The 111,926-nt window shown below is 51.4% G+C and overlaps 4 protein-coding genes across 12 annotated transcripts; 2 read left to right on the top strand and 2 right to left on the bottom strand.

Moving 5' to 3' along the window:
- The first annotated feature begins 3,021 nt into the window (after nucleotides 1-3,021).
- Nucleotides 3,022-19,246, top strand: LCMT2 (leucine carboxyl methyltransferase 2). 3 transcript variants are annotated; one of them, XM_077926783.1, is made up of 13 exons: nucleotides 3,022-3,433; nucleotides 9,065-9,146; nucleotides 9,252-9,435; nucleotides 9,957-10,113; nucleotides 11,797-11,986; nucleotides 12,117-12,224; nucleotides 13,478-13,568; nucleotides 14,435-14,683; nucleotides 14,777-15,007; nucleotides 15,443-15,543; nucleotides 16,534-16,721; nucleotides 17,508-17,643; nucleotides 18,575-19,246. In XM_077926783.1, the coding sequence occupies exons 1-13, from the start codon at nucleotides 3,045-3,047 to the stop codon at nucleotides 18,740-18,742; spliced, it is 2,274 nt and encodes a 757-aa protein (XP_077782909.1). In that variant the 5' UTR covers nucleotides 3,022-3,044; the 3' UTR covers nucleotides 18,743-19,246. The 3 variants fall into 3 exon arrangements, with proteins under 3 accessions (XP_077782909.1, XP_028581326.2, XP_028581327.2); XM_028725493.2 differs by lacking the exon at nucleotides 14,777-15,007; XM_028725494.2 differs by lacking the exon at nucleotides 17,508-17,643 and having other exon boundaries at nucleotides 18,575-18,740.
- Nucleotides 19,247-37,595: 18,349 nt separating this feature from the next.
- On the top strand, nucleotides 37,596-65,519 carry LOC114595135 (uncharacterized). Of its 2 annotated transcripts, none has more exons than XM_077926781.1 (4): nucleotides 37,596-37,797; nucleotides 44,555-44,606; nucleotides 45,033-46,153; nucleotides 65,432-65,519. In XM_077926781.1, the coding sequence occupies exons 1-3, from the start codon at nucleotides 37,669-37,671 to the stop codon at nucleotides 46,121-46,123; spliced, it is 1,272 nt and encodes a 423-aa protein (XP_077782907.1). In that variant the 5' UTR covers nucleotides 37,596-37,668; the 3' UTR covers nucleotides 46,124-46,153; nucleotides 65,432-65,519. The 2 variants fall into 2 exon arrangements, 1 of the variants encoding a protein (XP_077782907.1); XR_013392480.1 differs by lacking the exon at nucleotides 65,432-65,519 and adding an exon at nucleotides 49,628-51,889 and having other exon boundaries at nucleotides 37,597-37,797; nucleotides 45,033-48,525.
- Nucleotides 62,734-76,893, bottom strand: LOC114595142 (apical endosomal glycoprotein-like). Of its 4 annotated transcripts, none has more exons than XM_028725450.2 (28): nucleotides 76,811-76,893; nucleotides 76,494-76,595; nucleotides 75,918-76,091; nucleotides 75,702-75,830; nucleotides 74,772-74,905; nucleotides 74,627-74,693; nucleotides 74,415-74,531; nucleotides 74,164-74,313; nucleotides 73,125-73,207; nucleotides 72,768-72,926; nucleotides 71,954-72,044; nucleotides 71,317-71,472; nucleotides 70,154-70,369; nucleotides 69,682-69,806; nucleotides 69,491-69,581; nucleotides 68,383-68,487; nucleotides 67,388-67,525; nucleotides 65,457-65,587; nucleotides 65,155-65,365; nucleotides 64,936-65,067; nucleotides 64,724-64,848; nucleotides 64,542-64,635; nucleotides 64,359-64,448; nucleotides 64,063-64,182; nucleotides 63,815-63,945; nucleotides 63,356-63,473; nucleotides 63,106-63,272; nucleotides 62,740-62,950 (listed from the first exon to the last, which is right to left on the bottom strand). In XM_028725450.2, exons 1-28 carry the CDS (start codon nucleotides 76,851-76,853, stop codon nucleotides 62,903-62,905), a joined length of 3,447 nt encoding a protein of 1,148 aa, XP_028581283.2. In that variant the 5' UTR covers nucleotides 76,854-76,893; the 3' UTR covers nucleotides 62,740-62,902. The 4 variants fall into 4 exon arrangements, with proteins under 4 accessions (XP_028581286.2, XP_028581283.2, XP_028581284.2 ...); XM_028725451.2 differs by having other exon boundaries at nucleotides 63,815-63,942; XM_028725453.2 differs by lacking the exon at nucleotides 63,106-63,272 and having other exon boundaries at nucleotides 62,734-62,950.
- Nucleotides 76,894-84,053: 7,160 nt separating this feature from the next.
- Nucleotides 84,054-96,250, bottom strand: LOC114595168 (uncharacterized). 3 transcript variants are annotated; one of them, XM_077926779.1, is made up of 11 exons: nucleotides 96,100-96,250; nucleotides 94,707-94,761; nucleotides 93,934-94,092; nucleotides 92,942-93,199; nucleotides 91,676-91,792; nucleotides 91,480-91,581; nucleotides 89,993-90,115; nucleotides 89,788-89,880; nucleotides 86,558-86,650; nucleotides 84,900-84,964; nucleotides 84,054-84,169 (listed from the first exon to the last, which is right to left on the bottom strand). In XM_077926779.1, the coding sequence occupies exons 2-11, from the start codon at nucleotides 94,759-94,761 to the stop codon at nucleotides 84,137-84,139; spliced, it is 1,098 nt and encodes a 365-aa protein (XP_077782905.1). In that variant the 5' UTR covers nucleotides 96,100-96,250; the 3' UTR covers nucleotides 84,054-84,136. The 3 variants fall into 3 exon arrangements, with proteins under 3 accessions (XP_077782905.1, XP_077782903.1, XP_077782904.1); XM_077926777.1 differs by lacking the exon at nucleotides 94,707-94,761 and having other exon boundaries at nucleotides 96,100-96,231; XM_077926778.1 differs by lacking the exons at nucleotides 91,676-91,792; nucleotides 94,707-94,761 and having other exon boundaries at nucleotides 96,100-96,242.
- Between the last annotated feature and the right edge of the window lie 15,676 nt (nucleotides 96,251-111,926).

The raw sequence follows: 111,926 nt of genomic DNA, 5'->3' as shown, positions 1-111,926 counted from the left end.
CGGGAAAGGGGGAAGGATGGAAACGTGCCTCTCGCCCGCCCGCCCTCCCGCGGCCCGAAGCAGGAGCCCGAGGGCGCGGAAGCAGCCCGGCCGGAGCCCGGCCCGTCTCTCGGCAGCAGCGCCAGCCGACGCCGCCGGCCAGGGCAATGCCAGGGTCCTCGGTGCCTCTTCAAGCCCCGGTTGGGCGACGGGCGGAAGAAGAGGCTGCAGCCGAGCGGGGTCCGAGGAGCCGCCCGGAGGACGCGAGGAAAACGGGAGCCGCCGCTGCCGCGCTCTCATCCCAACAGGCGGAATGACGGAGCAAGAAATAGTTCATTCGGTACTAGAGAATGAGACTCTCAAGCTCAGGGTCGTGGGTCCGAGCTCCACTCTGGGCAACAGATTCCTGCATCGCCGCGGGTTGGACTAGATGACCCTCCTGGTCCCTTTAACTCTACAATTCTGCATCCAAATTCTGCATGCCTGTTCACCCTCGAACATGAAGGTGCCAAAATTGCACCAACAGCTAGCAGCCAGGAGGACCATGCTCTACCTGCAGCGTCTGGCGCATTATGCCTCTGGAGAGCAGCTGCTGGGAATCACCCGAGGGCAGAGCCCTGTTGCAGTCATGTTCAGCGTGCCAGCTTCCCATCGGGCATCAGGGTGGGCACTGTGAGAACAGGCTGCCACACTAAATGGGCCAAAGTTTCCTGGGCCTAAGCAGTTCAGGGCTTTGTAAATACAAGAAGAACCTTGAACATGGCTCCATAGTGAGTGTGCCCACTTACAAGTGCAGCTGTTTGATCAATGGTGGCACATGTTCTTGAGCAGAAGCTCCCGTAATCAGTCTGGCTGCTGCATTCTGCACTGGCCAGAGCTTCCGAACCAGACCCAAGGGCAGCTCCACGTAGAGCACATTGCAGTAATCCACCCTTGAGGTTACCGACACATGATCTGCAGCAGTCAGGCTCTCCCTGTCCAGGAACAGCCAGAGCTGGTCAAAGGCTTCTCTGGTGACAAAGTGCCTGCAAGTGACACACTTGCTCCTTCAGAGGGAGGGCCACCCCATCCATGGACTCGATGGCCCTTGTGGTCTATTCCAACTCTATGATTCTGTGATCCAGAACTGGTAACCTGCCTGCCTCTGGAACATGGGAACCACCTGCCCCAAGGGCCTGTCTTCCGAGGCCCTCATCCAGTCCACCACTGCATTCAGACACTGATCCAGAGCTTTCATTGCCTCTCCTGCTTCAGATGCCATGGAGAAGAAGAGCAGCAGACCTGTAATACCTTGCCTCAAAATACCACATGGCTGCTCCCAGCGGCTTCATAAAGATCAGGGCGGTCCAACGTCACCCAGTGGGCTGCAAGAGCACTTTGACATGGGATCCGAGTGCTGCACACTGCCTTGCATGTGAGAGAGCAAGGCCAAAATCTGGCACACAGCACTCCTGGTCAGGCTTTCCCATTCCCAAAGCCCAGTGCCTCGCTGACCTGGTTTTGGGAAGGCAGCATGAGGGCTGATGGGTGCAGTGTCAAATGTTGCTGAGGGCTGCCCAAAAAGGCCTTGAGGGCCGCATGTTCAACCACCCTCGTATAGGTCCTAATTAGCATTAACAGTTAGAACTGGATATGGAACAACTGATTGGTTCAAAATTGGGAAAGGAGTACGACAAGGCTGCATTTTGTCTCCCTGCTTATTTAATTTATATGCAGAATACATCATGCGAAAGGCTGGGCTGGATGAATCCCAAGCTGGAATTAAGATTGCCGGAAGAAATATCAACAACCTCAGATATGCAGATGACACAACCTTGATGGCAGAAAGTGAGGAGGAATTAAAGAACCTTTTAATGAGGGTGAAAGAGGAAAGCGCAAAATATGGTCTGAAGCTCAACATCAAAATAACGAAGATCATGGCCACTGGTCCCATCACCTCCTGGCAAATAGAAGGGGAAGAAATGGAGGCAGTGAGAGATTTTACTTTCTTGGGCTCCATGATCACTGCAGATGGTGACAGCAGCCACGAAATTAAAAGACGCCTGCTTCTTGGGAGAAGGGCAATGACAGGCCTAGACAGCATCTTGAGAAGTAGAGACATCACCTTGCCAACAAAGGTCCGTATAGTTAAAGCCATGGTTTTCCCAGTAGTGATGTATGGAAGTGAGAGCTGGACCATCAAGAAGGCTGATCGCCGAAGAATTGATGCTTTTGAATTATGGTGCTGGAGAAGACTCTTGAGAGTCCCATGGACTGCAAGAAGATCAAACGCATCCATTCTTAAGGAAATCAGCCCTGAGTGCTCGCTGGAAGGACAGATCGTGAAGCTGAGGCTCCAGTACTTTGGCCACCTCATGAGAAGAGAAGACTCCCTGGAAAAGACCCTGATGCTGGGAAAGATGGAGGGCACAAGGAGAAGGGGGCGACAGAGGACGAGATGGTTGGATAGTGTTTTTGAGGTTACCAGCATGAGTTTGACCAAACTGCGGGAGGTAGTGGAGGACAGAGGTGCCTGGCGTGCTCTGGTCTATGGGGTCACGAAGAGTCGGACACGACTAAACGACTAAACAACAACAACAACATGTCGGTTGTTGGGTGGCATGCATCTGTCTCTGGAGACAGTGCAGGAGTGTGCCTTCAGGGTGAAGTCAAACCGCTGGAGTTACAGTGCCTGCTGTGGCTGTAAAGACTGATACAGGAGAGGCCTCTTTTGTTGCATCTGGGGCAGATGAAGGCGTCCGGTTGTGCTGCTGCAGATGCACCAGGGCGGTTCTTCTCTCTGCGCTCCTTCCAGCGGTGGCTTCTCCTCTGGGCACTGCTGGGGAAGCAGGACCTCACTGTCAGGAGAGGATAGTGCCCTGCAGAAACCCGCAGCCCAGGTGCCAGGGGGCTGAGCAGCTGCAAAGGGAACCCGCAACACTGCGCCTGCCCTCCCTCCCACCGCCGTCCCGTCAGGCCCGGGTGGGACTACAACTCCCATCATCCCTGGCCTTGCTAGCGAGGGGTGATGGGAGTCGTAGTTCAACACCTGCAGCCGCCCCCCCCCCCCGCCCCGCTCTCCGGCTATGGCCGCCCCGTCCTGGGGCCTCTCCGAGGGGGCCCCCCTCCCAGGACCGGCTTCGAGGCCAGACGCGGAAGCTCAACGCCCCAGTGAGGCGGCGCGACCAGGAAGTCCCGCCTCCGAAGCCGCGGAGCGGGCGGGGCTGGCCACTGGCTGGTTCCGGGCCCGTGGGAGCGTTGCCGGGCGACGCGCTGAGCGAGGGGGGCTCATGGGCCGGCGGCGGCGGCGGCGGGAGCAAGAGGCGGCCCCTCCGCCCCCGTCCGGGCGGGTGGCGTCCACGGGGGGCAGCAGCGCCGCCAGCAAGCGCTCCGCCGCCGCCATGGGCTACACGCGCGACCGCTTCGCGCTCCGGATGGCGCCCGCGGGAGGCCGCCGCGCCCCCGCCATCCACCGGTGAGCGAGCCGGGAGCCGGGCCTGGCTTCTCTGAGCGCGTGCAGAGTGCCGGCCTCCTTCTGGAAGCGGCTGCCAAGGACTGTAGAGTCGTTTTCTCCCAAGAAGCCTTGGGGTGGGATCCTGGCTCTGTGGAGCTGGAAGGGACCCCGAGGGTCATCTAGTCCAGCCCCCTCACGGACGGCCATCTGCTTGAAACCCTCTAGAGAGCGGGCTGGCCCTGGGAGGGCGAGGGGAGCAGGCGGAGTCTTCCGGGCTGAAGGAGCTCCGTCAGAAAACCAGCTGCTTGTTAGCAAGGCCCTTAACTCTTCTCAAGATACTGAGCCCAAACCTATTGCTGTCTTTTTTTTATATAATAATTTTTATTAATTTTCCAACACAAATAGACAATCGTATCAAAATTTCCACAAATTTAACTCTGTTTGGACTTCCTTCAGCTTCTCTGACAATCATCCATATTTGCCTCTCAGTTACGCATTTCTTCTGTTTATATTGCCATTAACCTTCCCTCCCACTTCTATTTCTTTCTAACAATATACTTCAACTTTCACAGTGCTTCTTGAAACCCCGCTAGCGTTGTTTGTACATCACACGTTCTTTTCAGATATTCAACAAATTTCCCCCAGTCCTCGATGAACTTTTGGTCTCGAAGATATCTAATTTTCCCAGTTAATCTGTCCAGTTCTGCATAGCCTGTCAGCTTCAGTCTCCATTCTTCTACCGCCGGTATTTCCTCTTGTTTCCATTTCTGGGTCAGTAGAATTCTTGCTGCTGTAACTGCATATTGGAAAAGTTTAAAGTCCTTTCTTCTTATTTCCTTTCCTGTAATCCCTAAAAGAAAAATCTCTGGTTTCTTTACAAATGTACATTTTAACATCTTTTTCATTTCATTGTATATCATCTCCCCAAATCCCTTCACTTTCTTACATTCCCACCACATGTGATAAAACGTTCCTTCTGTTTCCTTACATTTCCAACACTTGTTACACGTCTTATACATTTTTGCTAATTTTACCGGTGTGCTATACCATCTGTAGAACATTTTCATTACATTTTCTTTTAGTGCCATAAAAGCAGTAAATCTTATATTCTCCTTCCACAGTTTTTCCCAATCCTCAAACTGTATATTGTAACCAAAATCTTTGGCCCATTGTACCATTACAGATTTAACTTCCTCATCTTTCATATTCCATTCCAACAGTATTTTATACATTTTCGACAAAATTTTGCAATCATTATTTATCACTTCTGTCTGAAACTTTGAATCTTTTTCTACGTAACCCCTTTCTTTAATGTCTTTTTTAAACATTTCATTAACCTGAAAATAATGCAACCAATCATAACATGTTCTCGAACTTGTTCGTATGGCTTTAGTTTCCACTTTCCTCCTCCTTTGATTGACCATATGTAATCCAATTACCTCTCATATTTATTTTCTTTACACTCATAACCTCTAATGGTGACAACCAGTGTGGAACTCTAGGTTCTAATAGGTTTTTATACCTATCCCATATTTCTATTAGTGAGCTCCGAAATATGTGGTTCCTGAAACCTTTGTGAATTTTATTCTTTTCACACCATAAGTACGCGTGCCATCCAAATCTGTTATCAAATCCTTCTAAATCTTATTCTCTCCTTATTCTCTAATTTTCTCCTTATTCTCTAATTTTATCCATTCTTTTAACCAGCAAAGACCTGGTGCTTCGTAGTATAGTTTCAAATCCGGCAGGGCGAAACCTCTTCTTTCCTTAGAGTCCGTTAATAACTTAAATTTAATTCTCGGCTTCTTTCCCTGCCAGATATACCTTGAGAGCACTCTTTGCCACTCTTTAAAAATTGCTACCCCCTTTATTATGGGGATAGTCTGAAACAAAAATAACATCTTTGGAGGGACATTCATTTTAACCATAGAGATTTGTCAGGGAACTGCCATCAGTGCCGGAGGGAGAGAGCAAAATCCAGAGGGATTCCAGAGAGCGTCCCGGGATTCAGCGTAGCACCTGTGGAGAAGGGGGGCAGATGGGGGAAGCGGCGAGGCGGTCCCAGGACTCCTTGCCGGGGACCAGCGGGGAGAGTAGAGGTCCTCCGCTGCCTACGCCCTCCTTGCGCAGAAGGCTTTTGCGCAGAGAGAGTAGGAGGAGACTAGGCGTCAAAGAGCTTCTTTGCTGGAAGAAGTTTAAGAAACGCCCACTGACGGATTCTGCCAGCGATTGAGTCAGCCACGGGAGAGTGGCTGTCCGGACAGAAAAGGTTCACTCAGGCAACCCAGCCAGGTGTTTGCACCGGCTTACGCACGAGCAACCCCCAGAACCACTACAAGATTCTACCCCAAAAAGATAACTTCAATCTTCCCCACATCTCTAAATCTTTCCTTATTCCATTCCAGACCGGTGTATAATTGTTCTGAAACAAATCAATATTTTTAGGAGTTAGCCAAATTCCTAAATATTTTACTTTTTTCACCACCTCTATCTCTATTCTTTGTTGCATTATTTCTATCATACTTTGATCCATATTTTTAGCAATTATTTTAGTTTTCTTCTTATTTAGTCTGAACCCTGCCACATTTCTAAATTTCTTGATCTCTTCCAAAACTTCTTTTACACCTTCTAATGGTTACACCGTACGGGCAGGGGTACCTTTACCTTTACCTTAATGGTTCTTCAATCGTAATTACTAGATCATCTGCAAAGGCTTTCACTTTATATTCATTCCGACCAACTGTTACCTCTTTTATTAATTCATTTTGTCTCATCGCCCTAAAAAAAACTTCTAGGACCATTATAAATAGCAGTGGTGAAACTGGACATCCCTGTCTAGTTCCTTTTGTTATTTTGATATCGTCTGTAATCACATTATTAACAATTAATTTTGCTTTCTGCTCTGTATAAATTGCCTTTATCCCATTAAAAAACTCTCTCCCCACATCCAAGTTCTTCAACATAAAATCCCAAACAATATTGTCAAAGGCCTTTCCCGCATCTACAAACATCAATATAGTTTGTTTCTCATTCCTGGCAGTCAGATACTCCAAAATATTAATTACATTTCTTATATTATCTTTCATCTGCCTGCCTGGAAGGAAACCCGCTTGATCTTTGTGAATGATTTCTTGCAAAATCTTTTTCAATCTGTTCACTAAAATACATGGAAATATCTTATAGTCTGTATTAAGCAGAGAAATAGGCCTAAAGTTTTTAACTTGTGTTAAATCTGAGTCCTGTTTAGGGATAAGTGTGATAAAAGCTTCTTTCCATGTTTCAGGGATGTCTCTTTCCTTTAAAATATTATTCATGACTTCTTTCAGTGGTATCATTAAAACATCTCTCAGTTCTTTGTAGTAGCCTGATGTAAATCCATCTGGTCCAGGGGCTTTCCCCCTTTTCAGTTCCTTTATGGCTTCTTTTATCTCCTCATTTCCTATTGGGGCATTCAGTTGGTCTTTCTTTTCTGCCGGGATCTTCTGCACCTTTTTTCCTTTCAAAAATCGTTCTATTTTCCTCATATTATTTCTTTCTCTATTTTTGTATAGTTGTCTGTAAAAGTCCAAAAATCCTTTTCTAATTCCTTTCGGATTGTCAATCTCTTCTCCATTTACAATAATTTTATTAATTGTATTTTGTTCCTTTCTCTTTTTGGTTTGCCATGCAAGCCATTTTCCAGATTTATTCGCAAATTCAAATTTTTTTTTGTCTTAACTTTTTAATATTCAGTTCCATTTCTTTGTATATGATCATTGCAAATTGTGTTTGTAAAGTCTTAATCTCTTGTTTTATTTTTGAATTATTTGGTTTTTTAATTAATTTTTGTTCATTGTCCATAATCTGCTTCAGAATTTCTTTTTCCCCTTTTTCTCTGTTCTTATTCTTCAAAGAATTCTGTTGGATAAAAAAGTCTCTCATCACTGCCTTGCTTGCATCCCATACTACACTCATCTTCGTTCCTTTCTTGCTGTCGGTCCAGCTTGCATGAATGAATTGTGCTGTGTGAAGTTCTTCCTTCTGCTCTGCATCTCCCAGCGCCCACCTCACCCGGTGGCCTCCTTGGGTTGCAGTTTTGTGAGAGAGGGAGAAGAGCTCTGCGTAGACATCTTTCTCATCGCCCCTCAGCCACCTTTTCTGTGGGTTAAAAAGCCCTCATGGGGGACGGATAAAGGATCCCCACTTTGCCACCTGTTGACTGTGTGAAACAAACACCACAGTCATAGGACGAAACCTCTGCCATTTGCTAGGAATCTCCAGTGGGGAGAGGAGAGGGTTGCTCAGGGTCTCCTTGTGGGCTTCCTAGATCCCGTGGGAACAGGATGCAGGGTGGGTCTTCTTTGGCCTGATCTGGAAGCCAAGCTCTTCTTGTTTACTTTTTGCATATGTTTATATTGTGCCATTAAAAGACAGGAAATGGCTTTTCCTTTTCCCATCTGGAAAAGCAGCTGGAAGAGAAACCAAAATGTGCCTGTTCTGGAACAAAATATAGCATGCATTGTCCATGACCACAAACAGTTCATACGCAGCAGCCCTGAGGACTTCTTTCCTGATAGCCCACCTCCAGCTGAGCTCTTCTGAAGTCTGTCGTGGGATCTCAAGTATAAAACTAGAGGTGAACTCCATGTGCATCTTCTGTGGCATGTGGGCAGGAAACTGCCAGCACTAATAATAAATAATAATAATAAATTTTATTTATATCCCGCCCTCCCCAGCCGAAGCCGGGCTCAGGGCGGCTAACAACAATAAAACAGTACAACACTCTAAAATCATTCATTATAAAATTAATTCAAATCAAACCAATGGCAACCATTGGGCCAGAGCTCCACGAAGATTGCCGAAGGAGGGAGTCAGGCTGTGCCCTGGCCAAAGGCCTGGTGGAACAGCTCTGTCTTGCAGGCCCTGCGGAAAGATGTCAAGTCCCGCAGGGCCCTAGTCTCTTATGACGGAGCGTTCCACCAGATCGGAGCCACAGCCGAAAAAGCCCTGGCTCTAGTTGAGGCCAGCCTAACCTCTCTGTGGCCTGGGACCTTCAAGATGTTTTTATTTGAAGACCGTAAGTTTCTCTGTGGGACATACCAGGAGAGGCGGTCCAGTAGGTACGAGGGTCCTAGGCCATATAGGGCTTTAAAGGTTAAAACCAGCACCTTAAACCTAATCCTGTACTCCACCGGGAGCCAGGGCAGCTGGTACAGCACCAGGTGAATGTGATCTCGCAGCGAGGACCCCGTAAGGAGTCTCGCCGCGGCATTCTGCACCCGCTGGAGTTTCTGGGTCAGTCTCAAGGGCAGCCCCACATAGAGCAAGTTACAATAATCCAGTCTGGAGGTGACCGTCGCGTGGATCACAGTGGCTAGGTCAGGGCGAGAGAGGTAAGGAGCCAACTGCTTAGCTTGGCGGAGCCACTTAGTTTATTTACTTACATGGCTTGCATTCCACTCAATTGTCAATGTCTTGTGGGTGGGTAACAGTGACTGCTGTATTCGCCGGTGGTGAAAGAAATGTACCTGCAAATCTCACATAACCATGTGAACAGCCCATAGATCTCCAATGTGGCAGCTGCTGCTGTGTAGGACATGCGAATGGTTGTTTCTTCCGTATTTGAAATTTCTATATGCCGCCCTCCATTACTTCCTGTGTTCTCTCTCATAGGGGCTACTATGTCCGGGCCCAGGCAGTGGAACACTGTGTCCGGGCATTCCTGCTCAGCACTCAGGGCTGCCCTCTGAGGCAGGTAAGCTGGGGGCGGGCAGAGAGCAGCCGCCACCCCTGTTGCTGCGGAGGGTTTTGCTGTGTGGTGTGTGGTGGGTGCTGATGTTGCAAACTCCTTTCCCTGCAGATCATCTCCTTGGGCGCAGGCTTTGACTCCCTCTTCTTCTTCCTCAAGAGCGAGGGGCTTCTGTGCCACACAGTGGTCTTTGAGGTTGATTTTCCAGATGTGGCACGCCCTAAAGCAGCCCTCATCAGAGGAACGGAGGAACTGATCACCCTGGTGGGGAACGAGGCTTCTGCACAGGCTCTGGGTATGGCAGTTGGCAATCTTGCCAGTCTCCACACACAGTGAGGCCAGCCCATGTGTGTCCCTGTTGGGTCTGATCTGTGTTGGTCCTGTGACCTTTCCAAGGGGGACATAGGGAGGCCCCTGACTACAGGCGATGTGATTCAGGCAGCCCAGGAGAAGGAGGTGGCAGGTGGTGGATGCTGGAGCCAGGCAGGGACATCGTTAGCAGGGTTGCACACCAACCAGGCAGGGCAGCAGAGTCAGGGCTGAACATGTGGTGGTTACTGGCATTTTGGAGAGCCCAGTACTGGGCGCCTGATGGCAGGTATTCAGTGGCAGTTCTGGCAACAGAGATATGCGCCCTGGGCAGAGCAGAGTAGCCTGCTTAATGTTCGCTGGATGTGTGCAAAGCTGTTTTTCCTTCCTCACCTGCCAGGCTCATCTCCCGTCAGCCTGGCCCTGTTTTTGGTCACAGTCCCTTTGTGGATGGCAGTGAGGAGCATCTCTCTGTCTGAGTGACAGCTCTGTGACTTCTTTTCCCAGGAGCGACTGCTTTTTCCGGAGAGGATTACAGGCTGTTGGGAGTGGACCTCTCTGAGCTGCCGAGGCTGGAAGAAGCTTTGCACAGGGCAGGACTGGACCCCAAAGTCCCCACAATGCTCCTGGCTGAAGTGGTGCTCACCTACATGGCGGTGGAGAGGTTTGTGGAATGCACTTTCCCTCCTGGGTCTCCTTGGCTGCCTGAGAGGCAACAGGCTGTTGTCCTGACATAACATTCATCACAGCAAATGCTTATGTGTGCTCTGAGGGAACGTTGCTTGGCAAATGTTACTCAATGTACCGTATTTTTCGCACTATAGGACGCACTTTCCCCCTCCAAAAATGAAGGGGAAATGTGTGTGTGTCCTATGGGGCGAATGCAGGCTTTCGCTGAAGCCTGGAGAGGGAGAGGGGTCGGTGCGCACCAACCCCTCTCGCTCTCCAGACTTCGTGCAGCTCTCCGCAAGCCGGAGGAGCCCGGCGTGAAGTCGCGCCAATCTCCCCCAGCTTGCGGAGAGCTGCCTGCATCCCAAAGCCTGGGGCAAGCTGAACAGTGCGCCCCGGGCTTCGCGCTGCTCTCCGCAAGCAGGGGGAGATCGGTGCGACTTCCCGCTGGGTTCCCTAGGCTTGCGGATAGCAGCCTGTTCTGGGGTTGGGGGAAGCTCGGGCTTCTCCCGCCCCAGCCCCGCGCCTGGGGGAGAAATAATTTTGTTTTCTTTATTCTCCCCCCCCAAAAAAACCAACTAGGTGCGCCCTATGGGGCGAAAAATACGGTAATCAAGTGTGAAGTGATGCATGTGAATGTTTATGCTGTCTGAGCAAATTACATGCTTAGGATTTCCCGCTGAGATCGTATTCCAGAGTCCACAGGCTGACTGGGGCTCTGCAAGGGGGCAGTTCCAAGGGGGAGATGGGAGTATATGCAGCATCCCTGGGATGGAAACCCCATGCAAGATGCGATCAAACGGTACTGTGTACAATTCTGGTTGCCCCACTCCAAAAAGTTGTAAAGCTGAAAAGATATAGAAAGGGGCAACCAGAAGGATAAAGAAGGAGTAATGCCCCATGAGAAAAGGCTGCAGCATTTGGGACTTGTTAGTAAAAGGCGAGGAAAAGGCAACAGAATAGATGCTCATAAAATGATGCCTGGCATGGAGAAAGTGGACGGAGAAAAGGTTTTGTCCCTCACTCATGACACCCTGGAGGAATATCCATGGAGGGAACCGCAGGAGGGGAGAGTGCTGCTGTTGAGCTTGAATCCTGCTTACAGGCTTCCCATATTGGTGTTCAGGTGGCTGCAATGAGGTCTGGATGCTGGACTAACTGGGCCATTGGCCTGATTTAGCAGGCTTTTCTTTTACAGTGGTACCTCGGGTTAAGAGCTTAATGCGTTCTGGAGGTCCTTTCTTAACCTGAAACTGTTCTTAATCTGAAGCCGCCTGCTGCCGCCACACGGTTTCTGTTCTCACCCTGAGGCAAAGTTCTTAACCCAAGGTACTATTTATGAGTTAGCGGAGTCTGTAACCTGAAGCGTATGTAACCGGAGGTACTGCTGTATTCTTAAATTCTTAATTTAGGTTGCCAAATACACAAGTTGGCCTTAGCACTTCTGCTTATTAGCCTTTAATTAACTTTATTTAAACTTTACTTAAAATGTGTTTAAAGGTGCATTTTAATTGTGCTCCCTTCCAGCCCTAGGAGAGGAGGGCATTCATCTACCCGCCCTGGCTGCTGTCCACACAGACCTTGGGGGTAGTGGGTCTCCTCTGGTAGCAGACGGAGGCTGGAGCTAGGCTAGGTTGCTCTTCACGGCTAGACTTCGCCCTCCCTTGGTGCCTTCCAGGTCAGATGCCCTGGTCCAGTGGGCCGCTGGACACTTCCTGCATGCCTGGTTCATCCTGTATGAACAGATCCATCCCGAAGACCCCTTTGGGCGCGTCATGCAGAATCACTTCAGCCGGCTCAACTCCCACCTTCGTTCCCTGGCCCAGTACCCCAACTGTAAGGCCCAGCGGACCCGATTCCTTCAGAGGGTGAGTGCACAGGACCCAGGCGAGATGGAGGCAGGAGAGAGGGAGGTCCTGTCTTTGGCAGAGGGTGGGGGCAGCTGAAGAAAGTGGCCTGTGGGAGCTGCTGCTCTCAGTGCTCTGCCTCTCTTTCCAGGGCTGGACGGAATGCAGCATCGTCAACATGAATGAGTTCTACAGCCACATTGTCCTTGGAGAGGAACGGCAGAGGATCCAAGCCCTGGAGCCTTTTGATGAGTTTGAGGTAACTGGCCAGGGCAGAGGCCCAGAGCCAGGTGCTTCTCTCTGGGCTGCAGTGGGGCATCAGCAGGTGCCTGAGAGTCCCAGGAAAGGGCCAGACTGGTGGTCTTCAGAGCTGCCCAGAGCTTTGCCAGTGCTGGCTGGCCTTATTCCAGGGGTGGGGGGTGCCCAGGAAGCCTCTGATGGCCAGCTGGTGCCAGAACCACCAAGCACTTCCAGAAGAGCATGGAGAAATCTGCCTCGAAGTGCCTCTCTGTCCCCAGGATCCAAAGAGGCAAAAGCACCTGGGAACCCTAGGGAGAAGCGGCTGGATCATCTCACCTAGCCGCCTGTTCTCATAGCCTGTGGGAAACCAAGGCGTGAACAAGCAGCACCAGAGGCCCCCCCCCCCATGGTTCCAACAACTGGAAGCATGCCCACCCTGGCAGTCCTCTCAGCAGGGTCCTCTCCCCCTTTTAAACTACAACCCCCCCACTTGTCCTTTCTGGAGACTTCTGTTGTGGTCCCTTCCTGGGCCCAAAGGGCTCCAAGTGGGTCAAGCCGGCTGCTGTGTCTGCTCTGCAAACGGGGCAGTTCTGTGTGAGTCCTTTGGGAAGAACCTTCCACTTGGGACCTTGCAGGTCTCTGCCTTTCCAGCAGCTCCGTGCTGCGGGGCTGGATTTTAAGGTGCTGTACAAATGTCGAGGGCGCTGTGGAAGTGGGTAGTAAAGGTAAAGGTACCCCTGCCCGTACGGGCCAGTCGTGTCCGACTCTGGGGTTGTGCGCTCATCTTGCTCAAGAGGCCGGGAGCCGGCGCCGTCCGAAGACACTTCCGGGTCACGGGGCCAGCGTGACGAAGCTGCATCTGGCGAGCCAGCACCAGCGCCGCACATGGAAACGCCGTTTACCTCCCGCTATAAAGCGGTCCCTATTTATCTACTTGCACTTAGGGGTGCTTTCGAACTGCTAGGTGGGCAGGAGCTGGGACCGAACGACGGGAGCTCAGCCCGCCGCGGGGATTCGAACTGCCGACCTTACGATCGGCAAGTCCTAGGCACTGAGGTTTTACTCACAGCGCCACCCGTGTCCCTGTGGAAGTGGGTAGCTTTCTCATTAAATTAGCTCAATGTTTGACAGAGTTCCTTGTGGCACTCTGCTTGGCGAACGGTTTGTGTGTGAGCTGGACAATAATATCAGGCGGACTCACAGAGGAAGGTTTGAGTGGGAAACAGAAGCTGGACAAGGCCAGTGACTCCTCTTCCTGCTCTTTCTGTGCAGGAATGGCACCTGAAGTGCTCCCACTATTTCATCCTTGTGGCCTCCAAAGGAGAGACACCAGCTCCAAATCTTCTCTTTCCTGGCCTGGAAGGTAAAAACACAGCAGCCCTTTTGTGGCTGGCGGGTGGGGTGGGAGCCAGGAGGCATGTCAGCTGTGCCACTGCCATGCACCTGCCCAGTGGTGCTGGGTGGGCATGAGGCGGGTGCACAGAGGGGATATTGCCCTCATTCTCCCCCCCCCCCCGTGTTTTGGCAGGGTATTGCCCTCTTTCCTCAGCTTCTTGGCAGGGGGCTGGGCTGGGCAACTGAATCAGAGTGGAGCAGCAGCCTAGCAGGGTCCGAGGCCCCTGGGTCCTGCGGCCGGCCGGCCACTTTCTATCCAGGTGAAGGCAGCCTAGGTGTGTTGGGCTTACCAGAAGCCCAGGAGGCCAAGGCGCATCCCTGGATGCCAGTCCAGGAAGAAGAAGCCGGGTGGGTGGGGGATGCTGATGTTCAGAAAGTGCAGTCTGGAGAGGAGCATGGAGCTTGGGAGGAAGGCAAAGGAGAAGAGTCTTGGGGCATTGGCTGACTTCAACCAGCCTGGCGCTGAAGAGGTAGCTGCTGCCTGTTTAGACCCTGGCAAGAAGAGGCAGGGGGGTGAGAGTCCCTCAGGGCATGCAGTCAACTAGGGAGAGACTCGAGTGCTGCCAAAACAGTTCAGGGCAGGAAGTTCAGAGCTGTCGGGAGAGTTGCCCTGAAAAACCAGGGGACTCGGCCGTGGTGGTGCATTGGGGCCTGGTGCCTGTGGGATTCCCTCCTGGGCAGATTCGCCGTTTCCTGAGGAGGTGGTGAGGCCATGTGGGCCAGGGCTGGGGTGACTTAGAAGTGTGCAGCCCTTGTGCTGTGGGCTTCCTCCTGTTGTGGTGCCTCTGCTGCCAGTGACACTGCCTGCCCCCCCCACCTGTTTCTCCCCTTCAGCCTCCCTGACTCACTCTCTGCCATGTTTTGCTGGGACTCTTGCTGCATCTGCTTGTGCCCCTGTCTCTGGGCTGAGGCGCTATGGCCACCGCTCTGTGATCATTGCCCCCGACGTGATCCTGACCACTGGAGGTTTTGGGGACCACGGGGGACGTCACTGCCGCCTGACAGAGCTGCATGCCTTGATCAAGCAGAAGGATGGCTGGCAAGGGAGCAGGGTGACCTTGGCCGAGCCAGGAGAAGCCTGGGGTGAGTTGGCAGAGGCTCTCTCTGCGTCTGTGGCTTGCCCAGCCTCCCTTGGGGACAGCAACCTGAGCCCAGTTGCCTCTGCTTCCTCTGCAGACGGCCGGCTCTTCCACTCCTTGACTCTTCTGCAGGCGGGCTGGGCCGTGGTGTTTGGGGGGCGTCGGTCCCCGGTGAGGCCTGCTCTGGAGGTGCGTTGCCTGAGAGTGCTGGAGTCTGCCAGCGCCTCCGCCTCTGGCACTCTTCGTGTGGAGCTGACTCGGCTGCTGCCTGTGGAGGAGCTGCCTTTGCCCCGCTGGAGACACACGGCAACCACAGTTGTGCATCAAGGTGGGTGGGAGGCTCTCTCTGGGCTGCAGCCAGGCAGGCCGGAGGCAGTCTGGGGTGGAGAGTAGCCCAAAGGGGCTGCATCTCTTTCCATCTCCTGGGCCCTCCTGGATACCTGTCAGGAAGCCCCTTGCTGCTCTCTACTCCCCGGAGGGGAGGAGGCTCCAGATACAGTGGAGGGAGGAGTTGTGTGGTGGGATTTCCCACCAGCCCCTTGCCAATTGTCTTAAAGCCCAGAACAAGTTGTGCTAGTTGGCGCACCTCCTCTAAAGCACTGGTGGAGCAGGGCCAGCAGCCCTTGGAAGAGGCAGTTTAAGATTCCCACAGGAAACTGGGGGCAGCCTCCCTCCCTCCAGCAGGGCCTTAATAGTGTTCCTGCACCTTAGGAGATCCCAGGGAGGGGGCAGGACTCCACTCTGACCTCCTGCTCTTTTCCAGGTGAGGCGTACCTGTTTGTCTACGGGGGCTGTTGCTCCAGGCAGGCTGTGCTGGCGGATTGGTGCTTCCTGCGCCTGAAGGAGGAGCTCTCTTGCCAGCAGGTACGAGGCAGGCAGAGCCCTCCTGTGCTCCTGGCTGGAGCCTGCGTTCATCGGTCCCCCTTCGAGTGACCCTGTCAACGGCTTCATTGGTGATGGTCCCGTGGGTGGAGTTAGAGAGAAGAGACTTTCCCAAAACCTCAGTCTCATTCCCATAATTGCTTGCAAATCAGAACCGGAAGAAGTTTGGGTGCTCTGATGCTTTCCATGCAAGCAACCTTCAACGTTTGCTTCCTTGCTTTATTTTTATGGTGCCTTTCAAGGTGTTTTGGGGAGTGCACATGTCATCTTCACAACAACTCTGTGAGGCAGGCTAGGCTGACAAATGGTGGCTGACCTGAGGTCACTCAGCAGGAGCCATAGCTGACTGGGTTTCCCTCAGCCTTTTGGTCTGACCCTTTAACCATCCAAACACAACCTTGGCTTGAAACTGGAGAGTCTGGACCCCCCCCCCCCGCCTGTGCCTCCTCTTTTGCCACTGAGAAGGCCTCTCCCCATGTGTCCCCCTTTGGCTCCCAGTCCAGCAGCCCCTTCTCTTTACACATGTCCCCAACCAGTCACTGCAGATGGGGAAACAGGCTGCCCCTTCCACGCCTGCCACCCATTCACCCAAAGGATGCAGTCTGCTCCATCTGAGAAGGCTTACTGGGTCTGGGCAAGATCTGCAGCTTGCAAAGGACTTACACATCTTCTAGAATTGAGGGAGTCTTGTGAGCAGGAGGTGTGAGTGCTGACAAAGCAACTCATGCCTTTATGGAATATGGCTGAAGTCGGAGATTTTGGGGAAGCCCTCTTCTCTTGGCACCTGCTCCCTGGTGGCTCTTGGCTGCTGCACCAGAACAGCCTTTTCACCCTCTGCTTCTGGGGGTGGGATGTGCAGGGGGCTTGCTTGGTGTGTGTGTGGGGGGGGGAGAAGCATATACTCATGAGTCCCTGACCTTTGGGGAAAGGGTGCTGCCGGCTCACTCCTTCCCTTCTGCTCCTTGGCCTTAGATCCCTGTGGATGGACCTGTCCCAGCTGGCCGCCACTCCCACAGCGCCTGTGGCTGGGCAGGTGGGGTGCTCATTGCGGGGGGCCTGGACGCAGCAGAGCAGCCTCTGGGCACCATCCTCTTTCTGAGGCCAGCTGGGAAAGGCTTTCAGTGGCACTCAGTGGAGACCCACCCGCCAGTCACTCCCAGGTAAGCTCCCTCCCTCCCTCCCTGGAGCATCTCTGCATTAGGCAGGTGGCAGCTGCAGGTCCCATGGGTGGGCGGGTGGGCTTGGCCCCTTCTCAGGCAAATACCCAAAGCCCAGAACCAAGCTGTGGTGCTGTGAGGTTGTGGCACAGCCCTCCCCGCAGAAGCTTCTGGTCAGGTCTCCTGCTCTGCCCTGGCCCCAAAGGCCCCCACACCTCCAACAGACTTTGCCCCCATCTGGCATGTTGAGCCACCTGAGGCTCAGAAGGACATCCCACTGAGTTGACTGAGTCTAGCAAAAGGGGACTCCTGTTACCAGGGTGCCGTGATTGGTCAGATGGAGCAAAGTGGCGCTGGCAGCAGATGTCGTTACTTGAGAATTGCAAGGCACAGACTTGTAGCTACCAGTGAAATCAAAGTTGTTTTATAAAATCAAAATGCGCATGGAAGGACGCTCAAGTCGGGCTCAAGAGGCTCCCATCGAAATCTAACCTTGAAATCCTGCCTGTTCAGGATTGGCTTCAAGGGCTCTTGGGCTCCTGCTTCTCAGACCAAAAGAGCAGGCCAACCTGGATGTCCTAGTTCAGGCGGCTGAAGGAGCAATGGGGTCTGTGGTCAAGGGGCAGGCAGAGAAATCCTTGGAGGGAGCGACCCACTTGCAGCCTGGTTGCTGCTGGTTGGAGTGTGGGGGGCTTTTGGCTCTAGGAAGGTGGAGGTGGCCTGGCACTGTTTCCTCCGCTCAAGCAAGGGCTGCCGCTGCTGCTGCCCCCCTCCTTTCCCTCCGTCCAGGTACTCACACACAGCCCATGTGCATCGGGGGCGGCTGTTGCTGGTGGGCGGCGTCTGGTTCCATGCCCCGGCCGTGCCTGGCGTCACTGTGATAGATCTGGCAACGGGACTCACGGCAGAGTATTGCATTGACACGGTGAGTTGCTGGTGTGGGAGATATGCCTTTTCTATAGCTGCCTCCAGGTTCACTTACCTGCTTGCCCTAAGCATACCTTGAAGCAGGATCCCACCCTTATGCCGCACTGAAAGTCACACTAGTGGTCCGTCTAGCTCATTGCTGTACGCACTGCCTTTTCCAGGCTGCAGGATTGGAAGGGGAAGTGCAGGTGAACAGGCAAGCAAGGATCCCGTTTCAGCTGAAGGTGCTTAGGCTGAGCTATTGCAGGGCTGGAGAAATGGGAGGCTGTGCCAAAGACTCGGTGGGATCCGTGGGCTTTTGGGGAGGAATGAGAGGGGGCCTCATGCGGGCATCCCTGGAAGGCAGTTCCAAGCACAGGAGCACCAACGGGGTGGAGTCTTCTGGGGAGCAGGAGGGCTGAGGGGTTGGCAGCACAGGAGCAAAGGTCACTGGCAGAGATGTACCAAAATCTATGAGTGGAGAGAGAAGCTGGGGCAAAGCCACAGTGGGGCGTGAGGAGGAGGACAAGGAGTTTGTGCTGAATCCAGGGCAGAGCAGGAGGACTTTAAGGAGGGGAGGCATGGCAGGGGGTGGACTGGGTGACCCTTTGGTTCCCTTCCAAGTGTCTGATTCCAAAAGAGGGGGGAATGTTGGCAGCCACGTGCTGATGGACACGAGGAGAGCAAGACTAGAGGTGGGAATGTGCCTGGGGTCATCTGGGCAAGGGCCATTGAGGTAGGGAAGGGTTGTGTCCTTGCAAGGGGCTGGCATTGCTCATGCCAGATGCTTTTGGCTTCTCTCTTCCTCTCCCCCCACCAGCAAAGCAGGGGCTGGCCACCCGCCTCCCCCCAGAGTGGGGGGTGAGTGAGGCAGGAGGAGCCCCTGTGTGCGTCTGGCCCCCTTTGCCAGCCTGACTCCTGATGCCATCCTCACCCCTCTTCTCTACCAGGCATCTCTGGAGTGGCCTCTGATGTTGCACAACCACAGCAGCGTCTTCCTGCCAGATGAAGAGGAGCTGCTGCTTCTTGGCGGTGGCGGCAACTGCTTCTCCTTTGGGACACATCTGAACTGCCATCCTGTCCGCCTGGCCCTGGGTAGTATTTGGAGTGAGCCGTGAAGCCCTGAGTGGGCCTGAGAGGATGTGGTCAACAGAAGGGGAAGAGGTTGCCCTGCCCGGCTTGGTGAGGGCGAAGTGTGGGGGGGTCGGGGCAGGGCAATGCCCACCCACCCTCCGCACGTGGCTCTTGGCTCTTTCTGCCCCAGGGAAGTTGATGAGCCTCTTGGCCAGAGGTCAAATGATGGTGGGAGGGAGGGAAGCAGGGCCAATGGAGGTTTGGGGCAGCTGTCCTGTGTTCCCAACCATAGGAAAGGGGCTTCTTAGATTGGGGAAGAATCGATGAATGAAGGCCAAGGAATAAATAAAATCTGCTCTCCCCAGGGAGGCTCGCTTGACCCTTCCCTACACAGCTTTAGGTGCCATGTGAAAACATTCCTCTAAGGCCTTTTAAACTGGGGGTGGGTGGGTACTGTTCCATTTGTTATGCATTTTTATACTATAAACTACTCTGTGATCTTTGTATGATGCGTGGTATAGGAATTTAATAAAGAAATAATTAATAAACTCTGACTCCTTCTTAGCCCAAATCTAGTACTCAGTTGGTATGCTAAAACCATGGGTGACGCTGACATTCATGCGAAAGGGTGGTTTTTAAAAACTTAAGAAAACCTGGTGTCAGAGACTGCCTCCCGGTCTCAGCTCACAGAAGACCAACGCTAGCCATTAGAACTGTACAGAAGTCTTTATTGGCATTTAGTTTCCATTTCCAAACACTAGCGTGCGTCTCTACGTCTAAACCCTAGACCAGCGAAGCCTCGTCTGAGTCTCCGCCCCCTGTACACCAGTTTAAGACTCTAGCCTTACTCCACCTTCTACGTTTCTCCTTCCTCCTCTGGGTCCTACTACCCCCCTGGGTGCCTTCTTTCCGGGATGCCTCGGAAGCGGACCCTTCGGACTCCTCCCCTTCTCTCCGGCGGGCTTTGGGACCCGGCTCTCTCTCCGGACTGCCCATTGCGCCCCCCTCCTGTACATTTGAACTTGGCGCGCGCGCGCTGCCCCTGACCTTCCTTTTGACCGTTACCTCGCTCTCTGATGCAGGCGTGGCTAACCCTGACTCATGTCCTTCCGCTGACGGAAGGCTGCCTGCTGCCGATGTTTGGGACTCCTCCCCCTTACTGCTCTCCGGTGGGAAAGTTGGTCCCGATTTCCAGCTGCTGCTCTCTGAATCCCCTCTGGCCCCTCCTTCCTGGGGTGTTCCCTCTGGCAACCCCCTGGCTCTGACCACTGGGGCCCCTTTCTGTGAATCCTCTGATTCACTGGAGAGACTTAGAGACCTCGGATGGCTACCCTCGCTGACTTCTCCCTCAGATTCCTCTCCCTCGGTCTCTACTTCCTCCCTCTCCTGTCCCTCTGCTCCTGAACCCCTGACATCCATCCCCCCCTCGAAGCCCCCCCTTCCCCCCTCCCCTCCTTCCGGTGCGGGTACTGGGTGCTCCGTCGTCGCGGGGGTGCTTGCCGGATACAGTTCATCCCCCATGTACTCGTCAACGTCGCTCTCCTCTGCTTCCATCTCTCTGTCTTCATGCTCGAACCCCACGTTGTCCCCCAACACGTCCATGTCCGTCTCGCCCCTCTCCCCCTCTTCGGGTGGTCCCATCCAAGGACCCCTCAGCCACTTCCTGCGCCACTGCTCCTCTGGTTGATCGTCCCACCAATACGAGTGGTCTGAGGCAGACCCCGGTGGCGAACCCACCTGAGAGCTGGGGACTGGTGCCGGTTCCTCGTCCGAGTCGAACCCCAGGAATGTGCTGGCTGAAAGAGTGGGTGTGAAAAGCCAGTCATCGAAATACTCTGCTGGCATGGGCCTGTGCGGGAAGAGGGCATGAAACTCCTCTTTGAGCAGCGGTTCCTCCAAGGCATAGTCCGGTACCCAGCTGTTGGCACTGGCCGGGGTACCCTCTCTGGCTAGGAAATATTCTACTCCCTCTTCCCCCCATCTGGAGTCCAAAATCTCTGTGACCTCATTGATGTGTCCCTTCCTAGGCGGCCCCCTCACTCTGGGCCCTTCACTGCTCTGGTCTGGTGCTGTGTCTGGCTCCTGAAACCTATGAGGTGCTTTGTAGGGCGTGAGCACCGATCTATGGAACACCGGATGCATTCTGGAACCCTCCGGAAGAGCCAACCGGAAGGCCACTGGATTGACCTGTGCCTGGACTTGGTAAGGTCCTAGCTGCTTATGCCCTAGCTTCTTCTTCGCTAACGATCTGGTCGGCACTGCTTGCGCTGCTAGCCAGACCCAGTCACCCACCTGTATGTCTTCCCCAACTCTTCTGTGTCTGTCGGCCTGCACCTTGTATGCGTGCTTAGCTAGTTCTAACTGCCTCCTGAGCTGTTCGTGGACCTCCTGCAACTCTGACGCTAAGGCTTCCGCTGCCTGTGGCTCCCCCTCCCCCACTCTCTCTAAACCCGGGAAGGTTCTGGGATGCCTCCCGTTGTTGGCGAAGAACGGCGTCACCCCCGTCGACACGTGCTTCGTATTGTTGTAAGCGAACTCGGCGAGCGGCAGGTAGTCCACCCATGTCGTGGGCTGCTGGTTGGCGTAGCATCTTAGGTACTGCTGCATGACGGCGTTGACCCTCTCCGCTTGTCCGTTGGTCTGCGGGTGTCTCGCCGACGCCAAATTGACTTTGACGTTCAGAATGCCCATCAGCTTCTGCCAGAAGTTCGAGATGAACTGCCGCCCCCGGTCGGAAAGAATAGACCGTGGCAGACCGTGGACCTTGAACACGTGGTCTATGAACAGTTTGGCGGTCTGCTCTGCCGTGGCTACCTTCGCACACGGAATGAAGTGTGCCATCTTAGTAAACATGTCCACCACCACTAGCACTGCTGTCTTTCCCCTCGAGCTGGGCAGATCCGTGACAAAGTCCAGGGCCACCCTCTCCCACGGTTCAGACGGTGTCTGCAGCGGTTCCAGCAATCCCGCCGGCGGTCTGTGAACTGACTTGGCCCTTTGGCAGGTGTCACATCTCGAGACGTAATCCGCTACTTCCCCCCGCATCTTGGGCCACCAAAAGTCTCTGGCTACGAGTTCGACAGTCTTTTCTTTGCCAAAGTGCCCTGCGGTGGGAGCGTCGTGTAGCTGCTGCAGGACCCTTGCGCGGAGGTCATCTCCCGGCACGTAGAGTGCTCCCTTGTGGAGGAGCAACCCATCGCGAATCTGGAACTCGTCGGCCCTCGCTGTGCCCCTGTGCACCTCCTCCATCTTGGCCCGTGCGAAGGGGTCTTCCCGCAGCGCGCGACGTACGGCGTCCAGGTCCACGGTTGCCGACGCGCATGCCCACGCTTCCGGTGCGAAAATGTGCTTGGCCGCCGACGGTGCCGCCTCCTCCAGGTATTGCGGCTTTCTGGACAATGCATCCGCCATCACGTTGTTGTCGCCTGGGATGTACTCTATCTTGAAGTCGAAGTCCGCGAAGAACTCTGCCCATCTAATGTGTCTCTGGTTGAGGAACCTAGCCGTGCGCCAGTACTCCAGATTCTTGTGGTCCGTGTGGACCTGCACTGTATGTCTGGCTCCGATGAGGAAGTGCCTCCATGCCTTGAATGCTGCATGTATGGCTAGCAACTCCCTGTCCCAGATAGTGTAATTCTGCTCCGACTTGCTGAGCTTCCTCGAGTAGAAGGCGCACGGCCTCCAGTCCCCCTGCTGGTCTTGTTGCAACAGGACAGCTCCCACGGCTCTGTCTGAGGCGTCCGTCTCCACCCTCATGGGTCTGCTGGGATTCACATGCAGCAGCTGCTCTTCGGACGCGAAGAGACGCTTGAGTTTCTGAAAGGACTGCTCCGCTTGCTCCGTCCAGATGAATTTCTTCTTCTTGGAGCTGAGCGTGTCGGTGATGGCCGCTGTCTGCATGGCAAATCCCTTGATGAACTTGCGGTAAAAGTTGGCAAAGCCGACAAACCGCTGGACTTCCTTCCGATTGCGTGGGCTCTTCCAGTCCAAAACTGCGCGAACCTTGGCGCTGTCCATGGCGAGCCCCTTGTCCGACAACTTGTAGCCCAGGAAATCCACCTCCGTCACGTCGAACTGGCACTTCTCCAGTTTGGCGTACAGCCTGTGCTCCTTCAGTCTCTGCAGAACTTCCCTGACATCCCTCTCGTGCGCCTCTCGCGATTCTGAAAAAATCAGGATGTCGTCCAGGAAGCATACGCACTTCTTGTAAAGGAGCCCCGCCAGCACGTGATGCATAAAGGCTTGGAAAGTGTGAGAGCCATTTTGTAATCCGAAGGGCATAACTCTGTATTCGTAGGTGCCCAGTGGCGTGAACATGGCCGTCTTCCACTCGTCTCCGTCGCGCATGCGAATCAGGTTGTACGCGCCACGTAGATCCAGCTTGGTGAAAACGCGTCCTTTCCGCACCGTCGCGAGCAGGTCGTCTATCTTGGGCATGGGGAAAGCTGAGGGCTTGGTTTTCGAATTCAAGATTCTGAAGTCCACCACCAGTCTTTTTTGGGGCGTATCCCGCTTCTTCACAAAGAATACGGGACTGCCTCCCACCGCTTTCGACTCCCGGATGAACCCACGCTTCAAATTGTGATCTATGAACTCCCTGAGTTCTTGCAGTTCATCCTCAGACATGGAGTACAGTTTCCCAGTTGGCAGCGTCGCCCCCGGCAGGAGGTCAATCTTGCAATCATAGGGTCTGTGAGGGGGTAGCTTGTCCGCCTCCTTCTCGCAGAATACCTCCAAAAACTCCGCATACTTGTGGGGTACTGCTTGCAGCGTGCCCAACTGCAACTGCGGGTCCTCCTCTTCCCCTTCCGGGCTGGGTATAATGCAGTGTTCTGCACAGTAGGAGGAGCCAAAAGTCAGGTGGCGCTGGTACCACGCCAATGCTGGGCTGTGCCTGTGCAGCCAACTCATGCCTAATACTATAGGCGTGTCGGACAGCTGGGTGACATTGAAACTGATAACTTCCCGGTGATTCCCAATTTGCATCACCATAGGCGGCGTCTGCTGCACCACCTGCCCCCCTAGCAGTTCCCTGCCATCCACCGTGACAACCTTCAGGGGCAGTGTGGCTGGCAGTAATGCTACGTTGTGTTGTTGAATGAACTCCAATCCTATAAAGTCTGCGTTACTGCCAGAGTCAATTGTAATAGGCACTTCTAAGGTGAGTCCATTGGGCAGCTGAAGCGATGCGGTTAGCTGCACCACTGGCTTGGGCGGGAGGGGGTCTGTGGGCTGCAAAATCTCTGGGGACTTCCTCACTGACTCGTCTGGCTGGGCCCCAGTGCCTCCTCTTCCAGCCAGACCTGGTCGTTTCCCTGCTGTGGTGCTCTCTGCTGAGTTGTTTCCAATACTGTCACTGAAGCTGCAGTGTGCTTGAAACTCCTCTGGGGACACTCTTTCGCCATGTGCTCTGCACTCTCACATATATAACACTTCCTGTTCCTTCTAGGCAGCTTCGATTTTACTGCTCCCGGCGTTAAGGCTCTGGTAGCTGAGTGAGCCCTAGCACCGCCAATCTCCATCTGCTCCTCGCCCCCTCCCTGTGGAGGCGTGGACTGCGCACGCGCTGCCTCTCTGGGCAAGAGGGAGGGCACTCTCGCTGGTGAACGTCCCCAACGCCCTTCTTCTTTGCTCCACGGACGTTCTTCCTGCCTCACCCCAATAGACAACGCTCTTTCAACCACTTGCTGAGTGGTGGTGGGTCTCTCTCCCCTTGCCATCTCATCCTTGATCTGTGCATTCAGACCCTCCCAAAAAAGGTCTCTAACCGGCGGAGAATCCTTATCCCAATTCAGCGCGTTGACCAATGCAAAAAACCGGGAATGATACTGCCTTACGCTGGCTTTCCCTTGTCTTAGCCCAAATATGTCCCTCCTGGCAATGTCCAGGTCTATTTTGGATAAGAAACAGGAGTCCATCGCCTTAATGAACGCATCTGCGCTTTGGAGCGCTGGATCCTTATCTCTCCACAGGTTGCGTAGCCATGATTTCGCGTCCCCATGCAAATGAGACAAAATAAACCCCACTTTTTCCCTCTCATCTCTAAAGTCTCTTTCCAGCAGCTGCAGCGCAAACAGCACATCTGCTCTGAAATTGGGGTACTGCTGCAAATTCCCATCAAAATGAGATACAATGCTGCCTCCTCTCTTCCCCAAACCGATCCCCTCGGACCTGGGTGCTGGGATCCCCTGCTTTACAAGCCCTTCCAACCTGGCTTGAAGATCTCTGCATGCAGCTGCCGCTTCTTCCTCTCTCTTCCTGGATGCGATTATTTCAGCGTTGAGTAGCGTCACCGCTTCTTGCAGGGAAGCTATTTTCTGTTCTGTAGTCATCTTGCCTGACTCTTGTGAGCTCGCAAGGCACCAGTCTTCCACCCTCCCTGCCTCGCTTCCTTAGCGATGCTTGAGGCGAAGAAAACCGATGATAACTGAGGGACGAGGCTTACTGTCAGAGACTGCCTCCCGGTCTCAGCTCACAGAAGACCAACGCTAGCCATTAGAACTGTACAGAAGTCTTTATTGGCATTTAGTTTCCATTTCCAAACACTAGCGTGCGTCTCTACGTCTAAACCCTAGACCAGCGAAGCCTCGTCTGAGTCTCCGCCCCCTGTACACCAGTTTAAGACTCTAGCCTTACTCCACCTTCTACGTTTCTCCTTCCTCCTCTGGGTCCTACTACCCCCCTGGGTGCCTTCTTTCCGGGATGCCTCGGAAGCGGACCCTTCGGACTCCTCCCCTTCTCTCCGGCGGGCTTTGGGACCCGGCTCTCTCTCCGGACTGCCCATTGCGCCCCCCTCCTGTACATTTGAACTTGGCGCGCGCGCGCTGCCCCTGACCTTCCTTTTGACCGTTACCTCGCTCTCTGATGCAGGCGTGGCTAACCCTGACTCATGTCCTTCCGCTGACGGAAGGCTGCCTGCTGCCGATGTTTGGGACTCCTCCCCCTTACTGCTCTCCGGTGGGAAAGTTGGTCCCGATTTCCAGCTGCTGCTCTCTGAATCCCCTCTGGCCCCTCCTTCCTGGGGTGTTCCCTCTGGCAACCCCCTGGCTCTGACCACTGGGGCCCCTTTCTGTGAATCCTCTGATTCACTGGAGAGACTTAGAGACCTCGGATGGCTACCCTCGCTGACTTCTCCCTCAGATTCCTCTCCCTCGGTCTCTACTTCCTCCCTCTCCTGTCCCTCTGCTCCTGAACCCCTGACACCTGGGCTTTGTGTTTTCTTAACAAAATGCAATGAGATAGGGGTGGGAAAGAGAGAGAGAGAGAGAGAGAGAGAGAGAGAGAGAGAGAGAGAGAAGTGACTTGCCTCTCCTGGTTTTTCATACCTTTCATTTATCAGGATACACGCAGCTGTCATTTGGGTCCCCCGCATTGGGATTCTGTCACTCTTATCCATGCATTGGGATCCTTAGGAAAGGGACTGAAATAAAGCTGTCTGTTTTACAATGCATACTAATCTATAGTGTGGCTGCACTTGGAATACTGTGTGCAGAATTGGTTGCCTCCCCTCAAAAGGGATATATCCAGAACAGGCCTTGCTCACTCCTGCTCACTGTAAAACATTCACCACCTTCAAGGACCAAGAGGGAAAGAAGAAATCCCCAAGAACCTTATAAGAACATTTGAAAAATACAGAATTAAGGGTCTAGCTTACTGTGTGTTGCAAAATGCAAAGGAACTGAAGTATGAATCAAGTGTGATTGAAATTTACCATGGTATTTGTCCTTAAACCTTGAGAAAGTGCAGAGATTTTAGACCGTTTACTCTTGCATTAAAGGAAGCTGGCTATGCATCCAGATGGGGCATCCCTTTCAAGCTGCTAGTCCAGTGATTCTCAAATGATGTGCCAGGAGAGAATAGCAAGCTGTGGCAGGAAGATGCAAGGACAACTAAGAAACATTTAAACATTTCAGTATAGGATAGGATGGGATATTTCTATCTACACACACACAACCAACCAACCAGAAAGTGTATTCATGCCTCTCTTCAAGAGCATTGCCTGTTCTTCTACAGTTCTCTATGACATATTGTTGTAACAGATTTTCAACTCTGACAAATATGAAATATCAGAAAAGAAAAGGGCTTCTTTGTGTTGAGGAGATGAGAGTGTGCTTCAAATTACAAGAAATGAGATTCTTACTAAACACCAGGAAGAACTTTCTGACAGAGCTGTTCAACAGTGGAACGGACTCCCTGGGAAGTAGTGGACTCTCTTTCCTTAGCGATGTTAAAGCAGAGTTTGGATGGCCATCTGTCAGGGATGCTCTAGTTGAGGTTCTGGCATTGCAGGGGGTGTCAGGAAAAAGCAGCAATGCAAAAGCCAGCTGCAGGTGGCTGGAATGCAAAACAGGATGTTGCTGTCTGGAGCTGTACTGCTGGGAAAAAGGGGCAGTCTATTCTCTGTACTGAGCACCGGATGTTAGCTCAGAGTGTCATCTGACCTGTACTGGAAGTACAGGGGTGGAGCTGTGACTCTACTGCCGGAGTCTGGAGGGTACAGACACGTTTCTCTGTACTGCTGAATGACAGGAATAAAAGACATGTAAATAGGACTCCTGTCTGTCTCTTTTCCCCTCCCTGGGGGAATGCAGGGAGGGAGAGGAGGAGGGTGTGTTCTCTTCACGTTTGAGGAGGATCGCCAAGTTGCGACCTTGCCTGTGCCCTGCCGGGAGACGCAGACGGGAAGGTCATCAAGAATCTCAGCCGATTGCCTGGAATGTGAGGCCAGTTACCTCTGACTGCGGCTGAGAATTCTGACAAATGGTAGCAAATGCCGGTGGTTCTGATTCATCGGAAATCTACATGAGAGGTTGATGGATCGTTGCCATCCTCTGCATGAAAGAAGATAACGTCTGCGTTGCAGCCAGAAGCTGAACAGACGGTTGGAAACCGAGAGGAGGTGTTTCCCACGCAACGGAGCCCAAGGTATGCTGAATTTCGGGCTAAAAGTGTGAACGCAGATTGATTTATTCTCTGGTTCACGGGAGCTGCGTTTTGGAAAAAAACAGCTCTGATAGAAGAGGCCTGCAGCTTGGAAGCTCAGCCTGCATTCCAGGAATTCTTGTGGTTGATAAGCTTTCCTGTTAAGAGGAGGGAATGCACGGTTGCTAAGCGACGCCCGTCAGAGACGTGGAAAAGTACTGATTGCGCAGCTGGCTCTGAGAGAGCCTGAGAAAAGCGAAACAAAGCCACGGAGTGTTTGTTTTGGCTAACTTCGTTGCTGTGCAAGGACTGAGAAACTGTTTGCAGTTTGCCTGCCAGAGAAGGCAGAAAACAACCCAGCAAAGGCTGTTGGTTTTTAGCAAGGCTGGAGTGTGAGACTTGAGGCTTGGATTCAAAATGGATGCCAAGAAGGGGGGAGCCCTGCCTTATTCTTCTCCCCTGACTAATGATAATTATTCATCTTGGTCTGTAAAGATGAAGGCCCTGCTGCAGAATCAGAGGCTCTTTGGGGTGATTGAGAACCCCATCCCTGCAGCACCAACCAGAGGTTGGGAATCACAGAATGTAAAGGCCAGGACTGCTTTAATTCTGTGTGTCTCGGATGAGCAGCTCGTGCATATTCAGCATTTAGAATATGCGCAAGAGATTTGGGAAACGCTACGTAGAACACATCAGAGGGATGCTGGTTCTTCGGCGTTGCTGTATTTTGAGAAATTGACCAATCTGAGGCTTGCGCCTGATGGAGATGTTCAAGCGCACCTGACATAGATGAAGTTTCTGCGCCAACAGATGGTGAAACGCAATTTCCGTCTACAGGAGGAAGTGTTTTGCTTCATGATGATAAACAGTCTGAATCGGACTTACAAGGTTGTTGCCAGTCAGCTTGGTTCCCTACCGGCTCAGGATCTGACCGCGGAGAGGGTGTGTGCCGTCGTTCTGAATGAACACGACCGACTTGCTGCACTGGAAGTGAAGGACAGGGGGAGGGAAGAACAGAGTTCAAATTCCCCCACTGCTGAAGCTACTGAGGAGCGTGCTGTAGCTTTGAGCGCTGTCCGATGTTACAATTGTGGACAGACTGGGCATCTACAGCGGAACTGTAAAAGGCCACGCCAGTCAAAAGGAGCCAAGAGCAGCTCTGCAAAGCCTGAGGCGTCAGGCAAAAGCCGTACCAAGTGCCAGGTGAAACCTGCAAAGGCTTTGATGTCGAAAGGAACCACGCCAGATGTTGGGAACGCGTTTATAACCGACACTGGCGCCACGAAACACATGTGCCCACACAGGGACCTGTTTTCGACCTTTAAGAAGCAAAGCTTCGCTGTGCAACAGGCCAACGGTCAGGAGTTGGAAGCGACCGGGATTGGGACTGTGTATCTTGAGAGTCTGAACTTGACTATACACAATGTGTATTTGGTTCCTGCGTTGCAGTTCAATCTGCTGAGTGTGTCGCAGATTGCAAAGAAAGGACTGAGACTGTCCTATGATGCTAAAAGCTGCAAGATCTACAAAGATGGAGAGTTGTATCTTTCTGCCAAAGAGAAAGATGGACTGTATTTGTTGACTTTTGATCAAAGTGATTACATGAAATGTAATTCTTCTGATTCTAACGCAATCTCTCTTGCAGGTGTGACCAAGAACGCCCGGAAGGTGGCGAAGGTCGACAGGGCATTTCAGTGGGTGTATGCTGATGTGATTGGTCCTCTAGCACCATCTAGAGGCAATGCAAGATATTATCTTGTGTGTGTGGATTGTTTCTCAAATTTTGTCTGGGTTTTTATGATGCAGAAACCACAAGAGACCTTAGAGAGGTTTCAGGAGTTTTGTGACAAGGTTAAAAATGTGCATGATGCTGACATTGATTGTCTTTTCACAGATGAGAAGCAAATTTTTCTTTTACAGGATTTTCAGGAGTTCCTGCAGAAGAAAGGAATAAGACACAAAGTTGCTGTTTCACCGGAAGCGTGGAATAGGGGTGTCTGTGTGAGGGTGAACAAAGAATTGCAAAAGGGGATGAATGCGCAATTGCTTAGTTCACATTTGCCACATGAATATTGGGCGGAGTCGCTAATGTCCTATGTTCACACGTGGGTGAGAAAGGTCTCAAAAGAGTTGGGAAGTTCTCCTTTTGAGAAGCTGTTCCACAGAAAACCTTCTGTTGCCTATTTTAAGGGTTTCGGGTCTCATGTGAGAACAGGAGCTCCAGGTGGAGTGAAGAATGCCAGAGGCATTTTTGTGGGTTATGAAAAGGGTCTCTACAGAGTAATTTTGTCTGAATCTGGTCAGGTGATTCTCACAAAGTTTCTAGAGAGTGCTCCAGAACAGGAGCGGGTTATAGTACACACATTTCCCACAGAGGGCGATTCGGATGATGATAATGATTTCACAGATTACAGTGGTACTGATGATGACAGTGATAGCTCAGAGAGCTCAGTTGACACAGTCATTGAGAGGAAATCTCACATAATGGATAGACCTTCACAGGTGAAGGATGAACCACTGTTTACCATTGGTACTGGTTCTCCTGAGAGTCCAGAGGCTGAACCAGTGAGCAGAGAGGATCAGCACCTCATACGCAGGTCTGAGAGAGTTACAAAGGGTGTACCACCAAAGAGGTATTCCAAAGAGTTTGCTAACATAGCTGTTGCATGTGTTGCTATTGTTAACAACTCAAAACAGGTTGAAGCAGTGTCTAAGTCAGAGACAAAGACACAACAGAGAGCTGCTAGCCAAGGTAATGCAGATGCACTCATTCCTTGGAAGCCAGACAACCAGAGAGGTACACTGGGGAAACCAGTGGCGGGGAGTTCCGAGGGTGGAACTGAAACAACAGGGGAGTGTTATATGTATAACAACTGTTTGTTTTCTTCTCTGGATCATGTTTTGCCCATTGATGCTTTTGGGGGAGGTTGTCAGGAAAAAGCAGCAATGCAAAAGCCAGCTGCAGGTGGCTGGAATGCAAAACAGGATGTTGCTGTCTGGAGCTGTACTGCTGGGAAAAAGGGGCAGTCTATTCTCTGTACTGAGCACCGGATGTTAGCTCAGAGTGTCATCTGACCTGTACTGGAAGTACAGGGGTGGAGCTGTGACTCTACTGCCGGAGTCTGGAGGGTACAGACACGTTTCTCTGTACTGCTGAATGACAGGAATAAAAGACATGTAAATAGGACTCCTGTCTGTCTCTTTTCCCCTCCCTGGGGGAATGCAGGGAGGAAGAGGAGGAGGGTGTGTTCTCTTCACGTTTGAGGAGGATCGCGAGTTGCGACCTTGCCTGTGCCCTGCCGGGAGACGCAGACGGGAAGGTCATCAAGAATCTCAGCCGATTGCCTGGAATGTGAGGCCAGTTACCTCTGACTGCGGCTGAGAATTCTGACCTTTGGGGTCACTTCCAACTCTACCATACTAGGATGAGGTTTCCTGTTCCTTGCAGAGCCAAGAGGGTCTCTCTGAGTGTGTGCATTGCACGTGGTTCCTTCTGGGCTCCTGCTTTCCAGAAGGAAAATGGCAAGAGAAATATGATCTCGGTGCACTCGGCTTGCCAAGGGTTAAGATGAACTGAGGTGTATTCCTAGAGAGAACAGGAAATAAAGGCGAGGGGGTAAGGTCCTCCAGAGCAAAAAATCCTCCTCCCCAGTCCCTTCCAGCAAAGAGGGGGTGACTTTTGTCTCCCTGCTCTGCAAATGATCCACTGATGGCACCTTCTGGGATCTGGTGAGTCTGGAGGATGCATTCACCTCACGAAACAGGTTCCTGCCTGCTTCCTCTCTGCAAAACCAGGGAGAGGGCGAGTTTTCAGGAGGTCTGCAACTTTAGCCTTCCTTTGGATCAAGACGCTGCTTGCCCCTTTGGGGAGTGGGTATTTCGGTCAAGGGGAAAAGGGCATACAGATAAACCCCATTTAGATGGATGATTAAGTCACATTTGTTAACAAAGGTTGTAGCCAGATGGAAACAGATGGACATAGAATATACGCAAAAAATATAAATGAAAACATGACCTATGCAATAAAGAAAGAAAGGCTGTTGGAAGATGGAGGGCAGAGAAAAGAAAGTGCTTCTTCATGCTGTGCAGAGTTATACCAAGAATCTCCTGCAGGAAACAGTGATGGCCATCAAGCTGGATGGCTTTAAAAGAGGATTAGGCCAATTCTTGTAGGAGGAGAGAGCTATGGGATGAGACTGTGGCTCTTGGCTCCGGTCCTGCCATGGGGCAAGACTGGAGAGGCACCAGATGGCCCTGTGAGAACAGAAGGCTGCACTCTGGCCTGTGAACTCTGTTGTCTTTCAGTTAGAAGTAAAGCTTTTCCCACCATCACCTGCCCATCAACCAGACAGGGGTGTGATCCAGACTCCTGGCTGACATGCTTGTGCCTGTTCAGACCTGCAACCCCTCAGAGATTCAGAGGATCTTTGGAGACTGAACAGGAAGCTCTGCTGAGAACCATGAGAGGTCACCATCCAAGGAATCCAAGGCAGTGGTTCATTATTAGTGATCCAGAGCATAGAGTACCATGGCCAGGTCAGGACTGTGGCAGGAGAGCTAGCTGGAGCTGGAAATGGGCACAGCTAGTCACCCAAGGCCACCTGCATCTCCAGTGACCATGTTGGATCCAGGAGTGCCCCCCCCCCCAAGCATATAGGGCTGTGTGGCGGTTAAGCTATTATTATTACGTTGACAACACAGATGGATGATTCAGCTGGCTCTGAAGCATGAAGAGACAATGTACGGTATTTCTCTTTTAAACCTCTGTTCAGTAGAAAGATAAAGGCCTTCGCTAAGTCACTTTCATGAAACCTTTTAACATTCTTGAGCCTCAGTGTCAAGGAAGTTGCCCTCTACTCCCATTTCTGTGGATTTTTCCTGGGCAAACTTTGTACCTGGTTCTATTCCCTTGTTTCACGTTTTCTGCAATGATCCCACAAAACCTTTTATCGTTTCGTTTGCTACATAAAGAAAAAAACTCTTGCTTTGAAGAGACTGCAACTCAATATTCTTTCCCATATTTCAAGAAGGCAGAGAAAACTATTTGTCTGATCAAATAAGTTTATGTGTCTGATGAAAGCTTGTGCTCCAAAAGCTGTTCCAATTTATAAGATATGTCATTCAGTATTGAAGAAACAGAATTTATTTATTTTTAAAGGCAATTTGTTTGGATAACCACCTCATATCACTGTGACATTTAAAGTAACTGAAAGTTTGTCCATTAAAACTTGCCATCTTCCTGCTGAACCACTGAAAAAATTGAAGAGTTGTACAGTTCCAAAAAAGGTTACGATCATCAGTGAAACAATTGCAGTGCTGTAATTAAAACTGTGGGCAGCACAGCGTATGTATCTTGCCAAATCATTAACCTCAGACAATCTTGCCTGCACACTGCTATATTTTCCAGCCATGTTGCTGCCATTATCATATGTTTCGCCATGGCAGTAATTGATTTTCAGACCATCAACCTGCAATTTTAATAAAATATAATTTGAAAGTCCTTTTCCTGTTTTTTCATTTGTGTTAATAAAATCAAAGAACTTTCCTCAATTTGACAAAGCCCATCTGAGAGGTCTACAAACCTTACAACTTGACTCATCTGCTTCATTTGAGCACTTCCTGGGGTGCTGTCAAAGAGGATAGAAAACTATTTTGCTACTTTAATTTTTCCAATACTATTGACTCAATAAACTCATTTTGAATTCCTGGTACCAGCCTCCTTTATTCGTTTGCATTCTAATGGTCAGTTCTTTCGATGCTTTGAAGTACTAATGGTCCCAGGGGTTGTTGATTGGCTAGGATTAAAGCCTGTTACACACTTAGGACATTAGGAGATTAAGTAACTATTCACATACTAATTGTTGACGCTCAGAAGTAGGTTCACACATTCCAATACACATGGATCTTAGATTACATTCTCAAGGTCTGACACACAGTCTTTCCACATAAACACTAATTAACCCTAACCCTAACCTTAACCCCTTCAAATACACATTAAGACTGTCTTATATCCCGGTTATCACATACAAGTTCTAATTAAATCCTAATATTTACTAAACCTAAACATTTAACGCCCCATATCTAAAAGGTAAAGGGACCCCTGACCATTAGGTCCAGTTGTGACTGACTCTGGGGTTGCAGTGCTCATCTCGCTTTATTGGCCAAGGGAGCCAATGGTCATGTGGCCAGCATGACTAAGCCGCTTCTGGCGAACCAGAGCAGCGCACGGAAACCCCGTTTACCTTCCTGCCGGAGCGGTACCTATTTATCTACTTGCACTTTGACGTGCTTTGGAACTGTTAGGTTGGCAGGAGCAGGGACCAAACAACGGGAACTAACCCCATTGCGGGGATTCGAACCGCCGACCTTCTGATCAATTCTGGGCTGCATCAAAGCCAATGCAATTCTGGGCTGCATCAATAGGAGTATAGCATCTAGATCAAGGGAAGTAATAGTGCCACTGTATTCTGCTCTGGTCAGACCTCACCTGGAGTACTGTGTCCAGTTCTGGGCACCACAGTTCAAGAAGGACACTGACAAACTGGAACGTGTCCAGAGGAGGGCAACCAAAATGGTCAAAGGCCTGGAAACGATGCTGTCAGAGCTGCCTCAGGTCCCAGCTCACAGAGGACCAACGCCAGTCCGTTGTTATATAAAATAGTCTTTATTGAAGCTCAGTTTCTCTTTTACAGCCACGGCGCGCAGCTCTACGTCTTAAACCCTAGACCGCCGAAGCTCCGTCTGAGTCTCCTCCCCCCAGACACCAGTTTAAGACCCTAGGCTTGCTCCACCTCTTCCTCTGCTCCCTCCTCCTCTGGGTCCGCTTGTCCGCCGAGGTCCTGCCCTTCCTAGACTCTTCTGACGCTGAGTCCCCTGAGTCTTCCCCCTCCCTCCGGCGAGCTTTAGGACCTGGTTCCCAATCCGGGTTTTCTGCTGTCCCGCGCGCCTGTACATTTGAACTTGGCGCGCGCGCCCAGCCTGCCACCTTCCTTCTGACCGTTATACTGCTCCTGTCGCTGCTTCCCTCTTCGGGGACGCTAGCTGGGCCTGACTCCTCCTCCCTGCTTGCCGGAGGAGACGCTGACTCTGACCTATGGGGCTCTTCCCCCCCACTACGCTCTGGTGGGGAAGCTGGTCCTGATTTCCAGCTACTGCTTTGGGAGTCTCCGCTGGCCCCCTGCTTCTGGTGTGTCCCCCCTGGGACCCCCCTTGCCCTGGCCATCGGCGCCCCCTTCTGGGAATCTTCTGATTCACTGGAGAGGCTTATGGAATCTCTCGGGTCACTGTCATTCTGCCCTCCGCTGCCCTCAGATTCTTCCCCTTCGCTCTCCATTTCCTCTCTCCCCTGCGCCTCTGCTCCTGAGCCCCTGGCAGATGCCTTATGAGGAACGGCTAAGGGAGCTGGGCATGTTTAGCCTGGAGAAGAGGAGGTTAAGGGGTGATATGATAGCCATGTTCAAATATATAAAAGGATGTCACATAGAAAGGTTGTTTTCTGCTGCTCCAGAGAAGCGGACACGGAGCAATGGATCCAAACTACAAGAAAGAAGATTCCACCTAAACATTAGGAAGAACTTCCTGACAGTAAGAGCTGTCCGACAGTGGAATTTGCTGCCAAGGAGTGTGGTGGAGTCTCCTTCTTTGGAGGTCTTTAAGCAGAGGCTTGACAACCATATGTCAGGAGAGCTCTGATGGTATTTCCTGCTTGGCAGGGGGTTGGACTCGATGGCCCTTGTGGTCTCTTCCAACTCTATGATTCTATGATTCTATGATTCTATGATCGGCAAGTCCTAGGCTCTGTGGTTTAACCCACAGCGCCACCTGCGTCCCACCCCACATATCTATTACAGTATAAATACTGAGCTTGATGTACCAGTGGAAGGAAATTATATATATATATATATATATATATATATATATATATGCTTTCGTAGATTTTCACGGGTACAGGAATGCAGGTTTTGGTGTCCTCGGGTATCTTCCCGTGTAAAAGTTGGGGTGTCTAGGCGACGTTTCGACGAGGTCTCACTCGTCATCTTCAGGCTGGTGCTTTCGGCTTCTTGTTACTGGAACAGAGCAGGATCTCAGTGTTTGAGTTCCTATAAATACTGTTGAGGAGGTATGGTGTATAGCCTCCAATGTTCTGGGCAGAGAGGAAGTTCCCAGGCTAGTGTGCCTTTTCTTCTTTTGTTCCTTAATTGCTTGAGGGATATCTTGAGTGATTTCTTGAGTGATATCCTGAGTACCACTTAGGTGGGTCATTAGGTGTGGATTAGTTGCTAAAGCCTTTGTGTCTTGACCTCTTGAACTTTGTGAAGAGTTTTTCTGAGAAGATGGGTGTACTACATTTAGTTGTGCTCTGGCTTGGCTTCGTGTATAGGGGCGAGCTGTGGTTTTGTGGCCTGTGCCAGCCAGATCTGTGTAGGGATTGCAGGGGGGTGCAGCATCCGGAGGTGCCACCATGGTTTGGCTCCTGGATGGTGTCTGTAATTTATCTGTGGAGAGGGTCTGGGTTTGGGTCTGGTGTGGTTGATTGGTGATGGCGTTCTGTGTGCCTCTGGATCTGGTGTCAGTTTTTGTGGGGAGGGCTAATTTCCAGATGTCTGGCAAGCGGGATGTGTCGTCACGAACTCAAACACTGAGATCCTGCTCTGTTCCAGTAACAAGAAGCCGAAAGCACCAGCCTGAAGATGACGAGTGAGACCTCGTCGAAACGTCGCCTAGACACCCCAACTTTTACACGGGAAGATACCCGAGGACACCAAAACCTGCATATATATATATATATATATATATATATATATATATATCCAGTAGCACCTTAGAGACCAACTAAGTTTGTTCTTGGTATAAGCTTTCATGTGCATGCACACTTCTTCAGATACCTGAAGTGGAAGGAAGTAAAATATAATTAAAAATCAATATGAATGTTTACTGGGATGAATGTAGCACCTCCCATCTTCAATCCCAGGAAAGGCAGGATCAGCGTGTCTCCTTATTCCTCCCTCAGCTGAGATCTGGCAGAATGGAAGACATGAGAGCCATCTTTCAATATCTGGAGGGCTGACCCGCGGAAGAGGGAGCCAGCTTGTTTTCTCCTGCCCTAGAGGGGAGCACCCAGAATAAGGGACCCAGAGGACCAGAAAGCAGTTTCTGCTGCCTAAACAGCAGGAAGAACATTCTGACGGGAAGAGCAGCAGAATCCCTTGGGAGATGCCGGACTCTCCTTCCTTGGAGGTTTTTCAGCAGAGGTTGGATGGCCATCTGTCATGGATGCTTGAGCTGAGATTCCTTCCTTTTGTTGTAAGCCAAAAATGGCTTATCTTTTGAGTTACACCAATAAAACTCAGAGACAAGAGGAGTTAGGAGTCCATCGTTGTTTATTGCAAAGCAATGGGTTACAGTCGAATCTTTTCGCAAAACTGCAACCCCGCCCAAGGGTCAGGGCAGGGGTGTTTGTAAGTTTCAAACAAAGCATTTCCATTTCCACCAATCATATACATAATTACCTCATTTCATGTTTAATACACATGCACAATGAGCATTGCTGACTAAGCTTTGATTCTCACCGTGATCACTTACATGTTGGGAACCTGTGTTACGTGTAGCCATTTGCAACATGTATCAACTAGCTTTATCAACATGTTCTAGCTTTATGGAAGACACTCTTACTCGGCTACGAGTGATCGCCAAAGAAGAAGATTTCTTGTGGCCCTTTGGCCCACCACACACTTTCAGGTGGAAGGATATTAGATGGCACTCAGCGTCCCTTTCAACTCTCTCCTTCAAAGATTCTGGGATGAGGTTTCCTGCTTCTTGCAGAGCGTTTCTCACTGCAAGCTGTTCTCCTCCTGCTTCCGGCCAAAGGAGCGAACAGCTCAGAAGGCCAACCAAGAGGCTCCCCCCATCAGACATCCCTGGAGTGTGGTTCCTCCTGGTGTGTTGCGTCCCCTCTCTCTCTCTCTCTCTCTCCCTCTCCCTCTCTCGAGAAAGAACTGCGGAGAGGAAGAGATGGGGGAGCTCCGTGTACTGAGCTGGGTTCCTAGAGATGACAGGAAAGAAAGGGGGCTGGTCCTCCCGAGCAAAAGCCCCTCCCTCCCGGCCTCTTCCTGCAAGGGGCGCAGCTTTTGTCTCTGCGCTCTGCAAATGCTGCCTCGGCGCCGCCATCTGGGACCTGGTGAGTCTTAGCTGTCTCCCCCCATAGGGTGCACTGGGGTTTCGGGGGGTCGCTAGGGAGGATGCATGGGGCCAGCTCAGCTCATGCAGGGGGCTGGGCGCTGTGCATAGAGTCCGGAAGGGACTCCAGGGGTCCAACCCCCTCAAAGCAAGGCCGGGAGCAGAGGTTGCTGCCCGCTTCTCCTCTGCAAAGGCTCAGGGAGCGAGCGAGTTGACAGGAGCTTTGCAACTCTGTCTGCCTTTGGATCAATACGCTGCTTTCCGCTTTAGTGAGGGTCTTTGGGTCAGGGGAAAGACAGCATGCAAATACAGTGGTACCTCGGGTTAAGTATTTAATTCGTTCCGGAGGTCCGTTCTTAACCTGAAACTGTTCTTAACCTGAAGCACCACTTCAGCTAATGGGGCCTGCCGCTGCGCCGCTGCTGCACAATTTCTGTTCTCATCCTGAAGCAAAGTTCTTAACCTGAGGTACTATTTCTGGGTTAGCGGAGTCTGTAACCTGAAGCGTCTGTAACCCGAGGTACCGTACCACTGTAAGCGAAATTGAGATTGTAGCGGGACAGAAACTTTGGGGCATAAGATGATAGAACCACAGAATTGTAGGGTTGGAAGGGATTCCGTGGGTCATCTAGTCCCCTTGCAATGCCGGAACCTCAACTAAAGCATCCATGGCAAATGACCATCCAACCTCTGCTTAAAAGCTCCAAGGAAGGAGAGTCCACAACCTCCCTAGGGAGACTGTTCCATGCAAGAAAAAGAAACGAAAACTTGACCTCTGCAACAAATATGGAAAGACTGTTGGAAGATGGAGGGCAGAAAAAAGAAAGGGTGCCGAGTTAAACTATGCAACTCCCTCCTGCAGGAAGCAGCGATGGTCACCAACCCAGATGGCTTTAAAAATCAAAACCTGAAAAGGGAGAAAAACTGCAAATCCCAAGAGGCTCCTCCCTGTCTTCTTGAGGCTCTATATGTGTCTTTTTTTTGGGGGGGGGGGGGGGAGATGCCCTTGATTAGTCACCAATGGTATGTGGAGCGTTCTGATAGAGCAGCACTCCAGATATTATTAACCCAAGCCTCTATTGGTTATATTAGAGGTTTCCTTCCGTCGTTGGGAAATTATTAGTTTAGCTGCTGTGAACAGGAAAGAAATTTATTTTTTAGATTAAGGTTGGAGTTTGGGGTCAAATGTAGTGATAATAAAGCAAGTGCCAAATTAGGAGGGATATATTGTTTGGTAATTTTGGAGGTCAGGTGAAAAACTTTTTGCCAAAAGGCATGGACCACAGTACACTCCCACCAACCATGGAAGTAGGAACCTCATTCTCCACAACTTTCCCAGCATAATGGTGAGCTGGACGGATTGATCTTTGCAAGGCGGGGTGGGGGGGAGTGCAAAGTCACCAAAAGATAATTTTAAGGGACATTTCCTGGAGGTGAGCTGAAATTGTTTTTAGAGATGGATTACGCCATATAGATTCCCATGTTTTTTCACTTATTGAGGTTTCTATGTCAGTTTCCCATTTCATTCAAATATCTTCCATGCTGCCCACAAAGCTGTCTACTGTATATGTATCTTGAGGCTTTATCCCCCCCCCCCAACACACACACTTGAGGCTTTATATTATTATTGTTCTGGTTGTTATTGTGAGTATTGCTATCACTACTACTACATTTATTGCCCAGGGCAGGTTACAACCATTTTAAACCTTCGTATTAACAAGAGTGAAAACAAATGACAGTCAGAGCAATAGGGTGGGTCCTGAAAGCACAAGTCTCCAGTGTCAGAGGCCATAGTGAAGAGGGGAAGGTACCAGGTGCTAGGATCATGGCAATGAAAGTACTGAATAGAGTTCGGGTGATAACACAATCCTGTTTAACACCTGATCCCACTATGAATGGTTCACTTGGAGGGCCCAGAAACCTATGTCCCCATCGTGGAAGGACGTGTGGATCCAGAATTGGCCTCCACAGTCACTTATGGACTCACAATAAAAACTGTGTTTATGGAGGACAATCTTACTTGGCTACGAGTGCGGAGGCCCTGCCACAAGGATGTGCTGTTTTGGGCTACCACTTCACCTAAAATGCAGAGGGTGGTGAAACTCCCAAGAGAGCCCCCTTTGCCAACTGAGCACCCAAGAGTGTGGAGAAGGAGATATTTGAGGGCTTAAGTGAACAGCTCACGTGAGCACTTTGAATTGGGTCTGGAAATGAATGGACAACCCCAGCAGCTCTTTTAAAACAAGAATTAAATCATAGAATCATAGAATCATAGAATCATAGAGTTGGAAGAGACCACAAGGGCCATCGAGTCCAACCCCCTGCCAAGCAGGAAACACCATCAGAGCACTCCTGACATATGGTTGTCAAGCCTCTGCTTAAAGACCTCCAAAGAAGGAGACTCCACCACACTCCTTGGCAGCAAATTCCACTGTCGAACAGCTCTTACTGTCAGGAAGTTCTTCCTAATGTTTAGGTGGTATCTTCTTTCTTGTAGTTTGGATCCATTGCTCCGTGTCCGCTTCTCTGGAGCAGCAGAAAACAACCTTTCTCCCTCCTCTATGTGACATCCTTTTATATATTTGAACATGGCTATCATATCACCCCTTAACCTCCTCTTCTCCAGGCTAAACATGCCCAGCTCCCTTAGCCGTTCCTCATAAGGCATCATTTCCAGGCCTTTGACCATTTTGGTTGCCCTCCTCTGGACACGTTCCAGTTTGTCAGTGTCCTTCTTGAACTGTGGTGCCCAGAACTGGACACAGTACTCCAGGTGAGGTCTGACCAGAGCAGAATACAGTGGCACTATTACTTCCCTTGATCTAGATGCTATACTCCTATTGATGAGGCCCAGAATTGCATTGGCTTTTTTAGCTGCCGCGTCACACTGTTGGCTCATGTCAAGTTTGTGGTCAACCAAGACTCCTAGATCCTTTTCACATGTACTGCTCTCAAGCCAGGTGTCCCCCATCTTGTATTTGTGCCTCTCATTTTTTTTGCCCAAGTGCAATACTTTACATTTCTCCCTGTTAAAATTCATCTTGTTTGTTTTGGCCCAGTTCTCTAATCTGTCAAGGTCGTTTTGAAGTGTGATCCTGTCCTCTGGGGTGTTAGCCACCCCTCCCAGTTTGGTGTCATCTGCAAATTTGATCAGGATGCCCTTGAGTCCATCATCCAAGTCGTTGATAAAGATGTTGAATAAGACCGGGCCCAAGACAGAACCCTGTGGCACCCCACTAGTCACTCTTCTCCAGGATGAAGAGGAACCATTGATGAGCACCCTTTGGGTTCGGTCAGTCAGCCAGTTACAAATCCACTGAGTGGTAGCATAGTCAAGACCGCATTTTACCAGCTTCTTTACAAGAATATCATGGGGCACCTTGTCAAATGCCTTGCTGAAATCAAGGTAGACTACATCCACTGCGTTCCCTTCATCTACCAGGCTTGTAATTCTGTCAAAAAACGAGATCAGGTTAGTCTGACATGACTTATTTTTCAGAAATCCATGCTGACTATTGGTGATCACAGCATTCCTTTCTAGGTGCTCACAGACTGTTTGCTTAATGATCTGCTCCAGAATCTTCCCTGGTATTGATGTCAGACTGACTGGGCGGTAATTATTTGGGTCCTCTCTTTTCCCCTTTTTGAAAATAGGGACAACATTTGCCCTCCTCCAGTCTGCCGGGACTTCGCCTGTTCTCCAGGAATTCTCAAAGATGACTGCCAGTGGTTCTGAAATCACATCTGCCAGTTCTTTTAATACTCTTGGATGCAGTTCATCTGGCCCTGGAGACTTGAATACATCTAGACTAGCCAAGTATTCTTGTACTATCTCCTTAGTTATTCTGGGCTGTGTTTCCTCTGCTGAATCATTTGCTCCAAATTCTTCAGGTCGGGCATTGTTTTCTTTATCGGAGAAGACTGAGGCAAAGAAGGCATTGAGGAGTTCAGCCCTTTCTGTGTCCCCTGTTTGCATTTCACCATCTTCTCCTCTGAGTGACCCCACGGTTTCTTTGTTCTTCCTTTTGCTACGAACATACCCATAAAAGCCTTTTTTGTTGCTTTTAACCTCTCTAGCAAGCCTGAGTTCATTTTGTGCTTTAGCTTTTCTGACTTTGTGTCTACACGTGCTGGCTATTTGTTTGAATTCCTCTTTGGTGGTTTCCCCCCTTTTCCATTTTTTGTACACATCCTTTTTAAATCTTAACTCAGTTAAAAGTTCTTTAGATAGCCACCCTGGCTTCTTTAGGCACCTTCCATGTTTCCGTCTCATTGGTATTGCCTGAAGTTGTGCTTTTACTATCTCCCTCTTAACAAACTCCCAGCCATCTTGAACTCCCTTTCCTTTTAGTATTACTGTCCATGGGATCTCACCCAGCACTTCCCTAAGCTTTATGAAGTCGGCTTTCTTAAAGTCGAGAAATTGAGTCCTAGTATGCTTGGCTGCTCCTTTCCGCTGTATAGTAAACTTCAGAAGAGCATGATCACTCGCGCCTAATGATCCTTCCACTTCTACCCCACTAACCAGGTCATCAACATTGGTTAGGACCAGATCTAAAATGGCTGTTCCTCTTGTTGCTTCTCCCACTTTCTGGACAATGAAGTTGTCTGCAAGGGCAGTGAGGAATCTGTTTGACCTTATGCTCTTGGCTGAGTTTGACATCCAACAAATATCCGGGTAATTGAAGTCCCCCATTACTACTATCTCCCTTCCTTTTGCATGCTTGGCCATCTGTTCCAGGAAGGCATCATCTATGTCCTCCGTTTGGCTTGGGGATCTATAGTAAACTCCCACAATGAGGTCACTGTTATTCTTCTCTCCCTTAATTTTGACCCAAATGCTCTCACTTTGGCTTTGAGGTTCTAAATCTTGGATCTCTTCACAGGTATACACATCCCTGACATATAACGCCACTCCTCCTCCTTTCTTGTCTGGTCTGTTTCTTTGAAATAGATTGTATCCCTCCATTATTACATTCCAATCATGGGATTTATCCCACCAGGTTTCAGTGATTCCTATTATGTCATATTTAGTTTGCTGTACCAGGAGCTCAAGCTCATCTTGTTTATTTCCCATGCTTTGCGCATTAGTGTACAGACATTGAAGTCCATTAATCATTCCCCCGTGTCTCTTATTTAAGGATTTTCTCCTCCCACCACTAGGTCTGCATGCTCTTTGCTCCATTCGGTCTATGACATTTGGATGATCATCTTCATCAATTGATAGACTCCTACCTTCAGGAGCACTGTCTCCCTCCCCCACATTAGTCAGTTTAAAGCCCTCCTGATGAGGTTTCTGAGATTTTTTGCAAAAACATTCCTCCCAACCGTTGTGAGGTGCAGCCCATTGCTTGCCAGAAGTCCATCTTCAAGAAACTGCATTCCGTGATCTAAGAATCCAAACCGTTCCTGTTTGCACCATTTGCGAAGCCAGTTGTTCACTTCCACTATTTTTCCCTCTCTCCCTGGGCCACGTCGTTCAACTGGGAGGACAGATGAGATGACAATTTGTGCATTTAATTGCTTCAATTTCCTGCCCAGAGCCTCATAATCTCTTTTGATCTTCTGGAGGCTATTGCTTGCAGTGTCATTGGTTCCCACATGAACCAAGAGGAAGGGGTATTTGTCAGTGGGTTTTATGATTCCTTGCAGTCGTTCAGTTACATCTTGGATCTTAGCCCCGGGGAGACAGCACACTTCCCGAGACATCTTGTCAGGCCCACAGATCACTGCTTCTGTTCCCCTCAGTAGGGAATCCCCTATCACCACTACACGCCTCCTCTTAGGTCTGGTCGGGGTTCTTCTGTGAGCTGTCGGTTCCAAGGTCGCCTGGACATTCCCAGAGGACTGCCTTTGCTCCTCGTCTTCATATACCTGATCGACTGTAATGAGGGAGAGATCCTCAAATGGAGTCTGCTCTTCGTCTTCCATGCTAGGGGAAAGGACCTCAAAGCGATTGCGTATTTCTAAACAATCAGAGCGAACCCTGGGCCTCCTACTTCTTTGAGTCACGTTTCTCCATATATCTGGCTCCTGTGTTGGTGAACTAGCCACCTTCTCAGGGGAGTCCCCTGTCTCTTCCTTGGTGGAGACGGTGTGCTCTGTTGCTTCCAAGAAGAGTTCCAGCTCTCTAATTCTTTGGAGCGTAGCTACACGTTCCTCCAGTTGCTGGACTTTGTCTTTTAAGAGGGCAATCAACATGCAATTGCTGCAGGTAAAGCTGAATGTGTTATCAAAGGTTGTTGCACAGCCCCCAGTCCCCTCCCCATTCATCTTTTCATGGTGGTAGATGGGAAGAAGTGGTTGTGGAGTAGGGTGAAGGAGCAATGAGGTGACATAGGCTGAGCAGTGGGGCAGCCAGGGTTCCTCCGGGCCTGAGCGAATCTCTCTTCTAAGCAGTTGACAAACCATAAAAAATAAATCCAGTGGTCAGGATTCACATAACCAGCTCCATCACTTGCACAATGGGGCGTCTCCCAAAATCCTCTACCTCCCTGTGCCCCCATGTGCCCCTTGACATTGGCTAAGGGCATCGGGAGGGTACCTCAGTCCCCAGAACATCACATGGCTTGCTCAGACAGAATGATTAGAATAACACCATGTGGAGTTTCAGCCATTTTCACAAAGATGTTAAAAAAAGCATGCACAATTAAAATGTGCAGCAAAAGAATCCTATTAAAACAACATAGCAAACAACAGAACAATGTGTTGGAGATAATGTTTATGCTAAGAGAATGACATTTTTCTTTGTCTTTTAGGGTCCTTTGTGCTTTGAAGAAGTAGCTGTTTGTGGGATCATGGACTCTCTCGGTAAGGCTCCCTGTTGGATCACATGTGTTTTGAAATTCAATACATATTCCTAAGTGAGGAACCTCCAGTATCTTAAAGGAGCTCAACAGCACCACCTACAGCATCTGGAATTCTAACCCTTCCACAGCCTGGAATGAAGGGCTGTCTGCTGTTTGGTCTGTGAATATTCTTCCTCCGGTTATTCCTTTTTAAACCATGATCAGCCTGGTCTGAACTGATAAATGTAGACTACAGAGTAGCTTCTGTCTATTTTTGGTTGAACAAAGAGACAGCAGATTCCATTAATGGGCCAAATAAACCCCATCCCAGGAAAGAGCTAGGTTTTTCAAATCTCAGGTTCTCATAAATAGCATTAATTAGCATTGTTCAATACTTTGAGGCTCCATTTCTTCCCAAGGCTTTAATCTATTTCGCTGTTTGTTGCAGGTGGTGATGATTTGGAAATTAAGAACAAGGGAGACCACAGCAAAATACACACAGTGGAGAGACAATCAAAATATTCAGAGGGTGGAGAGAATTTCAGTCAGAGATCCCATTCCATTTCCAGTCATGGAAATCCTATTGGGAAGAAACCTTTCCAGTGCTTGGAATGTGGAAAGAGCTTCATTCGAAACTCCCATCTCACTTCCCATCAAAGAATTCATACTGGGGAGAAACCTTATCAGTGCTCGGAATGTGGAAAGAGCTTCAGTCAGAAGGAAAATCTCACTTCCCATCAAAGAATTCATACTGGGGAGAAACCATATCATTGTCTGGAATGTGGGAAGAGCTTTAATACAAGCACAAGCTTCCATAGACATCAAAATATTCACCGTGGGGATAAACCCTACACGTGCTTGGAATGTGGAAAGAGCTTCAGTCAGAACACTCACCTCACTTCCCATCGGAGAATTCACAGTGGGGAGGAACCATATCAGTGCTTAGAATGTGGAAAGAGCTTCACCTGGAAGGAAAGTTTCATTTCCCATCAAATAATTCATACAGGGGATAAACCGTATCAGTGCTTGGAATGTGGAAAGAGCTTTAATACAAGCAAAACCTTTCGTCAACATCAAAGTATTCATTGTGGGGAGAAACCATTTCGGTGTGAAGAGTGTGGAAAGATTTTTAGACGAAAGGAAAATCTCACTTCCCATCAAAGAATTCATACAGGGGAGAAACCATATCAGTGCTTTGAATGTGGAAGAAGCTTCACCCAGAAGGAAAGTCTCAATTCCCATCAAATAATTCATACAGGGGAGAAACCCTATCTGTGCTTGGAATGTGGAAAGAGCTTCAACCAGAGGGCCAATCTCATGGCTCACCAAAGAATCCATACAGGGGAGAAACCCTATCACTGCTCAGAATGTGGCAAGAGCTTCAGTAAGAGGGCCAATCTTACGGCCCATCAAAGAGTTCATACAGGAGAGAAACCATATCAGTGCTCGGAATGTGGAAAGAGCTTCAGTCGGAACTCCCATCTCACTTCCCATCAAAGAACTCACAGTGAGGAGAATCATAGAATCACAGAATTGTAGAATTGGATGGGAACCAGCGTTGAACCAAAGGTGAGACTGTTCTGGAAGGCCTGCAAATGCCATAGTGGTAGTCAAGATAACCCCAAACTAATTGATAGTTGTTTAAGTAATGAATTCACCTATGTTTATGTATTTGCTCTGGTATATGCAAATTGGCTTGCTTTGACGCTATGCTTATGTGTGGGCTGGGGTGCTGGGCTCTTGGCCCAGAAAAAGAACCTATCTGTAAGACTTGAGTATTTGCTACCTATGCCCTCATTGGCCAGGTGGAGTAAAGGGAGGTTCTCGCCAAAGTGATATACGCTACTTTGTGCAAAAGTATTACTTAATATATTAGCACATTGTAGAAAAGTTATGACGACCTCTCACTGCTCTGGTGGCTTACTCGTGTCTGTAACAGCAGTGGGGCTGTGCAGGTATGTCACAAATATACACCTTTCTGGAATAAAGCACTAGAACTGGTCATTCTGGCACTTTTGACATCTTTCATTGGTATCCCTGCATCTAACCACTCGTACAGGCCCTCCTTTGAGCCTGTCAATTGGCGTAGATACTAAAATAAGAGTGGGTTGGGGTAGGCAAGGCCATGGTGCTGCAGAGGATCCAGCTTATTTTATTGATGACTTGTTAATTATTTCACATGCCTTATGCTGCATTTGTGATGTTATGTTCTATTGTTTGTAAGCCACTTTGGGATTTATTTGAATGGAAAGTGGTATAGAAATACAATCAATCCATTCCAATCCAGTCCTCAGCCTGTTGGGCTGCTCAGGGAGATGGGCAGTGTTGACAACTTTCCCCTTCCTCCCCATCTGGGGTAAAGCTCCCCGTTCCTCCCTGTCTGAACAGGCAGAGGTCAAGGAGGGAGCGACTGTGCCTGCCCCTGTTGGGAGGCCTGAAAAAGCCAAGAAAATGGATTATGTGGGGAGGAAAAGGAGAGGTCTTTGGAACCCAGAGAAAGTGGGGGGGGGGGGGGATAGCAGGTGGATCAGCAGAGCAGGAGTGACAGAGGAACCAGGAAGAACAAACAAAGAAAAATGGGAAATCCTTTCCAAAACGGACCATGGAGGTAGAACAGGTCAGTGACTTGCAAATTGAGCTTTCATCTGATTTTGGATATAATATTCAGTTAGAATCTTGGGAAAGGCTGTGGAATAAAGGTATGAACTTTACTGCATGTAGTGCACTTAAAAAAATGTGATGAAAATGATGTATAGATGGTATTTAACACCATCAAAACTTGGTAAAATGTATAAGACAAGATCTAACAAGTGTTGGAAATGCAAAGAAAAGGAAGGTATCTTTTACCATATGTGGTGGACTTGTAAAGAGGTGAAGGCTTTTTGGGAAATGATATATAACGAGTTAAAGAAAATGTTTTAAAACACTTTTGTTAAAAAACCAGAAGTCTTTTTACTGGGTATAGTAGGTGAAGAGATACGAAAAAAGATAAAAGACTGTTCATATATGGAACAACAGCGGCAAGAATCCTTTTAGCCCCAAAATGGAAATGACAAGAAGTACCAGTGAAAGAAGAATGGCGGATGAAAATGATGGACTTTGTGGAACTGGCGAAGCTGACGGGATAAATCTGAAACCAACACGATCAAGTACATCCAAAAATACTGGAGTAAATTTATACAATATTTGAAAGATCACTGTAAGCAATTAACAACACTAGTAGGGTTATCTGAAGACTTGTAAAAAGATTTTTTTTAACCTTTCTATATATATTTAAATTTTGATGTATTTAGTACAGTGATACCTCTGGATGCGAACGGGATCCGTTCTGGAGCCCCATTCGCATCCTGCAGTGAACGCAACCTGCACGTGCGCGGGTCACGATTCGTCGCTTCCGCACAAGCGCGTGATGTCATTTTGAGCGCATGCGCATGCGCGAGCAGCGAAACCCGGAAGTAACGCGCTCCATTACTTCTGGGTCGCCGCGAAGCACAACCCGAAAACGCTCAACCCAAAGCTACTTCAACCTGAGGTATGACTGTAATGAGTTACATTGGAATTGGAAAATATATAAAATGCTGTGATATAAGGTTAGTTTTGAAAGCCAAGAGGTGGGAGGGAAGGAAGCTGACAGGCTGTAAAGAGCCAAAGAAGTAAAGTGGATAATAATCATGTGATTATATATGTTTAAATGGAAAATTAATAAAAATTATTTAAAAAATAATAATTGAGTTTTCATCCGAATTTGTTTGCACCAAGTTTGCAAGGAGGTGACTGGTCTGATCCTGCAGGGCTATTCTTGTGCTCTGGCCTGGAAGGGTCCTTGGCCCCCAGTCACCCACCAGGCCCTGATGAGACCCAGACTTGCTGGGCTTCGGCAAGGAGCGCACCTTCTGCTCCTACTCAGGGGCCTTGCCGGGGTCTGCTTTACCCCTTTGAAGGTGTCGCCGGAAATCACCCCCCCCCCCTTCAGTAACACGTACTGCACAAGCACCTCATCCACACGTACACGTATCTCCTCTTCCTGACCCTAGAGATGTCCCTTTAGAGGGCCATCTCTTAAAAGCCTTCCGTAAATAAGGAAGCGCTAGCTTGACAGCTTTTTGCTTTTAGCGCTCCACGCCGCCCTATCCTTTTTGAGAGTAGACCGGACGACCGAACTCTAGGTCAAACGGCGGCCGCCTCAACCAATCAGCATTGTCGAACAGCGCCCCTTGCGGCGGCCACGCTGGTACTGCAGGCTACGAGCGTCTGCTCCCTCACCTTTTGACAGCTCTCAATTCATTGTTTCCGAATTCAATTGACCGTGACTGATCTAATCAAAATGTTGCAAGTTGTTTCCGAAAGGGAAAGTACTTTGAACTTCAGTGACTGTATTCTTTATAAATTCACCAAAAATCAGCCGTAACATGGATTTTCACCGGATCACTTTTATTACACTGCATATTACAAGGACTATCAAAGGGGGGTGAACTGGGATTGATCGGCCATAATCCTCGAACCGCGCAGTCACGTACACAACGGCCCTTCTCCGGATGGCGGGGCAACCTTGATAACCATCGTGATGGGCTCAGACGAAATGCTATCAGAAACACAATAAACTGCATACGATAGTGTATTCCATACAGACTCCAACAAAGGACCCTGGCCGGATTCCCCTCAGGGGGCAGGAAGACTTCGCCCTTTCCTTTGTTCCTGGAAATGACTCATGTGAGGGGGGGAGAGGAGGTCTCTGCCAGGTGTCAAGATACTCAGATTACCTGGGTAGCTCCTCCTCGACTCCTCCTGTTCCTTAATAAAATCATGATGTAAATATGATGTAATTCTGGGGGTGTAGTCAAGGGGATTAGTGGTTAATAAAAGTTGGGGTCTCCCATTGTTCGGGGCTTCCATCTTGCTTCACCTCGTGGGCGGTGGGAGTCCTGTCGCGACAGTCTTTCCTTTAATAAAGACCAAGCCTACTGGCTGCTGTTTTGCTCTGACTTGCTCTGGTTGGTGTCTTTGTTTCGTCCAAGGGAGCCCTCGGATTTTCCTGTAACAAAGGCCAGGACTGAAACTATTTTTATATATTGCAAATTATTCCTCCTTTCATTTTTCTTTCTTTTTCAATGGTGTTGGTTCCTTAGTACACCTTTTAAAGAGAGAACCTGATTCAGCCAGAACTGCCACCATCTTTTTACAGTTTGCTTCCTCCTTTGGAATGCCACTGGGCTGCTGGGCTGTGTTCCCTGCAGCTCCAGGAGTTCCCAGGGAAGAGGAAGAATGGCCTGCTTTGTCCCTCCTGAGTGAGCAGTCTGTTTCTGTGGCCTGGGGAGGCGCAAGAGAGGTAGGCTTTCTTGGTTCTGTCTTCGCAGCCTATGTGCCAAGGGCAGGGGTTGCAGCTGCTCTGCAGGGCAGCGGGAAAGGCTCAAAGCGAATGTGGCAGACGGTGTTGGCATTACCCACCTTTGGAAGGAAACTGTAGTCTAAACTTTTGCATTTCAAACCCCCCCCCCCTTATTATTGGTATACATGGTGAATTCTGTCTTTTTCAATGATTTGTGATATACCTTTTTGGAGTAGAAACCTTTTGTATGACACACTCCAATAAATGTTTTGCAATTTTACCCAGTGTCTTTGTGGTAAACACTCCCATGAGGCAAATATTTATGTAGCGCAGTCTGTGACCTTAGGAAAGCTGAGGCTCAGAGAGATGGATTTGCTCACAGCCCTCAGATGTCTTGGTCCAGTGGACCAAAAGCCAATTTCTCCGCAAAGGAGTGATGAGTGAGAAATGTTTCTGTCCAGCTAAAGGCAACACCTGGGAGATGCCCAAGGCACCCTGGTCGAGGGTTCACGGCCAAACCTTTATGGTAGTGGTGGACACCTATTCCAAATGGCTAGAGGTGGCCCCGATGCCCTCCACCACTACCCAAGCCGTCATCCGGGTGCTGCGGGGCCTGTTTGCAACTCATGGGTGTCCTGATGTCCTCGTCTTGGACCTCAGTTCACATCAGGCACCTCTTCTCCTCCTTCTGGAACCGTCCCCTTCCCCTTGCCTCCTCGCTTTAGACTTTTCCCTCACAAGTCGGGGTACAGGTAGGGTTGCCATATTTTGAAGAGCAAGAAAGAGGACACATTTGCCGACTGCTACTTTTAACTATGGATCGCTATGACGACTCTCATTTTACATACCCATGAAAAAGAGGACGTGTCCTGGAAAAAGAAGATGTATGGCAGGCACAGCTCATATGCCCCTCCCCCCCAAGCCAGGCTGCCTGCGGGTTTTGGGGACAGGTGGTGATGGCCGCCTTGTCCGGTGTGGGCGGAGGTCCATCTCCCATTCTGTATGGGAGGCACACGCCCAAGTTGCGCTGCCTGTGTTCTTCCGAGTGCTGTTTCCGTGCTTGAGGGAACACAGAGGGAGAGAGAGTACAGCCCAGACTCCCGCCGGAGAAAAATAGCGGGAGTGATGAAAAGCATAAAGGTACTGCAATATTTTGGAGTAGGAACCAGCAAGCCACTCCAGTATCCCTGCCAAGAAAACTCCATGGACAAAGACAGGAGTGCCCGGCGTGCTCTGGTCCATGGGGTCACGAAGAGTCGGACACGACTAAACAACTAAACAACAACAACTGCAGTATTTGCAGACACCTAAAGCAAGTTTCAGTGTTACCTTCACCTACTCGCATTGCTTACTCTCACATCCTGGATCTGGTACATACCTAATTAATGCCCCTGATATCTAACGATTCATAAGAAATTAGAGTGGGCTGCATTCTCACCCACCTCTTAAAAGATCAGAGTACGGAAGGGTAACATGGGAATTATAACGAGTGTGATAAGAGCCTCAATAAGTGTACAAATTTCAGTATATGGTTGTTGTTGTTGAGTCGTTTAGTCGTGTCCGACTCTTCGTGACCCCATGGACCAGAGCACGCCAGGTACTCCTGTCTTCTCACTATATGGTAAAGTGAATTTAAAAGGTTTAAGGCTTGGAGTACTACTCCTAAACATGCTTTATATAAACAAGATTCCATAGGGTTGCCCTTAACATTTTTTATAGGTTTCAGCAGGACTTAGGCATGACTAACTTTCTCTGGACCAGGGACATAATGTTATCCAATGCCCACATTGCTAAGTATATAGACTTTGTGGTAATGAGTGAGTAGAATGTCAGTGTATTTTATTTTATTTTTTAAAATGTGATTTTATGCAGCAAATATTTGTACTTTATGTGTCTCTTTAAACCTGTCAACAATGAAGAACAATTTGCAATGATTGTTTTTAATATGCTGGCCCAATAAAGTACATTATCTATTCTTACTACTTTTTCATTGTTACCATATGTCCAAAAGTTCCAGGCATCCACATCATAATTATATACCATTACTAAGAATGCAGAGGCATTGCCACACAAATAAACTCCTCCTTGAGTTTTTGCTCAGGCCAAATGTAGTGACAAATGCACAGTGTAAGGTTATGTTATGAATTCATTCTTATGAATTAAAATACTTTTATTTTCTTAAAAAATTAGCCAAAGTCCTTAGAAGTTATATCAACTTACAAATCAAATGTAGAATCATATAATCATGAAGTTGGAAGGGGTCATCTAGGAATCCTGCTCACAGCCATCCCTGGCTGGAAATACACTTAAATAAAAACTGAAAATAAAGGAGTTCCATGCTGTCAGAGCTGCCCCAGGTCCCAGCTCACAGAGGACCGACGCCAGTCCGTTGCTATATTAAATAGTCTTTATTGAAGTTCAGTTTCACATTTACAGCCACGGCGCGCAGCTCTACGTCTTAAACCCTAGACTGCCGAAGCTCCGTCTGAGTCTCCTCCCCCCAAACACCAGTTTAAGACCCTAGGCTTGCTCCACCTCTTTCTCTGCTCCCTCTTCCTCTGGGTCCGCCTGTCCGCCGGGGTTTTCCCCTTTCTAGACTCTTCTGACGCTGAGTCCCCCGAGTCTTCCCCCTCCCTCCGGCGGGCTTTAGGACCTGGTTCCCAATCCGGGCTTCCTGCTGTCCCGCGCGCCTGTACATTTGAACTTGGCGCGCGCGCCCAGCCTGCCACCTTCCTTCTGACCGTTATACTGCTCCTGTCGCTGCTTCCCTCTTCGGGGACGCTAGCTGGGCCTGACTCCTCCTCCCTGCTTGCCGGAGGAGACACTGACTCTGACCTATGGGGCTCTTCCCCCCCACTACGCTCTGGTGGGGAAGCTGGCCCTGATTTCCAGCTACTGCTTTGGGAGTCTCCGCTGGCCCCCTGCTTCTGGTGTGTCCCCCCTGGGACCCCCCTTGCCCTGGCCATCGGCGCCCCCTTCTGGGAATCTTCTGATTCACTGGAGAGGCTTATGGAATCTCTCGGGTCACTGTCATTCTGCCCTCTGCTGCCCTCAGATTCTTCCCCTTCGCTCTCCATTTCCTCTCTCCCCTGCGCCTCTGCTCCTGAGCCCCTGACACATGCCAAAGTGGCTAACAAGCTCTTGTGAATGTACAAACTTGCCATTTCTCTTTCACAAGGTCAAACTACACATACATGTACTTTTGTTGTTGTTTAGTCATTTAGTCGTTTCCGACTCTTCGTGACCCCATGGACCAGAGCACGCCAGGCACCTCTGTCCTCCACTACCTCCCGCAGTTTGGTCAAACTCATGCTGGTAACCTCGAAAACACTATCCAACCATCTCGTCCTCTGTCGCCCCCTTCTCCTTGTGCCCTCCATCTTTCCCAGCATCAGGGTCTTCTCCAGGGAGTCTTCTCTTCTCATGAGGTGGCCAAAGTACTGGAGCCTCAGCTTCACGATCTGTCCTTCCAGATACATGTACTATGTGCACTTTTTTTCCGAAAAAGGCAGATCACTGCCATAGCCCTGGTTACACATAGCTTAATTACCTCAAAGCTGGATTACTGCAATGTGTTCTGTCTGGGGCTGCCCTTAAAGAGCATTCAGAAACCCACACATTAGGAATATGGCTGATTTTTTGACCAGTTTGAAGCATCACATTTTGCCACTTCTGTATCATATTCACTAGCTTATTATTCATTTTCAGGAGCTATTTGAAGTTTTTGTTATCACCCCAAAAGCCTAAAATCAATGGTGGGGGACCTCTGGTCACAGGTCTAGTTAGTATCAGACGCAACTAAAGATGGATAAAACCATGAATTTCAATTTCTGTTTCCCATTTTTCCAGTCCTAAATTGAGTTTGCCCTGTTCCACACCAGTTCGTTAAAAATAAATAAATAAAAATTCCACACAAAAATTAATACAATTTTTCTCCTAATATTCACACATTTCCCAACATAATTTTCACTATTTTGTGTCAGTTTCTGTTTTGCCACTGAGCAGCTGCTCAGAGTCACAAGGCTCTGTTTACATTCCAGAGACAGTCCAGGCTGTTGGAAGTCTCACGGGAATGGGAGACAGATGTGACGTTACTGGTTTCCTGTTTCCTTTGTTCCTTTCTTCCGTAGTTGTTCGGTTGCTCTCTGCTCTCACAGGTAGAGGATGTATTTTTCTTTGTCTGCGTAGTGAGAAATAAAGCATAGTGATGTAGCCATAAATCTCATCGTTTCTGCTGCCTGGATTCTCTGCTGAATGGGGGAACGTGCCTTGGAGCCTCATCAAAGGCTCAAGGTTCTTAATTATTCATCGGAGGCGATTCCAGAGGACTCGGCTGGAAGATGAGCTTTATCAGCTCGCCCGAGTGGAGATTCCAACATTTTGTGGGTCACTGTTGCTTACTGGGAGGGAGATGGGGAGGCCCAAGGTGTATAGCAAGCCTACCTAAGGAGACGGGATTGCTTTTGAGTGAAGGTATGGCTAATCTTTGCCCAGAGTCTTCAGTCCTCAGTTGTCCCTTGCAAGGTGCCAATGGCTGAATACTCTTAATTCTCTTGTTCTGCATTAATGAGCAGGAACCTACTGAGCAGGAATATTGACCTTCAAACATCCCTGGAAGTTAGGTTACACCAAGCAGGACCATACAAATCAATTTATATCTTAGTATTAGAATTACAAATATACAACAGATTGGTTCATATGACCCCAGGAGGTCTCTCAAGAACTCCCAGGACAAGAATTTGTAATTTGTAGGAGTTTAACAGTGACATCATAGGCATGTGTGCTCAGAAGTAACCCTGGTTGAGTTTACTGGGATTTAGTCCCAGGTAAATGAGCATAAGATTGCAGCCTAAGACTTAATGGGCTTGATAAGGCATATATGGAATCAGGCTGTAAAAATATTGCAGAAGTAAATCCATTTAACTGGATTTTCATTCCACTTGGAATGAATAATAATTTGTACTCACAATATGTATTAGTGTGTGTGTGTTAAATCTGACTTTGTATGTTGTTTGGTATGTTACAGTTCTTAAGTTCATTGAAAATTTTATTACAATTATCCAAACTCTCTAAGGAAACAAAGAAAGAAATTTCATATTGTCAGGGGTTCAGGAGCAGAGGGACAGGAAAGGGAGGAATTAGAGACCGAGGGAGAGGAATCCGAGGGAGAGGTCAGCGATGATAGCCGTCCGAGGTCTCTAAGTCTCTCCAGCGAATCAGAGGATTCACAGAAAGGGGCTCCCGTGGTCAGAGCTAGGGGGTTGCCAGAGGGAACAACTCAGGAAGGAGGAGCCAGAGGGGACTCAGAGAGCAGCAGCTGGAAATCGGGACCAGCTTCCCCACCGGAGAGCAGTAGGGGGGAGGAGTCCCAGGCATCGGCAGCAGGCAGCTTTCCGTCAGCGGAAGGACATGAGTCAGGGTTAGCCACGCCTGCATCAGAGAGCGAGGAAACGGTCAAAAGGAAGGTCAGGGGCAGCGCGTGCGCGCCAAGTTCAAATGTACAAGAGGGTGGCGCAATGAGCAGCCCGGAGAGGGAGCCGGGTCCCAAAGCCCGCCGAAGAGAGGGGGAGGAGTCCGAGGGGTCTGCATCCGAGGCGTCCAGGAAGGAAGGCACCCCGGGGGGTAGTAGGACCCAGAGGCGGAAGGAGAAACGAAGAAGGTGGAGTAAGGCTAGAGTCTTAAACTGGTGTACAGGGGGCGGAGACTCAGACGAGGCTTCGCTGGTCTAGGGTCTAGACGTAGAGACGCACGCTAGAGCTTGAAAATGGGAACTAAACTTCAATAAAGACTTTTGTACAGTTCTGCTGGCTAGCGTTGGTCTTCTGTGAGCTGGGACCTGGAGGCAGTCTCTGACAGTAAGCCTCGTCTCAATTTTTCATCGGTTTTCTTCGCCTCAAGCATCGCTACGGGAGCGAGGCAGGGAGGGCAGAAGACTGGTGCCTTGCGAGCTCACAAAAGTCAGGCGAGATGACTACAGAACAGAAAATAGCTGCCCTGCAAGAAGCGGTGACACAACTCAGCGCTGAGATAGTCGCATCCAGGAAGAGAGAGGAAGAAGCGGCGGCTGCCTGCAAAGATCTTCAAGCCAGGTTGGAAGGGCTTGCGAAGCAGGGGCTACCGGGACCCAGATCCGAGGGGATTGGGTTGGGGAAGAGAGGAGGCAGCATTGTATCTCATTTTGATGGGAATTTGCAGCAGTACCCCAATTTCCGAGCAGACGTGCTGTTTGCGCTGCAGCTGTTGGATAGAGACTTTAGAGATGAGCAAGAGAAAGTGGGGTTCATCCTGTCCCATTTGCATGGGGACGCGAAAGCATGGCTGCGCAATCTGTGGAGGGATAAGGATCCAGCGCTCCAAAGCGCAAATGCATTCATTAAGGCAATGGATTCCTGTTTCTTATCAAACATAGACATTGACATTGCCCGGAAAGACATATTTGGGCTAAGACAAGGGAAAGCCAGCGTCAGGCAGTATCATTCCCGGTTTTTTGCATTGGTCAACGCGCTGAATTGGGATAAGGATTCTCCGCCAGTTAGAGACCTTTTTTTGGAGGGATTGAGCCCACAGATCAAGGATGAGATGGCACGGGGAGAGAGACCCACAACCACTCAGCAAGTGGTGGAAAGAGCGCTATCGATTGGGGTGAGGCAGGAAGAACGCCCATGGAGCAAAGAAGAAGGGCGTTGGGGACGCACACCAGGGAGAGTGCCCCCCCTCTTGCCCAGAGATGCAGCGCGTGCGCAGTCCACGCCTCCACAGGGAGGGGGCGAAGAGCAGATGGAGATTGGCGGTGCTAGGGCTCACTCAGCTACCAGAGCCTTAACACCGGGAGCAGTCAAACCGAAGCTGCCTAGAGGGAACAGGAAGTGCTATATATGTGATAGTGGACAGCACATGGCGAAAGAGTGTCCCCAGAGGCTCCACAAGCACACTGCAGCTTCAGTGACAGTACTGGAAAAAACTCAGCAGAGAGAACCACAGCAGGGAAACGACGGAGTCTGGCTGGAAACGGAGGCACTGGGGCCCAGCCAGACGAGTCAGTGAGGAAGTCCCCAGAGATTTTGCAGCCCACAGACCCCCTCCCACCCAAACCAGTGGTGCAGCTCACCGCATCGCTCCAGCTGCCCAATGGACTCACCTTAGAAGTGCCTATTACAATTGACTCTGGCAGTAATGCAGACTTTATAGGACTGGAGTTCATCCAACAACACAACGTAGCGTTACTGCCAGCTACGCTGCCCCTGAAGGTTGTCACGGTGGATGGCAGGGAACTGCTAGGGGGGCAAGTGGTACAGCAGACGCCGCCGATGGTGATGCAAATTGGGAATCACCGGGAGGTCATCAGCTTCAATGTCACCCAACTGTCAGACACGCCTGTAGTATTAGGCATGAGTTGGCTGCACAGGCACAGCCCAGCATTGGCTTGGTACCAGCGCCAACTGACTTTTGGCTCCTCCTACTGTGCGGAACACTGCATTATACCCAGCCCAGAAGGGGAAGAGGAAGACCCGCAGTTACAGTTGGGCACGCTGCAAGCAGTACCCCTCAAGTATGCGGAGTTTTTGGAGGTATTCTGCGAGAAGGAGGCGGACAAGCTACCTCCTCACAGGCCCTATGACTGCAAGATTGACCTCCTGCCGGGGGCGACGCTGCCAACTGGGAAACTGTACTCCATGTCTGAGGATGAACTGCAGGAACTCAGGGAGTTCATAGATCACAATTTGAAGCGTGGTTTCATCCGGGAGTCGAAAGCGGTGGGAGGCAGTCCAGTATTCTTTGTGAAGAAGCGGGACACGCCCCAAAGGAGGCTGGTCGTGGACTATCGAATTTTAAACTCGAAAACCAAGCCCTCAGCCTTCCCCATGCCCAAGATAGACGACCTGCTCGCGACGGTGCGGAAAGGACGCGTTTTCACCAAGTTGGATCTACGTGGGGCGTACAACCTGATTCGCATGCGCGAAGGCGATGAGTGGAAGACGGCCATGTTCACGCCACTGGGCACCTACGAATACAGAGTTATGCCCTTCGGATTACAAAATGGCTCTCACTGTTTCCAAGCCTTTATGCATCATGTGCTGGCGGGGCTCCTTTACAAGAAGTGCGTATGCTTCCTGGACGACATCCTGATTTTTTCAGAATCGCGAGAGGTGCACGAGAGGGATGTCAGGGAAGTTCTGCAGAGACTGAAGGAGCACAGGCTGTACGCCAAGCTGGAGAAGTGCCAGTTCGACATGACGGAGGTGGATTTCCTGGGATACAAGTTGTCGGACACGGGGCTCGCCATGGACAGCGCCAAGGTTCGCGCAGTTTTAGACTGGAAAAGCCCACGCAATCGGAAGGAAGTCCAGCGGTTTGTCGGCTTTGCCAACTTTTACCGCAAGTTCATCAAGGGATTTGCCATGCAGACAGCGGCCATCACCGACACGCTCAGCTCCAAGAAGAAGAAATTCATCTGGACGGAGCAAGCGGAGCAGTCCTTTCAGAAACTCAAGCGTCTCTTCGCGTCCGAAGAGCAGCTGCTGCATGTGAATCCCAGCAGACTCATGAGGGTGGAGACAGACGCCTCAGACAGAGCCGTGGGAGCTGTCCTGTTGCAACAAGACCAGCAGGGGGACTGGAGGCCGTGCGCCTTCTACTCGAGGAAGCTCAGCAAGTCGGAGCAGAATTATACCATCTGGGACAGGGAGTTGCTAGCCATCCATGCAGCGTTCAAGGCATGGCGGCACTTCCTTATCGGAGCCAGACACACAGTGCAGGTCCACACGGACCACAAGAATCTGGAGTACTGGCGCACGGCTAGGTTCCTCAACCAGAGACACATTAGATGGGCAGAGTTCTTCGCGGATTTCGACTTCAAGATAGAGTACATCCCAGGCGACAACAACGTGATGGCGGATGCATTGTCCAGAAAGCCGCAATACCTTGAGGAGGCGGCACCGTCGGCGGCCAAGCACATTTTCGCACCGGAAGCGTGGGCATGCGCGTCGGCAACCGTGGACCTGGACGCCGTACGTCGCGCGCTGCGGGAAGACCCCTTCGCACAAGCCAAGATGGAGGAGGTGCACAAGGGCACAGCGAAGGCCGACGAGTTCCAGATACGAGATGGGCTGCTCCTCCACAAGGGAGCACTCTACGTGCCGGGAGACGACCTCCGCGCAAGGGTACTGCAGCAGCTACACGACGCTCCCACCGCCGGGCACTTTGGCAAAGAAAAGACTGTCGAACTAGTAGCCAGAGACTTTTGGTGGCCCAAGATGCGGGGGGAAGTAGCGGATTACGTCTCGAGATGTGACACCTGCCAAAGGGCCAAGTCAGTTCACAAACCGCCGGCGGGACTGCTGGAACCGCTGCAGACACCGTCTGAACCGTGGGAGAGGGTGGCCCTGGACTTCGTCACGGATCTGCCCAGCTCGAGGGGAAAGACAGCAGTGCTAGTAGTGGTGGACATGTTTACTAAGATGGCACACTTCATTCCGTGTGCGAAGGTAGCCACGGCAGAGCAGACCGCCAAACTGTTCATAGACCACGTGTTCAAAGTCCATGGTCTGCCACGGTCTATTCTCTCCGACCGGGGGCGACAGTTTATCTCGAACTTCTGGCAGAAGCTGATGGGCATTCTGAATGTCAAAGTCAATTTGGCGTCGGCGAGACACCCACAGACCAACGGGCAAGCGGAGAGGGTCAACGCCATCATGCAGCAGTACCTGAGATGCTACGCCAATCAGCAGCCCACGACATGGGTGGACTACCTGCCACTCGCCGAATTCGCTTACAACAATACGAAGCACGTGTCGACGGGGGTGACGCCGTTCTTCGCCAACAACGGGAGGCATCCCAGAACCTTCCCGAGTTTAGAGAGAGTGGGGGAGGGGGAGCCACAGGCAGCGGAAGCCTTAGCGTCGGAGTTGCAGGAAGTCCACGAACAGCTCAGGAGGCAGTTAGAACTAGCAAAACACGCATACAAAGTGCAGGCCGACAGACACAGAAGAGTTGGGGAAGACATACAGGTGGGAGACTGGGTCTGGTTAGCAGCGCAAGCAGTGCCGACCAGATCGTTAGCGAAGAAGAAGCTAGGGCATAAGCAGATAGGACCTTACCAAGTCCAGGCACAGGTCAATCCAGTGGCCTTCCGGTTGGCTCTTCCGGAGGGTTCCAGAATGCATCCGGTGTTCCATAGATCGGTGCTCACGCCCTACAAAGCACCTCATAGATTTCAGGAGCCAGGCACAGCACCAGACCCGCTCAGAGAAGGGCCCAGGAAGGGGGGGTCGCCAAGGAGGGGGCACATCAACGAGGTCACAGAGATTTTAGACTCGAGATGGGGGGAAGAGGGAGTAGAATATCTCCTAGCCAGAGAGGGTACCCCGGCCAGTGCCAACAGCTGGGTACCGGACTATGCTTTGGAGGAGCCTCTGCTCAAAGAGGAGTTTCATGCCCTCTTCCCACACAGGCCCATGCCAGCCGAGTATTTCGACGACTGGCTCTTCACACCCACTCTTTCGGCCAGCACATTCCAGGGGTTCGCCTCGGACGAAGAACAGGCCCCAGTCACGAGCTCCCGGGTGGGTTCGCCACCGGGGTCTGCCTCAGACAGCTCTTATTGGTGGGACGATCGACCAGAGGAGCAGTGGCGCAGGAAGTGGCTGAGGGGTCCTTGGCTGGGACCACCCGAAGAGGGGGAGGGGGGCGAGACGGACATGGACGTGTTGGGGGAAGACGTGGGGTTCGAGCACGGAGACAGAGAGATGGAAGCAGAGGAGAGCGACGTCGACGAGTACATGGGGGACGATCTGTATCCTGCACGCACCCCCGCTACGACGGAGCACCCAGTACCCACACCGGAAGGAGGGGAGGGGGAAAGGGGGGGCTTCGAGGGGGGGATGGATGTCAGGGGTTCAGGAGCAGAGGGACAGGAAAGGGAGGAATTAGAGACCGAGGGAGAGGAATCCGAGGGAGAGGTCAGCGATGATAGCCGTCCGAGGTCTCTAAGTCTCTCCAGCGAATCAGAGGATTCACAGAAAGGGGCTCCCGTGGTCAGAGCTAGGGGGTTGCCAGAGGGAACAACTCAGGAAGGAGGAGCCAGAGGGGACTCAGAGAGCAGCAGTTGGAAATCGGGACCAGCTTCCCCACCGGAGAGCAGTAGGGGGGAGGAGTCCCAGGCATCGGCAGCAGGCAGCTTTCCGTCAGCGGAAGGACATGAGTCAGGGTTAGCCACGCCTGCATCAGAGAGCGAGGAAACGGTCAAAAGGAAGGTCAGGGGCAGCGCGCGCGCGCCAAGTTCAAATGTACAAGAGGGTGGCGCAATGAGCAGCCCGGAGAGGGAGCCGGGTCCCAAAGCCCGCCGAAGAGAGGGGGAGGAGTCCGAGGGGTCCGCATCCGAGGCGTCCAGGAAGGAAGGCACCCCGGGGGGTAGTAGGACCCAGAGGCGGAAGGAGAAACGAAGAAGGTGGAGTAAGGCTAGAGTCTTAAACTGGTGTACAGGGGGCGGAGACTCAGACGAGGCTTCGCTGGTCTAGGGTCTAGACGTAGAGACGCACGCTAGAGCTTGAAAATGGGAACTAAACTTCAATAAAGACTTTTGTACAGTTCTGCTGGCTAGCGTTGGTCTTCTGTGAGCTGGGACCTGGAGGCAGTCTCTGACACATATAAATCCACAGATACTTCAGAAATAAGAAGTAAAATCAACTGAAACCATCATTTGTTTACCCTAAACCAATATTTTTAGATATCAATATCAATTTATTGTGTAAGTCTAAGACCCTGTAGTTTGAGATTGAACAGCAGAGAAGTACAGGAGTAAAACTCACTTTTCTTGTTTCCTAGCACCAACTTTACTGAAATCAGTCTAGAGGCATGCAGACTATGTCAGGCTTTTTTCCTCTTATTCTTGCCCTTTGCTATACTCATCATTTTGGGGCAGGAAGTGGATGGACATACTCATTTCCCATTGTTAATGGACTACTTCTACATATTAAAATCTGCTTAACCTCTGATGCTACATTGGCTACAATAAAAAATTTTATACTTACATTAATAACACATATGTTCCTGTGACTGAAGGACTCTAGAAGCACCTTTTGGTAACCACTGTTATAGCTATCAATCATTTCAACCTCCACCATTAAAGAGAACATTATTATTTTTGCGGGGGGGAATAGATGCCACTTGGCATGCAAATATGCTGGAAGACCTTGTGGGGGACATACAGTAGGTATCTCTGGATAGATCCAGTAATTGGTGGTGGAGCTTCAAGCTCTGGCAGCGGGGGGGGGGGGAGCGGAGAGCAGGTGGGGGCGTGGCACGTGTCCCGGGGGCGTGGCACACTGCCCGCAGGGGCGTGGTGCCCAGCATGGGCGGGGGCCAGTTGCAATGGCACCCCACCGGGATTGCGCTGCTGGGGGCAGTGAGCTCCCCCCACTACCCTCTTCCTCTGCCAGTGCCCGTAATCCAGAGATGGGGAACCTTTGACACTCCAGATGTTGCCGAGCTGTAACTCCCATCCTGACCATTGGCAAATCCACACCGTGATCAACTCCCGCCCGGAACCCAATGTCCCCTCTGTGAAAGGGCGTGTGGATCTAGAATTGGCCTCCACAGTCACTTACGGACTCATTGTTAAAACACATATAGTCTGACCCTGAAATGCAGAGATGGGACCCCAAGAGGCATCTAGTCCATTCCCCCACGAAGTGGGGACCAAGACAGAGCTCTTCCTCCGCCCCGGGAGCAGGCTGTTCCCCCCCCCCCCCTGTCCCAAACTCCCTGAGCTCTGTTCGTGCACAGGCACCCCGACACCATTTTTTTGGGCAGAAATCCCATTTTATTTCACAGGAGACGAGAACGGCTACAGAAAAAACGCCACAGTTTTCTCCTTTGTTTCGTGTTGTCCGCCTTCAGCACGTCCAGAGAAATCGTGCCCAGTCAGAAAGGGATCTGAGGGTCATCCAGCCCAACCCGCCAGCTAGGCAGGCATCCTTCTGGGGAGAAAGGGGCTAGTCTGTTGGCGCGCTGATGGGCAGCTCCACGATCCGAACCTGGTCCTGCGAATGCAAAGCGGGTAGTTCATGGCCAGGCATGGAATTCACCAATGGAGGCCCCACCTCTTATCACAGGGAGGCAGGTAGACTGCCTCTGGCGTGTGGAAGGGGGACGGGGCTGGGGGTGGGACAGGGGGTCCAGGGTGAGAGGGACTCACGTCTTGGAAGGCAACATTGTCAAAGGCCTCGAACTGGGGCGCCTCCAACGGCCAGCACTTCTTCCGACAGCGGTGAGCGACGGCCCAGGCCAGGAGCCCCCCAAAAAGGGCGCAGGCGGCTGCGGATGCAACGGCAGCCTCCCAAGGCAGGGTGGGGGCACTGCTCCCTGGGGGGGGGGGAAGACTCCGTTTGTATGCGCCTGTGTGTCTCTCGAACCCTGGATCTCCAAAGCATTGGGCCTCCCCTCACCTTCACTACTGCTCTCCTGGCGCCGCTCCTCGCACCCACCTCCTGCCACGTATGCTACGTCATCCACCGCGATGGCACCCGTGCCGGACCAATCGCCAGCGCCCACTTCCAGCACCACCTGCGGGACATGGGTTCAAACCAGCAGTGCCTCCTGCCAGGAAGGAATTCGAATCTGCCACCTGCTGAACGTCTCATGCCAGAGGCGTTCCAAAGTGGCAGGGAGTCCCAAAGTTTCACGGTGCCATGGCAAGAAGTCCCAAAGGGGTAATTGGAATTCTCTTTTTCGAGCCAAAAAGCCCCACGTCTTTATAGGGCATCCAGTGGCAGGCAGTCCCAAAGGTGGACAAAGGCTGTCACATTTAAAGGAGTTTAATAGGAATAATATAAGGAAGTTTAATTATCAAAGGAACACCAGTGGCAGGCAGTCTCAAAGGCACCAAACTTTCTGAGATGGCTTACCTGGAACTCACCACCGCTGTCAATGAGAAGCCTCTCCTCCCGCCAGGCCCAACCTTGGTGGCTGGCGGCCCGCCAGACCACACGCTCCCCCTGCGGGCCGGACAGGAGCACCCGGAGCTCAGCATTGCCTGCTGGGGAGGGAAAGGAAGGCGGAGTCATGTGGGCAGTGGCTTCGGGTGCCAGAGGCTCCGTAATAATTCCCTTCCCGCATCAGGGAGTTCCACCGGCCCAAGTAAAACCTGACTCACCACTTTTCCCCTGGAAGGCCATGCGGTAGCGGAAGTGGAAGCAGCCGGTGCCTTCAAGGGTCTCGCTGGTGAGGCGGGCGGCGTGGTGTCCGGTGCCCACTTGGACGGAGATGTGGCGCCCTAGAGAGAAATGAAAATAATAATCGGGAGAAAAGCCCGATTACTCGCACCCGGACCCGGCTCAGAGCAAACCATTATTGTGACGATTCATTCCGATCCCCTCGGCCCACCTTGCAGGGTCGTAAGTTGTAAGCCTCCCGCCCCAGACGCTTGGGAGTACCCCGTGCGAGACTCACCGTCGGCGCCCGCCCCGGCCCAATCCCAGCTCCACCAATCACCGTGGGGCTTCCTCCAGCCACAGGTGCCGGATTCAAAATCGCATGAGCCTGAGTGGAGAGAAGCCAGAGCAGTCAATCCCCTGGCAATATTCTGCACCCCAAACCCTTTGGTCATGTGGCGCTACAACTCCCAAGGCTTACCAGCGCCGAGGCAGCTCCCCGGTGTCACCTCAAGGTCGTCGAGCGCCACATACGACGGCACAGCCCCTCCATCGCCTTCTGCCGCAAAAGCCACCTGCGCCAGAGAGAGGGGGGTCCGCATGCTGCCACAAAGTCAAACCCAGCACCATTCCCCCAACCCGACGCTCCCCTTTCGCGCTCACCTGCCACTCGCTGCTAACTTCCGCTGTGAAATTTGCGTAGCGCCAGCTCCCGTGCCGCATTGAACCCACTGCCAGCGCCTCGGCTTGCCTCCTGCCCTCTTCCTCCACGGAGGCGCGCAGAGAGCCTGGCGAGAGAGCGCCTTGGTGGAGTCATCAAGCTTTCTGGCATGGCGGGACCCTGGTGGGTCATCCATCCCACCCCGAGCTTTTACCTGCGTCTCCAGTGCTCAGGTAGTACCAGAATCCGACACAGTGGGTGCCCCCCAGCGGCAGGTACGTCCCCGTCCACAGCAGCGCCGCTTCTCCCGCTGCCAGGGCGCTGGTGTCGGCAACCATGTAGTGTCCTGGGGAGGGAAGCGGCGAGTTCCAGTTGGGGTTTCCTACCATATTGGGACCCGGCGGTCATCCAGCCTGACGCTGGCGTCACTCACCCTCCGACGTGCCAAGGGTGCGGTCATGGAGCGGGCCTTGCCCTGAGGTGCCGCCGCCCTGCCACCGCACCCACCCTCCTCCCGAAACATTGCAGGCGCGAGGCTCCTCAAAGTTGCAGCGGAGGGGGGCGGCGCAGGGGCCGGGCGCCAGTGCTACGTCGTCCACTGCCACGGTTCCCACAAAGCCGTCGCGGAGCAGCTCAAAGATCACCTGGTATGGAAAGAAAATAGTTTCCGGTGCTGTTATTCACGATGATTTTGCTTGTTCTTATTCTAGGCTGGATTCGATCCCAAGACCTCACCTGGAAGCCGGGCAGCAGATGCTGGGGAATTGTGGCCGAGGCACGGCGCCAAGCGGCGCCCTGAGTCCCCGCCCGGGTCCACAGAACTTCCTCTGCGGCACCGGCGGATTTCACCAGCAGGTTGAAGGTGCCTGGGAAAGAGGGGGGCAGGGGCTCCATTAATTGCTATTATATCATCATCATCATCATCATCATCATCTCATCCTTTCCCCCAACCGCTATGTGTTTTTATCTTTGTTCATTATTCTTACTACTGTATTTCCTTTTCTTAACTGTTATAACCATTAAGCTATTATTTATTTTTAAAGGATTCTTGCTGATTGTTATTTATGCTGTATTGTTTTTAATATCTGGTTGGAAGCTGCCCAGATATGCGGGGTATAAATACATTTGTCAGCAGCTGCCTCAGGTCCCAGCTCACAAAGGACCCACGCCAGTTGCTCTTTATAAACAAAAGTCTTTATTGCGCTTCATTGTTGGTTTGACATCAGTGGCGCGCAGCGCTACGTCTGAGTCCTTAGACCGGCGAAGCTCCATCTGAGTCTCCACCCCCTGTACACCAGCTTAAGACTCTAACCTTACTCCACCTCTTCCGTCTCTCCTTTCTCCTCTGGGTCCTTCTGCCCCCCGGGGTCTCCTCCTTTCTGGACTCTTCTGACGCTGACGCTGACCCCCCTGAGTCTCCTCCCTCCTTTCTGCGGGCTTTAGGACCTGCCTCCCTATCCAGGCTGCCAACTGCGCCGCCCTCCTGTACATTTGAACTTGGCGCGCGCGCCCAGCCTTCAACCTTCCTCTTGACCGTTTCCTCGCTCTCCGATGGAGGCGTGGCCAATCCTGACTCCTCTCCTCCCGCTGGCGGTGAGCCTCCTGATCCCGAGACCTGGGACTCCTCCCCCCTACTGCGCTCTGGTGGGGAAGCTGGTCCTGATTTCCAACTGCTGCTCTCTGAGTCCCCTCTGGCCCCTTCTTCCTGGGGTGTCCCCCTAGGCACCCCCCTTGCTCTGACCATGGGAGCCCCTTTCTGTGAATCTTCCGATTCGCTGGAAAGACTCAGAGACCTCGGACCGCTGTCATCGCTAACATTTCCTTCGGATTCCTCCCCCTCGCTCTCTATTTCCTCCCTTTCCTGTGCCTCTGCTCCTGAGCCCCTGACAACATTATTATTATTATTATTATTATCATCATCATCATGGTGGCTCATTACCACTCATCATTTAATACCATCAACTGGTGTTCTTAATTTTTCTGGATTATAACTTGTCACGAAAATTCGTTTTTGAGAAACAGTACTTTTTACCATTATTTATTCTTATCATTCTTTTTATATGATAATATAAGAATTTCATATTTATTTTTTTATAAATACACTATAAATAATTTTTTTTAATTTATATTGTATTTTTTTTATAAATACAATATAAATGATATAAAAATATAATATAAAAATGATAATAAGCAATAAGAAATACTATTTCTCAATAACGAATTAATATTTGTTCATTTGTCTGTGAACCTCCCTGAGACTTTGGGGTATAGGATGGTGTATAAAAATTTCATTATTCTCATCTGAAAAGTCTCCGGCGACGCCACTCCTTCGAGGGCATCCTTCCCTCCCCTGAAATTCATTGCTAGAGCTGAAGCTGCAGGTTTGAGTCCCGCCCTCTTCCATGACGAAAACTCCCTTTGGAAATCTCGGCCCGCATGCCAGCTGACTGAATGGCCTCCTCCCTCCTGGATGGACTTGCAGCGCTTGCCATCTTGGGAACTCCCTGCTACTTGAGATGAAGAAATCCCCTCACCTCTGGAGATCTATATAGATCTGCCACTTGATTGTCAGGCTGGCACCTCCTTGGGTCCTGGGCCTTCCCAGCATCTTGCTCTCAAACCTGCACCATCTGGGGAACTGCCTGCCACTTGAGAGCCGCCCTTACCAATCTGGGGCCCCTCCAGGCGGTACCAGAAGGAGAGGCAGGCGTTGGACAGTGTCAGCGAAGCTTGGGGGGCAGAGACCAGCCTCGCCCGCCGGCCGCGGGATCCGGGTGCCGCAGGGTCCGCCGAGAGGAAAGAACCTGTGGGGCAACAGGGTCAGGTCCTGGGTTCGAATTTGCGCCAAGGCTCAGCTTGCCCTCAAAATCCACCTGCTTGCCCCCTGAGACTTGCCCTCTAAGCTCCATTTCAGAGAGCAACTGCCTCCTTTGGAACTCCCCGACAAGGGATAATTTGTGGGACTGAAATTGGATCAATGATTGATTTTTTTGTTTTATTTCCAAAATGAGGTTTTTCGAGCCATCTAGAAATTCTTGGCAAACTGATAGGAATGGCTTAAGTCATTTGGTCGAGCCACTGCACCCGACTGTGTGATTTGGAGACGGGCAGTTATTACTATTACAATTACTATTAATGTGATTTATATTCAATCGCATCATCATCATCATCATCATCATATATTATGTATACCCCGCCCATATGGAACTGGAGCATAAGAGCACATTTGAGGGAGCATCTTAAACCAGTAACAGCAGCATAATATCAAATTAATCACAACAACCATTTCAATTTCAAAAAAGAAATCTCTTTTGGGATGTGGCAAGGTTTGCCCCAGGAGCTGTGAGCTGCTTTGGGTGCACAAATTGCAATCAAAATTATTCCACCCCCATCGCAAATCAGGTTTGTTCTCAAAATTGGCAGGCTTTCTGCTCTTTTGCACGGAGCAGATCCCGCAAAAGCTGCAAGCCCTTTCTCCAAATTCAGCTGAAAACTTATATAGCAACTTATAGTGACATTATCAGCATAATTCCACCCGATTTGGCCACGGGAGTGGAATAATTTCGATGGCAAACCTTTGCTCCTTGCCAAACCAGCGCAGGAGGACTGGAAACACAAGCAGCTTTCTGAAAGGGAAGGTCTTGGGTTCAAATCTTCCTACCTCTGCCCGTCGTGTGGTCCTGGCCAATGTGGAGGCGCCACTCAAACCCGTCGCCCGGCTCAGCAAACCACCCACACAGGTTGCTCTCAAAGTTGCACGACAGCCCTGCGGGGCAGGAAGAGAGAGAGAGAGAGAGAGAGAGAGAGAGAGAGACCGTCAGGGGGAAGAACACATACACACTTAGATAGCTTCTTATTAATATTATGATTCTTATTATAATCATCATTATTACATTATATATTATAATCATAAGTATGTTAAGATTACTATATACAACCGTTAATCCAAAGATCTCAGGGCAGTGTACCGTTTTCAGAGCCTATTTTACAGAGCATAAATCAAAGCATGGCAAAAGACAGCATAATAAGAAAAACAATCATTTTTGGTCTGTCACACCCTGAGGAAGAAGTGGAATATTATTATCATTATTATTATTATCATTACTATTATTATTATTAACAACAACAACCATATACAGGGTGAGTCTTTTAAAGGAGGCCCCGTGGAACATGTGTACTCACCCTGTATTATATTGGGCCCAGTATCATGTTACTGTTCTTACTATTGTTATTGTGCCCAGTATTCTATTGTTGTTATTGCTATGTATAAATTGATATGACGTCTATATTTATTATGTATATTTATGTATATATTTATTATGTGTATGTGTATATATATTTATATATATATCTATAATATATACATATTATACTATATCCTGCCTTCCTCCCAGGCAGTTTAGAGAAATTTAGGATGGGGAAATCATTACAAAACTAGTAACGATTCTTCAAATTGAAGCATCATCATTGTCATCATTATTATTATCAATAGCATGCATTCCACCCCCACCCCCCGACAGGGACTCCCGGCAGCTGATGGATCCAGTCATCCCCAAGCTGCGGCCCTCCAGATGTTTTGACCTACAACTCCCATGATCCCTAGCTAACAGGACAAGTGGTCAGGAATGATGGGTATTGTAGTCCAAAACATCTGGAGGGCCGAAGGTTGGGGATGCCTGGCTAAAACAATAGCGGCCCCAAATTAGGAAAATGTTGAAGAATGATTCTGACGGGCGGAGGGGAATCAGCGCCCTCCGATGGTGACATACCTGAGGGGTGCGAGAGAGAAGCACCGCAGTCCAGAAAGGCCACGCTCTTGATGGCCAGGGCAAAATCCTCCTCCGTCGCTAGGAGCTCCAGCTTCGGGGAGACAGAGATAAGGGAACCTCAGAGGTCATCCAGCCCAACCCGCTGTCACCCACCTCAGGCAGGGTGGGGGGTGGGGGAGCTGCTGGCTCACCTGGAAAGGCCGTTCTCTCGCACCCAGGGCCACGGTGGCGTGCTGCCAGGCGGCGGTGCCATTGCCCTGGGCGTGCCACAACCACTGGCCCGGCGCTGCGTCGGTGACAGCCAGAGCCAGAAACCCTGGGAAAAGAGCGCGACTGATGTGGTTAAACAATCATGATTATTTTTACTGAGTTTTAGCACACGTGAAGAACTTAAAAGAAATCCTTATTTCCCAGGGAATAGCCTTTGGACTCTGATGTCACTTAAAGAGGAAATCTTGAGAAAGATTTTTCCTCCCAAAGCACTTTGTTTTAAAAATCCAAATTAAATCACAAAAATCTGCTCCAATATTTCTTTAAATAATAGTCAATGATGATAGTAAATAGTAATAATTTGCATGCGTCTGCCTGCATGTCGCAGCTCCTGCGCATTTACATGGAACATGGATCTGGTCCTCCCTGAATTGGCCCCCCGGCTGCACCTACCTTGAGGGCCGGTGTTGAACTGCAGCTCCACGGCGCAGGCCCAGCTGGAAGGCCCCAGGAGCGGCGTGGTGGCCCTGGCCAGGGAGAGCATCTGCCCCGGAGCCTGGCCCAGGCCCAGGCCGGGCGATGCAGGATCCCGCCCCGCGCTGACCCACTGGATCCGGCCCACGCTGACGTCCGCCCAGCCGCCCGTGCCATGGGTGAAATTGCTGGCTCCTAGGAAAGGACAGGGGCTGCTGGGATTGGGGCTGGGCTAGATGACTCCAGCTATCATTCTGTGATGCCTGTAGCAGGAACCCCCCGCCAATCATTCAGTTTGTACAAACTTCACACACACTCACACTCACACACTACATACACTACGCTTCTGTTATGAATTTATAGAAAAATCAACCATACATCGGATTTGCACTGTTCCACTTTTATTTTACTCCATATGACAAGGACTATCAAAGGGGGGTGGCTTGGTTCTGGTCAGCCATAATCCCTTAAACATGAGAGCATGTACTCTGCAGCCCTTCCCAGTTGGCATGGCAACTCTGATAGCCGGCTTGATGGGCTCAGACAGAAGACTATCAAGGACACAACGGACTGCATACCTGAGTGGATTCAGCATGGACTGGAACAAAGGACAATGATCAGATCTTCCCTCAGGGGGCAGGAAACTGCAAACTCCCCTCTGTCACCTGGAAAGTACTCATGGGGAGGGGGAAAGGGGGAACCAGCCAGGTGACAGGACACTCAGGTTACCACCACAACTCCTCCCTCAACCCATCCTTTCTGTAATGTATGCATGATGTTTCTGGGGGTGGTCTTGATCTACAGGGTGGGAATTTCAAAAGTCTTTATAAGGCCTTGCACACCATTTTTTCTCTGTCTTTCCTCTCTCCTGCAAGTGAGGGGAACACCCTGTTGCAACAGTTCAATAAAGGCCAAGCCTACAGGCTGCTGATTTGCTCCAATTTACTCTGGTTGGTGTCTTTACTTTTTGTCCAAGGGAGCCCTCGGATTTTTCCGGTAACATGCCCAAAGCAGATTTTAGGGTGCCCAGGTGCCACCCCTGGGTGGGCTCAGGCCCAGCAGGGAATCTGCTTTCCGTGTCACAAGAGACTCCTGTGGCAGGCAGTTCCGTGGGTTAACAGAGGCCCACGGCAGACGCTCACCACACTGGCTCTCGTCAGTGTCGTCGTCGCAGTCGGCCTTGAAGTCACACACTTGCTCGCTGCCGAGGCATCGTGCCCCACTGTCACAGGCAAACTGGTCGTCCTTGCAGGGCACCGGTCCGGGTGGTTGCTCGGTGCGGGGAGCGGAGAGCAGGCCTGGATGGGGAGGGAAGGGGGCGCCAATGTCCGGGACTCTTCATCGGTCGCAGCCCAAAAGGTGGGGTTGGATTGGATGACCCTGGGGGTCCCATTCCCATAAGTCATTTTTGTTACAAAAAGATTCAACCTTGCTGGTATCTTAATATCAACAACCAGAAGAAGGTTTCCCTTTTGGAATAATAAATTTCCAGAGGAGGGTGGATTTGATTGAAATGAAATCCATTTAAATGACAATTGAAACCACCATTTATATCCCAAGTCAGACTTGATTTAAACCAGTTTTTTACAGAAAGATTCAGCCTTGCTGGCATTTTCTTAATATTGACAAGCAGATTAAGGTCCTTTTTGGAATGATGAATTTTCAGAGTTGTTACACATACATGTGCACACATGCAGATATGACCCATGTGAAATATTTTGGGAGAAAGAATTGCCCTCAAGAGAACCGGAGCCTTCTTTCAACGCCTTTTCCCCTCACCGCTTTGCTGGATGCAACCGGGAGACAGGATCAGGTCATCGAGAGCGATGCTGCTTTGGGGATCCTTCCCGATGACGCCCTCAAGGACAATCTGGAAGGAGGGAGCGAGTCCGAGAGAAACTCTTTTCTTTTTTTACTTATTATGAGCGTTCTCCATTTCCTTTCTGTACCACTTTATATTTGAAAGAAAACACTTCCAAGCAGTTGGCATTAAAACATCCAGAGTAAAGCCCAGGAAAAGACTATATTTCTTTATTTCCCCTATTTATTTATTTATTTATTTATTTATTTATTTATTTATTTACTGACTTGACTATATTTCTTTATTCCCCCTATTCATTTGCTGACTATAATATTGCAGAAGTGCTCTGGGAAGGCAGTGTGGCGCAGTCCTTAGTGTCCGAGATCCGGGTTTGAATCCCCACTCGGTCAGGAAGCAGACCCTGGAGTCTGTCGCCTCCTCTAAGCCTACCTGGCAAGAGTTGGGGTGTGTGTGTGTGTTGCTGGCAAGGTTATTGTAGGGAAGAAGGGAGGAGAAAAAGGGGCAATAAGAAGCCTCGCCTTCTTAGGAAGTTTGGAAGAAGAGCTTGGAGAGTTTGAGCAAAGATGGCTGCCTTGGAGCGGGTTGGACTACATGACCGCTGGGGTCCCATTTTTTGAAATAAGCCCTTCTGCTTAAGGGCCCTGCCAGAGGGAGATGTGGCCAACCTGGCGCCAAAAATGCCTGGTGAATGTCGAACCCTGAAGTCAGGGCAGGGCTGCCAAATTCCTGGCACCAGCAGTGCTCCTCTGCCTTTACAGGGATTGGGGGTACCTGGAAGTCCTCGGTGCCGTTGAAAGTGGCTTCCTGGCGGAACCAGAAGTCCCCCAGGTCGCCGGCACGGCTGAGGATCAGCTCCCTCTTCGTCTCCGTCTGGGAGTAGACGTTCAGGCGGTTGGCGTCCGACCCGTGCAGGTGGGCATAGAGCACCAGCTGGAAGGGAAATGTAGCGCTAGAGCCGAGGGTCCGAGCCGTTCGCCAGTACAGGGGCGGCCGATATTCTTCATATTCAATAATCAATATTGGCCCATATTTCCGTAGAAAACAAATACTAAACGATGATAATAAACTCCTCCCATATTTTCGCAAATAATAAATCGTAAATGATGATGATGATTATAAGGGACTCACATGGCAGGACCCGTTCACCACCAGGGTGGGGCTGAACAGCTCAGCTCGGCCCGGCTGGGCGCCGGCAACGTAGATGAAGTGCCCTGTGAGAGAGGAGAACGAAAGAGGGAGCTGAGGCACGGCCAGCGAGATGCCACCCCAAGATCAAGATTTATTTGTCACTGTGATCCCAACTTTAAAAGTTTGTAAAGCTCTGTTATACAATCACAAGATCTATAAATATATGTAGAGCTCAGTTGGTAGAGTACCAGAGTCTACCATTAATAGACTCTACCATTATTATTATTATTATTATTATTATTATTATTATTATACCCTGCCCATCTGGCTGGTTTTCTCCTCTTAATCTCAGGGTCATGGGTTCGAGCCCCAATTTGGGCAGAAGATTCCTGCCTAGATGACCTGAAGTGTCCCTTCCAACTCTGCCATTCTATGATTCTATGTCATCTATAAAGACACATACATTGCATATAGATATTCATTTTATATCTATATCTATATACGCACACATATGCATATATCAATTATATTTATAAATCTATACACGCTTATCTATACACACATATACCCATATATCCATTTTATTTATTTATTTATTTATTTATTTATTTATTTATTTGTATATATACAAACGCATATACATATGTAAATACACATTTCATTTACATACATACACACACACAAACACACACACACACACACACACACACACACACATATATATATCCATACACACATATATACACATCCATTTTATTTATACTTATACACATATATGCCTATAGTTATGCTCATGGAACAGAGCTATTTATTATGTGTATCTCTGCCTATAAATTATCTCTATGTTTAAATTATCTCTACCTATGTCAATATCATGCCCCCCCCCCACGTATAAATGAGCTCAGAAAGATAGTTGTGAGCTCCTGAAGGTGCAGAACTCTGCACATGCCCCGAGCTGGTAAGACTTGATTCAAATCATTTCTTTATGGAAAGATTCAGCCTTGCTGGCATCCTCTACATATTAACAACCAGCATCCACCTTCCGGCGTGTTGGTGGTGTGGTCACGGGTGGGACGGGCTGGGGACGACGGCACCTGGGAGCTGCAGTTCCTCGCCCAGGAGAGGCTCTGGTTGGCATCCGCTGCCCACCTGCACCAGTCCTCCTCGAAGGGGCACGAGAAGAAGGTCTCTGGGGGAGAAAGGCAGGTGAGGGGGGGTCCCAAGGTGCCCTTTCCGCCCTCCCCCCTTCTGGTGGCGCCCATGTCCCCTCCCCTGGCCCCGACTGCTCACCGCAACCCTGTTCGTCGCTGCCGTCGCTGCAGTCCTCGGTGCCATCACAATGGCGGGCAGGGGCCACGCAGCCGCTTGGCAGGCACGGGCGCTCGTCTGGGGCACAGCTCCGGGAACCTGGAAACGTTGGGACGGTGAATGGGGAGCCTCCAAGCCCAGAGGCAGTCTATCTGGTTGGCAGGGTTTTGAGGAGGCGGAAAAGAAAGCCTTACTTTGGGGGCCACAGTTCCTGAATTGCACATCGTCCAGCGCCACGCTCGCCACCGAGGAGAAGGTCACCTGTGGAGGGGGAGGCAGCGCTCTTGACATGCTCTGGAGAAGGAGCCGGCCGGGGAGAGCGAGGAGCCCAAGACCCACCTGGAAAGCACCGCGGACTCTTCCAGTGTAGGCCAGCAGGGGGCGCCAGGCACCAGAGGACGAGGCGGGGCTTCGCCACAGGGGGACAACGTGGCCGCCGTGGCTCAACTCCAATGTGAAGCTCCCGTTGAGTCCTGCAGGGGAAGGGCGGAGGGGTGAGGGACCCGAGGGTCATCTAGTCTGACCCTGGTGAGGATTGCAGATTGCCATCTCATCTCAGCCGCTCCCGTTTTTATCAGTCCCCAATGGGGGCGGGAAGCAGGGCATCAGTAAATTTCAAGATAAGAATGATCAGGATAGTATTTCTTTACACCGACCCTACCAGGTTGGTCAGTAGTCTGGAAATCAATAAATAATAATTACCGTATTTTTCGCCCCATAGGACGCACCGGCCCATAGGACGCACCAAGTTTTTTTGGGGGGAAATAAAGGGGGAAAAAATTATTCCCCCCCCAGGCGCTTGTGGGGCCGGCAGCGGGGAGAAGCGCTGTGCCTCCCAGCTGTCCCCGGAGCTTGCGGGGCTTGCGGCGGGGAGAAGCACGCGTCTCCCCGCCGTCAGCCTCCAAACCACATCGGGAGACAGTGGGATGGCGGCATTTCGCCTCCCCGCTGTCCCCCGACCTTGTGGGGCTGGCGCTGTGGCTCTCCTGAAGCCTGGAGAGCGAGAGGGGTCGGTGCGCACCGACCCCTCTCGCTTTCCAGGCTTCAGCGAAAGCCTGCATTCGCCCCATAGGACGCACACACATTTCCCCTTCATTTTTGGAGGGGGAAAAGTGCGTCCTATAGGGCGAAAAATACGGCATATGATACGATACATCCTGCAGTTTAGAAACGTATTATGTAATATCGATATGCAATTATGAGAACTGGGCCAGGCAGCAATACCCCCACCACACCGGGGAAAAGGCCGAGCAGGTGCCCCAAGCTTACCTGTCTCGGCCATGCTGTACCAGGCGCGGAGCTCACAGGTTGAGGCTGCGTCGCTCAGGGTCGGGGAGCGGAGTCGGGCAGGGGCGGCAGGCGGCTTGGCTGGCTGCTCTGAGGTGCTCATGTACCAGCCTGAAGGGAGGTCAGGGGGCGCCAGGTCAAAGGGGTGCTCTAACCGCTAAGCAATGCTTCCCCTCCCTTCAAATGAAGCATGTTTACCCTGGTCGGTGCCCAGCGTGTGGTCGAAGGGGGGGTCAGCGCCGTGCACCCAGCCTCTGCCCCACCCTGGGTGCCACCGGTACCCAGACGTGCTGACGTCCTCCCAGCCGCAGGTGGTGCCTTCAAAATCGCAGGCCAAGGCAGCACCTGGCAGTGCCAGCCCATTCCGGTAGCCTGGAAGGAGAAGAAATCAGGCGCCCTGAGCAAGCTACAGTTCCCACCATTCTGTGCACCAAGTGCCCTTAGGAGACCCCTGTTCCCCCCAGGAGCTACAGTTCCCAGAGTTCTCTAAGAAGAGAAATGGGCTTGGGAACTGTAGTTCTGTCAAGGGAATCGCAACCCTCAATGCCCAGAGCAAGCAATCATTTCCAGGGTGCTTTGGGGGACATTGTGGGAACTGTAGCTTGTTCAGTTTCCCAAGGAGACCCTCTCAGAACTATAACTCCCAGAGTTTCCTTGGAAAGGCTGTGCTGAATATTCTCCTCCCGTAGGGGGATGCCAAGATGGGTTAAATCACTCTCTGCGAGGGGAATCGAGGCACGTTTCCCCGATTCCTTTGGTGACGCCAAAACTTACCGCAATGGCTCTCATCAGAGCAATCCCAGCGGTCGCAGGCAAAGTTGCAGGTGCTGGCGCTTGAGTTCCCATAGGCGCCCCAGCTAGGAAATGGAGACCCAGCTAGGGGGAAAAAAGGGGGAAAGTGCCATTAAAAGGAGAGGAAGAGTGAGAGAGACAGTGAGCATCCTAGAATGGGAGAGATGGAAGGGCCTCAAGGGTCATCTAGCCCAACCCGCTACTCAGAGCTATAATTCCCAGGACTTTGGGAACTGAGAGAGGGAAGAGAGAGAGGGACAGGATTCACAGCCCCCGTCTCCCTTCGCCCCCCGGCTCACCCCAGCCCAGCAGGGCACCCCACAGCACCCACAGGCGTGCCATCCTCCCAGCAGCGCCCAGCAGGACTTTGCCCCCAACTTATCTGTGCGCCCGCAGGGCGAGGCGGGCAAAAGGCCGGCGGGGCGGAGGCAGAAATCAGGACTTTGGTTCCTGCACCCTAAAGGACACCTGGGGGCCCCACAGGAATCCACTTTGTGGGGCTTCCCTGGGCTCCCAGGCGCCTCTTCTGCTCTGGCAAAGCCTCCTGGGCCAGAGGCAGTCTACCTGGGCTGCTCCTGAGGGAGCTTGGAAGCAGCGAAAAGGAGAATGCTTATAATGAGGATAATTAATAATAATAATAATAATAATAATAATAATAATAATAAACCTTAACTATAAGATTATATATGTATATATAATATAAATTATTATTATCATCATCATCATCATTATAATTATTATTATTATATTTTATAATATATAATATAATAATAATAACAAGGAGAAACCAGGCCCCTCAGGCACCGTTGGGACTCCTCCCTGAGGGGATTTGGGGGGGTCCCTCCGGCTTCCTTCTCCGCAGGGACCCCCAACGAGGCACCCACCTCACGAAGGAGACCAGCGCCACCCAACGGCCAGGCTAGGCCCCGCTGCCCTCAACCAAAATGGCGGCGGTGGCGCGTCTTCTGCCCTTTCTTCCCCCCTCCGCTCCGTTTCCCTCTTTCCAGTCACGTTGCCCTCGTCCAAACGGCCCCCCCTCCGGACTCCCTCGCTCAACGCACGCGCAGAGCAGCCACAGCAACAATAAAAATCTCGGCAGCAATCGGTCGGCCTTTTGGCCAATCACAGGTCGGGTGGTGGGCGGGACCAGCCATTTGGCGCTTTTTCTCCTCAGCGTTTCCCACGCCCTTTACGTGAAGGAAGCTTGTAAGTTTTGTCGTGTTTGTAATACTGTATTCTGTTGGGAGCCACCCACAGTGGGTGGGAAATAATGATAAATGATTATCATCATTGATTTTTAAATGATGATGATTATTATTATTATTGTTATTATAAAAGGCTTAGGGAAGTTTGTAATTATTATGTTTTGTCGCGTTTTTAATATTCTGTTGGGAGGAGCCCACAGTGGCTGGGGAAGGATAATAAATTATGATTATCATTAATTTTTAAATTGTTATCATTGTTATTATAATAATTGTTATTAGAAAAGGGTTAGGGGTGTTTGTAGTATATTATGTGTCAGGGGTTCAGGGAGAGAGGCACAGATGAGGGAGGAGACTGAGAGCGAGGGGGAAGGATCCCGGAACGAGGAGGAGGAGGATGACAATGACTTGAGGTTTTCCATGAGTCTTTCAAGTGAATTGGAGGATTCCCAAAAGGGGACGCCTGTGGTCAGGCCAAGGGGAGTCACAGGGGGGACTCGTCAGGAGCAGGGGAGCAGCAGGGGAACCCCGAGTGGGAGTTGGAGATCGGGGCCGGCTTCCCCGCCGGAACAGAGTGAAGAGGGTGGAGTTCCCAGTGTGACAGACGAAGCAGAGCAGGAAGCAGAGAGGGGAAGGAGATCGGGGCAAGACGTCCTGCTGGAAGGGGCAGAGAGCAGTACAGAGAGTAGTGTAACTGTCAAGAGGAAGGTCAGGGGTAGCGAACGCGCGCCAAGTTCAAATGTGGAGGCGCGCGGAAATGCGGAGAGCCCGGAGGAGGAGCCTGGTCCCAAAGCACAGAGGAGGGGGGAGCAGGCGTCTGGGGACTCAGCGTCAGGGGAATCCAGGAGGGGAGGAACCCAGGGGGGCAGAAAGACCCTGCGGAAAAGGAAGGACAGGAAGAGGTGGACCAGCACAAGCCTCTTAAACTGGTGTAGAGGCGGGACTGATTCAGAGGGGACTTCAGCGGTCTAAGCGTAACAGACGTGGGGCTGCGCGCCTCGGCTGTGGAACAAACAATGTACTTCAATAAAGACTTTTGTAAATAAAGTGGACTTGGCTGAGTTTGCCTACAACAACACGAAGCACGCGTCAACGGGGGTGACGCCGTTCTTCGCTAACAATGGACGACATCCCAGAACCTTCCCGGGGTTCGTAACGACGGGGGAGGGGGCGCCGCAGGGGGCCGACCATTTCGCAGCAGAACTGCAAGAGGTGCACGAGGAGCTGCGGAGACATTTGGAACTAGCTAAACAAGCCTATAAAGTGCAGGCGGACAAACACAGGAGGGCGGGAGAAGACATCCAGGTGGGGGACTGGGTATGGTTAGCGGCCCAAGCGGTGCCGGCCAAGTCGTTAGCTAAGAAGAAGCTAGGACACAGGCAGCTAGGGCCATACCAAGTTGAGGCCAGGATCAATCCCGTAGCGTTTCGACTGGCCCTCCCCGAAGGTTCCAGAATGCACCCGGTCTTTCATAGGTCGGTGCTCACCCCCTACAAGGCCCCACACAGATTTCAGGAGTCAGGGACGGCACCAGACCCACGCAGAGAGTCACCCAAGAGGGGGAGGTCACCTAGGGCCGAACCACTCAACGAGGTCACAGAGATTCTGGACTCGAGATGGGGGAAAGAGGGAGTAGAATATTTTCTCGCCAGAGAGGGTACCCCAGCCAGCGCCAACAGTTGGGTCCCGGACTACACTTTGGACGAGCCTCGTCTCAAGGACGAGTTCCATGCCCTTTTCCCACACAGGCCCATGCCAGCCGAGTACTTTGACGACTGGCTTTTTACGCCCACACTTTCAGCCAGCACTTTCCGGGGGTTTTCTTCCGCGGAGGAGGGAACGCCAGAATCGAGCCCTCCCAGGGGATTGTGCTCGGGGGTGGAGACGGAACCCTCTTATTGGTGGGACGAGCAACCAGAGGAGGACTGGCGCAGGAGGTGGAGGGAGGGGCCTTGGCCAACAGCACCGGACGAAGTAACAATGGGAGAGGAGACCGAGAATACTTTGGGAGACGAACCCGAGTTCGAGCACACATACACTGAGCTGGAAGCAGAGGAAATCGAAGTAGACGAACTGTATCCAGCATCCACCCCTGCAGAGACGCGGCTCCCAAAACCTGCGCCCGACGGGCGGGAGGGGGGAAGGGGGGCTTCGAGGGGGGGATGGATGTCAGGGGTTCAGGGAGAGAGGCACAGATGAGGGAGGAGACTGAGAGCGAGGGGGAAGAATCCAGGAACGAGGAGGAGGAGGATGACAATGACTTGAGGTTTTCCATGAGTCTTTCAAGTGAATCGGAGGATTCCCAAAAGGGGGCGCCCCTGGTCAGGCCAAGGGGAGTCACAGGGGGGACTCGTCAGGAGCAGGGGAGCAGCAGGGGAACCCCGAGTGGGAGTTGGAGATCGGGGCCGGCTTCCCCGCCGGAACAGAGTGAAGAGGGTGGAGTTCCCAGTGTGACAGACGAAGCAGAGCAGGAAGCAGAGAGGGGAAGGAGATCGGGGCAAGACGTCCTGCTGGAAGGGGCGGAGAGCAGTACAGAGAGTAGTATAACTGTCAAGAGGAAGGTCAGGGACAGCGAACGAGCGCCAAGTTCAAATGTGGAGGCGCGCGGAAATGCGGAGAGCCCGGAGGAGGAGCCTGGTCCCAAAGCACAGAGGAGGGGGGAGCAGGCGTCTGGGGACTCAGCGTCAGGGGAATCCAGGAGGGGAGGAACCCAGGGGGGCAGAAAGACCCTGCGGAAAAGGAAGGACAGGAAGAGGTGGACCAGCACAAGCCTCTTAAACTGGTGTAGAGGCGGGACTGATTCAGAGGGGACTTCAGCGGTCTAAGCGTAACAGACGTGGGGCTGCGCGCCTCGGCTGTGGAGCAAGCAATGTACTTCAATAAAGACTTTTGTAAATAAAGTGGACTTGGCGTTGGTCTCTTGTGAGCTGGGACCTGAGGCGGCCCTGACATTATGTTTTATCTTTTTAAAAATATTCTGTTGGTAGCTGGGAAAGAGTAATAAATTATGATTATCATTAAATGTTAAATTATTATTATTATTATAAATCACACCCACCCAAGTGGGACATGGCCTCTTCCCCCCTGAGCCTTAACAGTATAGTATTTTTATTTATTTGAATTGGGGCGGGGAAGCTCCCCTTGGCTACAGCAACTCCAGAGTAACTGGCTGTGAGTTCAGATCTCCATTGCTTTCCCCCTCAGGCCGCCTTTGCGAGCCTAACCAAGGGTGACCAAGCAGTGCATTGAAAACTGTACAGTATCTGAAACAATATATTGAAAAAACTGTATCTGAACAGTGTATTGTTCAGATGAAGTACTGCATTAAGCAGTGGTTTTCTAACCAGGTAATTCCTCAAGATCCTAATTCCTCCACTTATTATGAAATGCAATCCCCTTGTGGTTCATTCGCAGATTCCTGCCTTGCAACGGGTTGGACTGGAAGACCCTTGGGGTCCCTTCCAGCTATATGCACTATTACATGATTCTTGGGAAAGTGCTTCAGAAAGAAGAAACAAGAATAAACAAGAAAGAATAAAGAAGAAAAACACATTTATTCCAGTTAGCTGGATCGTCTCCTTCCAGCCGTCCAGCTGCGAAGATCCATCTGCCTCTGTTCCGATGTAAATCAGCGACCCAGGCTTCAAAGCCAGGGCACACTATATCAGCTGAGCGAACTGCACACACAGAATAGGCGTGAGGCTTGTGGAAGCATACCACAACTATGGATTTATTAATCATAAATCAGGACAAACCGACTCCGCTAACCCAAAAATAGTACCTCGTGTTAAGAACTTTGCTTCAGGATGAGAACAGAAATCGTGCTCCAGCGGCACGGTGGCAGCAGGAGGCCTCATTACCTAAAGTGGTACCTCAGGTTAAGAACAGTTCCAGGTTAAGAACGGACCTCCAGAACGTATTAAGTTCTTAACCCGAGGTACCACTGTACACACAACAGAAGTTCCCAGCAAACTGTGCTGGTATGTAAACAGACATGTGACATGCAACAGTTCCATGTCTGCAACTAAAGGTGGAATTTTCCAGCAGTAGATAGTCAGGCTTGGTTCCTGAAATGAGTGGGCTTCCTTGCACACACTTCCAGGCAGAAGGGGTAGATGGAGAGAACGCTTTGTGTAGGGTGAGAATATGTATAATCACCCCGAAGGATTCAGGGCTCCTCCTGACTGTTGAAATGCTCCCAAGGAGATTGTAAGCAGCACTTCCTCTGTTTCCAGTCAAGAATAGTGCATGGCCATGTTTTCTTCCTGGCTGAACTTGCAGCTGCAGGAGAGGTGTGGATCCCTGAACTATACCTAAATAGCCTTCAAAGTGCCATTTAAGAGTGCAACATTTGCTGCACAACCAAGGTTGCGTGGTTGTTCCCCATAAGGGACTCCTGCATATTCCTGCATTGCAGCAGGTTGGACTGGATACCCTTGGGGTCCCTTCCAGAGGTTATATACCATCATTTTTCTTTGGAAAGGGCTTCAGAAACAAGAAACAGAAATAGCATTCCTTAAAGTTAGTTGTATGATGGGAAAGTAGCCTCACTTCCTGTGAGTTACCTTATTCCTTGCACGTTAATTTGAGCTTGGTGCCTCTTTTTACACGGACCCCTTTTTCAGTTCTTCTGGAAAAAATTCGCCCCCCTGTTATTTCTCAGGTCTCTCTGGGCTGTGCTGAATTCCTGCTCCCAAAAAGAGGGAGGAGAAGGAAGGGGGAAGTTTCGCCTGACAAAGGGAGGGAGAAGAGGGGCCCTCCTGCTGCTGCCTTGTGGGGCGAGAGGGGGAAAGGGGATCTTTTGACACAAGATCCAAACAGCTCCTTTAACCAAACACCTGATCCACCCAGCAGTGTGGCAGCCAAAGGGAAGGAAAGAAAAAGAGGCAAGGCAGCTCTTGGACATCTCCATGCAGTTGCAAAAGGTGGGTTTCTCTGTATGGGCTCTGCTTTATTCCTTAATGCTGAATGCTACATCTGCCTAAGTCCACTTCCACCCACTGGAAAAGATTCTTAGTAGTAAGGAGTAAAGGGAACGGTGGGAAATACCTAGTTATTTCTATAAATTGGTAAGACCGCACAGTCCCTGCACCTCCACAAGGCCTGGTCCTTTCAAGAGGTGCAGACTGCCTTCTCCAAAGGTGGATTTCAGCTCAAACAGCTGGTTGAAAAGTTTCTTTTCCTATCCTCACACCAGTAACCCTGGCAACCTCCCAGAAACAGTCTCTGTTCCTCGATGGTCAGGGAGATTGCATTTTCCCATGGTATCTCAAAAAATTGAAACCTTAGCATTTAGTAATGTCTTAATACAGTTTTGGGGTGTGTGTGTCAGCCCTTAAAAATCAACTGTGCAATGTGGCTCACAGCAGGGGCAAAGCAAAGATTTAAGACTGTCACCAGCTATTCACATTCGCGTACATACATATAGGCTGGGAGCCCCAATGCCACAAGACCAAGTGGGCTGAGCCCGTGTAACAGGCCAAAACCAAAAGCCAGTTGAATCATTTACATTTACAAATACTGGCACGTATGTGTGTGTTTTGGAAATTTGTAGCAGTTTGTAATGTTAAGAGAGATGTTCTGAAGAAGAGCATTTTATACACTCATGAGCATTCCCTTAACATAGGCTCATTTTTTTCCTTTTTCTGGAGGTATAAATGTTCTTAGCATATGTACAATCACCCCGAAGGCTTCAGGCCTCCTTCTGACTGTTGAAATGCTCCTGGGGAGACTGTAAGCAGCACCTCCTCTGCTCTCAGTCAGCAAAAGGAGATGGCAAGGTGTGCTTAATGGTGTAACTTGCACCTGTAGGTTAAATTGCCTTAAAAGTGGCATTTAATAGGGCAACACTGACAGCACAACCAAGGTTGGTGGTTGTTCTCTTGCATATTCCTGCCTTGCAGTGGGTTGGACTGGATGGCCCTTGGGGTCCCTTCCAATATAGATATATACACCATCATATGATTCTTTGGAGAAGTGTTGGAGGAGATTGACTATCTATGGAATCATAGTTGTTTGCATATATGAGACCTCTGAGTATAGGGTGGTTTATCAATTCAATAAATAATAATAATATCATAGACATCTTTTATTTTTCTTCGTTCCCTTTCCATGCTCCTTTGATTTCCTTATGTCGAAATATTCTCAATAGAATAATAATAATAATAATAATAATAATAATAATAATAATAATAATAATTTATTTCTATCCCGCCCTCCCCAGCCAAAGCTGGGCTCTAAAGCAGAATCAATGTGTGCTTTTGAGGCGCCAACAGGATGCTTCTCCCGCCCAGCTGGATAAAAGCAGCCTGTTTAAAAAAGGTAAAAAAGAAGACAGAGGTGAATCATAGAATATTTTTATTGGCACTCTGAGTTCGGTTTGCAGAGGGCATGGAGAGATCTGGCGAGATGCAGGAATTCGGCTCAGAGGAGCTGGAAGGTCCCGTTCTGGATGGCCTGCAATAATAATAATAATAATAATAATAATAATAATAATAATAATAAATTTATTATTGATACCCCACCCATCTGGCTGGGTTTCCCCAGCAAGGAAAAGGAAAGGGACCCTTTGGACTCGGGTTCAAGCTGAGAGACATTCCAGGTGAAATCGCCTTGTAATAATAATGATACTAATCATTTTTATTTCTACCCCGCCCTTCCCAGCCAAGGTCCGGCTCAGGGCGGCTAACAAGCAATCATAAAAACAAATTGAATGAATACAAGTTAAAAACAAGATGGAAAATACAACATTAAAATATTGAAACATTAAAATATTAAAATATCTCCTTGGAGGAGAAGTGGAGGAGTTTGGATTGGATATCCCGCTTGAGGAGTCTCAAAGCGGCTCGCAATCTCCTTTCCCTTCCTCCCCCACAACAAACACTCTGTGAGGTGAGTAAGGCCGAGAGACTTCAGAGAAGTTGACCAGCCCAAGGTCACCCAGCAGCTGCATGTGGAGGAGCGGAGACTCGAACCCGGTTCCCCAGATTACGAGACCACCACTGTTCCACACTGGAGGTTTCGAAGCCTAGGTTGGGGTCCCATCCAGCTCAACTGTTTCTAGGATTCCATGTTGAGACTTCTGCCCCAAATGGGGGTTGGGACAGATGACCCTCGGGTCCCTTCTATGAGTATTCTTGGTCACCCAGCCAAAAAAAGGCCACCCTTTTTGGCAACCCAATCGTACCTTCTTCCAGTTTTCCCTTCTGGAGGTTCGGTCCTCGTCCGTCCTCCTCTTCATATCGGCGCAATCTGCAAACACAACCACAACTTTGAGATTCCCGCCTTGCAGTCGGGTCCCTGACAGCTCTCATTCTACGATTATACAGCTCCTCCTGTGGCTAGAGGCCCATATGATTGATTGATTGATCGATTGATTGATTGACGTGAACCGCTGGAGGAGGTTAGGCAAGGAACTGGACGAAACGGAGGCTTCAGTGCAGGAATCTCTGCTCCCCCCCCCATTTTTTTTAAATTGGTTTTCACAACATTATAAACAAACCAACACATAAGAAAAACAAACATAAATCATAGCCTTATTGAAAATTACACTGATTAAGATTGTTAAGTGACGTCCTCGCTTCCCCTTGGTTGAATTTCATTGCATGTCCTTTGAACGGTTTTCCAAATCACAGTTCTTCTAAAATTCAACTTAAAAATTAACATCCTTAGATCTTCACATGATGAAATTAAACATATGAATTCATCTGTCAGAGCTGCCCTGGGTCCCAGCTCACAAAGGACCAACGCCAGTTCCTCTTTATATACAGAAGTCTTTATTGAAGTTCATTATTGGTTTGACAGCCGTGGCGCGCAGCCCTACGTATGAAACCCTAGACCGTCGAAGCTCCGTCTGAGTCTCCTCCCCCCAGACACCAGTTTAAGACCCTAGCCTTGCTCCACCTCTTCCTCTGCTCCCTCTTCCTCTGGGTCCGCCTGTCCGCCGGGGTTTTCCCCTTTCTGGACTCTTCTGACGCTGACTCCCCCGAGTCTTCCCCCTCCCTCCGGCGGGCTTTAGGACCTGGTTCCCAATCCGGGCTTTCTGCTGTCCCGCGCGCCTGTACATTTGAACTTGGCGCGCGCGCCCAGCCTGCCACCTTCCTTCTGACCGTTATACTGCTCCTGTCGCTGCTTCCCTCTTCGGGGACGCTAGCTGGGCCTGACTCCTCCTCCCTGCTTGCCGGAGGAGACGCTGACTCTGACCTATGAGACTCTTCCCCCCCACTACGCTCCGGTGGGGAAGCTGGCCCTGATTTCCAGCTACTGCTCTGGGAGTCTCCGCTGGCCCCCTGCTTCTGGTGTGTCCCCCCTGGGACCCCCCTTGCCCTGGCCATCGGCGCCCCCTTCTGGGAATCTTCTGATTCACTGGAGAGGCTCATGGAATCTCTCGGGTCACTGTCATTCTGCCCTCCGCTGCCCTCAGATTCTTCCCCTTCGCTCTCCATTTCCTCTCTCCCCTGCGCCTCTGCTCCTGAGCCCCTGACATCATCACTTAACGTAAATAAAATCCTAAGCCAATTAAGTATCTGCAAGCTGTTTTCAGTTAATTTAACTTAACATAGTTAACTAAGACCTAACTGGAAGAGTCCGCGACCAGAAGGAGAAGTGTCAGGAAGATTGGATTAAATTTAATCATTCAATTTAATATTCTCTTCCTGATACTCCTCCTCCTCCTGGTCACGGACTCTTCCGGTTAGGTCGCCTAGCTCTGAAAAATCCTTCATCTTCAGTGCAGGAATCTCAACACAGAATCATACAATGGCAGAGCTGGGACTCCCAAAGGTCATCCAGTCCAACCCGCAGCAAGGCCAAACCTGCCCCATCTACAGCGGCGGAGTTACTTACGGACGGCAACAATTGTTGCAAAGGGGAGGAAGTACATCCCAGCAGTTCCTGCGACAACAGGCGTCAGGTCCACTGGCACAGCACATCCTTGCTCTGTGAAGAAAACAACAGCCAGACCAAAGTTTTAAGATATTTTTAAAACTCCCCCCACCAAACCAGGACTTTAGGGGCAGCAGAATCAGCTGGGAAGAGAGAAGAGGAGTGCAGGGTATATAAAATAATAATAACCTAATAATAATAATAAATAATTTAGTAATTATTTTAGTAATAATTTTAATAAAAACAATAATTTTAGGTTGGGTGTCCTTGCTTCTCCTACTGCTTTTGTAGGTTTCGCGGTATTTGCGCATGGTGACTGTTGTTATTTTTATTGATTATTCTAAACATTGTGATTATAGTTTTGAGACTTGTGGGTGTAGGGCAGTATACCCATTGAATAAGAAATAATAATTATTATTTTGTTTTCCATATGGTACCATATTTTTGTCTCCATAAGACACACTTTTTTCTTCCTAAAAAGTAAAGGGAAATGTCTGTGCATCTTAAGGAGTGAATGTGTGGTCCCTGGAGCTGAATTGCCCAAGGGCCAAAAGCATGGTGATCTGCTGTTATTTTTATTGATTATTGTAATCATTGTTGTCAGAGACTGCCTCCCGGTCCCAGCTCACAGAGGACCAACGCTAGCCAGCAGAACTGTACAAAAGTCTTTATTGAAGTTTAGTTTCCATTTTCAAGCCCTAGCGTGCGTCTCTACGTCTAGACCCTAGACCAGCGAAGCCTCGTCTGAGTCTCCGCCCCCTGTACACCAGTTTAAGACTCTAGCCTTACTCCACCTTCTTAGTTTCTCCTTCCGCCTCTGGGTCCTACTACCCCCCGGGGTGCCTTCCTTCCTGGACGCCTCGGAGGCGGACCCTTCGGACTCTTCCCCCTCTCTTCGGCGGGCTTTGGGACCCGGCTCCCTATCCGGGCTGCTCATTGCGCCACCCTCTCGCACATTTGAACTTGGCGCGCGCGCGCTGCCTCTGACCTTCCTTTTGACCGTTTCCTCGCTCTCTGATGCAGGCGTGGCTAACCCTGACTCATGTCCTTCCGCTGACGGAAAGCTGCCTGCTGCCGATGCTTGGGACTCCTCCCCCCTACTGCTCTCCGGTGGGGAAGCCGGTCCCGATTTCCAGCTGCTGCTCTCTGAGTCCCCTCTGGCCCCTCCTTCCTGAGGTGTTCCCTCTGGCAACCCCCTAGCTCTGACCACGGGAGCCCCTTTCTGTGAATCCTCTGATTCGCTGGAGAGACTTAGAGACCTCGGACGGCTATCATCGCTGACCTCTCCCTCGGATTCCTCTCCCTCGGTCTCTAATTCCTCCCTTTCCTGTCCCTCTGCTCCTGAACCCCTGACAATTGTGATTATAGTTTTGAGAGTTGCGGGTATAGGGCAGTGTACCCATTGAATAACTAATAATAATTATTACCGTATTTTTCGCTCTATAACACGCACCTGACCATAACACGCACATCGTTTTTAGAGGAGGAAAACAAGGGAAAAAACATTCTGAATGAAACAGTGGATGTATCACTTTTGTGCTTCATGCTGTGGCCACAGACATGTGATCTGATGGTGAATTTGGGGTGACCCAATGCAAAAATCCTGAGGATCCATGTGGATCCATGCTTTGTAACCACGTTTTTGCACCATTGCAGCCCCAGGCAACAGTGGGTGCGTGCTTTTTTTGGTGCAGGCTGTAGCCATGGACATGCTATGTGATCTGATGGTGAATTTGGGGTGACCCAATGCAAAGATCCTGAGGATCCATGTGGATCCATGCTTTGTAACCACGTTTTTGCACCATTGCAGCCCCAGGCAACAGTGGGTGCGTGCTTTTTTTGGTGCAGGCTGTAGCCATGGACATGCTATGTGATCTGATGGTGAATTTGGGGTGACCCAATGCAAAGATCCTGAGGATCCATGTGGATCCATGCTTTGTAACCACGTTTTTGCACCATTGCAGCCCCAGGCAACAGTGGGTGCGTGCTTTTTTTGGTGCCGGCTGTAGCCATGGACATGCTATGTGATCTGATGGTGAATTTGAGGTGACCCAATGCAAAGATCCTGAGGATCCATGTGGATCCATGCTTTTTAACCACGTTTTTGCACCATTGCAGCCCCAGGCAACAGTGGGTGCGTGCTTTTTTTGGTGCAGGCTGTAGCCATGGACATGCTATGTGATCTGATGGTGAATTTGGGGTGACCCAATGCAAAGATCCTGAGGATCCATGTGGATCCATGCTTTGTAACCACGTTTTTGCACCATTGCAGCCCCAGGCAACAGTGGGTGCGTGCTTTTTTTGGTGCAGGCTGTAGCCATGGACATGCTATGTGATCTGATGGTGAATTTGGGGTGACCCAATGCAAAGATCCTGAGGATCCATGTTGATCTATGCTTTGTAACCACATTTTAAGTGGGCAGCGAAGGAAAAACAAAGAAGGGACATGAGAGGGGTGTGCAGAGAAGCAGCTGGCTAAGAATGCTGGAGAGGGATTTAACGGGTGGGAGGAAAGAAAGGCAAAAGTTCCCCCCCAAGCCAGCCATCTCTCTCTCTCTCTCTCTCTCTCTCTCTCTCTCTCTCTCTCTCTCTCCCCCTCCCTCCCTCCCTCCCTCCCCCCCTCTCTCTCCCTCCCCCCCTCTCTCCCTCTCCCTCCCCCCCTCTCCCTCTCCCTCCCCCACTCTCTCTCCCTCTCCCCCAGCAGCACCGGAGCACAGAGAGGAATTAGAAAGAACGACACTCTGCTTGCCTGGAGGGGAGGGGCTTTCCCTGCTCTTTGTTCCGTTTCAGCAATCACAGCAACGAAACAGAGAAGGGTGGGCAGTAAGACCCTGAGGCAGAATGCAGGAAAGCAGCCACTTCCTCTTTTCAGGTTTCCCTTCTCCGTGACTCGCGATTTGACTTTTGCTTGATTTTTTGGCTCCAGGGACCACACATTCGCTCTATAACACGCACAGACATTTCCCCTTCCTTTTTAGGAGAAAAAATCTGCGTGTTATAGAGGGAAAAATACGGTATTTCATTTGCCATATTTTATTTTTATTTTACTTTGTTTTTTACTTTATTTCATTTTTATTTTTATTTATTTTATTTATCTGTTTTTCTACGTTGTGAGCCAATCCGTGCCAAATCCCCCCACATTTCAGACGACATCAAATGACATAGAAATTTCAGCCGCCTGCCAGTCTCACCTTCCAACTTCACCACCTGCCGGATGAGGAGGCTGCACGTCACAGCGACCAAGATCACCCCCGTCGGGGTGCTGAAGTCCACCAGCCGCTGAGCTGCAGGAGAAGAAAGAGGAGGGAATCGAGAACCCGTCGCGAGAATCAAGAACCCGGAAGAGACCCAAAAGCTCTGGAGGGTGGAGGACGCCACCCAGCCCCGCTGACTGACCTGCCGGGTCGGTGATCTGTTGGATCATGTCCATCTTGAAGGCAACGGTGCCCACGACCAGCAGGGTGACCATCGCGATGTAGATGAGGAGGAACAGAGGCAGGATGAGGGCGGCTGAGAGTCCTGGAGAGGAAGGGCGATGATGGGACGGTCAAATCGGACGGGACCCCCGTGTCCAACCCCCTAAAAGGCACCTAGTCCTCCTGGGGAGGAAGGGCGATGGTGGGACAGTCAAGTCGGACAGGACCCCCATATACAGCCCCCTAAAAGGCACCTAGTCCTCCTGGAGAGGAAGGGCGATGGTGGGCCGGTCCAGTCGGACGGGACCCCCGCGTCCAACCCCCTAAAAGGCAACTAGTCCTCCAGGAGAGGAAGGGCGATGGTGGGCTGGTCCAGTCGGACGGGACCCCCGCGTCCAACCCCCTAAAAGGCAACTAGTCTACTAGATCCTTCCAAAGGAAAATCAGACTTTTTTAAAGGCTGTTGTCAGAGTTGCCCCTGACAGCTGTCCATTCCTTTAAGCTCAGTATTCCTTTAAGCTCAGTATTATGCGGATGAGACCCAGCTCTGCCTCTCTTTCCAATGGGATCCAGCGAAGGTCTTGTGTGAGTGCCTGGAGACAGTTGGAGGCTAACAGATGGGGGAGGTTGAATCCTGACAAGGCAGAAGGACTGTTTTGGAGGGACAGGAGGCGGGCGGGTGTGGAGGACTCCCTGGTCCTGAATGGGGTAAATGTGCCCCCGAAGGACCAGGTGTGCAGCCTGGGAGTCATTCTGGACTCACAGCTGTCCATGGAGGCACAGGTCCATTCTGTGTCTGTTTACCAGCTCCATCTGGGATGCAGGATGAGACCCTCCCTGCCCAGAGTGGTGCATGCTCTGGTTATCTCCCGCTTGGACTACTGCAATGCGCTCTACGAGGTGCTACCTTTGAAGGTGACCCGGAAAGTACAACTAATCCAGAATGCGGCAGCTAGACTGGGGACTGCGAGTGGCCAACTTGAAAGACCTACATTGGCTCTCAGTACGTTTCCGAGCACAATTCAAAGGGTTGGTGCTGACCTTGAAAGCCCTAAACGGCCTCAAAGGTCCAGTAGACCTGAAGGAGCGTCTCCACCCCCATTGTTCAGCCCAGACGCCGGGGTCCACTTCCGAGGGCCTTCTGGCGGTTCCCTCTCTGCGAGAAGCCGAATTGCAGGGAATCAGGCAGAGGGCCTTTTCGGTGGTGGTGCCCGCCCTGCGGAACTCCCTCCCACCAGATGTCCAAGAGAAAAAGAACTACCCGACTTTGAGAATACATCTGAAGGCAGCCCTGTTTAGGGAAGCTTTTAATGTTTAATTGGTTATTGTATTTTAGTGTTTTGTTGGAAGCTGCCCCGAGTGGCTAGGGAAACCCTGCCAGATGGGCAGGGTATAAATACTAAATTATTATTATTATTGCGGCAAATTAGCTTCTTCCTCTTCTCCGAAAGCCCCTTCCCGCCTCACCTTGATCATAGCTCCACAGGATCAGGGCCACGAAGGCAAGGGCCGAAGCCAAGCCTGTCAGTCCATTGACATAGATGCTGAGCCACTTCCAGGCCTTCCCTCCTGGGGAGTGATATGGGAGTCAAGAGGGTGGTAGCTCCTAAGGGTGGGACCCCTAAGATCATCCAGTCCAACCCGCGGCAAAAAAGATACTCACGGATCTGGAGTTTATGGGGCTGACACAATGGCAAGAGGATGCCCCATCCGGAGAAAGCAGCACTCACCAGGGCTGAGGCGGAGAGCTGGAAGGACACCCCCAGCATCATGGAGATCCCTGTAGGATGGAGCCCGTTGAGGAGAGGAGACATCAAGCACCTCAGGGAGGAATTCCAATGTTCCTCTCCCCCCCTCCAGAAGTGTCAACTGGGTGCCATGGCCCTGGCACTGAAATTTGGGGGTGCCCAGACCCTCCATAGGAATGTTGTGGGCGCTCGGGCACCCATGCCTCTCTTCTCTCTCCCATCCCAGGTACGCTCATGGTGACATTGCCTGGGGTTGTACTGGATGACCCTGGGGGTCCTTTCCGAATCTATCCTATCATTAATTGGAGATTTTTCAGTGGGGTCCCATCCAACTCTACCATTCCCTGGAAAGATGGATTCAGAGTTTGCTTTCGCTTTCCCCTCTCTTCCAACCAGGTCTGCTTCTGGAGCCGCAGAATTATTGGGTCTCTTTCGCCAGAGTAATGTTGGTGGGAATCATAGACCCATTGATGGGGAAGGGATCCCATGGTCGTGTAGCAAGGCAAGGCAAGACCACTCCCAGAAACATCATTCCTACATCGCAGAAGGGGTGTAGCCTAAGACCACCCCTCAGATACATCATACCTACATCACAGAAAAGGCGGTCTAAGACAGAAATTTTGAATGTTGTTTTTCTCCTGTCCTTGTTTATCTCCTGTCTGGTAGGTTACTTGATTGGATTTCCTGGGGAGCCTGGCTAGTCATACCTACATCACAGAAAAGGCAGTCTACAGCAGAAATCTGAGTGCATTGTTTATCTCGTCTAACAGGTTACCTGTTTAATGGTCACTTGATTGGATTGCCTGGGGAGCCGGGCAATTTTTTGTAATGATAAATACTTAGTTCCTGGGCCAGGTCACAGGCTCACACCCTATTCATATATTAAATGTGCCCTTAAGACCGGATTTGTGAGACAATGGGGAGGTTTCCCACTTTGACCTTGATCTTGGTTGGTACGCTTAGGAACATTACCATATATCTAAGACCGTAAAATTCCTACCACAGTTGAAACCCAGTCAACGCAATGCTTTCCTTGCTGACCCAGATGGCTGACTCTAGATTTGTTCTAATTCCTCATAGCAATCCCACCTGATCACTACAGGGCGAAACGTTGCAACGGGGGAGAGGAGAGGGCCCGGATTCTTCTTCCGTTTTGTGCCCCCCACTTGGTGTCTACTCACCCGGCGTCACGTCCAGCTGTGGTGACTCTTTCCAGCCCCGGCGGTTGCTGGCATTGCAGGAGTACGAGCCGCAGTGGGACGTCTCCACCCCAGAGAGGAGGAGAAGAAGAACGTCATCCCTTTGGCCCCCGGAGAGCGGTTTCCCGTCCCTTTTCCATTCGATGGCCTCCACTGCGCCACTCGGCACCCGGCAGGACAAGCGGATGCCGGGCTTTTGCGGAGAAGGCTCTCTGCGGATGACCGGCTGGGCAGGAGGCTCTGAAAACAGGGGAAAGAACCCAAAAGCTGGAAGGGACCCTGAGGGTCATCCAGACCAACCCCCAGCAAGGCGGGAACCTTTTGCCCCAAAGAATGCAATCCTGGCTCGGAAGAGAGCGTTTCGTGCTGTTTGCCCTGCTGTTTTCGACCTTTTGGAGTTCATGGTTCCCTGGACTGGCAGCATTCTTTCTGCAGCTCACCTGTGGAACTCACTGACACTGGGGTCCCTGTGCGCGAAGGGGGAGATTTCTCCTTCCCGCCTCGTTTTTGGCGCCTGTTCAAATGTGGGTGGCCTGGCCTGCCTCTCCTATTTTATTTCTCATTATTAATACCTGTAATAACAATTTACTAAATGTATATTAGGATGCGCCTGGGGAGGGAAGAACAAGATTAAGATATTTAATAATATTTTGTGGTCCTTTCCCACATTCTTCCCGGCCCCTTAAAGCGGGGTGGCTCTTAAAGAGGACCCCTAGGTTACACTTTCCTGCCAATCTAGCAGTTCGAAAGCACGTCAAAGTGCAAGTAGATGAATAGGTCCCGCTCCGGCGGGAAGGTCAATGGCGTTTCTGTGCGCTGCTCTGGTTTGACAGAAGCAGCTTAGTCATGCTGGCCACATATCCGGAATCTGTACACCGGCCAATAAAGCAAGATGCACGCCGCAACCCCAGAGTCGGCCGTGACTGGACCTAATGGTCAAGGGGTCCCTTGACCTTTACGTAGGTGACACTTACCAAGGTCTTCCAGGGGATCTGGGAATCCCGCGTGCCACTGCAGGACGTCCCCCGAAGAATTCGTTCTCCCCGGAGCAGGCAGCCCACGGTCGGACGTGTTTTCGGGAGTGGGGAGCAGGAAAGGGGAGCTGGCGGCAACTTTGGCCAGCCAGAGCAGCACTGCAGAGAAACAGGGACGCAGAATCCTAGCCGAGGGTCGCCTAGTCCTGCCCCCGGCAAGTCCAAACGTAGAAGCATAGAACTGGATTGGGACCCTGAGGGTCATCCAGCCCAACCCCCTGCAATGCATCCTGTCCATTGGTCTGGGATGGAAGAGCGGAGATGGCTGCCTAGCGGTGGGTTGGGATGGATGACCCTTTGGGGTCCCTTTCAGCTTGAGCTCTGGAAGTTTAGGGAAGCTTTTAATGTTTAATCGATTATGGTATTTTAGTGTTTTGTTGGAAGCCGCCCAGAGTGGCTGGGGAAACCCAGCCAGATGGGCGGGGTATATATAATAAACTATATTATTATTATTATTATTATAAGTGGCGGCTTGGAGAACGTTGGCCTTGGCGTGACGCGGAGGCACGAATCCAGGCTAGTGGGGGGACTGGATCTCTGAAGGATCCTCTCCTGACCGCAAATTACGTCTCTCTTTCCGCTCTGGCTCATCTAGGCAACCCACCAGCGTGGAAAACTGGACTGTGTCCAAGTTGGAAATGTACACAGCCAGATGGGAGAAACGTACACAGTCCAGAGTCCGGGCGCGAGCCGGATGCTGTGCAAACGGTTACCTGGCGCCAGCAAGCCACTTGCTGCTATCTTTCTGGGGAAGAAGCAAATCTTCATCTGCGGAGAGAAAGCAGAGGGAGAATGAGAAAAGGGACCCTGAGGGTCATCCAGACCAACCCGCTGCGATACAGGAAGATGCTGCTGTCTCTTGAACCTGCAACCTCGGCGTTCTCAGCAGCTATGAATATGAATCCTTGGTGTTCTCTCTCCAGCTATCTATGGATCCCAATCACGAGAAGCGCTGGGAATGGCTCCATGCACCCAGCCCCCCTTCTTTCTTTGGCTGCCCTTCAAAACTAACGGGCATTGGGGTTCCCTTGTAGGAAGCAGAAGAAAGGCGTCTGCAACACGGGCCTAAATGAGAAATGCCAAAATGAGAGGTCCAAAGGAAAAGACTATATTTTTATTTTAATACATAAAAGTTTAGATTGTCACCATCCATCTAATAGGTCTGTACTCTGTCCCTCCTGGTCTCCCAATTTCTCCTTCTCTTGCTGCATATGCTATTTTTATTTTGTATTCCATCCCTCCTTGGTCTCCCCATTTCACTTGCTGCATATCCTTACCCTCTCCCAGCCATGCCCAATATCCTAATTTCTTTTCGCTACTGCTCCGCGTTCAAGTCCTACTTGCCCGTTCCCCCGACTGTTATATATTTCTTTCAAATGCTTTGCAAAAGGGTTTCTGCTCCTTTTTGGTCATCATATCAGTTTATTCTCTTATTGGTTGATATTTCTCCGTCTCATAGATCTCTAGCGTGGCTGTAAGGGCAGGAAAACGCGAGGCGGATTTGGAATAGCAAAAAGCAGAAAGATGTTACAGATAACTAGGGTGTGGTCTTTTTGGTGGGGGAGATTCTAGGTTTGTCATATTTTATTATGTATTTTGTGGGTTTTGTGTTCTGGTTTTCTTCGGCGAGCTGCCTTGAGCAGTATATATAGCGAATAAATAACACATAGTTGCCATCAAAATTATTCCACCCACCCACCCCTTGCAAATCAGGCTTCTCCTCAAAATTTAGAGACTTTCGGCTGTTTGCAAGGAGCAAACCGCTCCAAAGCACAGCGGATGTTTGAAGTGGTCCCCCCCCCCCCAAAATTCATCTGAAAATGCAACATATCATGAGACTGGAGAAGCCCAGAGAAGTTGCATTTTCAACTGAATTTTCCCCGATTTGTAAGGGGTGTGCGTGGAATAATTTCGGCGCAAATTGCCAGGGAGTCAGTGGATCAATTCAATGTAATCTTGATGGCTGTTATTCTTGTTCAAGGATGACGATGATTAAAGCATGCAAACTTTGGAAAACGAAATAAATCACATTATTTACCTCTCTGGCAAACGAAATAAATCACATTATTTACCTCTCCGGCAAACGAAATAAATCACATTATTTACCTCTCTGGATGATCCTGAGTCCTGGGGGTAAAATCACTGGGTGGCAGAGCTGGGAGGGAAGCGTTTTGACGCTTCCCATCCAGCTGGCAGGCGAGCAAAATGGACAGGAAATGGACAGAAAAAGCCTGCCTCCTCCTCGTTTCTCTGGGGATGTTCTCAAGTGACTCCAAGGCGGCTTTGAATGCCACTCACAAAGACGCTTCAGCCCGTTTTCCAGACAAATCCTCATTCCTTTCATTACTATTAGGCTTTTCAATTTAAAAAACAAACAAGCATTTTACTTGGTCAGGACATTAATAGACAAGATGTCAAATTGTTTTTCTATGCAACAACTGCGGCAAGAGTATTGTGAGCCCAGAAATGGAAACAAGATGAAATTCCGACGAAAGAAGAATGGCAGACAAAATTAATGGACTCTGCAGAATTGGACAAAAGGACAGGAAGGATTCGAAACTGCAAGACCAGAGATTAACAGAAGATTGGAAGAAGTATATCAATTATTTGTAGAGCAACTGTAATCGACAAATTATGCTAGAAGTTTTGTAAGGAGAGATATACGAAGTGTTACAAAGTAGAAAAAGATAGAAATCTTGGTTATGAGTAATAGGGAAGATAAGAAATGTATCCTGAGAAATTAGATTGGAAAATTTTCAGACAGGATTGATGGAAGTCAAAAATTGAAATAAGATCTCGAAGGATGTTTAATTACTGTTGAAAATGATATATTTAAAAAAGTAATTGTCAGAGCTGGCTTCAGGTCCCAGCTCACAGAGGACCCACGCTAGCCGGTAGTAATGTACAAAAGTCTTTATTGAAGTACAGTTTCCATTTTCAAGCCACAGCGCCCAGCTCTACGTCTCAGAGGCTAGACCGGCGAAGCTCCATCTGAGTCTCCACCCCCTGTACACCAACTTAGGACTCTAACCTTACTCCACCTCTTCCGTCTCTCCTTTCTCCTCTGGGTCCTTCTGCCCCCCGGGGTCTCCTCCTTTCTGGACTCTTCTGACGCTGACGCTGACCCCCCTGACTCCTCCCCCTCCTTTCGGCGGGCTTTGGGACCTGGCTCCCTATCCGGGCTGCCAACTGCGCCACCCTCCTGTACATTTGAACTTGGCGCGCGCGCCCAGCCTCCAACCTTCTTCTTGACCGTTCCCTCGCTCTCCGATGGAGGCGTGGCCAATCCTGACTCCTCTCCTCCCGCTGGCGGTGAGCCTCCTGATCCCGATACCTGGGACTCCTCCCCCCTACTGCGCTCTGGTGGGGAAGCTGGTCCTGATTTCCAACTGCTGCTCTCTGAGTCCCCTCTGGCCCCTTCTTCCTGGGGTGTCCCCCTAGGCACCCCCCTTGCTCTGACCATGGGAGCCCCTTTCTGTGAATCTTCCGATTCGCTGGAAAGACTCAGAGACCTCGGACCGCTGTCATCGCTAACATTTCCTTCGGATTCCTCCCCCTCGCTCTCTATTTCCTCCCTTTCCTGTGCCTCTGCTCCTGAGCCCCTGACATCCATCCCCCCCTCGAAGCCCCCCCTTCCCCCCTCCCCTCCTTCCGGTGTGGGTACTGGGTGCTCCGTCGTTGTGGGGGTGAGTGCCGGATACAGTTCATCCCCCGTGGCATACATCCAGCCGGATAAGTCCGGCTCGTTCTCTGTGCTCTCGCCGACGTCGATCTCCTCTGCTTCCATCTCTTTGCCTCCGTGCTCGAACCCAACGTCCTCCCCCAACACGTCCATGTCCGTCTCTCCCCCGTTCTCCTCTGGGGATGTTGCCTGCCAAGGACCCCCCAGCCACTTCCTGCGCCACTGCTCCTCTGGTCGATCGTCCCACCAATAAGAGCGGTCTGAGGCAGACCCCGAGGGTGATCCCTCCGGGGAACGTGTGTCTAGTGCCGGTTCCTCGTCCGAGGCGAACCCCTGGAATGTGCTGGCTGAAAGTGTGGGTGTGAAAAGCCAGTCGTCGAAATACTCGGCTGGCATGGGCCTGTGTGGGAAAAGGGCATGAAACTCGTCTTTGAGCAGAGGTTCCTCCAAAGCATAGTCCGGCACCCAACTGTTGGCGCTGGCCGGGGTACCTTCTCTGGCGAGAAGATATTCTACTCCCTCTTCCCCCCATCTCGAGTCTAAAATCTCTGTGACCTCGTTGATGAGTTCCCCCCTTGGCGACCCCCCCTTTGTGGGCGTTTCCCTGAGCGGGTCTGGTGCCGTGCCTGGCTCCTGAAATCTGTGAGGTGCTTTGTAGGGCGTGAGCACTGATCTATGGAAAACTGGGTGCATTCTGGATCCCTCCGGAAGTGTCAACCGGAAGGCCACTGGATTAACCTGTGCCTCGACTTGGTAAGGCCCTAGCTGCTTATGTCCGAGCTTCTTCTTCGCTAACGATCTGGCCGGCACTGCCTGGGCTGCTAACCAAACCCAGTCTCCCACCTGTATGTCTTCCCCAACCCTTCTGTGTCTGTCAGCCTGCAGTTTGTATGCGTGCTTTGCTAGTTCTAACTGCCTCCGAAGCTGTTCGTGGACCTCCTGCAACTCTGATGCTAAGGCTTCCGCTGCCTGTGGCTCCCCCTCCCCCACTCTCTCTAATCCCGGGAAGGTTCTGGGATGCCTCCCGTTGTTGGCGAAGAACGGTGTCACCCCCGTGGACACGTGCTTCGTGTTGTTGTAGGCGAACTCGGCGAGCGGCAGGTAGTCCACCCATGTTGCAGGCTGCTGATTTGCGTAGCATCTCAGGTACTGCTGCATGATGGCGTTGACCCGCTCCGCTTGTCCGTTGGTCTGCGGGTGTCTCGCCGACACTAGGTTGATCTTGACGTTCAGGATGCCCATCAGCTTCTGCCAGAATTTCGAGATGACCTGTCGCCCCCGGTCGGACAGGATAGACCGTGGTAGACCGTGAACCCTGAACACGTGGTCTATGAACAGTTTGGCGGTCTGTTCCGCCGTGGCCACCTTCGCGCACGGAATGAAGTGGGCCATTTTGGTGAACATGTCCACCACCACTAGCACTGCTGTCTTGCCCCTCGAGCTGGGCAGATCCGTGACAAAGTCCAGGGCCACCCTCTCCCGCGGTTCGAGCGGTGTCTGCAGCGGTTCCAGCAGTCCCGCCGGCGGTTTGTGCACTGACTTGGCCCTTTGGCAGGTGTCGCACCTCGAGACGTAATCCGCAACTTCCCCCCGCATCTTGGGCCACCAAAAATCTCTGGCTACTAATTCTACAGTCTTCTCTTTGCCAAAGTGCCCGGCGGTGGGTGCGTCGTGCAAAGTGCCCGCGCGGAGGTCGTCTCCCGGTACGTAGAGGGCCCCTTTGCGGATGAGCAATCCGTCACGTATCTGGAACTCGTCGTCCTTCGCCGTGCCCCTGTGCACCTCCTCCATCTTGGCTTGTGCGAAGGGGTCCTCCTGCAGCGCACGACGTACAGCATCCAGGTCCACGGTTGCCGAAGCGCACGCCCACGCTTTCGGTGCGAAAATGTGCTTGGCCGCCGCTGGTGCCGCCTCCTCGAGGTATTGCGGCTTCCTGGACAGTGCATCCGCCATGACGTTGTTGTCGCCTGGGATGTACTCTATCCTGAAGTCGAAGTCCACAAAGAACTCCGCCCATCGTATGTGCCTCCGGTTCAGGAACCTTGCTGTGCGCCAGTACTCCAGGTTCTTATGGTCTGTGCGGACCTGCACTGTGTGTTTGGCTCCGATAAGGAAGTGCCGCCACGCCTTGAATGCTGCATGAATGGCTAGCAACTCCCTGTCCCAGATGGTGTAGTTCTGCTCTGACTTGCTGAGCTTCCTGGAGTAGAAGGCGCACGGTCTCCAGTCCCCATGCGGGTCTTGCTGCAACAGGACTGCTCCCACGGCCCTGTCTGAGGCGTCCGTTTCAACCCTCATCGGTCTGCTGGGATTCACATGCAGTAGCTGCTCTTCGGACGAGAAGAGACGCTTGAGTTTCTGAAAGGACTGCTCCGCTTGCTCCATCCAGATGAACTTCTTCTTCTTGGAGCTGAGCGTGTCGGTAATGGCCGCCGTCTGCATAGCGAACCCCTTGATGAACTTGCGGTAAAAGTTAGTGTCAGAGACTGCCTCCAGGTCCCAGCTCACAGAGGACCAACGCTAGCCAGCGGTAATATACAAAAGTCTTTATTAAAGTACATTATCCATTTTCAAACCCTAGCGTGCGTCTCTACGTCTGGACACTAGACCGGCGAAGCTCCGTCTGAGTCTCCGCCCCCTGTACACCAGCTTAAGACTCTAGCCTTACTCCACCTTTTCCGTCTCTCCTTCCGCCTCTGGGTCCTACCACCCCCCGGGGTCCCTTCCTTCCTGGACGCTTCGGAGGCGGACCCCTCGGACTCTTCCCCCTCCCTTCGGCGGGCTTTAGGACCTGGCTCCCTATCCGGGCTGCTCATTGCGCCACCCTCTTGTACATTTGAACTTGGCGCGCGCGCGCTGCCTCCGACCTTCCTTTTGACCGTTTCCTCGCTCTCTGATGCAGGCGTGGCTAACCCTGACTCATGTCCTTCCGCTGACGGAAAGCTGCCTGATGCCGATGCCTGGGACTCCTCCCCCCTACTGCTCTCCGGTGGGGAAGCTGGTCCCGATTTCCAGCTGCTGCTCTCTGAGTCCCCTCTGGCCCCTCCTTCCTGAGGTGTTCCCTCTGGCAACCCCCTAGCTCTGACCACGGGAGCCCCTTTCTGTGAATCCTCCGATTCGCTGGAGAGACTTAGAGACCTCGGGCGGCTCTCATCGCTCACTTCCTCCTCGGATTCCTCCCCCTCGGTCTCTAATTCCTCCCTTTCCTGTCCCTCTGCTCCTGAGCCCCTGACAGTTAGCAAAGCCAACAAACCGCTGGACCTCCTTCCGATTGCGCGGGCTCTTCCAGTCCAACACTGAGCGAACCTTGGCGCTGTCCATGGCGAGCCCCTTGTCCGACAATTTGTAGCCCAGGAAATCCACCTCCGTCATGTCAAACTGGCACTTCTCCAGCTTGGCGTACAGTCTGTGCTCCTGCAGTCTCTGCAGAATTTCCTTGACGTCTCTCTCGTGAGCCTCCTGCGATTCTGAAAATATCAGGATGTCGTCCAGGAAGCAGACGCACTTCTTGTAGAGGAGTCCTGCTAACACGTGATGCATGAAGGCTTGAAAACAGTGGGAGCCATTTTGTAATCCAAAGGGCATAACTCTGTATTCATAGGTGCCCAGGGGCGTGAACATGGCCGTCTTCCACTCGTCGCCCTCCCGTATGCGAATCAGGTTGTACGCCCCTCGAAGATCCAACTTGGTGAAAACGCGTCTGTCAGGGGTTCAGGAGCAGAGGCAAGGGCAAGGGAGGAAACAGAGAGTGAAGGGGAGGAGGCAGAAGAAAAGATGAGCGATGACGACGACCCGAGATCTCCGAGCCTTTCCAGTGAATCGGAGGATTCACAGAAAGGAGCACCAGTGGCCAGGGCAAGGGGGGAGTTTAGGGGGGCACCCCAGGAAGATAGAGCCAGAGGGGACTCAGAGGAGAGCAGTTGGAGATCGGGACCAGCGTCACCGCCAGAGAACAGGGAAGAGGAAGGGAGCCAGGGGGCAAGCACTGGCAGCTCACAACAGGAGGGAGGGCACGAGTCAGGAGTGGCCACACCTCCATCTGGGAGCGAAGAGACGGTTAGACGGAAGGTGGAAGGTTGGGCGCGCGCGCCAAGTTCAAATGCACAGGAAGGCGGCGCAGTAGGCAGCCCGGAAAGGGAGCCGGGTCCTAAAGCCCGGCGCAAGGAGACAGGAGGGTCCGGGGGGTCAGCGTCAGAAGAATCCCGGAAGGAAGAGACCCAGGGGGGCAGAGGGACCCAGAGAAGAACAGTCAGGCGGAAAAGGTGGAGCAGGGCTAGGATATTAAGTTGGTGTACGAGGGGCGGAGATTCAGACGGAGCTTCGCCGGTCTAGCTACTAGACGTAGAGTTGCACGCAGCAGCTTGAGAATGGAAACTGTAACTCAATAAAGACTTTTACTTAATAACCGTTGGCTAGCGTGATCCTCTGTGAGCTAGGATCTTGAAGCAACCCTGACAGCGTCCTTTTCTCACCGTCGCGAGCAGGTCGTCGATCTTGGGCATGGGGAAGGCTGTGGGCTTGGTTTTCGAGTTCAAAATTCGATAGTCCACCACAAGCCTTTTTTGGGGCGTGTCCTTTTTCTTCACAAAGAATACGGGACTGCCCCCCACTGCCTTCGACTCCCGGATGAAACCGCGCTTCAAGTTGTGATCTATGAACTCCCTGAGTTCCTGCAGTTCATCTTCAGACATGGAATACAGTTTCCCGGTCGGCAGCGTCGCCCCCGGCAGGAGGTCAATCTTGCAGTCATAGGACCTGTGGGGAGGTAGCTTGTCCGCTTCCTTCTCGCAGAAAACCTCCAAAAACGCTGCGTACTTGATGGGCACTGCTTGCAGCGTGCCTAATTGTAGCTGCGGGTCATCCTCTTCCCCTTCCGGGCTAGGCAGAATGCAATGTTCCGCACAGTAGGAGGAGCCGAAAGTCAGTTGGCGCTGGTACCAAGCCAATGCTGGGCTGTGCCTGTGCAGCCAACTCATGCCCAATACTACAGGCGTGTCCGACAGTTGGGTGGCATTGAAGCTGATGACTTCCCGGTGATTCCCAATTTGCATCACCATCGGAGGCATTTGCTTCACCACCTGCCCCCCCAGCAATTCCCTGCCATCCACCGTGACAACCTTCAGGGGCAGCGTGGCTGGCAGTAGCGCTATGCTGTGTTGTTGAATGAAATCCAGTCCTATAAAGTCTGCGTTACTACCAGAGTCAATGGTAATTGGCACTTCCATTGTGAGTCCATTGGGTAGCTGGAGCGATGCGGTGAGCTGCACCACTGGTTTGGGCGGGAGGGGGTCTGTGGGCTGCAAAATTTCTGGGGACTGCTTCACTGACTCGTCTGGCTGGGCCCCAGTGCCTCTGCCTCCAGCCAGACTCCGTCGTTTCCCTGCTGTGGTTCTCTCTGCTGAGTTGCTTCTGTTACTGTTGCGGAGGCTGCAGTGTGCTTGTGGAGCCTCTGGGGACACTCTTTCGCCATGTGCTGAGCACTGTCGCAGATGTAGCACTTCCTGTTCCCTCTAGGAGGCTTCGCTTTGACTGTTCCCAGTGTTAAGGCTCTGGTTGCTGACTGAGCCATGGTGCCTCCAATCTCCATCGGTTCCTCTCCTCCTCCCAGCGGAGGCGTGGATTGCGCACGCGCTGCATCCCTGGGCAAGAGGGAAGGTACTCTCGCTGGCGTGCGTCCCCAACGCCCTTCTTCTTTGCTCCATGGACGTTCTTCCAGACGCACCCCAATCGTCAGCGCCCTCTGGACAATTTCCTGAGTGCTCTTTGGTCTCTCCCCCCTTGCAATTTCATCTTTAACATTTGCATTCAAGCCTTCCCAAAAATGGTCTCTGACTGGAGCAGAATCTTTCTCCCAACCCAGCGCGTTGACCAATGCAAAAAAGCGAGAATGATACAGTGGCTCTTCCTTGTTTCAACCCATGTATGTCTTTTCTGGCGATATCAATGTCTATATTAGATAAAAAACACGAATCCATCGCTTTAATGAATGCATCCGCACTTCGGAGTGCCGGATCCTTATCTCTCCACAGATTGCGCAGCCACGCTTTAGCATCTCCATACAAATGGGATAAGATAAACCCCACCTTCTCTTGCTCATCTCTAAAGTCTTTATCCAGCAGTTGCAGCGCAAACAGCACGTCTGCTCGGAAGTTAGGGTACTGCTGTAAATTCCCATCGAAATGCGAGACCAGGTTGCCTCCTCTTTTCCCCAGCCCAATCCCCTCTGATTTGGGTCCTGGTTGCCCCTGCTTAGTAAGCACTTCCAACCTGGTTTGGAGATCCCTGTAGGCGGCAGCCGCTTCATCTTCCCTTTTCCTGGATGCGAGTATCTCCGCGTTGAGTTGTGTCACTGCATTTTGCAGGGCTGCTATTTGCTGTTCGGCAGTCATCTTGCCTGACTTTTGTGAGCTCGCGAAACACCAATCTTCGCCCCTCGCTGTGTCCACTCACGTTGCGAGGTTTTTGGTGCAAAAGAGAGATGGAGCTTACTGTCAGAGCTGGCTCCAGGTCCCAGCTCACAGAGGACCCACGCTAGCCGGTAGTAATGTACAAAAGTCTTTATTGAAGTACAGTTTCCATTCCCAAGCCGCAGCGCCCCAGCTCTACGTCTTAGAGGCTAGACCGGCGAAGCTCCATCTGAGTCTCCACCCCCAGTACACCAGCTTAAGACTCTAACCTTACTCCACCTCTTCCGTCTCTCCTTTCTCCTCTGGGTCCTTCTGCCCCCCGGGGTCTCCTCCTTTCTGGACTCTTCTGACGCTGACGCTGACCCCCCTGACTCCTCCCCCTCCTTTCGGCGGGCTTTGGGACCTGGCTCCCTATCCGGGCTGCCAACTGTGCCGCCCTCCTGTACATTTGAACTTGGCGCGCGCGCCCAGCCTTCCACCTTCCTCTTGACCGTTTCCTCGCTCTCCGATGGAGGCGTGGCCAATCCTGACTCCTCTCCTCCCGCTGGCGGTGAGCCTCCTGGTCCCGATACCTGGGACTCCTCCCCCCTACTGCGCTCTGGTGGGGAAGCTGGTCCTGATTTCCAACTGCTGCTCTCTGAGTCCCCTCTGGCCCCTTCTTCCTGGGGTGTCCCCCTAGGCACCCCCCTTGCTCTGACCATGGGAGCCCCTTTCTGTGAATCTTCCGATTCGCTGGAAAGACTCAGAGACCTCGGACTGCTGTCATCGCTAACATTTCCTTCGGATTCCTCCCCCTCGCTCTCTATTTCCTCCCTTTCCTGTGCCTCTGCTCCTGAGCCCCTGACAATTATTATTATTATTAATCACACCACCTAAACCTTAACAGTATAGTCTTTTTATTTATTTGAATTGGGGGGGGGGGAGAAGCAACTCCAGAGTAACTGGCTGTGATAATAATAATAATTTATTCTTTATATAAAATAAAGTTAAGATCTCCATTGCTTTCCCCCTCCAGCTGCCTTTAATGTATTGGAAACTGTACCTAAACAGTGTATTGTTCAGATGAAGTACTGCATTAAGCAGTGGTTTTCTAACCAGGTACCGGTAATTCCTCAAGATCCTAATTCCTCCACTTATTATGAAATGCAATCCCCTTGTGGTTCATTCGCAGATTCCTGCCTTGCAACGGGTTGGACTGGAAGACCCTTGGGGTCCCTTCCAGCTATATGCACCATTACATGATTCTTGGGAAAATGCTTCAGAAAGAAGAAACAAGAATAAACAAGAAAGAATAAAGAAGAAAAACACATTTATTCCAGTTAGTCATATGATGGCTGATAAGGAAGGGAGGCTCCTTTCCCACTTTATTCTTTCTTCCACTGCAATCTGTGGTTGACATATTATATGTCTGCTGTCAGAGACTGCCTCCAGGTCCCAGCTCACAGAAGACCAACGCTAGCCAGCAGAACTGTACAAAGTCTTTATTGAAGTTTAGTTCCCATTTTCAAACCCTAGCGTGCGTCTCTACGTCTAGACCCTAGACCAGCGAAGCCTCGTCTGAGTCTCCGCCCCCTGTACACCAGTTTAAGACTCTAGCCTTACTCCACCTTCTACGTTTCTCCTTCCGCCTCTGGGTCCTACTACCCCCCTGGGTGCCTTCCTTCCTGGACGCCTCGGAAGCGGACCCTTCGGACTCCTCCCCCTCTCTTCGGCGGGCTTTGGGACCCGGCTCCCTCTCCGGGCTGCTCATTGCGCCCCCCTCTTGTACATTTGAACTTGGCGCGCGCGCGCGCGCTGCCCCTGACCTTCCTTTTGACCGTTTCCTCGCTCTCTGATGCAGGCGTGGCTAACCCTGACTCATGTCCTTCCGCTGACGGAAAGCTGCCTGCTGCCGATGTTTGGGACTCCTCCCCCTTACTGCTCTCCGGTGGGGAAGCTGGCCCCGATTTCCAGCTGCTGCTCTCTGAGTCCCCTCTGGCCCCTCCTTCCTGGGGTGTTCCCTCTGGCAACCCCCTAGCTCTGACCACGGGAGCCCCTTTCTGTGAATCCTCTGATTCGCTGGAGAGACTTAGAGACCTCGGATGGCTATCATCGCTGACCTCTCCCTCGGATTCCTCTCCCTCGGTCTCTAATTCCTCCCTTTCCTGTCCCTCTGCTCCTGAACCCCTGACATCCATCCCCCCCTCGAAGCCCCCCCTTCCCCCCTCCCCTCCTTCCGGTGTGGGTACTGGGTGCTCCGTCGTAGCGGGGGTGCGTGCAGGATACAGTTCGTCCCCCATGTACTCGTCGACGTCGCTCTCCTCTGCTTCCATCTCTCTGTCTCCGTGCTCGAACCCCACGTTGTCCCCCAACACGTCCATGTCCGTCTCGCCCCCCTCCCCCTCTTCGGGTGGTCCCAGCCAAGGACCCCTCAGCCACTTCCTGCGCCACTGCTCCTCTGGTTGATCGTCCCACCAATACGAGTGGTCTGAGGCAGACCCCGGTGGCGAACCCACCTGGGAGCTCGGGACTGGTGCCTGTTCCTCGTCCGAGGCAAACCCCTGGAATGTGCTGGCTGAAAGAGTGGGTGTGAAGAGCCAGTCGTCGAAATACTCTGCTGGCATGGGCCTGTGCGGGAAGAGGGCATGAAACTCCTCTTTGAGCAGAGGCTCCTCCAAGGCATAGTCCGGTACCCAGCTGTTGGCACTGGCCGGGGTACCCTCTCTGGCTAGGAGATATTCTACTCCCTCTTCCCCCCATCTCGAGTCCAAAATCTCTGTGACCTCGTTGATGTGTCCCCTCCTAGGCGACCCCCCCTTTCTGGGCCCTTCTCTGAGGGGGTCTGGTGCTGTGTCTGGCTCCTGAAATCTATGAGGTGCTTTGTAGGGTGTGAGCACCGATCTATGGAACACCGGATGCATTCTGGAACCCTCCGGAAGAGCCAACCGGAAGGCCACTGGATTGACCTGTGCCTGGACTTGGTAAGGTCCTAGCTGCTTATGTCCTAGCTTCTTCTTCGCTAACGATCTGGTCGGCACTGCTTGCGCTGCTAACCAGACCCAGTCTCCCACCTGTATGTCTTCCCCAACTCTTCTGTGTCTGTCGGCCTGCACCTTGTATGCGTGCTTTGCTAGTTCTAACTGCCTCCTGAGTTGTTCGTGGACTTCCTGCAACTCCGACGCTAAGGCTTCCGCTGCCTGTGGCTCCCCCTCCCCCACTCTCTCTAAACCCGGGAAGGTTCTGGGATGCCTCCCGTTGTTGGCGAAGAACGGCGTCACCCCCGTCGACACGTGCTTCGTATTGTTGTAAGCGAACTCGGCGAGTGGCAGGTAGTCCACCCATGTCGTGGGCTGCTGATTGGCGTAGCATCTCAGGTACTGCTGCATGATGGCGTTGACCCTCTCCGCTTGTCCGTTGGTTTGTGGGTGTCTCGCCGACGCCAAATTGACTTTGACGTTCAGAATGCCCATCAGCTTCTGCCAGAAGTTCGAGATGAACTGTCGCCCCCGGTCGGAGAGAATAGACCGTGGCAGACCGTGGACTTTGAACACGTGGTGTCAGAGACGGCCCCCAGGTCTCAGCTCACAGAAGACCAACGCTAGTCAGCAGAACTGTACAAAGTCTTTATTGAAGTTTAGTTCCCATTTTCAAACCCTAGCGTGCGTCTCTACGTCTAGACCCTAGACCAGCGAAGCCTCGTCTGAGTCTCCGCCCCCTGTACACCAGTTTAAGACTCTAGCCTTACTCCACCTTCTACGTTTCTCCTTCCTCCTCTGGGTCCTACTACCCCCCTGGGTGCCTTCCTTCCTGGACGCCTCGGAAGCGGACCCTTCGGACTCCTCCCCCTCTCTTCGCCGGGCTTTAGGACCCGGCTCCCTCTCCGGGCTGCTCATTGCGCCCCCCTCTTGTACATTTGAACTTGGCGCGCGCGCGCTGCCCCTGACCTTCCTTTTGACCGTTTCCTCGCTCTCTGATGCAGGCGTGGCTAACCCTGACTCATGTCCTTCCGCTGACGGAAAGCTGCCTGCTGCTGATGCTTGGGACTCCTCCCCCTTACTGCTCTCCGGTGGGGAAGCTGGTCCCGATTTCCAGCTGCTGCTCTCTGAGCCCCCTCTGGCCCCTCCTTCCTGGGGTGTTCCCTCTGGCAACCCCCTAGCTCTGACCACGGGAGCCCCTTTCTGTGAATCCTCTGATTCGCTGGAGAGACTTAGAGACCTCGGATGGCTATCATCGCTGACCTCTCCCTCGGATTCCTCTCCCTCGGTCTCCAATCCCTCCCTTTCCTGTCCCTCTGCTCCTGAACCCCTGACATCCATCCCCCCCTCGAAGCCCCCCCTTCCCCCCTCCCCTCCTTCCGGTGTGGGTACTGGGTGCTCCGTCGTAGCGGGGGTGCGTGCAGGATACAGTTCGTCCCCCATGTACTCGTCGACCTCGCTCTCCTCTGCCTCCATCTCTCGGTCTCCGTGCTCGAACCCCACGTTGTCCCCCAACACGTCCATGTCCGTCTCGCCCCCCTCCCCCTCTTCGGGTGGTCCCAGCCAAGGACCCCTCAGCCACTTCCTGCGCCACTGCTCCTCTGGTTGATCGTCCCACCAATACGAGTGGTCTGAGGCAGACCCTGGTGGCGAACCCACCTGGGAGCTCGGGACTGGTGCCTGTTCCTCGTCCGAGGCGAACCCCTGGAATGTGCTGGCTGAAAGAGTGGGTGTGAAGAGCCAGTCGTCGAAATACTCTGCTGGCATGGGCCTGTGCGGGAAGATGGCATGAAACTCCTCTTTGAGCAGAGGCTCCTCCAAGGCATAGTCCGGTACCCAGCTGTTGGCACTGGCCGGGGTACCCTCTCTGGCTAGGAGATATTCTACTCCCTCTTCCCCCCATCTCGAGTCTAAAATCTCTGTGACCTCGTTGATGTGCCCCCTCCTAGGCGACCCCCCCTTTCTGGGCCCTTCCCTGAGCGGGTCTGGTGCTGTGTCTGGCTCCTGAAATCTATGAGGTGCTTTGTAGGGCGTGAGCACCGATCTATGGAACACCGGATGCATTCTGGAACCTTCCGGAAGAGCCAACCGGAAGGCCACTGGATTGACCTGTGCCTGGACTTGGTAAGGTCCTAGCTGCTTATGCCCTAGCTTCTTCTTCGCTAACGATCTGGTCGGCACTGCTTGCGCTGCTAACCAGACCCAGTCTCCCACCTGTATGTCTTCCCCAACTCTTCTGTGTCTGTCAGCCTGCACCTTGTATGCGTGCTTTGCTAGTTCTAACTGCCTCCTGAGTTGTTCGTGGACCTCCTGCAACTCCGACGCTAAGGCTTCCGCTGCCTGTGGCTCCCCCGCCCCCACTCTCTCTAAACCCGGGAAGGTTCTGGGATGCCTCCCGTTGTTGGCGAAGAACGGCGTCACCCCCGTCGACACGTGCTTCGTATTGTTGTAAGCGAACTCGGCGAGTGGCAGGTAGTCCACCCATGTCGTGGGCTGCTGATTGGCGTAGCATCTCAGGTACTGCTGCATGATGGCGTTGACCCTCTCCGCTTGCCCGTTGGTCTGTGGGTGTCTTGCCGACGCCAAATTGACTTTGACGTTCAGAATGCCCATCAGCTTCTGCCAGAAGTTCGAGATGAACTGTCGCCCCCGGTCGGAGAGAATAGACCGTGGCAGACCGTGGACTTTGAACACGTGGTCTATGAACAGTTTGGCGGTCTGCTCTGCCGTGGCTACCTTCGCACACGGAATGAAGTGTGCCATCTTAGTAAACATGTCCACCACCACTAGCACTGCTGTCTTTCCCCTCGAGCTGGGCAGATCCGTGACGAAGTCCAGGGCCACCCTCTCCCACGGTTCAGACGGTGTCTGCAGCGGTTCCAGCAGTCCCGCCGGCGGTTTGTGAACTGACTTGGCCCTTTGGCAGGTGTCACATCTCGAGACGTAATCCGCTACTTCCCCCCGCATCTTGGGCCACCAAAAGTCCCTGGCTACGAGTTCGACAGTCTTTTCTTTGCCAAAGTGCCCGGCGGTGGGAGCGTCGTGTAGCTGCTGCAGGACCCTTGCGCGGAGGTCGTCTCCCGGCACGTAGAGTGCTCCCTTGTGGAGGAGCAACCCATCGCGTATCTGGAACTCGTCGGCCCTCGCTGTGCCCCTGTGCACCTCCTCCATCTTGGCCTATGCGAAGGGGTCTTCCCGCAGCGCGCGACGTACGGCGTCCAGGTCCACGGTTGCCGACGCGCATGCCCACGCTTCCGGTGCGAAAATGTGCTTGGCCGCCGACGGTGCCGCCTCCTCAAGGTATTGCGGCTTTCTGGACAATGCGTCCGCCATCACGTTGCTGTCGCCTGGGATGTACTCTATCTTGAAGTCGAAGTCCGCGAAGAACTCTGCCCATCTAATGTGTCTCTGGTTGAGGAACCTAGCCGTGCGCCAGTACTCCAGATTCTTGTGGTCCGTGTGGACCTGCACTGTATGTCTGGCTCCGATGAGGAAGTGCCTCCATGCCTTGAATGCTGCATGTATGGCTAGCAACTCCCTGTCCCAGATAGTGTAATTCTGCTCCGACTTGCTGAGCTTCCTCGAGTAGAAGGCGCACGGCCTCCAGTCCCCCTGCTGGTCTTGTTGCAACAGGACAGCTCCCACGGCTCTGTCTGAGGCGTCTGTCTCCACCCTCATGGGTCTGCTGGGATTCACATGCAGCAGCTGCTCTTCGGACACGAAGAGACGCTTGAGTTTCTGAAAGGACTGCTCCGCTTGCTCCGTCCAGATGAATTTCTTCTTCTTGGAGCTGAGCGTGTCGGTGATGGCCGCTGTCTGCATGGCAAATCCCTTGATGAACTTGCGGTAAAAGTTGGCAAAGCCGACAAACCGCTGGACTTCCTTCCGATTGCGTGGGCTTTTCCAATCCAACACTGCGCGAACCTTGGCGCTGTCCATGGCGAGCCCCTTGTCCGACAACTTGTAGCCCAGGAAATCCACCTCCGTCACGTCGAACTGGCACTTCTCCAGCTTGGCGTACAGCCTGTGCTCCTTCAGTCTCTGCAGAACTTCCCTGCCATCCACCGTGACAACCTTCAGGGGCAGCGTGGCTGGCAGTAAAGCTACGTTGTGTTGTTGAATGAACTCCAGTCCTATAAAGTCTGCATTACTGCCAGAGTCAATTGTAATAGGCACTTCTAAGGTGAGTCCATTGGGCAGCTGAAGCGATGCGGTGAGCTGCACCACTGGTTTGGGCGGGAGGGGGTCTGTGGGCTGCAAAATCTCTGGGGACTTCCTCACTGACTCGTCTGGCTGGGCCCCATTGCCTCCTATTCCAGCCAGACTTGGTCGTTTCCCTGCTGTGGTGCTCTCTGCTGAGTTGTTTCCAATACTGTCACTGAAGCTGCAGTGTGCTTGTGGATCCTCTGGGGACACTCTTTCGCCATGTGCTCTCCACTCTCACATATATAGCACTTCCTGTTCCTTCTAGGCAGCTTCGATTTTACTGCTCCCGGTGTTAAGGCTCTGGTAGCTGAGTGAGCCCTAGCACCGCCAATCTCCATCTGCTCTTCGCCCCCTCCCTGTGGAGGCGTGGACTGCGCACGCGCTGCCTCTCTGGGCAAGAGGGGGGGCACTCTCGCTGGTGTGCGTCCCCAACGCCCTTCTTCTTTGCTCCATGGGCGTTCCTCCTGCCTCACCCCAATCGACAACGCTCTTTCAACCACTTGCTGAGTGGTTGTGGGTCTCTCTCCCCCTGCCATCTCATCCTTGATCTGTGGGCTCAATCCCTCCAAAAAAAGGTCTCTAACTGGCGGAGAATCCTTATCCCAATTCAGCGCGTTGACCAATGCAAAAAACCGGGAATGATACTGCCTTACGCTGGCTTTCCCTTGTCTTAGCCCAAATATG

The sequence above is a fragment of the Podarcis muralis genome, chromosome 4 (genome assembly GCF_964188315.1).
Source record: "Podarcis muralis chromosome 4, rPodMur119.hap1.1, whole genome shotgun sequence".
NCBI classification, from domain to species: domain Eukaryota; kingdom Metazoa; phylum Chordata; class Lepidosauria; order Squamata; family Lacertidae; genus Podarcis; species Podarcis muralis.
The sequence above is the reverse complement of the archived record's forward strand: the minus strand, read 5'-3'. Positions and strand labels throughout refer to the sequence as shown.

What these genes read in the sequence shown, in the direction of transcription:
- LCMT2 (XM_077926783.1), top strand. Translation starts at nt 3,045, where the DNA reads ATGGCCGCCCCGTCCTGGGGCCTCTCCGAGGGGGCCCCCCTCCCAGGA. An exon ending in AGGGCTGCCCTCTGAGGCAG is followed by an intron (nt 9,147 to 9,251) that starts GTAAGCTGGGGG and finishes CTTTCCCTGCAG; the next exon opens with ATCATCTCCTTGGGCGCAGG. An exon ending in GGACCCGATTCCTTCAGAGG is followed by an intron (nt 11,987 to 12,116) that starts GTGAGTGCACAG and finishes CTCTCTTTCCAG; the next exon opens with GGCTGGACGGAATGCAGCAT.
- LOC114595135 (XM_077926781.1), top strand. Translation starts at nt 37,669, where the DNA reads ATGACAGGAAAGAAAGGGGGCTGGTCCTCCCGAGCAAAAGCCCCTCCC. An exon ending in GCGCCGCCATCTGGGACCTG is followed by an intron (nt 37,798 to 44,554) that starts GTGAGTCTTAGC and finishes TTTGTCTTTTAG; the next exon opens with GGTCCTTTGTGCTTTGAAGA. An exon ending in TGGGATCATGGACTCTCTCG is followed by an intron (nt 44,607 to 45,032) that starts GTAAGGCTCCCT and finishes TGTTTGTTGCAG; the next exon opens with GTGGTGATGATTTGGAAATT.
- LOC114595142 (XM_028725450.2), bottom strand. Translation starts at nt 76,853, where the DNA reads ATGGCACGCCTGTGGGTGCTGTGGGGTGCCCTGCTGGGCTGGG. An exon ending in GTACAGCATGGCCGAGACAG is followed by an intron (nt 74,906 to 75,701) that starts GTAAGCTTGGGG and finishes CTTCCCCTGCAG; the next exon opens with GACTCAACGGGAGCTTCACA. An exon ending in CACCCTTGGCACGTCGGAGG is followed by an intron (nt 65,068 to 65,154) that starts GTGAGTGACGCC and finishes TTCCCTCCCCAG; the next exon opens with GACACTACATGGTTGCCGAC.
- LOC114595168 (XM_077926777.1), bottom strand. Translation starts at nt 96,178, where the DNA reads ATGGGAAGCGTCAAAACGCTTCCCTCCCAGCTCTGCCACCCAGTGATT. An exon ending in ACAGATCACCGACCCGGCAG is followed by an intron (nt 89,881 to 89,992) that starts GTCAGTCAGCGG and finishes CTTCTCCTGCAG; the next exon opens with CTCAGCGGCTGGTGGACTTC. An exon ending in TGCAACAATTGTTGCCGTCC is followed by an intron (nt 84,965 to 86,557) that starts GTAAGTAACTCC and finishes TTGTGTTTGCAG; the next exon opens with ATTGCGCCGATATGAAGAGG.